The sequence below is a fragment of the Argiope bruennichi genome, chromosome 7 (assembly GCF_947563725.1).
Source record: "Argiope bruennichi chromosome 7, qqArgBrue1.1, whole genome shotgun sequence".
NCBI classification, from domain to species: Eukaryota; Metazoa; Arthropoda; class Arachnida; order Araneae; family Araneidae; genus Argiope; species Argiope bruennichi.
The window spans coordinates 52,126,613-52,243,127 of NC_079157.1; the positions used below are offsets into that span (position 1 = coordinate 52,126,613).

At 27.0% G+C, this 116,515-nt stretch overlaps 2 protein-coding genes across 6 annotated transcripts; one reads left to right on the forward strand and one right to left on the reverse strand.

Annotated features, from left to right (window-relative positions):
• Positions 1-16,959: 16,959 nt before the first annotated feature.
• LOC129976457 (interleukin-1 receptor-associated kinase 4-like) lies at positions 16,960-72,742 on the reverse strand. Of its 2 annotated transcripts, none has more exons than XM_056090046.1 (8): positions 72,532-72,742; positions 31,433-31,587; positions 29,378-29,720; positions 28,599-28,713; positions 21,173-21,291; positions 18,734-18,986; positions 18,414-18,557; positions 16,960-17,179 (listed from the first exon to the last, which is right to left on the reverse strand). In XM_056090046.1, the coding sequence occupies exons 1-8, from the start codon at positions 72,591-72,593 to the stop codon at positions 17,120-17,122; spliced, it is 1,251 nt and encodes a 416-aa protein (XP_055946021.1). In that variant the 5' UTR covers positions 72,594-72,742; the 3' UTR covers positions 16,960-17,119. The 2 variants fall into 2 exon arrangements, with proteins under 2 accessions (XP_055946021.1, XP_055946020.1); XM_056090045.1 differs by lacking the exon at positions 72,532-72,742 and adding an exon at positions 33,381-33,788.
• LOC129976456 (uncharacterized) lies at positions 72,266-112,080 on the forward strand. 4 transcript variants are annotated; one of them, XM_056090041.1, is made up of 7 exons: positions 72,266-72,395; positions 83,130-83,193; positions 87,572-88,041; positions 98,699-98,809; positions 98,996-99,134; positions 100,778-100,887; positions 103,871-112,080. In XM_056090041.1, the coding sequence occupies exons 2-7, from the start codon at positions 83,148-83,150 to the stop codon at positions 104,489-104,491; spliced, it is 1,497 nt and encodes a 498-aa protein (XP_055946016.1). In that variant the 5' UTR covers positions 72,266-72,395; positions 83,130-83,147; the 3' UTR covers positions 104,492-112,080. The 4 variants fall into 4 exon arrangements, with proteins under 4 accessions (XP_055946016.1, XP_055946019.1, XP_055946017.1 ...); XM_056090042.1 differs by having other exon boundaries at positions 72,305-72,395; positions 83,114-83,193; XM_056090043.1 differs by lacking the exon at positions 72,266-72,395 and adding an exon at positions 72,761-73,198.
• Positions 112,081-116,515: the final 4,435 nt, after the last annotated feature.

Below are 116,515 nucleotides of genomic sequence, written 5' to 3' on the forward strand. Positions count from 1 at the left end.
CTGATTTGCACCAATCAACTTTCCAACTTTTTTCATAACTGTTGCTCCATCAATCATTATGGATACAATTTCTTCTTTCAGGGATAATCCATGTTTCGCTAATTTAGATTTAAGCAATTAATTAAGCCATTAATTAGTTAATTAATTTCGTGCGTTAGGGAGACATAAAAACAAAAACGTATACTATTTTGCAATGTTGGCGATCCCTGAACATATAGTGGAGACCATTTTAAAAATTTCTAGTAAATACCGAAAAACCGGCATTTAAACTTATGAATACCGGTATTACAAAATTGTACAAATGGCTCAAAATACCGGTATTCGGTATACCGGTATTGCAATCCCTAATTATGACCAAGTTATACAAAATTATACGATAAACACAGTGAGCGAGCGATCGCACTAGAACCTTTATAATTTTCTTTTATTTATTTATCTTATTTTTTGTGGCAGCAGCTTTGTAAATATATTATTTTTGTAGAATAAAAACTCAGTTAACTGAAAAAAATCTTGGCTTGATATTCTTTTATATCTGATTAGAAAGGAATCATTTCGAAGCTTAAGGAATTGGTTAAATTTCTTTAGTGCGAATCATAAAAATATTTAATTTATACTGTTAAAAAGCATTAATCTCGGTGAACCAAATGATCACCAAAAAAGGGCTAGTCATTCAAATATAATTAATCGACCTAATATCAATGTATAAGATTTCTCTTCAATAAAAGTCGTCCCGTTAGAGAAAAGGTTCAAATAACTTATCACCTTTCTTTCAAAGGTTTCATGACAGCTGTTCCACATAAGGTTTCTGTTTTCGGTTAAAGAGGTCCCGTGTTAAAAATAAGCATCCGTTTCTCTGCTTTTTAATTTTTTTCCCCTTCATACCTCGAAAGCGGATTGTTTATCAGGAAATTATTCAGGGCCGCAGCTGCGGAATGATGCACCTCGCACCTGCGCAAGGGCCTGGATATTTTGGGAGTTGGTTCATTACGCTCCGGTGAAGAGAGATATCTTCTTTTTTCCCGCTCTTATCCCCCCCCTTCCTTCCATCCCTGTTCAAGGAAACTTGCTGTCAGTTTAAAAAACAGGCAAGACCACATTCCAGGTACAGGGGAGATTTAGGGGTGCAAGGTTGAGAAGGGGGGCTGGGAGTACACAGAAAACTAGCAACTTGAAGTTCATCTTGTGAATATTTGTCCATGTGCCAAAATTCCGAAAGAAAAAAAATGTTACACCGGCGGATATCAACCTTTTAGTGTATGAGACACAACAACGGCATAGAGACAAGGTGGAGAGGTTGAAGATAACCGGAAGTTATTTTTTTGGGGAATACCTTGAAGACAAAATATTAGTTTTAGACAAAAATTAGTTGTTAATTTAATTTTTCAAAGCAAATTATATCATGGCAGGATGAAAAAATATTATACTTGGTTCTGGAATCACTTATTTTTTTTATGCCACTGAAACGCAACTTTGCATTTCAGTTTTAAGTGAAAAACATTCTGTGAATTCTGGAATTTTAAATAATAAATAACAGCATATCTGCTTATGTTAGTTGTATGTAATTTAATTCTTCTTTCCTTTCTGAACTCAAAAAATTTAATCTTTGGTGTTATTTTAGTATTATGTATGTATATTAATTTATGTTCATTATTATTTTTATTTTTATCTCATTCATCATTTATCATTTTCAAAAAGAATTGCCACGGAACACTGCAAACCATTTTGTTTTCATACATTTTTGAAACAGAAAGTCACTATTTTAATCCTTTTTCACTTAAAATATAAAATAATGCTATTAATATACAAAAATAACTGAAATTAGATACATTTCCTCACATTTTTGTTTTCTCATATACGAAATGTTCAAAGAGAAAGTATTACAATCGTCAAACGATTCGAATTTGAGATGTTGACAAATCTCTACATTTCAGACTTCACCGGAGTCCGAAAAACATATTCTAAGGAGAACATTGCCGCTGGTTTAAATCTCAATTCATAGGTATGGGCACCGTAAAAAAAAAAAAAAACTATTTAGATATTATTTCAGTCCCTTACCTTTTTTTTTTTTTTTTTTTTAAATTTCTAAACGATTTACAGGACGTATTGGCCTTCCGATAAAGGCCATAAATATTTGGTACTTCTTTTAATTTTACATCTTTTCGTTATTTATCCTAAACTATTGGTCGCATTTTTTTTTTTTGTTTTTTTTTTTTTTTGTTTTATGCACTGACCACTATTTTTCATCCCTTCATTTGTTGATGCACCACTTTACCTTACTGATACCACCATACAGATTATCACCTTAAATACTGATAGAATTTTTTGTCGCATTACTTTTCGTTATTCATCTGAAATATATATGGTGGAACAACAATGCGTTCTATATAGTCTAAACTTGTAATCCCATTTCCAAAATTAAACCGTTATTTGCGCCGAAAAAGTACCAACGTCTACTTAAATACATTTCAAAATTACTTCACTGCAGCTTCAATAAGCTGTAAGGAAAACAACTTTTACAGAGGTTACACCTTTTTTTCCCCTCCTCCCATGTAGCAAGGGCTACGTCATAGCAATAAAAAAGCGTCACTATGTTGACTAGATATGAAGATTTGACGCCAAATCTGGTGTTACATTTATTATTCCGAAACATAGAGATCATTAGATGTTGATCCAGCTGTTTCAAGGTGCTCAGTTTGTTAGAAAACGTCGTGCTTTTCCATTAAATCTAGAACTAGGTTTATGCGCAGAAAGTCAAAATGTGCTTTGAAATACATTCGGTCTGCAGCTGGTTACGTCAGAATTTCTTTGAATTTTATGCATGACTTCTATACATTTTATATGCATTCTTTTTTTTTCTTATAAATGCGTGTGCGTATGTGAAATACTTAAATACTTTTCTGCATCACCAAATACTTTCGAAATCAAATGATATTAATATTTATTTGTAGAAAGACAATAAAAATAGGTTAATTTTTTTCAATAGTTTAATTTTTGTTAGAAGTAAAGTGAATTTTAATTTCAAAGTCATGTGTAAGAAGCAATTTTTTTAATTGATATTATTTAAGAAATTAAAGTTTGGTAAAGCTTTGTTTGCTAGTATTATATTTAAAATGATATTATGTTTATTCTTGTGTTATGAATATTGAAAACGAAACATGAAACTTCTCGTGCAATATTTTTCTTTTTTAAAACTAATTACATTATTTTTATAAATCACATAAAAATAAAGTAAAAGAGAAAAGACAAGTGCAAATTTAGAAAGGCTAAAAAAATTACATTCCTTCAATCGTCTGCGGAAATAAAGAAAAAAATGAATTTAAAAAAAAATGCAAGAATTATGGACGTTGCCTACTGGAAAAACATAAATTTAACCAAAAAATAGCAAATGATTTTTTTTTCATGATATTTAAGATAACTCTCAGTTCGACATGCGTAAAATTAACTTTATGGCTAATATTATTAAAATAACAGGGTTTTTTTCCTAATAAACTCTCTATTCAAGCAAATTGTCAAAGATTTTTTGAGGGCATATATAAATTGGCCATTTTAATTTCACCTTTCAATCCATTTTTAACTTAATCAATAAATTAATGATATATAAATTAAACATATATTTTAATAAGTTTATGGAAAGGTGTATGCTTTTATTTGTTATGACACATGACAGTGCGAAAGCTTCGGTCTTTACACAGTATTTTTAAGAAAATTCTTAATCATTTAAAAAAAACCATGAATGAAATGAAATAGAAAGGAATATGATCAAGTATACTTCACAAAGTTCCATTTTAATATTTTTATTTATTAATTGAATTTGTATTTTAAAAAATATAAATTATATTTTATCCCTTAAAATTATGTTTTAAAGTTATATTTCAGTTTTTATTATTACTATTATTATAATTGAATTTAATTACATTTCCACTTTGAGAGTTAGAAGCTATTAGCTTACTTTTTATTCGGAGGGTTTGAAGAAGAAGGAAAATGAGAAAAAAAAAAGCAATAAAAGCGTGAAGAAAAGACAGCAAATGAGGCAACAAGCAAGAAAAACGCAAATCAGGGTTTGGGCAAGCAAACCATGAAAACTCTCTGCAAACACAGCTGATTGCTTGATCGGCAAACCAAAAGCAACCCTTTCTCCCTCGAATTCAGAGGTACTGCAAATTCAGTCCGATCAGATTCGGTTTGTAGCGAGACTTCTTACTTGATTACTTCTCTTCATTTCTATTCACGAATCGCCTTCGTTTTCCGCTTTTTTCTATCGTTCGTTCTCTTTTTTTTTTATAAGCCGTTTGAGAAATTAATTTTGATATTAGCAGTCGGAATAGAAAAAATATTTTGTTCATTAGATATTCATTTTCTTTTGGTAAAGGTCACTTTTCGAAAAAAAAGTATGTGATTAATTTTCTAAAATATTATTCAAATAAAAATTTCTATAAAGAAGCAGTCATTTATTATTGATGATTACATTAAAAAATAATGAACATCGCACATCATTTATTGTACATCTTATTTGATATTCATATTTGAATGAGTATTATCTAACTGAATGGCAAAATACAGAAGTGCGTGTGGTTATGGGGAGAGGGCACAGTCTAATATTTCTATCTGCTGAATCTTCACTTCAACACTCACATAATTTTCAATTGGTGAAACTACAAACATTTAAATTGTTTATTTATTGGGTTTTGAAATAAAGCAAAGTCCATAACTGGCATTGAAATTAAAAATTTTAATTTCAAAGCCAATAGCTACTTTTGAGTAAAATAGTTCTTTTTCTTGCAAATCTTGGTAGATATATTTTCTTTATTACTTATTAGCCATCTTTGGCGACCAGCCGGTTAGCCAATCTTAATGCACGTTAAAATTTTAATGATTAAATATTTCATAGAACTCTCATTTTAATTGCTTCTTCATTAAAATATTTTAAAACTTCAAATTTTAATAGTCATATAATTCACTCATAATATAATAAAGGCCTTCAGCCATAACGTAATATGTATCTCTCTAATTTTCTATTAGCTCCCGTAGAATTTATGCTTTAAATTAAAGTGCAAATGATTAAACTGCAATTAATACAATAATATTTTTTACTGAAACAAAGTATTTTTTTATAATATGATTACTGATAACAGAGTCAATGAGCGTTTAAACTTTATGGGCACTAAAGAATATCTTTCTTAATTTATGTAATATCTCAAGAAGTTTTCAACAAAATTTTCTCAGATTCCTCATGAACAGATCGATTAATTAACAATGCTTGGTTTTAAATGCATCAAACACTAAAAAAATAAACAGAATCGTTTGAAATAATCTGACGAAAACATATTAAGCCTTCAAAACCAAGTCTGTATCCGTTGTCAACAGTCAGAACACAATGCGCATGCGTGAGTTTTAAACGCCAATTATAGCAACGCAAATGCGTGAATTTTCTACGCCAGTTGGGGTAACGCTATGCAGATTAGAAATTTTTAATTTCCTTTATTCAGGTTTATTTTAATTCAAAAGTACTTCAGAATGCATCTGAAAGATCGATTCATTAACAGTGTTTAATTTTAAATGCATCAAACATTAAAAAAAATAAACAGAATCCTTTGAAATAATCTGCCGAAAATTTCTCAAGCCTATCCTCTTTAGCGTGGGAAAAAAAAAACTGAAGCCTTACTCGTTTGGCGGTGGAGAAAATGAAAAGATTTTTTGGCGGGAAAGTTAGCTTTTAATTAATAGTTAAAATTCTAATTAAAAAATCAAAAAAAGGAACCGCAGGTGCACATTCCCGACCTCCAAGGTATACATGTACCAAATTTGGTAACTGTAGGTCGAACGGTATGGCCTGTAGAGCGCCAACACACACACACACACACACATTGAGCTTTATATAAGCATAGATTTCTAATCTGAGGAACCTCCACTGCTGCTACATTTCCTGTTAACGTTTTCATAGATTTAATATTATTATATCTCATAACTGTGAACTTTGGTTCATAAGAAGAAAATCTATATTATCCATTCGTTTTCAGTATCGAATTATTAAAGAGATGATGGGAGATTTTTCTTTAAAGAAATTTTAGACATAAACCCTGTTGACCTCGATGCCTCTCTTCAAGGATTGTTAGTTCTAGAAAAGAATGTTTTAATATTCTTGTAAGTGCTTGATTTTAATAAAGCACTTGAACAATATCTTCTTGCCCTCTGTTCGATTCTAGTTCATCTTCTCAATCTCATCTTTATCTCTGTCTAACGTTGTTTCTTCACCTTTTATCCCCTCCCCCCCCCTGCTATTTTCTCGTATACGCAGTGTAGAAAAAGTATAGTAACTGGAAGTACAGTCGAACTCAATATTTTGACGAATCTCTGCGTTTTAGATGTCCCCCAGTTCAAAAAACACATTTCAGGGAAATATTCATCTGTCTGTGACAAAAATAACTCAAAAAGGCTTTGAGCTAGACGGTTGTAATTTGGTTTACGGTCTTTACACCAAATTTCAAGATTTCAATCAAATTTTGAGCACAATGTTTCGATGAAGTCCGTCTGTCCGGTTATAAGTTAATATGCTAATTACTTAAGATAGGTAAAAGATAATTGATGAATATTAATATAGATAAAATTCGGTACACAGATTTAACAACTATAGTGTAGATACCTGCCAAATTTTGAGTCAAATTAGACAACAGGTTAACTGTCTGTCGATCTCAACGTTCAGAAACATGTAAACGCGATAATTCAAAAAATACATTGACTTAAATATATCAAATTTGACATGGGATTTTGTATCTACAAGTCCAGTATTGTGTCAAATTTTTATTTTAATCAGTTAAAAAAAAAACGTGTCTAAATCATAAATTCGATTTTTGGTTTTGTTTTTAACGCATGCCAGGGATTAATCGCCAAATTACACAACAAATTCACGCCAAAAATTAATATTTCTTAACTTTTGTATGCCATTGTCATGCGAGGCGTTCTCTGAGATGACAAGTTAATTAGAGAGTAAGCGAAAAAGTTCTGGGGAGATACTCCCGCTGCTTTTTATTGCTTCTTAAAATAATAAAGATGCTTGTTTAGCTGCTCAACGTTTATTTTTGATATCTTATTGTAAAAGTTGTAACGATTTCAAGTTAGTGCTTTTTTGCAATATGTACAACAAATAAACAATTACACTGAGATATAAGAAACGAAATTTTTGTCATTTACCCGATTTAATTACTTTTTTTAATATTTTTTGAAATATTTTTGTATTTTGAATAATTTTTTTCAAATTCAATAATTGTATTAGAAGTATTCTATAACCTTGCATTTATGTTATCAGTACTGTTCTCTAACCTACATAAACTAATAGACCGATAAAAGAAAGTTATGACGCTTCAACTTTTGATGTAACGTTTTGAAGTGCGTGTGTTTGTTAACTGACTCTAAAACCTCGACAAAGATAAATGTAATCTTTCGGACTGTAAACTTCGATTGTGCACCCAGTGACGCAGGTGTTATTTTTTAAGGTTTTAGTCATGATTAACAAACAAAACCAGGAAGTGAATTATTTTTAGGTAAATAAAAATTGCATATTCCACCTCTTGGAAAGTTTTATACCAAACAAGTAGGGATTGCAATACCGGACCAAAATATCAATACCGGTATTCGGTATTTTTTAAATCTTAATACCGGGATACCGGTTTTAATACCGGTATTAAAATTTTTAGAAAAAAAAATAAAACACAGTTGTTTCTTTGTTTTATTAGCCGGTTTTGTTAGAGAGGGTAAATATCACAAAAAAATAATTTGTAACATAAATTATAACAGTATATAATCACAAAAAGTAAAGGAACATCTTATTTATTTAAATCACAAAAAAAAAAAAGTGTAACTATCACTATTCAGTCTGTGATACTATTACGAATTTTTGAAATGTAATCTCAAAAAACATAATGCATCAATTGTACTGCCATTAAGCCTGAAAAGTAATTTTGTGTAAAAATTACCAGCAAAATGCTCTTTCGGTATCTACGCTAGTTGGTGGTACAGTTAGCAATGCGTGATATACCTTTTCCAAGTATTTACCTCTAAATCCCTCATCTTCAAATAAATTGATTTCTCGTCGGATGGTTTTGGATAAAGCTGATTTCTGTATTGTATTTTGGTTCGTTGAAATTTTTTTTATTTATCGCTAATTCTAATTTTTGCACAAGAGACAATTCCTTTTCACTATCGACAGTAGTGACATCATAAACTTCGATAATTGAACCGAATTCTTCTGAATGTGGATAGGTCTGTAGGTAAAAAATTTTAAGAAAATTTACTCTGAACTTAATCGGATTTGAATTTGTTATTTTCTTTTCTTCTTTTTCATTTTCATTTTTAAAATCATTATAATTATGTAAATACCATAAGACATTTTCTATTTCGGTATACCTTTCTTCTGTGCGATTTTTCAATGTAATATATAATTCTTCAGTGATGTGTGCTGTTCTTTCAGTGACTGCAACATGAAATTTATTGTTGCATTAGATGGTAATAAATTAGAATCTCTCCGACATAATGCCTAAATAGTCAGTTTTATTGGAAGAAGAGCTGATATAGTTCTGGATATAATTCGAATTCACTATCTGAAAAAATAATTTACAGGTTTAAGTCGATTAATGCTTTTTGGGTTGGATTTCTCAGTTTCAAAAATCGTTCCATCATTAGGAGTAAACTGTTCCAACGTGTTTTAGAATCTAATATTAACATATATTCTGTTTTATTTCCAGTTAGTATATATTTTAGGAATATATTCTTTTTTATAGGTGAACATTTAAATACCTTAAAAATTTTTCGAATATAAATTATAGGAAGCAATTCTTGATAGGTTAATATTTCATCCTCATTAGCAATATCTTCTTCAACAATTACATTGTCATTATCTTCATTGTCAATATCACTCTCACTCTTAATCTCTTCAAAGTTGGAATCCGAAATTTCTATATCCACAGTATTTGAATTCTTCTGTTCTTTATTTTTTGGTATGATACATTTATTACTCCTAATTGAATTCCATGTGCATAGCACAACTGCTGATTTGCACCAATCAACTTTCCAACTTTTTTCATAATTGTTACTCCATCAGTCTTTAAGGATACAATATTTTATTTCAGGGATATTCCATGTTTCGCTAATTTAGATTTAAGCAATTAATTAAGCTGTTAATTAGCTAATTAATTGCGCCCGTTATGGAGACATAAAAACAAAAACGCATATTATTTTGCTATGTTCGCAATACCTGAACATATAGTGTAGAAATTTTAAAAATTTCTAGTAAATACCGAAAAACCGGTATTAAAACTTGTGAATACCGGTATTACAAAATTGTACAAATGGCTCAAAATACCGGTATTCGGTATCCCGGTATACCGGTATTGCAATCCCTAGTCTCGAGGTACACATATGTGTACCTGCAATCTTTTTTTCATTTTTCTTATCCGGTAAAGTTAAATTTTGACGAAATAATGCATGCATTTTAACCTTTATGAATGTAGCTTCCATTTTGCATCAATAAATAACATTACAGTTCGATATTTTTTTCATATCCGTCGCTATTAATTAGAGACATAACGAAAATGGCGTTGAACAGAAAACTCAGCAAATATAAGTACATTTTTTTTTTAATATTTATTATTAAAATAAACACTTGTATATTTTTTTATATAATACTAAGTGTCTGGTTAAAGTCATTAACAAATTATATCTTGTTATCTATAATAGAATCGGTGAAAATACAAATTTAACTAAAGTACACATATGTGTACCTCGGGCGTTTTCGCGCTCGTTTGCTGACTGCTTGCGATCCATTGCGCTGCTTACCTTTTGAGCACTTGTTTTCAAATTGTCATTTCTTGTCCTTGAATATATTGTATATCTTTTTATAGTAAATAATTCTTATGTTCTGTAATGTAATAAAATATAAATTTAAAAATATTTATTTTTTTAGTAAGAAATTTCATTTTATAGATGTCTTGTAGTCAGTAATTGATATTTCAAACCGACATCATGTATAGAATATACAGAATTTTATAAGCTAATAATATTTTTTCACGTCAAGTAGCTTTAACTCAAAAGGAGGTTATTGAACTTTTAGGAAAAAATGATTTTAGGCGAAGCAATAGAATTTTTCATGTATCAAAAATAATGAAAACTGGCAAATAGGATGAATGGATCACAGACGATAGTCAAATGTGCCTTGTCAAATAGAAAAATAATAAATCCGTGGCTATTATCCACATGTATAGGTAATGAGTCAATTGGAATAGGCAGAAGATAGACAAAATAATTGAAACAAAAAGCTGATATAAAATAATCTGCTTTTGTAAAAACATATAATATGGGAGGCATCGGCCATTATTTTGCTTATTACCGGTATCCAGTAATTACAAAAAATGATCGACGCGAGCATTCGCGCATTTTTTAGATTCAGTCGTTGTCAATTGCCTGATATACTATAAAATGGTGGCAAAGCGACAAGCTGAGCTATCAGGAATGAAGCCGGAAATGTTATGATCTTATTACAATTTCAAATGCATATAATTCGGTTCCTGTTGAAATATGAGGGAATTCTCATCATCAGCAAGAAAGGAAACCAAGAATAAGTAAAAAAGTCCTCTTTCAATGAAAACAAATTAATAGAGGAAGGGTCATGAAATGATGGAAATGCAACTAAAAGAGCATTGCAGATTTCATTACCACCATCTGGTGAAAATACCTCTAAAAGACCAAGAAAATTTTCCCTCCCCAATTAAAAATAAAATAAGATTAGATATGTCAAGCCATCCACAACATTACATGGACGATAAGTATGTATCAAAATGCAGGTATCCAGGATGTAACTCTAGGAGAAGAGTCAACTGCTCAAAATGCAGTATCTACTTACGTAATATTTTTTAAAAATGAAATTTCCTTCAAAATAAGGTTTAATAGATTATTAACGTAATAATTTTTTTTTTCATTTTTAAGGCCTTAGAATAAGAAAAGTATAGCTATTAAATAACCAGGAAAATTAAATACTTTTTTTTTGTCGAGGATGCTTTGACTTGATTAAGACCCGAGGTACACATATGTGTACCTTAAAATTATGCAATTTAAAATTGTTTGATCAGCAAATATTTTTTTTCCAAAAACTATTGAGATGTAACAAAGGTAAAAAAAATCTTGAAATCAAATTTTTAAACCAGCTTTTAAAAAAATCAGGACTGAAGAGGATAATCGAACAGCCAAACAGACTTCCTCTGAATGTATTTTGCTAAAAATATGATAGAAATTTACGTATTTATGGTAACGACTACAAAGTTAGTATCTCTGTCATAAACAGACAGACATTTTCCAAAAAATGTATTTTTCGAACTCAGTGAGGTCTAAAACCTGAAGATTTGTCAAAAATTCGAGTTTGAATTTGTTGACGATAACAATATTTTCTCTATACTTCGTATATGAAAAAGTAAAAAAGAGAGAGACATTTCTATTTTCTGCTATCAAATCCGACTGCATCATGAAAATCTTGCTATTACCATTTTAGAAAAATCAACATTTTCATAATCTTAGCTGGGAATCTGGAGAAAATTCTGGATCGCTAGAGTGGTCTAAACTCATGCGTTTTTTATATGATTATAATATTCAGATTTCATAACCCACACAGTTTTAGTGTGGCTGAATAGAGTGGACCTTTCTTTTTATTTAAAATTATCCGCTTTTGACGACCAGCTGGTTAGTCGGAAATACTGGTTATATTTAATTTTCTTTAAATCGTGTAGATATAACTTCATATCCATGATTCCGCAAAACTATAAGACATTAAAGTAGTGCTATTTTACTTGTCTCTTGCATGTACTCTGTTTATTTTGTACATGAACCTCCCTAATGGAGATTAGTGCCATGACATCTGGCGCTATTACAAATGTAAATATCCGGTTAATCTATATTCTAAATTTCACGATATTGCAAATTCCTTCTTTACTTTCTCGTATACATAATGCAGAGATTTTGATGAATTTCTATGTCTTAGACTTCTCCAAATTCGGAAAATACATTTTTGGAAAGTATCCGTTTGTCTGTCTGTGATAAAAATAACTCAAAAACTATTTTTGCTAGATGGATAAAATTTGGTATATGGTATTTATACCAAATTTGTAAGTTTCTATCAAATTTTGAGCAAATTCAGTTCAGAGGAAGTCTCTCTATCCGGTTGTTCGAATTAGGGATTGCAATACCGATATACCGGGATACCGAATACCGGTATTCACAAGTTTAAATACCGGTTTTTCGGTATTTACTAGAAATTTTTAAAATTGTCTCCACTATATGTTCAGGGATCGCCAACATAGCAAAATAGTATACGTTTTTGTTTTTATGTCTCCCTAACGGGCGAAATTAATTAGCTAATTAATGGCTTACTTAATTGCTTAAATTTAAATCAGCGAAACATGGATTTTCCCTGAAAGAAGATATTGTATCCATAACGACTGATGGAGCAACAGTTATAAAAAAAGTTGGAAAGTTGATTGGTGCAAATCAGCAATTGTGCTATGCTCATGGAATTTAATTAGGAGTAATAGTATACCAAAAAAATAAAGAACAGAAGAGTCCAAATACTGTGAATATAGAAACTTCGGATTCCAACTTTGAAGAGAGTAAGAGTGAGAGTGATATTGACAATGAAGATAATGACAATGTAATTGTTGAAGAAGATACTGTTAATGAGGATGGAATATTAACTCATCAAGAATTGCTTCCTATAATTTATAAAGTTCGAAAAATTGTTAAGATATTTAAACGTTCCCCTACAAAAAATGACATATTACTAAAATATATACTAACTGAAAATGAAACAGAATATATGTTAATATTAGATTCTAAAACACGTTGGAGCAGTTTACTCCTAATGATGGAACGATTTTTGAAACTGAGAAATCCAACCCAAAAAGCAATAATCGACTTAAACCTGTAAATTAATTTTTCAGATAGTGAATTCGACTTAATATCCAAAACTGTATCTGCTCTACTTCCAATAAAACTGATTATTCAGGTATTATGTCGGAGAAATGATAATTTATTAACAGCTAATGCAACAATAAATTTCGTGTTGCAGTCACTGAAAGAACAGCACACGCAACTATCTGAAGAATTATATATTACATTGAAAAATCGTACGGAAGAAAGGCATACCGAAATAGAAAATGTCTTATGGTATTTACATAATTATAATGATTTTAAAAATGAAAAAGAAGAAAAGAAAATAACCAATTCAAATCTGATTAAGTTTATAGTAAATTTTCTTAAAAATTTTTTACCCACAATCCTATCAACGTTCAGAAGAATTCGGTTCAGTTATCGAAGATTATGATGACACTAATGTCGATAGTGAAAGGAATCGTCTCTTGAACAAAAGTTAGAATTAGCGATAAATAAAAAAAAAAAAAAAAAATTCAACGAATCAAAATACAATACAGAAATCAGCTATATCCAAAACCATCCGACGAGAAATCGATTTATTTGAACATGAGAGATTTAGAGGTAAATACTTGGGGAAAGTATATAGCGCATTGCTAACAGTATTTTTGCACAAAATAACTTTTCTGGCTTAATGACAGTACAATTGATGCATTCTGTTTTTTAAGATCACATTTCAAAAATTTGTAATAGTACCACAGACTGATTAGTGATATTTGCACTTTTTTGTGATTTAAATAAATAAGATGTTCCTTTACTTTTTAGTGATTCTTTATATACTGTCATAATTTATAGGTTACAAAATATTTTTTGTAATATTTACACTCTCTAATAAAACTGGCAAATAAAACAAAGAAACACCTGTGTTTTCTTTCTTTTTCTAAAATTTTTTATACCGGTATTAAAACCGGTATCCCGGTATTAAGATCTAAAAAATAACAAATACCGGTATTGAAATTTTGGTCCGGTATTGCAATCCCTAGTTCGAATATAAGAACATGACAAAACGAAAAGAGCTAGATAAATAAAATTTGATATATAGGTTTAGATAAGTTCTTAATAATTTTTGAACCAAATATGTCAATGAATTGATTGCCTGTCGAGTAGTTCGTTCACACATATCGGTACACAATTAAACATCTATGGTGTAGACATCTATCAAATTTTGTGTCAAATCCAACTAGGGATTAACCATTTGTCAATCTATACTTTCACAAGTACGTAAAAGAAGCAACACAAAAATGCAATGACTTAAATATATCAAATTTTATAAGACACTTTGTGATTACAAGTGCAGTTTTGTGTCACATAAAATGCTAAATTCATACCAACGGTTAATATTTCATGATTATTGTGTGCCAATGCCATGCAAAGCCTTCTCTGAGATAACATTTTTATTAGAGAGTATGCAAGAAAGTTGTGAATAAATCCCTCCCACTGGTTATATTCCCAAAAACTACGCAGATATTACATAGAAACCTTGTTCTTTAGCTTTCAACAATGAAAAAAAAAGTAGTAGTTGAAACAATGAAACCAGTTTGCACTTCAGGGCAACAATGGAAACAACAATTTTATTGAAAATAATATATATATCTTATATATATATTTAAGAAAATGGTAATTTTTTTAAAGATATATTAATTTTTGGTAATATAATTAATTTGGCTATACAATTAATTTATTAATATATTTAATATTATTTGGTTATTAATTAATTTGGTTATATATTAATTTAAGATTTTTTTAAAGATATTTTAATTTCTTAATTATTATTTGGTATATATATATATATATATATATATATATATATATATAAGAAAATGTGACAAAACTCAGCAAAAATTGACACAATTATTAAATTGGTATCATGAAAAAGATAATTTTTTTAATATTGAAACAGTGTAAAAAAATTTTTTGCGGTAATATTTTTTTAAGTTATTGTACAAAAACTTGAAAATTAAGTTTAATTTTTAATTAATTAAAATTCTAGTCATAATTTCAATTAAAAAAATCACTCGAAGTGCACTTTTCCTACTTCTAAATTGATAGTTGTAGTTCACATGGTCGAGCTTGTAGAGCAACAACACACATACACACATTCATCTTTATTATTAGTATAGATTTAAATTTTTAGTTTGGAAATATGGAAAGAAAGATTGTATAATAGAGCAGTGTAAAAAAGGGACAAAAAATACCACACCACAAAAATAATTTGTCTTGAAAAAAATCAAATGAATGAATACCATGCTCTGGAACCATTCGCTTTTGATATACAATTAATGATGGCAAAAGACAAAAATATCACACATTATCTCAAGCCTCATTTATTCAAGCTATGTTCCTGTTAATTGGTGGTGGGAAACTATAAAATAGCTTACACACACTTCTGATCCAATTAATGTATGAACATTCAAAGATATTACTATTCTCAATGAACCAACTAAAATAATAGAAAACGGGTGAATCATTAATTGTTGTTCATATACTCTTTGATGTGTGAATTTCCAGTTATGCTTCCGCCCTTCTAAACTTATTTGATTCCAGATTATTTTGCAAAAATATTATGACACAAAATTACTTTTAAATCATTTTGAAAGTCAAACAAGGTGGAGGGGGAGGAGAGTCTTCTGAAACTTTCTCGGCAATAAAAGCCTTATCCCACTATTCTTACAAAAAAAAACTGAGAAACCTTGGGTGAGTGATTACCTTGCATAGAATTAAGTGAAACATAACTATGAACTATAGATCTTTTGTGGTAAACCAGCAATTTTACTGAACAAATTGTTCAAGTATATATTCTGGATGCTTTTGTTCTGACTGATTGAAACCTAAATTTGGATTAGAACTAGAGTTATTGCCAAACGATCACATAACCATAAGTTATTGCATTCATAAGTTATTAGGCTCACATGCAAGTGAAAATTCAGTCCAACAGGCGGTCAAGCCTTTGACAGTATATTGTATCATATATTCAGAAGCATACCCTAATAAGATATTAATGCTGAGTCTAATTGTCATTAAATTAAGAAGCATAGAAAAACATAGAAGCTTTCTAAAGGCAAATATTTTTAGACAATTTTGTAAATTAAAAAAAAAAACATGCATTAAAAATTCTACATTACATAATTATAAATCTTTTTTTTTAATGGAACACATTGTCTTATTTTAAATGGATTGTTCCCAATGGGAAAAAAAAATAGTTTCACTTAACGAATGTTTTACATCACAAGTAAAATTCGGGACTGAATGATATGCTCACTAAGCAAAGTTAGACTGTAAGTTTTTTTCCCCCCTATTCATTCACTCCTGCAGTAAAAGGAATTATAAATACCAATTTAACTTAACTCAACTGAGATTTTTATTTAGAGGTATTAGCGCCATTTTTTGGCTAAACTGCACCAGAATGAATTTATATTAGACCTATATATTAACAACATTATAGTTAAATACAATATTATTAAATGACAAGGCAATTAAGTAATAATAAATTTGACACAAAAAATATCTTTATTAACAAAATACCTTTAATTACTTTAATTTTCAAAGACGATATTAAAATATATTAATTCAGTACAAAAAATATATAAAGCTATTATAACAGTATACATAATAAAAAAGAATTGATTCTATTTTGATTGCATACATTATATATATATTTTAAAATGCTGCTGCCACAAGAAAATGCAACATTAAGACTAGTTTTAAAATTAAATATTTATAGTCTCAAAAATGCAAGCTTAAAATGGAAAAACTTTCTTTCTTAGTGAAACTTTTATTAATATATATATATATATAATATATATATATATTATATATATATATATATATATATATATATATATATATATATATATATATATATATATATATATATATATATATATATATATATATATATATATATATATATATATATATATAAATGTAAAGATATTAACAAATACAGTTATAGTACTTTCACAAATTAACTAAAATTTAATATTGATTCAAATGCTACAACAGTTTTATATATGATCCCCAATATGCAACAAACTATTTACAATGTGTGAAATTGTTTATTTAAAACAACACTTATAAACTTTGTTCAAATGCAAAAATATTTATATTTCTTGTGCGATTGCATTTATCTGAGTTGATATGTTATAGTGAAAAGAAATCAAACCCATTCCACAAAGCTACTGTGTTCACAACAACATTTGTGCAAATCTGGCAATATCTGTGAAAGAGAAAAAATCTTTTATTACATTGCAATGCATATTTATAAATTTTAAAATTTTTATACATGAAAGATAGAAATTTCTGCAACATTATATAATAAATGGTGTAAAATGTAGAATTAAAATATAATCAATTTTCTACAACAATTTTATGAGTCACCCCTCTAAATTACAATAAAGTTATAATTTTCAGCAGTTTGTATTAAAAAAAAAACTTATTTCACATTGACTACATTCAACTGTTTTTAAGAGTTACAAATCTTATTTTGTTTTTAACAATCAATTATTTTCCTACTGTTCACCCCCTTCCTTCTCACATTTTAGTTCATCCCTTAGTATATTTTGTTACTGTGAATACAGATTTTTAAAAATTTGCTTTTTATCCCATTCCAAAATAACTAAAATATTTTTAAAAATTAAGCAATACATTTCCTTTATGTATAATGGTTTGCAGACATAAATTAACCTATCTTTTAAAGCATGGAAATTTCAAGACTGTAAGATTAAATATTCATTATAAAAAAAACTATATAATTGCAGTAATTACAGATTATTGATAATATAGTGTATATGAATGGAAATTAATTATCTCACAATTTTTAGATATTAATATTATGCAGTAACAATCCATGCAACTTTTTCCTCCTCCCTCTAAAGTTTGTATGCAAATTCTATTAAAAATTTAAACCCACAAATTTATGAATAATTTAAGATCAAGAACACATTTAAATGTCAACTTATTTGAAATACACAAAATACAATATGAACGGACATATTCTTAAAGAATTAAAGTGGTCTTCAATTAAAATCTTGATGATGTATCATTCACAATAAAAATTTATATTATCATTAATAGCTTAGAAAAATTGCATAATTATAAAAATCTATGAGTTTTTTTAACTATATGAATTTTTGAATATATGAATTTTTGTAAATTGTATGAAAACTGTAAAAAGAATTAAAGTGGTCTTCAATTAAAATCTTGATGATGTATCATTCACAATAAAAATTTATATTATCATTAATAGCTTAGAAAAATTGCATAATTATAAAAATCTATGAGTTTTTTTAACTATATGAATTTTTGAATATATGAATTTTTGTAAATTGTATGAAAACTGTAAATTCAATGAAATTTTATAAATGCTAGAAAAATATGACATTAATACCCCATTATGAAATAAATAAAAAGTTAATTTGAAAAAAAAACAATACCACTTTAATATATCATACTTCAAATATAGTAGGCCTCTGTTTCTTTGTAGGTATCAAGCACTGCTTGGCAATTTTATATAGGGCAACAGCATTTTGTGCATTCCATATAACTTTTTGATCAAGCATTGTCAATATATCATCACAGCCTTCCATATGAGTTATCTAATTAAGAAAGGCATAATAAATTTCAAGGTAAAATCCAATGTACATTCTAAATTATATGGTTCCATATTTCATTGACGAAAAAATTAGTTATTGATTTACAACCACTGAATTTCAAGTTACAGGCACTTTTTACCATGAAGGATAAGTGTTAAAAGAGAAATAAGTATACTCACTAAATCTCTATCTTCCCTTCTAGTATCATATGGAGGAAGACCAGTCAATATTTCTAGTAAAACCACTCCAAAACTAAATGTGTCTAATTTAACTGAAACATCACCACAAAAAGCTTCTCTAGCCATATAAACAGATGTTCCATACACATTCTCAGTGATGGCCATAGTTGAAGTTGTACTGCTACCTCCAATACGAACAAGGCCAAAATCTCCTATTTTGGGAACATAATTCCTATCCAACAAAATATTGGCACTGAAATATAAAACAAATAAATTTATAATAAGAAAATACATCAAATGCAGCTTTAAAAAAAAACCCTTAAATTTAATTAAATAACAACATACAATGTTTTTAAAAGGTTGACTTATTTGCATTCAAAATACACACAAAAAAAAAATCTTCAGTAATCTTTTTGTTTTAGTGTTGTTGTTCCCTTTTTTTTTATATGACATTTAAGACAAAATAAAGAATCGCTTAGAATTTGTGACATTTAGAATTTTTATGATCTATAAGCATCTTGCCAAGCTACACAAATATATCATATATTTCCGTGTTAAGTTGAGATTTTTTAAAATGTTTTCTAAAATTCAGGGGTCAGCTTAGATATGATTCTGCTAATTTCAAAAAAGAGAAGGATATCATTAGCTGGGTATAAATGATAAATTATCAAATCTTACCAAATATAACACTTTTGTTCTTATAGTTTATATTTCAAAAGTTTAAGAAAAAGTTTTTTTTAAATAAAATGAGTTATTCCTTTTACAAAAATTATTTGTTTTATTTTCAAAGTTGTTTATTATTACTGGATCAGATGACAGATTTTAGAGAAATGCTGAGGCAGCCACTCTATTGTTAGAATTTTAAGCAAACATAATCACCTGTAGTTTGAAATTTTTCATATAAGAATTTCTCTTCCCACTCATGATCCAAAGAAAAAAATAAAATAGCCCAGAAAATAGGACTAGCATAGATACAATACATTATAAATTGGATTGCAAATGAACGGGAAGAATTGCAGAGTTCAAAGATTAAAACCATTGGTGCATGCTGTTTTATTTTATAACGACTTGACTGGAAAATATTGCATTCATTTTTGCAATAGTTTTGCCCTCATAGTGACATATTTGTAAGTTAAAGGTTGTTGTTTTTTTAATTTTTGGCATATATAAATTTTAAATTCTGACATGCTAGAAACAGCAGGATCTTGACTTATGCACAGACTTATCAATTTATATTTGGAGATACGCAGTAATAAAAATTGACACTGTATGGTAATACTGATAGCAACGGCAAAATGTTGATTTCAAGACACTTAAGCAAGATCAAGACCAGAATTTAATTTTAAAAATATAAAAACAGAACAAATTAAAATAATAGAACTTTTTGTCTCCAATTTTTGCAAATTTAAAATTAGAAGCATTTAATTTTTCTAAGAAATTTTTAAAAAGTATATTAAGTTCTGCTTAAAATGTTTATGTTCCTATAGCACTGGTAAATGTTGATGGATGATGAAAAATGTTGATTTCAAAACACTTAAGCAAGATCAATATCAGAATTTAATTTTAAAAATATACAAAGGAAACAAATTAAAAGAATAGAATATTTTTTGTCTACAATTTTTGCAAATTTAAAATTAAGAAATACTTAATTTGCTAAGAAATTTTGAAAAAGTATACTGCATTACAGTAAGTATACTGAAACATATTTGAAAAGTATTCTGCTTAAAAGTAAATTAGAACAGTTTGTTCTTGCAGCTAAAATTTAACTTATTAGTAATGGAGTTTTGCTAGCATCCTTATCCAGATAAAATTTTTAAATCTGATTAGCTCCTGCTAAATTTAAAAATTAGCTTTGGATACTACAAAATTATATATATATCACATCTAGACATAATTTATAGCCTAAGTGCATTTACTACAATAAAAATAACTCCTAAATACAATACAATTATTTATATATCTATTTGAAAAGAGAAAGTTTAGTGATATCCTATAAAAAATATTCATACTTTTATTATGTTTTAACTTAGTAATTATATCAACTAACCGAATTCTATTTTCAATAATTAACATTCTATTATTTTAAAAGTTTACTTATTATTACAATGTTAGTAGCAAAAATTTTAACTATACTAAATCTGAATAATTATGGGAAAAAAATGTAAGAACTTTTAAGGAAGACTACTAAAAATAATAACATACAGTAACAGCAGAATTCTGTTAAAATCAAAAACATTTTTTCTCAGATAGAAAATAATTATAACCCAGTAAAAATCCAGAATGAAATAATATAGAAACAACAGATATATAACTGATTTGCTGATTTTGTACGAAATTAGCACAAATAATAAATTCAGAAGAGAACATATTTTTGTCCTTTATGATATTAACATTTGAAAATAAATACTTTAAAAGCAGATTACATGCAAGAAATTCTACCTTTTTACATCTCGATGCACCATTGGAGTTTCACAAAATGTATGCAAATAGTTAAGACCAAGAGCAGAAGAATATGCAATTTGTAAACGTGTTAGAGAAGGCAATGGTGGTGAATGTCCCTGTAATACAGGAAAAAAAAAGACATAAGGAAAATACAAAATAAGTACAAAAAGGAAATTAAATTCTAAAATTCAAGTAATATTATATATATAAGGAAGAGGAAGTGAAATTAATGCTAAACATAATATTCAATACATTTAAATCACCAATTCTAATTAATTACATCTGCATTTAACTACAAAAATAAAATGCTACTTTTTAAAAAACTATAGCTAACACATTATATAATGAAGAAACAGACTGCATAACTGTGTCTCTTTTTTATTTCAATTTTTTATCTATGGAAATTTTAAAAGGGGAAAATTTTTTTCACTAACTCAGAACTGATGAGATTTTCAATAAAATGTTTAATCAAATACTTGCACATCCAACTGAAGCCTTACTATAAATAGCAATAGATTAAAGTAGGACCAAGTAACATAATTATGAGACAAATGTTTTAATTATTGGTTGATTTAATTTTACTTTTTTAACTTAAACAACCTGTTACTGGTTCATTTTATTTTTATATTAGTAACCCTATGAAAAAATATAACCTTTTATTAAATAATAAAATCTTTGAAAAATTATGTATTATACTATGCATTAACAAGAAAATAATAAGCTTCAAACAAACATGACATTAAATATTATTTTCCAGACTAACAAATGGAATATAATATAAACAAATTAAATAAATAATGCATATTTCATTACATATATTTTTAAAATAAATTATTTATTTTTTTAGCAATTTACTTGTCTTAATAATTCAATGTCAAATAAAAAAATATTTAAATACCTAGTAAATCTAGTAAGATATCTATTATGAAAATAAAACAAAAAAAACAAAAAAAAAGGGAAGAAGAAAAAAAGAAGAACACACATTTATACTTTTAACATATTCACTATTATTGATTTCCACACTTAGTATGTTTTTTTTAATATATATATATATATATATATTCTTTTCCACTAAATTAAACAGGACTTGTTTAAGATTTTTTTATGCAAGATTATAGACCATAGTATGCCAAGAACACAAAACTTTTTACCAAATTCAAATAATATGAACAGCATTAAAAACAAAATCAAACAACCCTTATGTATTTAAAAGAATATCAAAATAATATGACTTAAAGCAACTACTGGTAAATAATTTGCAGAAAGACAAATAACAAAATTTCAACATTAGATTTAAAACCTGAAACAATCTAGACAATAAAAAAGTGTGTGTATGTATGCATTTAGAGTCATGAAATTTGGCATACAAGTAGTTAGAATGATCCTCAGTGAACTTCAAAAACCAAATGTTAAAATTTAATGCTACATTTAAACAAATATTTTGTATATTTTAAATGATATTTTGAGTACATTTGTCTATCACATAGTTTTGAATCAATGCAGGGAATTATCAGTGCAACACAAAATGCTTTTTAAAAATTCATTTTGTACTACTAATATAATTTAATGAATTTAGAAAAAAAATCTGAAAACAGAAACTTTGCCTCAAAAATTTTAAGCATTAAAATAAAAAAAAATTGTATATGATAATATAATTGTGTTATCCTTTATAAATTTTTGAAAGAATCATTCAAATAAGCCTCTTTAATTTTAAACAAGAACAATCAAATTATCTTTTTTTTTCCATTGATTTTTCAATAAATTGCTTTTCTGACAAATACAATTTTTTTTTTTTTTTTTTTTTTTGCTGATCTGTAGCAAAAAAAAAAAAAAAAAAAATGCAGATCAGCAAGGAGTAACTTTAATTCTTCACAAATTTTGCAAAGAGCATTATTATGATATTATGAATCATGACAATTAATTTTATTATTTTAAACTATAATAGCATCATTTGAGCAAAATTTTTAATCTTATTGTTTTTCCTTTTTTAAACACATTTTTATTTCAGTTCAGTTTTTATCATCTGTATTTTATTAATATGCTTGATACAAAGAAAAATAAATATGAAAAAGCAATATCATTTTTTACTTCGTTTTTATAACTTCATTTTCTGTTAGTGTGATTTTAATTCTGCAAATATTCATCTTGTCACAGGTGTTAACTTCTTAAGTATTAATCTAATTAATTAAATTAGTTTGAAGGCATTTTTTAAAAAAAGAACAAATTAAATATTTATTAGATATTAAAAACATATTCTTAACTTAATATTATATTATTCATAATATACATTTCTTGACTTGCAATGAACTTGAATGTGATTTTTTGGTTCTAAAACATTTGGTTGTAGCCACTCCACTATATGTATTCTCTCTCTAATAATAATAATTATAAAACTATCTTGCTTTTGTCAGTTACATAAAATACGACTACAGTGGGTCAACTTGATCTTCCAATTTTATTCAATTGAATCAAATATTAACTATAATAATGAAAAATAAAACAAATATAAAATTAAATATGAATATATAAAAGAAATGTAAACTACATAGAACCTCTATAATGCTATAATTATATACTGCTCTCTTGGGCTGTTGTCTTTTGGAATCATCATTAGAATTGACAATGGTATCATCATCATCTTCATCCCAACTTTTCTAAGTTTTTAATTGGCTGACTTGAATTACAGTGGCATAAAAATGGCTATAGCTAGCTCTGAGTTGCGATCTTATACATGTATATCGCTAGGAAATATTTCTGTGCAAGTATTTCTTGGTCCTTAATATCATTGATTGTTTTGTTTTTTTTATTATTATTATTAACCTGTTATCTTAGAATTTCTTCTTACTACTACGATTCACCTTTTAACAAAGATAATATGCCAATGAAAACTTCAAAATTTCAGCTTCAAATCTAAGTGCATATCCATTAAGAATTTCAAAAGGCTTTTTTTATTCACAGTTTATTCTATTTTATTGTCCCAATCTTTTTTATCAGTATTTTAAATTGATGTTAGAATGGCAAATAATATTCTATGTATTCTCTCGGACATTCCATTTTCTTGTGGATGGGATGCAGAGCTCAATGTGCACCAGATTCCAATTTCCATGCAGAACTTTTAAAACTCATGTAAAGTGAAAGAAGAATTTCGCTCTGATATAATACAATTCATTAACTCAAAATCTTCAAAATTTATTATTGATTCAATCAATGTCTCTCACAGGGTAAAGGCATATAGGTACTTATTAATTAATGGTGAAGGATTGGCGATAATATGATCTTTCTCTTGTAAACTTCGCATAAACAGATTCTTGTTTCTTTCTCCTAAGAAGCATGCTTTTGGTTGACTATATTTGGTGAGTTTTGGCTCTTTCACTATTAATTAATAAGTACCAATACATAAATCTAGTTATATTATCAATAATGATAAGTAATTATTTCTTTTGTTACATAGGGACCAAGGAAACAAGATTTATAATAGCAAATGGTCTCTGGCCTGGCAAGATAGAGAAGACTTTACCTCAAGTACCTATACCTAAGTACCTATATCAGACAAATATATCACTTCATACAAGGAAATTAATATAGTTATACGGTATTGAACACATTTTTGTCTAGAGCACAATATCTCATAAGGCCATGAAACTTTATAACAATGCTTTTACTCATACTTTCCAGTATGAAGAATAGAAGTCTTTTTTTCACATCCTCATTAATGATACAAAATAGTCTGTTTCCTTTTAAAACATAATTCTTAACTTTTTAATTTTATTTTTCGGTTTTGTTTTAAATATCTTTTTTGAGAATTAATATTAGTTCCTTCAAATTAATATCTATATGCTGCATCATAAGAACGTCATCTTCGACACTCAATGTGAGACAAACCTCTTTCAAAGTATTTAATGTATCCAAAAAATTTAAAACAGGAGTTCTACTGCTTGCATCAAATTATGAAATTCTTTGGCTTCATTTTCATACTGCCAACATTAAGATTGGTAACTGAATTTGTATGCTTACTGTTGTCTATGTTCTTCAATTTCTTCTTTTTATTCCAATTCTTCAATTTCTTCTTGCCACTTTCATTCAACACTTTTTTTTATTTCATTTATTATTGTGTTCAGTCATTCCTTAGTAAATTCTTCATTGTACACTTTGCTGGCCAAAATCATCTTTTTTCAAATCGCTCATTATATGAATGTCTAATATCTTTTCCCAGTTCTTCAGTCAATATTTTTAAATAACATTTTTTTACTTTACTAAAAATAGACATTTTTATACTTATTGAAACATTTCTTTATTAGATAAAACTTCTAAACAGATGATTTAGTATTGGAACTATAAAGCAAACGTTTTTTTATATATAAATTTTCTAATACATTTTTTTAATGAGCTTAACTGATGAATATATTTGAATTTTAAATAAGAGAAAGATGAAAATCTTTTTGCAATAAAACTGAATGATACAGTTTCTATATTACATCAATCAATAAATGTAATGTATCTTGATATTTAAACTTCTTTATCTTGCTTACTTGTAAATAGTCAGATGTAGTTTGAATAAAGGCTTCAAAAATATCCCACTTCTGTTGATTTCTTGTATTCTTAACTAATTAATTAAATTATTCATAAAACATCTTTAAAAAAAGGACAAAACTAAAAATTCTTTATATACCTGTAGCATAATGTATTTGTAATTTTATGTACACATTGTAACGTGCATTCCACATTATTATTTTTTTTATTCAAAAACAATTGGCTGTTGCCATTTTACTATATACATTTTATTTATCTAAATGATAAATATAAAACTATCTTGATTTTCCCAATTGCAAATAAAATATAATCACAAAGGTGACATCATGTTGGTTCTGCTAGTATATTATGGAATTTTCAAAAATAAAAAGATGAACAAAGGAACCACTCTCAAATAATATTGATAATGTAATAGTTGTTTTTGGAAGTAATTCAAACATTTCTTTATAGCAAATGTATCAAAAAATGAAAAATTATTATGCAAAATAACAATTCATTACATTACACCACTTACATTCCCATTTATAGAACAAAAAAGCTCCATTCTAGTTTGGATGGAAATGAATTTTACTTTTTAAAATAAAAAAGACAAATAACAAAGAAAGAAAGAAAAAGAACAAAATGGAAGATATATACAAAAACATATAAAAATAGATAAATGATACAAAAAGCAAAATAATTAAAAAAAACACTACATTAATAAATATAAAAAATATAATTTTTTAAAAAATTCAAAAATATGAGCTAGAAGAAAATTTGTTCAATGTCTTCATCAAAGAGAAGATTGTTTTCATGACACATGAAATGCAATAAAAGTCAGAATCTGGCTCTTGATACATGATTTTTGATAATATTTTTAAGCCACTGCAGTTTATTTTATGTTGAAGGAGTCTGCAATGAAGACCTAATAGTATTTTTTATCAAAGTGATAAATATGTGTTAATTAAATTCTGTGTAATGGATTTGCAGGACAATAATGCTACTGTTCAATTATTTAAAAAAAGAGTACTTTAAATCAGTTTATTGCAAGCAGTTTATTCAGAGCCTGGAAACTCCACTGAATTAGTTGTTTAAGAAAAGATTGCTTTTGAAATATTTCTAAAAGGAAACAAAAAAAGGGTATCTTCATGAAAATATAATATAGTATAGAATTAAAATTAATGCAAAAGAATGAAAATAAAAGGCAATACAATATTTGATATAAAAATAGTTGTTACATTTTAGAACAAAGTACAATAAATATAAAACAATGTAGCTAATTTTCACATTTTAAACAAATAAGAAAAATGACTTTTTAATGTGAGGACAACCTGAGAAAGTTGAGAACACTGTGGGTACACAAAATAAATTGTCAATTAATTTTTAAATGATTTTTTTTTTTTACTTTTATGTATGCATATATTTGAATAATATAATTTCTTGTCTACCAAATTTGAGTGCTTTGATTCTCCCAGCTTGTAAGATAGTTTATTCATACTTCTATCCTTGATCAAAAGTATTATTATTTTTTTTTCAGAAAAAACTCAAAATTTGGAACAAACATGAGATAATTTGATAAACTTGAGATAATCCTAGAATTATTTTTTAAAATAATGTGGCAAATATTCATAAACTGACCGAAAATTATCTTATATAGCAAAGTGCACCTTTCAAGTCAATATTAATTCTATCAATTTATTCAATAAAATCAAAATTTGTCTTTGCTTTAGAGGATAATAAAATTACAAATTTTATAAAATATTTTTAAAAATAATTGATTTGAATTGTATCAACTTTGTTACTTTTTAAGAAATTATAGAGGTTTAATGAATTTATCATCATATCTCTCAAAACAATTTCTCAAAATTGAAAATAATAATAAAAAAAATTGCATGAGATCTAATATAAGTGAAGGTTGATTTACACTTAAAGCATTTCATCTACAGTATTTGAATTTTAAAAATACTATTATATGATAATATTATCAATAAATTTGCTACAAAATATGTAAGAAAATAAAATAAAAACCACATAATATAATCTTATGCAAGTAGTTGCAGACCAAGTTATATTTTACAAATTTATAAAGCAATTATTTCAATTATTTGCTTTTTTTAAAACAATTTTTGTGACTAAAGTGTTAACCTTATAAAAAAAAATTTAATTATTTATCATTTTCATGTATTATAATTATTTACATACTTCATATATAAAGTCCTTATTGTGCTGATTACTACAATGTAATGAATAATAAAATGCCATAAATAATTTTGTTGCTTAAAATTTGCTACAAGGGCTCACAAATCAATTTTGCAGCAGTCCACAGTAATTAAGCTGTCCTAATCGTAAAAAAACAAGCGAAAATAGTCATTTCATCATGAGACAAAACCATTTTTATTAGCTTAATACTTGCAATAGCAATGTATTTATTTATACAAACTGTTATGATGTTTTAGAAGCAATAAATGCTCTAGTATAAACTTTAACTAATAAGAACATGATAAATATTAACATTTTTCAATCAGGCCAAAATCTATTTTCATTCTTAATTTTCAGGCTTCTTAGACAAAAATATACAAGAGCAGAAGTTTATGTTTTCATTATTAAAGACTTAAAAACTTTCAAAACTAGAGCTATTAACCCAAATATTTGCATTACTTACAAACATAATTTTAAAAAAACATTCTTTAAAATATATACAAATCAATAAAAAGCAACTTAAATAACACTTAAGGAAAAATAACATCCATCTGAAATAAGAATATTCTTAACTTTTTTTTATCTTAACATAATTTATTAATATAAATTTAATTAAAATTATCTTTTTATACAGAATTTTAAAATTATCTTATCCAATTTTCTCATAATTAACTAAGAAATCAAGTAAGAAAAAAAAGGAATAAATATTACTTACAACACATCCTAATCTATCTTGTAATGATCCATTAAGCATATATTCATAAATTAAACAACATTTAGGACCATCAACTGAACATCCTAAAAGAGATAATAAGTTTTCATGCTTGCACCTATAAAAAATATGATATTTGTAAGAATTTTTTTTTAAACTGAAAATAATAATTTGTTTAAATGCAAATCTTCAGTGCAGTCAATAACAATAACAAACAAAACAAAAAAACGACCCTTTAACTCCTAAATAAAACAATAAAACAACTTCTAAATTTTCATTTCAGATTAAGGTGAAACCCTTCAGTAAGCATGATTCTTTGAATAAGTGAGTATTTTTCTAACATCTAAACTAATATAAAAACATGTTAACAAGTTAAACACACATGATGTCAGCTCTAGAATTCTTATCTAAAAATACTCACATATTAGAAACACAATCCTCCATTTCTTTCTAATCATCAAATATATCCATAAAGCAATAAAATAAATAAATATTTATTAAATAATAAATATCAGTCACACGATGATAAATAGCAAAGTTAATTCCATTTCATTATGGATAAAAGAGAATGAAAACAGAGTTCAAAAGGAAAAGCATGTAAAAAGACAATCAGTGTACTATAATGACATTTAGTAGACCTTATGTGGCTCAACTATATTAATCCTAACATTCTTTATAAATGAAATACAAATCTTATCCATAAATAAATGTAACACATTAAATATATAATTAATAACTGAATAAAGTAATTTCAATAATTATTTATGATAAATCTGAATTACCTAACTAAAATGCTCAATTCTGTAAAAAATTGTTTATCAATGGGTTCTTTCAGTAGTTTCACAGCAATTGTGATGCCAGAAATATTTGCTCGATAAACAGATCCATAAGCACCTTCACCTATTTTATGACCGCCTTCTTCTGCTCGTATATTACAGAAATTTCTTGTGCTCTTGGCAAGATCAGAAAAACGAAACTGTGTCAGTTCACTCAAATCAATTCCTTGCAAATGTTCATTAATTAAGTCTATTGCATCAGCAGTTTCTTGGTTTTCAGCAACTGAATGCAACACTGTTTCAAGCTTTTCTGATACAGCCTCTTGCTCTTCTAAGCTTTCATCAGAAACTGGAAAGAAAAATTATATACTTTTAAAAATAAAGTATTATTTGAATCTGAAAAATTGATTATAACATATAATTTATAATACAAACAAGCAGATATGAAAAAAAATTGAATAATTTTGAAATATTCATACTGTTTTACCAGTTTTCTTTTAATATAAATAATTTTAAAAAATCAGTTTTATTTTTTGTCCTGTTTTGAATCACATCCTCATTATTTTCTTTTCCAACAGCAAATCATTTTCATAAAATAGTTTTCTATAATTATGGCAATTCAAATCAACAGATAGAAAATATACTGGAAAGCAATGTGGATTATTAATTTAATAGTTCTGAATATGAATGTATTTAAATACAATCAATACATTTAAACTTATAGAGTATTGATATTTTAAAACTGAATATCTTGAATAATAAATTCTATATTTTAAATTAAATTTATTTAATTTCATGCTGTTTTTTAATGAGCTTCAAAAATACATATTATCATATGCATCATGATACTGCAAATGTATGGCATTCTATATATTGTCAAATTAAATTTTTATTGACCTTTTCACATAATTATAATAAATAAGTAGGAGCATTTCAGTATTATAATTGGTGATTCACAAACTTGATCAAATCATCATTTATATAAATGTACCTGCTGAAGAATAAATTTCATTGAGTGTCAAATGTAGCATTTAATAGTAATGTGGTAATGAAAATTTGAAGAGAGGGGTGCTGGCTTAAATATAATCATATCATCAAGTTTTGTTCAAAATTAGAATATTACTCCAAAATACTTCTCAGGTCAAATCAAAATACTATATTAATCAAACAAGCATCCTGCTTTTCAATTACAGATCCATCCAACAATTTCATTAAATAGACTGACTATTTCAGATTCATCTGAAACTCAGTATGAATGACAGCCTGATTATCATTTCATTATTGTTTTTTTAAATAATGCTAATATTAATAATGAAAATAATGATAATAGCCTATAATAAACACACACAAAAAAAACCACTTTACTTAATCAATTTTTTTTTATTTCAAGCTTTTAAAAATAAAGGATTTATGAAAAAAATTAGAACACATGCTAGAATTGCTTGCTTACAGAAATCACAGTCAGTTTGTTTAATTTTAAATAATTTACATGCATTTTATTTAAAATTATAATAGGCAGGTTAATAATAAGATTTTTAAAACAAATATAATTTATGTAATAAACAGGATAAATTATGACCAAATAGTTGCTTCATATGTAAATAATTATCTAATGCTGTTTTCAAAAGCAATATCAAATTTCTTCAACAATTAATATTTTTACACATTTTATAACAGAGTAAACAGAAATTTTTTTCCCAAATGTATGAATACTAATTACATTTCACCCTTTAAAAATATGAATAAATCAAAGTACAACTGAAAGTGTTAAAGTAATAATGCATCCAAATTAATCAATTTCCTTAAATATATCTAAGTTTATAAAATGCTTTAAAATTAATAATTTATAGAATAACAAAGATTTTCATACTTCAGATATTTAAAAAAGAAATGCACTATGATTTTTGATTATTTAGGCATATTTTTTATTATCCATATTATGAGAAAGAATATTATGCAAATGTAAAATAGATGCAAATGTTAAAGACATGAAGTGTCTAATAATTGCTAATTCCTGATAAAATATTTTTTTAATTAATATCTTGTATAAAATGTATTTACTTTTCAAAAGTTCACTCTGAACAAAGTGTGCAGCCCGTAATAAATTGGCTTCTTTAAGTCCAGCTAACAAATCTCCAAGATTTGGTTGTTTGCGCCCATATGTGCTCCATTGTTCTAAAAATGCCTCAGCTGGTCTTGAATCTGAATCTAAAATGCTAATAAAAGATGTTTACAGTAAATGAATATAATATAATAGAAACTAATATTTTAATATTAATAAATCTCTTTTTTTAAAAAATGAGTAACTAAAAAAAGTCAATAGTTAAATGAGACAAATATTTAATTACTGAAAATATTTAAATAATTTTGAGATAAAATACTGATAATATCTAATTTATGAACACAGCAGGCTTGAAAATGATCCAATGGCAAGCATAGCCTAAACAGGCAAAATGAATACAGAATAATATAATAAAATAGTATAATGTAATAGTAAGATTCAAACAATTGATCTGTTCCAAATACAGTTATTCTGCATATTCTTATAATCTGAATACAGAGATTGTCATTACCACTTGTGACGATATATCAATGTTTAAATGTCATATTGCTTGGCATATTATACAAGATTAGAGTCAAATACATAATTCATATGTAAAGTAATATTTTAATTGAAATCAATTATCTCTATCTTGTGTGATTATCAAAAAAACAATGCCAACTACAATCTTTTTAAATTTTTGTTTTGGTTTTCGTAGACAGAACAAATGCAGAAAAAACAGGATTTTCAAATTTGTTTATTGACTGGTACCATTACTGTATCACTAAATAATTAGGATTACACTTCTTTTGTTTAACTAATCTTATCTTTACTCTAATCACTTAACTGACCATTTTACTCTCCAGTCTTGTTCAATCACTGTTGTGACAGATAATTTTGAATGCTAATAAGGTAAAAACAAATAGTCATCAAGGAAAGGCTGTAAACCTAATCTACTAATAAAGTTAACCCTTTAAAGAGCCATTTTTTTTTTTTTTGGTCTTATTATATTAAAATATTTTTAGGCTTGAAATTAGAATAAGAAAAAGGATTCATTAAGCTTATTAGATAAATTTAATTTGATTAATTAATAATTAAGTAACAAATCAAGACATTTTGTGTGAGATAAAGAACTAAAGCATCTAAATTTCTGTCTTTCTAAAAAAATTTATCAGAACTTATGCCAACCTATATAAATTCATACAAAGATTGATAAATTTGGTGGGAAGCATACTTCCCATGGCCCTAGAAAAGGTTAAATGAGGAGAAAGCATTTTAATGTTTTTTACTCAAAATTATTACTATAAGTGAATATTCTTTTTTTTTTTTTTTTTTTTGCTATTAATATAAAGGTTAAGCACAAGGTGTTAGTTAAATTAATAAAAATAAAAGAGCATCAATTAATTACAAAAGCAATGCTTTAATGGCTCATTATAAGCAATAATAATGAGCCTTTAAAGCATAATTAATAACTTTGTCAGTTCCTCAAATATACACCTGATTTCTAACAATCTTATAAGTCAAATACCCATACTTAAGCATGAAATTATCTTATATGCATAATTCAAATATGTAACAAACAAAAGCATGGTGTAAATGAAATGAATAGAAAGTCAGATTTTCACAGCAAAGATACCAATATCTTCTGCAACCTTTAATGGTTAAAAAAAAAAAAAATCCAAAATAACAAAAGTTTCTACCTTAGAAAAATCTGAGACATAACTAAGTCTCAGGATTATTTCCATTGTATAAAATTATGACAGACTTTAAGAATCAAAGTAAACTGAAATATTTCATACATCCTAGTAGATTTAACGCCAAAAAATATTTTTAATAAAACCAAAATGATTTTATTTTTGATTCTACAAAATTTTGGTTATTTAAATGGTAAATGAGAGGATGGCAAATGTGGTCCCATAATCTATTAAACTATGTAATTGAAATGATTATTAAAAAAATGTCTATTACTCTATATCTTCAGCAGTAAACATATCCATATCTTGATTATCAGGATTTCTTAAAACAGCAGCTAAATCTTTCCAGCTATGATTTACAGTCAAGATCATAGTTAATTTATTTCTATCTCGTAGGCGGAGATCTCGTACTTTTGTGGTTAATTTTAAATCCATTCTGTACAGTAAATTAATTTTAATAATTAGAAGAGATCCTTTAATTGAAACTTCGATTTCTTTTGCCTAACATTTATTAATGCAATTAATAAAATGATTACAATTCTGAACTTCTACTCTTTTCCAAAAATATTTAATTTAATAATTAACTACCCAAACATTATTTTCATTCTTTAGATTTATAGCTCACAGCTATTTAAAAAAAACCGAAACTTTGCTTCCTTAGTTTACTTTCTTTTTTCTGTCAACAGACAGACAGCTGCAAATCAGTTCAGTTCAAAAGATTTTTTAAAAAATTCATTTAGTTAGCTAATGAAATTTAAAATTTAAATTGGTAAAGTATAACAGAAAATTATTCTATCCTATTTGCCTATGATTTTAATATCACCTTTAGATTTTTTTCGTTTCCTTTTTCTATTCTATACAATTATTGATAAGTTCTTGAAATGGACCAATACAAAAGTGTTGAAGACAATACAGTGTCAACATCTAAATGGTATTTTAATCATTCAGTTACAGCACTTAGCATAAGTTAATTGAAAATCATATTAAACTGAATAAGCATATATATATATATATTATAAAACATGCAACAGAAAGAAATGAATTTGGTAAGTTTCCATTTTAATGCATATATCTCCACTTTTCTAAGTATTTAAAATTAATTTAATTTTATAAAAGTAAAATATTTAGTCAGATCAAAATTGAGAATAATTAATGGATAAATTGGATATAATTAATGGATAAATTGGATGTAATTAATTTATAAATTGGATATAATTAATGAATAATAGGATCAAACTGATAATCCACTTATTTGATCAAGCCGAATAAGAGTGTTCAATAAAATTTGTTTGATGTGTCATTTATCTACCAAATTTACAACAATATCAGTTTGGTCAGGAAATCTCCCAATACTTCAAGAAAACTTTGCTTATCCATAAACCAAAGAAATTGTAAATTTGTTTGATTCACATTTTACTAATTTCAGACAATGTTTTCCAAAAAAAAAAAAAAAAATATGGTTTAGAATAAATAATATATTTATAGAAAGAATATTTGATAAAAATATTTATATCCAACATAATTATTCAATTGTTGAATTCTATTTGTGAATCTAATTTTTTCAAAAAGTAATTTGTTATGTTAATTTAATTTTGTTATGAGTTTCTGTTGTTTAAAATTTAATTTTGTTATGAGTTTCAAATGAGGGAAGAATACTGAAACAATAACAAATTAATGTAAAGAAGAAAAACATGTCAAATTCATTTCTATAAATTAAAATAAATAAATATTCACCTCATATACCATAAGTATTTATTGCCCTGTGGCATTAATACTGGATAATAATAATACATAATGGAAATCTTGTAAATATCTTTTGCTATTAGGATATATTAAACGCAAGCATGCGTTCATATTCATTAATATTAACTACCTAATGAGTATTTAATCGCAAAAGATAGACATAATCATAATCATTATTCTCAAAAATAATGATAAATAATTTAATAATAATATTTCGTCTGAGATTATTTATTAAAAATCTCAGACCAAACTTATAAAAATATTTGTAGTTGTTATATATTAAATTCTATATATTTTCGATTTAATATTATTATTGTAATTCTGATAATATGTCTCTTTAGATATGATTTTATGAAACAATAAATAAGAAAATGGGGAATCGTTTGTGAAATTATTAATGATTTAATTATTAACCAAAATCAAAGAGCTCTATCGCCTAAGCCCTAGCATATATGGCTTGAAATGAAACTTTTTATAAAAAATAAATATTTATAAAGTTCATCTTAATTTCAAATATATATACTTTTATGTGAGTTTTATTATATGTTAATCACCTCAACCAGATATATTGGTTTTTATTTAATTCCAGTTAAAACGTTTATATATATTTTCATATCTATAATTCTACCAAATTTTCAGAAGCATTAAAGCTTAATCATAACTGTCGTACATATGTTCTTTTCATTGTGCATATGAATCTTTCTAAAGAAGACCAGTCCAATAATATCAAAGAGATATTAAAAACTTAAATGTGGATTCACTTTTCTACTAAAGTGCACGGTATTGTAACTTCACTTTTTTTTTTTTTATCTATCTCGTAAACCATACAAATTCTTACCAAAACCTTATTCGTTAACTTTCAACTACGGAAGAAAATCACACAGTTTAATATTTGATAAAGCGATAAAAAATAATTTGAATTTCTGGGTAACGGTACAACTTATTGTTGGAATTTAGGCGAAAAATATTTTTTTTTTTAATCAAAATTTTTGGAAAATTTGCACAATTATAAAATAGGTATCAATAAAATATAACTATTTTTTAAATTTTCAAACGGTGCAAAATTTATTTTTATGCAGTAATATTTTCGGAAGTAATAGCAGGAAAACGGCAAAATTCAGCTTAATTTTTAATTCATTAAAATTCTAATTAAAAATATTTTAAAAAATCTCTCCAAGTGCATTTTTTGATTCTCCAAAATATAAACGTGCCAAATTTGATAACTGTTAGTAAAACAGTCCGGCCTGTAGAGCATCAATATATACACTGACACACACACACACATTCGCCTTTATTATCAATTGAGAAAAGAAATTATCATAAAAGGAATTTTAAAGCTCGATGTATCCTTTGTTTAAGCTACTATCTTCCGAAATATCGTTTTAAAAATTTAATTACAAAATTATGTATAAGCAATTTTTATTTTTCAGAATCGTTAGAAAGATATTCTATTTTTTGTTTGACCACCACTGTTGTTCAAAAGGCTTAGAACTAGGCATGTATCCAATGTAGTGGTCTGACCACACTTTCCTGCATATTCTCTAATGAAAGTATTTGCGTATGGCATGCGATGGCAAACAATAATTGCGATGATTCAATTAATACACAAATACCAGAAAACGAATATGTATTTTGAACCTTATTTTCCGGCTGATTAAAACCAAAATTTGACACCGAGTTACAATTGTAATCACATCCAAATTTCATATATTTAAGTCATTACGCTTTTGAGTTATCGTATTAACATGCTTCTGAAAGCACAAACGGATAGACGGCCAACACCATAGACGAACTTGGTTCCAAATTTGATACATATCTACATTTTAGATGTTAAACCCATGTGCCAAATTTTATCCATCTAGGTCTGTTTGTTTTGCAATTGTCGTATAAACTTATATTCGGACAGCTTGATAGATAAATTTTTTTCTAAATGGATTTCGTTCAAAATTTAATAGAAATCTGCAATTTTGGAATGAACATATGCGGCGGTAGAGGTTTATAGATGGGGTAACAAGACAAATCCAACAAAGAAAAAAGCACAATATATCTAATTTAGCTTCAAAACAACTCATAATGATTAATTTTACATTTAATTAAAACCAATTAAATATTAACTAGTTTGTGAAATTCTTCCCCCTCTTCATTTTCTTCTTTCAATTCCTACTATTAGCTCACACTCTCCCTATATATATATCTCTCTTTTTCATATTTTCAATCGTTAATAAAATACTTTTTATTCATCCACTCAAGTTCGAATACATTTTTTTAAATTGTAGTGGAACATTTGACGTTAATACAGTTGCTTTTTCAAATATTAATGAATTAATTAAATTTATACAGCAATTTATATTTGGTCGCCAAAGTTGCCAAATCCGTCGTCATGCTGCCAAATTTATCACCAATTTTGTAATTATTTAATAAAAAATAACTAAAATAAAAAAAAATTCTGTTGATCTAAGTAGGAACTGACTTAAAAAATTTTGTTTTATATATTACTTGTTTATGCATATATTGCATCTAATTTTTCTCTCATTGTTAGAAATTTTCTAGAATATTTGTAAACAAAAGTCAGCTTTTTTTGTGTGTGTGTTTGTGTGTATCTATGTGTTTACTGATCGTCATAGAACTGTAAATATTTGCGTCTGTTTTTATGAGCATGAGTTTTTATGAGATTTAATTGCACTGAAATGTAATTCTAGAAAAAATATTGTTATATTTCTGTTCTAGATTTTAGTGTACAGATTGAAATACAGGGCGAAGCACTAAATCATAAATTTATTGTAGCATGATCAGGAAAATATTTAATCTAACTGTTATGAGGAATACATTTTTAACTACTTTGAATTCGGATCGATTTTGACAACATTCTTAATCTTCAAGATCTTTTTTTAATACTTATAAAATATTTCAATTATAAGAAAAATGAATTAAGGAATAGGTTTACAGTAATTTGTAAATGCCTAATATTGGGTAATGATAATATATGCAAAATAATAATAAAATGAAATAATATTTTAAAAAAATGTAAAGTTTTCTTGGTTAGTAAATTTTCTTGGAAGGGAGTAATGATGCTGCAATATATAATTATGCGAAAAAAATAAGGAAATATGCGGAAATAAGTCGTATGTTTATTCTTATTTATATATTCTTATAATGTAGTCGTATGTTTATTTCCTTTCAATTCAGAAAGGAAGTAAAGAAATTGTTTATCTTTGACAGCGGTACCTTGAAGAAAATATTAAAGCTTCCATTGTCTTTAAGAGAATAACTTTTGATGAAATAATTACGAATGGATTTTTCTTTTTCGTCACTTTTCCACTTCTAAGACCGGAGCTACTCGATTTCGTTGTGCTAATTACACATACTTCCCACTCGAGTGTCTTTTAGCGTAACAATGAAAACAATGCATTCAATTTTGTATGATTGCACCTGGATGACACGCCATACTAAATGAATGATTTTATGCTCTTATGGCGGCTATATAAAATGAATGTAAGAATTAAATTTAAACGGCTTTATAAAAGAAACTTTTTTAGAAATCCAGAATATTTAATTAAAAAAATTCTACATTTAACCAAAAATCGAGTTTTTAACCTAGTTACTCACCTAAAAGAAGTTTTGAAAAGGGAATGCAACAATGACCAGGAATTCAGATGTGTTTTTAGTCTGAGGTGAATAAATTAGCCAAACTAACAAAAGTTTACTACTGGTAGCACGGGCGGAAAATATACGGTGATATTATTGTTTAAAAAATAAAAACTAGAGATAATATTTTTCAAATATATGTATAAACATATTTTTTTACGTAATGCTTCTATATAAAAAATGCACATATGAAAAATGTGCATTTTTGAAATATGAAATTTGTGCGTTGGGCTAGAATTAGATTCCCGATGTATTCATTTATATATGTATTGTTACGAAAGTCCCTGGAAGACGAGTTCTTCACCGTCGCTTCCGACTACTCTTCGACTCCACTGGTCCACGACTCAATTCACCGTCGACTTCCCTTGATGGTTGGGTTGACGGGGCGCCTAGCCCCGGTAGGGGCTTATCCCCGGTAAGGAGAGACTTCACAGTGCTTTGCTGTCTATACTTTGCCGTGGCCGTCTTCGACGAAATTTGGAGATGACGAGTGTCAGGACTCATTGTGGTTGTCTGATATTAGGGTGAGGGTGGGGGGGGGGGGTAAGCTGCAGTTGGGCTTAGTAAGTTTTTACTGCTTGTGAGCTAGAATTGGCTATTGAGATACTGTTTAATTTGAGTTTGAAAAAATAAAAAGTTAGGAAGAAAAACTAAGGGGCTGAGATAAATTAAAGTAGTATATTACGGGGATCATCGACTCCCCGGCAGCTGCAGCTCCTTTTATAGGTCTCAGGAGGCGGGGCTAGAAGCCTCTCAACCAATCAGGAACGTTCGAGGCGTATCTCCGTTCCTACTGGACGGAACGGGAAAATTCTCGATGTTTCCGGTATAATCTATTTTGGCGCCAAAGTCGCCAAATTCGTCGCCAAGTCGCCAAATGGTCGCCAAGCTCTGGGACCTCCTATGGAACCGGCTATGTTGGGAAGCCGCATCACAGGATCGTAACAATATGTATATATAGACTTAAAAACTAATGCATTTTATTCAAAAACAATTAGATCTTGAATGTGAACTCCCTATCGCTATTTTTAGGCACTTGTTCTTATCGTAAAGTATCACCCCCGTGGAGCTATTTTAAACTAATATTTACCCCTAAAATGTTTTTTTTTTTCTCTCAATTGCGTGCATTGACTTTTTAACGTGTTATATAAGAATATAACTAAGGTGTTTTGATTTTTTTAATCCGTTATATAAGAATATAAATTATTCTAATCATTGTTTTATTCAGATATCTTTATCTAAAGTCTATTCAAAATTCAAAAGAGCCTTCAATAATATAGTTTTGTCAAGGAAAGTCTCTGAAAGAAAAAAAAATGGAGAAGATAAAAAAAAAGTATATTTTTCGATCGCATGGTTATGATATTGAATGTAGAATCTGAAAAAATTAGATACTAATCTATTTAACAAGTTTAGTGCATATTGTAAAAAGCTTTATTAATATAGCTAAAAAGATACCATATCATATATATTTAGTTTTTATCATCAATTGAAGATACTATTTCATTTTCATTAGTGAAATAATTGCTGTCTAATAAATAAGATTCCAATAAGCAGATATTTTACTGTTAAATAAACAATTTACAACTATACAATTTATTTATTTTAGTGATTTATATTGAATTCACATAATTTAGCAATAGCAAAAAACGCTTCTCAGTATGCATATTGTAAAAGAATACCGACAATAATTATCTATGTTTTATAAAATATATTTTAATTATTAATCAGATTTTAATCAGAGAACAGATTTTAATCAGAGAAAATTATATTAAAATCAGCATAATGGATTAGAAAAAATTACAAATTCATTGCCGAGACTTTAACAATTAGATGAATCAAATCACGATTCTTTTTTGAACTATTTAGTAAATTCAAAATCAGAGAAAACAATCATGTCGCCTATTCATATTAGTAATAATAAAGATGAGTGTTTGTTAGAGTTCTATAGACCAGACCGTTCGGTTTATAACTATCAAATTTGGCACAAATATACATTGGAGGGTAGGAATGTGCACCTCGAAGAAATTTGTTTAAAATTTTAAGTATAACTTTATTAATTAAAAATTAATAAATTTTGGTGTTTTGCCACGATAACCTATTATTGGTGTTTTGCCACGATAAAATATTATTGAGCAAAAACAAATTTTACACCATTTTAAATTAAAAAAAATATTTTTAATGACAACAGTTTAACAATCGTTGTGAATTTTTGCTACAGTTCGGCAATTTTTATTTATTTATTTAACAATTTATTTTTATTTAATTTCCAACAACAGATTGCATTATTGCCCTAAAGTTCAAAACGTTTCCATTGTTTCATCAGCTATCTGATGCTATGGATTTCTTCTGTTCTTGAAAGTCAATGAAAAAGGATTTTGTTTAATATTTGTGTAATTTACGAGACGGGTAAAAAAAAAAAAAAAAGTAATTACAATACCACGAAATTTATAAGATAGATGAACTACACATTTACATTTTTACAATTCTTCGACCAAAAATTATCCGCAAATTTTAACATAACTCACCTTCTCTTTACGAATACGATCATTTAATAATATTACATATTTATTTAATGCTTGATTTTGTTTTTGTTGTTAATTACTTCAGAATAATTACAATTTTTTTTTACAATTTGTTTTTTGATGCTTAATATAGCAAGTGCATTTAAACATGCAGCACACATGCTTGACCAAAGACAATTGTTTTTTAATTTTAATTTGCTGAAAGAGCGCTCAACACTCTTTGTAGTAACTGAGAACGTAAAGAAAAATTTCAACACAGTTAATACATTTAGAATTAACACATTATAATTATTATTTAACATGTATTGCGGTATATATTGTGTGTTATTTACACCCCTTTTATTCGAAATCAAATATTATTGCGAACCTATTTCCAGGTTTACGTCCGCATCTTTGTTATCAATCTTTGTTTAGTTGGAGTTGGATCATCTTGGGGCCTCCTCAATCGCGGGGCGCCGGTGCATAGTATCCACCCCTGATGGCCGGCCCTGCGTTTCAATATCTTATTGACTTGCCATTTATTGGCCATTTTATCGAATCTGGTCATTCTGTCAAATCGAACCGTTACTTGTTCCGAAACAGTGAAGACTTTTGAAGACAAAACTCTCAGTTTCTTGCCGACAACAGCGGGGAAACAAGAGGTTGCCTATAAGAAGACTATTGCCCTCCCTCCACCTCCTACCAAAGCCGCCTGAGTAAATACCGCACATCAAATTTTATCCATCTTTCTCAAAATGTTTTTATCATCTTCATAAATAGATAGACAGAATTCCAAAAATGTGTTTTTCGCACACAGAGAAGTCTGAAACGTGGGAATTCATCAAAATCTCGAGTTCGAATTTTTTGACTATTACAATACTTCTTTTTCGTATATTTCGTGTACGAAAAGAGGAATTGCATATTCAAGAAGATTAAAAATGTAATAAACCTGTTCTGAGAATGATGCGATGAAACAAATCTTATGAACGGAAGGCAAAGGTCGTTATTCCCCAAAATCAATTTCCTTATTTCTTTAGAAAAATGACAGGAAAAATAGTAAAAGAAAGTTTTTTTAACCCCCTTAAGCTTGTTTTTCTTACCTCCTATTTATAAGACACATTGTATTTAGTATTATTATTGTTTTATTTAAGATATTTAAATAAAACAAGTGATTTATTTTGTCTCTTAAATTATTTAAAATTTAGACTTAAATTTTTAAATATTTATTGTTTACAGAATTGCAGATGGTGTTTTCGAATCCTTATATAAATTGTTTTAAAGTATTAAAGTTCATTTAAGTAAGAATTCGACTATTGATAAATAATGCATATACCGGGTGTCCCATAAATTTGTAAATACTTTAAAAATTCATAAAAATTGAAGGAATGAGTATATTTTAATGCGGTTTGCGAAACTGTTATTCTCATGAAGAGGTTTTTTTTTTTTCATACAAAAAAAAAGAAAAAAGGAAAAAGAAATAGTTCAAAAATTTGTCGATAGAGGGCGCTAAACACAAGCAAAACATACAATTCTACGGGAAAAATAATTATATTTGCATGCAAGCAATTGTTTACATGCGTATCACACCAGTACTACAGTACTTGTTCTATGTGTCCGCCATCACCACAAATAACAGTTTGGAAGCGGGAGACAACACTGGTAACTGCATCATATAGCATATCCGGATGAATGCATGAGATTTTGGGGCGAATGGCTTCCTTTAGCTGCACTAACGAAGTTGGCCTATGGCGGTACACCCGAGACTTAAGGTAACCCCATAGCCAAAAATCAAGGGGTGTTAAATCTAGTGAGCGAGGGGGCCATTCATGTGTAAAGTGACGGCTGATTATCCGTTCTTCAGTAAAAGTTCTTCTCAAAAATGCCTTCACTTCGGTGTCGATGTGAAGAGGTGCCCCGTCTTGCATGAATGTCACTGTGTCAAGGACATCGTGTTCCAAAAAGGACGGTCCTTCTGTAACATTTCCAAGTAACTTGTTCCATTAACTGAACATGTCTTCCATCCTGCTTTTTTACAGGGCTTTTCAAAGAAAAAAGGGCCTACAATAATGGATGCAGTGAAATCACACCAAACAGTAACCCATAGTGAATGCAGGGGCTTCTCAGTGTAAGCATGTGGATTCTCATGTGCCCATATTCTACAGTTATGGATATTAACTGCTCCATGTAAAGCAAAATGAGCCTCCTCTGTCCACAATATTTTCAGCAGCCATCCCGGATCATCTTCAATTTTCGCCAAAGCCCAATTTCAGAATTCCAATCTCTTAGCTGTATCATTTGGTAAGAGCTGATGTAGCGATTGCAATTTGTATGGGTACAATTGCAATACACCATGAAGGATACGGTACACCGAAGTCTTTGGTATACCAGTTATTCGTGCCACTTCTCGTGCGCTACTGACTGCATTTGTAGACTGTTCCCTTAGCGTGTCCATTTGCGAAGAGACATCGGGGGTACGGACTGTTGTTAAACGAGGTGAACCACTGCGAGACCGACGACACAAACTTCCAGTTTCTTCGTAACGGCGTACTAGGGAAACAAGTCCAGCAGGAGTGACGGACCTGAACCTTTCTTCAATCTTTTCTGGGTCCTAAACTTTCGTAAGGCTTCAGCCGCCGATTCGTTGCTGACATAAAACAACTTTACCAATAGTGCTTTATCCACCAGTGTCAAAATCTTAATACAAACCTTATGCAAACCTTTAGAAATGATGTGTCAATCGCTCACTCTGCCTTTCATAAGACTTTAATTTGCATATTTCCACTGATTTGCTTGTGAGCAGCGCCCTCTATTGACAAATTTTTGATTTTTTTTTCCGTATTAAAAAAAATCCCCCTCCATGAGAATAATAGTTTCGCAAACCGCATTCAAATATACCCAGTCCTTCAATTTTTATGAATTTTTAAAGTATTTACAAAGTTATGGGACGCCCGGTATTATTGCTTAAAACTGAGAAAATGATTTTAAAAATAAGAGAAAAAATTTATGGTCATTATGAAGTAAAATATTTTTTGTTGCTACATTTTTTAAATATGTTCATTTCAAAGAGAGGGAGAGAGATATTAGAGAAATTGCGCGAGGTTTTTATACAATCCTGTAAAATCAGAGAATTATGAGATACAATCCCATTCCAAATTTCATTTCTTTAGTCAAGAAAACTTTCAGAACATTTTTTTGCTTTTAAATTCCCTAATTATTCACAAAAATAAAATAAAGGATTTTGAAATAAATTTTCTGAACAACAAATTAAAATTTTATTACTCTTTCATTGATCACTAACCAACATTTCATTTTCATATTTATTTTTAGATTTTAGGACCACAACAAACTTTTTAGATGAAAATCAGATAGTGAGCTTTCTTTTTATAAATGGAAAAAGTTCATATAATTAAAAAAAAAAAAGCTTCGAAGTTGATTTGAAAAAATGTTAGTATTTCGATTAATTTTAATTAAAATTCGAATTAAAATTTTTTTTTAGGTTTCTTTTAGCCAGTATTTTAACTCAAGAAATAACTGTGTGTCGAATTTAGTAGTCTAGGTTCAACAATTTGCTCTTTGTTCAGCGTTTTGAAATATTTTTGCCTCTTGCGTATCAGTTGTTGAATCACGCAATTAGAATAATTATCATTTTAAAGAAGAGTTAAAGACGTTCTATGATAAAAAGACTGTAATAAGATAAAGAAGATAAAGAAATCCTAATATTATATAGTTAAATATGTATGATCTCTCTAAACAAAATTTATCAGCCTAGAGCTAGCAAGAAGTCAAGGAAATTAATTTTGGAACTAAAAGTAAAATCACAATAAAAGATTATCTTCAGTATGAAAAAGGGAAAAAAATGTAAAAATATCTTGTTCTGAAAAACTTTATTAGAATTAATTAAATGATTGCATTTCGTTACACCGATTATTTTATCCATAAACTACAGATTCGTTTGATAATTTTATCTTTTATGTTATGCATGGATTGAAGTTCCAAAAAAAAGTTATCGGAGGAAAAAAAATCGTTTTCTTCTTTTTCTTTCTTTCTTTCTTTTCTTTTTTTTTTTTTTTAAGTATTGCGAGCCGGGAAAAAAAACGAAAAGAAAAAAAGCATTTTATTTAGATTCGAAAGAAATAAAAGTAATGCAACAAAGACCAAAGGCTTTTGCAAGCGAAATCTGCTTTTTAGGGCACATAATTATTGTTCTATTAATTCTATAATTTCGAGCTATTTTTAATCGCTATTTTAATTAATCTTTTGCAAAACCATAATAGAATCACAGAGAAAGAGAATATTCTCTGTGAATAGAATAATACCGTTCCTTTAAATTAATCCACAATAACATAGTCTGAGAAATTGCATGGAATTATTAAAACGTGATAGAAGAGAAAAGATTGATAATCTATTAATTTACAACTGTTTTTTAATGTGTTTTCCATTTAAACCTTGAAAACTAAGTATTATGTAAAATGTCCAATATAAAACTTAAAGCAAATTAATTATATTTCCGTTAAAGGATTACTTCAAAAAATAAATCTAATGTTTTTTCATTTTTTCCCCTTTATTAGGATATTTGTTAGGAATTTTCAAACGAATGGCGAACAACCTAGAATAAAGAATTTTATTGAATTATTGTTATTATTATTACTATTATTTTATTTACTGACATTGCTATTTTATTTATTTTTTATTATTATTAATATTTCATTTTTAATTATTATATTATATCAGTGAGAATGCTACATTATAAGTACGTTGAAAGTAGTTAATTTAGAATATTCGTTCATTTTAATGAAAATAAAAATTTTAATTTATAATTATCTACGAAATCCAAGAAAACAAGGGAAACTTGCCTTTCAAAAATTGAAAATCTGCGAACTTAGTCTTAAGTTTAGTTTCCAGTTAAAAATTATTATTTGTTTTTTCGGAAAATTTGGATACTATGCATTTTTACTAACACTTGCGAAACTGCCAAGTACGTATAAATAGAATGAGAAAGTTTTTATTTAAAATTTTCTTACGTCTTATAATATTACCTGTACCTCAAAAATACTCGGTGAGTAGCATGTTTGTCTAAAATTTGTCAAATTTTGCCATTGACTAAAATAAAATAATCTTAAACATGGATATCAGCACCTACAATCATAATTTCATCTGCTTAACTGAGCATTTCTTAAAATTCTGCTTTTGTTTTTTTTAATAAAGGCATGCTTATATTTTTAGCTGTAACAGTTGTTTCATATCGTCTAATTACATATTGTCTGATATAAAGTTGAAACTTTACTCCTCATTAGCCAATTTTGGCGTCAGTTTGCCAAGATTATTCATTATGTAAAATTTCATTAAAAATTGTTCGCATAGTTTAATATTCATGATTCTCCTAATGAAGTGTTTTTAAGCATCAAATTGTGTTAGATATTAAAGCCATGCTATCTTGATAGACATACACTTACTTTGTTTACTGTATACATGGGCATTCCTAATGAAGTTTATTTTCTTATTTATTATGCAAAATTGATTCCATTGTCATAATGATGTGGATATTTTACTGATATCATTTTAGTCAGGTTAACGCATACGGATAAAAAAAAGTTTTAAAAAATTACAAAGTAAATAAAGTCTAACAACATCCGGGTCTATTTTCCATATTTATTATTCTAATGAATTTTGCTTATAAATTCTATAAAGAATTTAATAACATAAAACCAAATTACAAAAATTAATTAAGATATTGTCAAAGACTAGGAAAACATAAATAGAATTTTCATTCTTCTTTTAAATGAAGATGAAAAAGGTCTGCGTTTAAATATGTGATTGAACAATGTAAACGGTTTAAATTTCCTTTCAACGAAAAAAAAAAGGAATGTTGTAAATTATTGATAAAAATACTTTTTTTAAATTATCAAAAAATTAAGGAAAAAGTTTGTGTAACATCATTAAAAAGTTGATTTTTCAATTTCAATTGGACTAAAACTCATTTTTGTGAGATAATATTTCCTGGAGATATCGACGAAAAATATAAAAGTTCTGCTTAATTTTTTATTAACTAATTTTTTTTTTAATTTCTTTAGGATGCATATTTTTATTCTCCAAAAGATATTTATTCCAAATTTTGTAGCTCTATATCAAATGGTCTGCTCTGTAGAACGGCAGCACACACATACATCTTTTAGTTTTTGTTATTAGTAGATATTGTGTCGCATTAGATATTGTGTATTGCACTTTATTGTATACTTGGTACAGAGAAAGTATAGCACTAGTCAAAAAATTCGAACTCCAGATTTTGACAAATCTCCACGTTTTAATCCTCTCTGATTTCGAAAAACATATTTTTGGAAAATGTCCATCTGTATATCTGTGTGACAAAGATAACTCAAAAACGCTTTACGCTAGACAGTTTAAATTTGGTATACGGTCTTTACATTAAATTTACAGATTTCTGTCAAATTTTGAGTAAAATCTGTTCAAAAGAAGTCCGGATGTTCGAGTATATAACTACAAAACGAAGAGATCTAGAGAGATAACATTCGGTACTCAGATTTAACATTTATAGTAAAGACACCTGTCATAATGTGAGCCTAAACCGACGACAGGTTGATATTACGTCGATCTATACTTTCAGAAACATATAAACACGATGATTTAAAAAGGCAATGACTTAAATATATCAAATTAGGTAGGAGATTTTTTTTTTATTACAATTGCAGTTTTGTGTTAAATCTTTGTTTCAATCGATTAAGGAAAATGCCTGTAAAATACAAATTCGATCTTCGGAAACTATTAACCGCATGCCGTGGACTTTTCGCCAAAAAACTCGCCTAGGATGATAAGATATATTAAGTAAAAATGCTAAATTCACACCAAACGTTCATTTTTCAAAACTATTGAACGCCTTTGCCATGCAAGCGTTCTCTGGCATGACAAATTTATTAGAGAGTATGCGAGAATGTTTTGTGGGGACCAAACATATCTTTATTTCCTATGTGATCATCCAACTAAAAATAATCAATTAGCTTTCTTTCTTCATTAGACAAAAAACTGTATTTCTCTGAATTAAAATCTCGCATTATTATAATAAGCCACTATTTTATGATTTGATGGTTATGGGTTTGAAAACCAATTCTACCGGAGATCTGCCTATATTATCTGCGCTTCTTCGATACATCAGAGCCATCGATATCACTAAAATAAAGTTGAGATGAAAAATGATGTCTACATTTTATTTAGGAATAGCCCCTTTATCAACGAAAATAGAAGGTAGCAAATGTGGATAATCAGTAAAATTGAACAAGCTATATGAATAATAAATCCTTAAGTTCGGAATCAAAATAGAATAATATCGGTCGAGATGAAAACAGAAAAAAAGAACTGACGAGACGATGGTCAAGGCTAACAAACAAGTATTACATATGCTGTATTATGTAATTGCGGGGTAAAATCGGCCAGTAGCATAATTCTCAACTTCCAGACGAACGCGCTAGTAAAATCAATCGTTGTTGATCCTCAGTTAAGGCATAAGAGGCGGATTTCCGACTGGGTAGTTTACTAGAACTGCAAGTATTTGGATTGAAAATGTTATTGGTCTAGCTACCGAATAAATAAATTTATACAAAGCAGAAATTCCACAAATTATAAAACAGGAAAATATTAATATTTGGGCAAGAGTAACTAAGGTTCTTATTTAGTTCATTACGCCCATTTTGTATATTTATTTATTAACTTCGCGTGTTTATTTATATAATGGTGTATGCCCCACAAAGGCATGAATCTTGTATACTCATAATAAAGACGAATGTGTTTGTGTTGGCGTTCTATAGGCCATACCTACAACTACCAAATTTGGCGCATGCATAACTTGGGGGTCGGAAATATGCACCTCGGAACTATTTCTTAAAATTTTAATTAGAATTTTAATTTATTAAAAATTAAGCTGAATTTTCCCGTTTTCCGTGATAATTTCCGAAGATATTATCGCAAAAAAGTAAATTTTACACTGTTTCAAAATCTAAAAAGTTGTCTTTTTATGATACCAATTTAATAGCCGTTCAAATTTTTGATTAATTTTGAAAATTGTTTTAAAATATTTTTTTGCCTGACTTCCAACAATAGATTACATTGTGTCTCTGAAGTTCAAACCATTTTCATTGTTTTTTCAACTATCAGACGGCATGCCTTTTTTTTTCCGTTATTGAAACTAAGAAAAAGTTTCTGTTTAATATCTGTGTAGTTTACGAGATGTATAAAAAAGTGAAGATACAACATCGCGATATTTAGAAGAGAGATGCACAGGAATATTTACATTTTCAATAGCGCAATTATGTCATATAACTAATATCCATTGGAAAGGTTCATGCACACAATAAGTAGATCATATGTAAGAGACAATTAAAATAACATGGCTTGAAAATCGTATAATTTGGGGGGAATTATGGACATGAAATGATATCTACATGATTTACAGAAAATTAAATAATACCAATACTCCCTGTGAACCAGCTAGTCGCCAAAGGCAAAACATTTTAAATAAAAGAAAGTCACTCAGTTTTAGCCACACTATTGCGGCTAAAACTGAGTGAGTTTTGAAAATTTGAGTATTTTTATCTTATCGAAGGTCGATGGAGTTTAGACCACTCCATCGACCTTCTGAAAGAAGATACGCCAGTCAGCACCTAGAGTTTCCTCAAAGCTGATTGGCCTACGAAAATGTTGATTGTTTGAAAATTGTAATATTCAAAACTTTATAATTCGTTTAGATGTGATCGCAGAAGATAGAAACGTTTATTTATTAAAAAGTTGGAGCGTCTAGAATATTCGCAAAATATTATTCTGTAGGATCAGTGGACTGTATAAAATTTAGATTTTATAACTTTTTGAACGAAACAAAATAAAATATTATTATTTACGTCTTTTAAATCTTTTTCACAGTAAAACTAGATTAATTTTTTGGGATATTGCATAAATTATAAAAATCATTCAGTAGTGCACTTAAGACTTAAATGCCGAACGATACTGTTTTTATGTACTCATATTTAAAATAAATAAATAAACATGTTTGGTTTCAGCAAAAAAAAAAAAAAAAGTTCTGTAATAATTAAAATGTAATCTTCTTCACTTTAATTTAAATTTCAACTTTTATGACAGCTCACAGAAAATTAAAGAGATACATAATACAATGAGCAGAACGGTTTAAGGATTCTATAATAATATGAGTTATACGACTATTAAAATTTGAAGCTTAAAAATATTTTGCTGAAAAAACTGTTAAGAGACAAAGCTACATAAAATATATAATTGAAAATTTTAAAGAGCATTAATCCCGGCATATCAGCTGGTCGTCAAAGACGGCTGTTAATAAATTAGTAAAAGCATAGGCATCTTGACAAAATTACTAAAATAGAAAAATTAATATAATATAAATTAAAAAATGTATTGAACTGCTATAAAGTTTTTTAAAAGAGAGCTTCCTATTTTACGCTGTTTAAGTCTCTAAAATGGTTAAATTCGCCGTTAGTGTATCACATTTCCTGCAGATTTGAAGAATGATCATAAGAGTCAGCTCCTCAAGCTACAAATTACGAGGTATGTCCCAACAGTGTATAGATTCAGCATGAAACATTCTTTCGATAATTTAGATAGTTCCTTTTATATATAGACACAAGCATTCCTTGTAATAATTATAATCCTATAATAACAAAAAAGAAATTGATTGTGGATGAAATTGATTGTGTGCTCTATAAAATAGACTATTAGACCTAAACTTATAAAATTTGTCAAAGATATATTTAAAAACATGGAAAAAGTACAAATTGAAAAGAATTTGTTAAGTAATTTTGATTCTAATTAATCAAAAAATAAGCGAAAATTTGATGCTTTTTCCTCCATAACTTCGAAAATATTAAAAATAATTTTGAAACCAGTTTAAAATAATATTTTTTTATAATATTTATTTAATTTGTTCCGAACTTAATTTTTTGCCGTGTAACTTTCTCCTCAATACTCCTTCCTTTGACATTTTGGTTTTTGAAATTTTGCGTGATTTTCAACAGTTATCGTGTTCACAGAGACACGAATAATTCCAAAAATGTAATCTTCGGTGGAGATTCGTTGAAATTTCGAGATCGATTTTTTTTATAATTACAATACTTTCTCTTTGTATTATCTTCTTGTACGAGAAAGCAAAAATGAAAAACCAACGGGAATTATCTATTATGCAGCTTTCTCCCATACTCTCCAATAAAGGTTTTATCTCCCCCCCCCCGCCCTGCATAAAAGAGTAAATCGTTGATAAGACAGCGGTTACTAGAATAAATCGTTGATAGACAACAGTTACTACTTATAAGAACAATGGTTACTAGATATAGATTTTTGGTGTGAATCTAGAATTTTTACTGATTCTTATCTTGCGAATATGCATTTTGGGCGCCTTTTTCTGACCTATTATAAATAAAATTTGACATAGAACTATAAATGCATTCACAAGATCAATATCAAATTTCATTGATTACGTTTATGAGTTTATATACTTGTGGAAATACAGACCGACAGACCGTCAACGTTTTGAAAGATTTACTTCAAAATTTGATAAGAATTTACCTTTTAAACGGTAAACCTGTGTACAAAATTTATTCATTTAGTTAAATTTTTAAGTTATTCAGTTTAATTACTTGTTATTAATTAAGTTTACTTTTACTTGAACAGTTAGAGAGAAAGACTTTGGAATATATTTCATTCAAAATTTGACAGAAATCTACAAATTCGGTCTTAAATCCATATACAAAATTTCATGTTTCTAGCTCAAAATGTTTTTGAGTTAGCGTGTTCACAGATAGACAGACAGAAATATTCAAGGACAGATAGACATATTGCCGAAAATATGTTTTTCGGATTCAGAGAGGTGTGAAATATGGAAATTTGTCAAAATCAAGAGTTCTATTTTTTTTTTTTTTTTATGGCGATTGTAATATTTTCTTTTATGTTTCGTATACGAAAAAAATGTGTAATAGAACTATTTATTTGTGAGTCAATCAATCAAATACAAAAAAAAATCTTAAGAACATTGTTTTGAAATTAAAACAATATTTGATTTATTCGAGCATATTTAATCTAATTATGTTCGCTATGTTCGAATAGATGCCCTATTAAATCAAATGAAAGTAGAGAATTAGATTATCCTAAAATTACAACAAAATAAAAAGTGAGATTTTTTTTTTTTTTTAACTTGCGAGATCTCTAGTCATTTGCCTACTTAGTATAATCCCGAGCGACCTTGGATGTACCAGTAAACAAACCGCATGAATGGCGCTACGCACAGCTGAGTTAAGAAACTCTCCTCTCTTTCTTTCCATTGAATGAACTATGTGATAAAACTTCGGTGAAAACTCTGCATGTTAGAACTTAGAAGGGAAAAAAAATAATGGTTTCATTTCGTTCTTACAAAAATAAAACATGAATCATCTCATACTTAACTACTGGGGGGGAGGGAAGGGGAAGGTGCTTCTACCGATTGCAATCTTTAGTTACACCTGCTGATTTTACAAATCTGCCTCACCAAAATTTCATTGAACCAACGTTTTAATCCAGTTGTGCGATTATTTTGTTCCAGCATTTTCTGTTGAATCTCCGTATGGAAGAAAAGGAAGAAATCCATTTCTGGTTCTACAACTTTTTATCTCAGGTTCTGATTTGGTAAAAAAATAAGCGATTTTTCTTTCTTGATTTTTTTTTTCTTCGTGTCTTCTCTAACGTGTAATTTCTCTGTGTTCAAATTTTGTTATGGTTTATGTGTTGAAACGCACTCAAGCGTCTCTCTGTGTCATGTATTGTTTCCATTCAAAATATTTTTACTGTCCTCTTTTTTTATATATATATATAATCTGGTTGTTTACAGCCCGATCCTTGATGTTCTCTTGTGCAATTAGGTGGGGCGAATTCATTACTTTTTTATGGGGAGGGAAGGCAGGAGAGAGGAATGGGAAGCTGAAAGAAGTCATAAGAGGCCCTTGCTGGGGTGGGAAAACGATATTAAGACTTTTTTTTGGTGCTTGTGTGTTAGTGTGGGCATTAACCGTGAAGGACCGTTCGGCCTGAAATTCGGGTTTATGCACTCGCAGAAACTGAATTTTCACCCATGATATCATGACCACCCGTTTCAATCATGATATTAGTCACAAATGATATTTAAAAACCGGCACTAACAGAAAGTGATAACCGTTAACATCTGGAAAAAAAAAAAGGGAATATTTTTCTATTTTTATTAATGCCATGATTGATAGTATTTTAGAATCAACTTCAATCGCTCTCCCGCCTAATGAATTTTGTCAATTTTTAGATCTCTTTTACATAAATTTTCGAAGTTTTAATTATATCAAATTACGTTTTATAGTTTGCATAATGGATTTTCGTAGATGGCATTTTATTTTACTATTTGGACTTCCATAGTTTTTTTTTTTTTTTTTCGCTTTCTTGTTTGTGAAATATAAATATTGTAGCACCGATTATGACAAATTTCATTATTTTAGACATCTCTGTGTACTAAAAAAAATATTACTGTGATAAGTGTGCATATAATAATAGAAAAATACGCACAACAAAATCAAACTGGAATTTTGAAAAACAAACTATATTCAAAAAAATTTCTATTTTGAAATTTTTTTTTATTCTGTTCTAAAATCTATTTTAAAAATTCTAAAAATATCTTATTTCCTAAAAAAAGAATCTACTGATTATTAATGTGAACAAAAAAAAAATTACGAATCAAATTACGTTTTATAGTTTGCATAATCGATTTTCGTAAATGGCATTTTATTTTACTATTTTGGCTTCCATTGTTTTTTTGTGTTTTTTTTCGCTTTCTTGTTTGTGAAATATAAATATTGTAGCCCCGATTGTGACAAATTTCATTATTTTACACGTCTCTGTGTACTAAAAAAATATATTAACTTTTCAATGCATGATGCTTTTAGATTTCAAAATAACAAAATATTTTACTGTGATAAGTGTGCATATAATAACAGAAAAATACGCGCAAAAAAATCAAACTGGAATTCTGAAAAACAAATTATATTCAAAAAAAATTTCTATTTTGAAAATTTTTTTTATTTTGTTCTAAAATCTATTTTAAAAATTCTAAAAATATCTTATTTCCTAAAAAAGAATCTACTGATTATTAATGTGAAAAATAAATTACGAATCAAATTTGATATAGAATGCAATGAAGGATTAATCATTAATAATTAACTATTAAAAATCGATAATATTAACTTAAAATATAGGTAGGTAAAAATTAAATTAAAATAAATAATTAAAGTCATATAAAATGAAGCTATTTGTAAATTCAAGTACCTATATTTTAAGTTAATACTACAGATTTTTAAAGATTCCATTTTATTTTTCCGTCTACTGCTATTATAAAGCATCGTTTCTTATTTTGTTTTCAATGATTAAGTGTTTTTTTTTTAATTCTCTTTTATTTGAAATATAAAAAGTTTTGTACATAACTTTGAGATTTTGAAAAATTTTCATATTTTAAATATCCCTAAATTCAGTGAGAGAAAAAAAATCACATTTCAAATTATGTCTGTCTATATATCTGATAATTAAAAAAAAGGACAAATAAGACAAATAAAACGAGGAGCGTTGTCCTTACATCAAAATTGTAGATCTTGTAGAAAATTGCAGATATAAGAAAAATCTGTATATTTATTCATTCATTCATGCACATTTGAACACGATAACTTAAAAATGGTTAATTTGGTCAGGGTTTTTTTTTTTTTTTTTTTTTTTTTTTCCATAATAATAAAATTTTCAACTAAATCCGTCTGCCAGTTGAGTACTCATCGATCAGTCTACGGTAATCAAATATGCAGCAGGGTTAATAAATAAAATTTATAGCGTAGTCTTGACAGACAAATCTTAGTTTTGTATTAAATTCACTACTATAAAAAGAATATTCGCGTGCGTCTGTAACGTCTTGCAGGCTGGATTGTTTAACCTTGAACTATAAAAATTGACATTTAAAATTCTGGAGAGTTAAAGTGTGAAACGCGTTGCAATCTCTCCCACACCCTTTTGCATTTTAATTAAAATTTTTAGTGAGATTTCAACATTGTTCTCTAATAATTTCCAAAGATATTACGGAGCGAAAACGGATTTTACATCATAGTAAAGTTTTAAAAAATTGCCTTTTTAATGGTTCCAATTTAGTTATCGATATTTTTTTTTCTGAAATTTTCATAATTTTTCAACAAAATATATTTTGTGTGTAATTTTAAATAATATTTTTTATTTTTGCAATAATATTTAAACTGCTTTTATTGTTTTCTTGATAATAACGCGATTTTTTTTTTCAAAGCTAAAGAAGAAAGATTTTGTTGATTATCTACATAGTATTCATGTGGGGTAAAAATATTAAATTATAATTAGTGATAAAACATTTATTTAAAAAATAGTTAACCAGGACAATTTAATTTTTAATGGCACTATGATGTTATGAGACTGGATTCCCTTAGAAAGGTTCATGCACAGAATAAACAGAACAAGTGTCAGATTAATGAAATAAAATTGTTTTAATCCATACTGCAATTTGATGCTTAAAAACATTTTGTTGAGGGAAACTTTAATAACAAATTATTCTTAAGAAATTTAAATGAATGTTGGCACAACCACGCTTTGAACCAACTCTTCAGTTAGTTTTCTCACCAAAGGAGGAAATCGCCAAATGACTTCAGGTCCGATGACATCATTGTGGTATTAAGAATTTTAGCTTCTAGATATTATATTTCAAATTACTCGTTGTTTTTTGCAGTAATGGAATTTTCTTTTTTGATTTCTCATGTAAATTATTATAATAATCAACAACGTTTTTCTTCCACATGCTTTCAACAGTGGAAGACAATAACGAGGTTAAATGTTTGACGAAACAAGAAACCGGTTTGAATTTCATTGCAACAATGAAATCTATTGTTGAAAATCATGAAAAATTTTTACGTATAAAGATAGTGTTGTAATCATCCAAAAATTCGATCACATTTTTGGAATTATTTCTGTTTCTCTGTTAACAGGATAATTCGAAAACGTTTTGATCTAGTACCTAGATTTTAGACGTTTAGATCTAGATTCTAGACAAATGATATATTTGGTCTGCACACCAAATTTGTAAATTTCTATCACATTTCATACGAAATTTATTTAGAGACAGTTTGCCAGTTTAACTGTCCGAATAAAAGCTTACTTGATACCTACACAACGAAGAGAATTAAATGATTAAAATTAGATACACAGATTAAACATCTTAAGTGCAGTTACTTATCAGATTTGAAACCAAATCCGTCAAGGTCTTCTGTCTGTTTTTTCGCATGCATATCAACACGATAATTCGAAAATACAACAACTCTGATAAATGAAATTTGATTCACAGATTTAATATTTTAATTATAGATTTGTATCAGTTTTTGAACCAAATTCGTTTACTAAACGACCGTTTGTCAGTCTGTACGTTTGTATGCATATAAATGGACTAACTCAAAAATCCATCAGTTTAAAAAATGAAATTTGGTAAGTAATCTTATTACTAAAATTGTAATTCTGTTTCAATCGGTTGAAAAATAATGGAATACAAAATGCATATCCAGGTTTTCGTACTTTACTAGGAAATTAGTAACTAGAAAAAAATTATTGTGTAGAGGATTTTGAAAATAAAAATCCGAGTACTTGAGGCGTTGATGGCCTTGTCTGAGGTTCTTAATTTTATATGGGGACGGAAGGGATATGATACCTTTATTTAAGAGTATGCGAAAAAGTTTCGGAAAAATTACGGTCGCTGTATTTTTCTAATATTTGTTTTATTTATATTTTATCATATTTATTTTCTAATATTTATTTATTTTGTAATGTGCAATTTTAGAGTATTTAAAGCAAATATCATGTGGGTGTTGCCTCAAGCTTGCGATAAAAACAGGGCGCTCTACAGTCCAGTCTGTTTGACCTACAGATACCAGATTTTATACATGTTTACCTTGGAGAATGGGAATGTGTACCTCAAAACGATGTTTTTAAAATTTTAATAAATTAAAAATTAAGCAGAATTTTGGGAATTTTCTGTGAAAAATTTATAGCATTATATTTTTGTCCATTTTAAATACATTTTTGTCCGAAAATATTATCGAACAAGAATGTATTTTACATCGTTTCAAAATTTTGAAAAATTAAGTTTTTAATTGCACCAATAAATCATGCGATTTTTTTCTAAATTTTTGCACATTTTATTTTATTTATTTATTTTCTTTTTTGTCTAATTTGCAACAATAAATAATAATATTGTTGCCATGAAGTTCAAAACATTTTCATTACTTCACCAACTATGTGAGTGCATGATTTTCTGCCGTTGTTGAAAGTTAAAGTAGAAGGATTTTGTTTAATATCTGTGTAGTTTACGAATAAAAAAGTATAGTTACAACACCGCGAGATTCAGGAAATAGATAAATTGCACAAGATGTTTTTTAAAAACTATTGATAATTCATTTTTCTCTTAAGTTATGCTATGAGTTTTTCAAATTTTGTTCATAAATATGGAAGTGTAAGTAAAGTTTTAATGAATTAAATAAATAGGTAGTCTTCCACAAATAAGAAAGAAGAAAATAAACTATAACAAAGAATTCAAAATAATAAAGTAGAAACGTTAAAAAAATAAAGGTAAATTAGTTCAAAGTCTTACCGTTTCCTGAGAATGGAGTATATATATATATATATATATATATATATATATATATATATATATATATATATATATATATATATATATATATATATATATATATATATATATATATATATATATATATATAAATTTCCTTTTTTTCAAAATCGTCTGCATTTATTCATTAGTCAGTTACAGCAGAATATAAAACAATTTTGTTCATTTCGTTGAATATATAATTAACTTTAACATTTTGAAAAGTTGACAGTATACTTTATCTTGTCTTAAATAATAAGTGTATAACATTTGGCTGAATTCTACTCTATTATTTTGAAGAATATATGAAACTAACATAGCCACGATATATAGTGTTTTAAGATAAATCTAAAATACACTATTTATGCTAAAAATAAATTCTTATTAGGAAAAAGAAAGTTTTTGATAAAGCTTTGATTTTGTCAAAAAAACACACACACTTTTAGATACCAATTTTAATTCCATTTTAAGGTTAGTTGCCTTTTTATTAGAAATTTCACATAAAGAATGTTTATAAAAAGCTCTGACAATTATGAACAATATGGCTATTTGATAAGGATGTATACATCAAAACTCAGTTGACCATGATAGTCTAAAATATTCTTTTTTCTTTTCTTTTTAAATCTAAGTTGTTCTGTTCTTAATTACGAACTATTTTAAGATCGGCAATGATGGCGAAAGTATAACAATTTTTAAGGAAAAAAACAATCAAAAATTGAAATATTTCCAAATTAACTAATTTTTTTAGACATGTCACTGATTATATTGGTCAAAAGATTCCTTAAGTTTTTCTAAAATTGCAAATTTTTAATAAAATTCACAAATTTAATGCACAATATAGAGGTTTGAATGCTAAAATTTATATGTATATATTATTTATTACATCTTTACAATATTTTATATTTATTTTCGTATAACTTTTTCAATGACACCAAAATTTTACAAAGAAGTTTGAACGAAGATCAATTTAATATGTACTATCTTGCAGTTATCATTTTTGGTGTGATAAAAAGTTTTAAAATCCACAAAATAAAAACAGAAAAAAAAATTATGAAATCGGTGTTTTAAAAGATTTATCAAAAATGTTGGTTATTTGATTTCAATAAAATATTTAGTGTATAATTTCTCTCCAACTAAGTGTTATTAAGCATCAAATTATGGAAGACACAAAAGCCGTGTTATTTTAAAAGCCTAACACCTTCTCTGTCAATTCTGCACATGAACATTCCTTATGGAGTTGAGTCCAATGACATCTCCGTGCCATTAAAAATAAAATTATCTGAGTAATCCATTTTACAATAACACATTATCTTTCGCAGAACCGAGACTTACTTTCTAATTCCGTACAGAAACTGAATAGATAATAAACAAACAGAATATTTCTTTTTGATTTTTCAACAATAGAAGAAAATCGTACAATAAATTTTTACTGAAGCAATAAAAAAGGTTTTAATCTTAATGCTTAAGTGAGCATGTGAAATTAAAAATTGTGGTAAAATGTTTTCTAAAAAATTTCAAAGTTTAAGAAAAAAAACACACTAAAACTAAATTTGCATCATTAATAAAATAATTTTTTTGAATTTTAAATAGTAAAAATTAATTTTTTGCAGTGATATTTTTGGAAGTTATCACAAAAAAATTACAAAATATCGTTTAATTTAAATTGGTTAAGTCTTTAATTAAAATTTCAAAAATTATTCAATTCTTTACTTCGAAATGTGCATTCCCACTTTCCAAATTTTATTTACGTCAATTTGGCTGCTAACTATTGGTCAAGGTTAGTATTATGTAAACCTTCAACTGACGCATTCTTTTTTATTAGAATAGGGACAAAAATAAATTGAAAATAAGCTTTAAGAAGTTGCATTAGTTGTTGACGTTTAAAAGATGTATCAATAATAAATGATTGTGAGTGAATTGTGATTATTTTGAGTGAAAAACAACTACGAGCAATCAAAGAGATCTTAAGGCGATAAACCTATTTTCGATAGAGTAATATTAGTATCATCAGTGTATTTCTTTGAAGCCTATTTCTGTAAAAACTCTATTTTTATAGAATGTTTAGTAAAGAATATAAAACTTTGCAGAAAGCTTTTTAAAATTTAATTTTTGTTACGATATGTAATATTAAGACTGTTGAATTGAACAAGATAGAAAATACCTTTACGTTAAAAAAATAAAATTGCATAATTAAAAGCTTAAATATGTATTTTGGTGAAAAGAATCAATTTTCATAAAAGTTTTTATTTAATGTAGCTACTATTTATTTTAACAATCATTTTACAATCACTGCGATTTTTCAGAATAATAAATAAAATAAATAGTTTCAATAAAAAGTCTGTTAAAGCGTGTTTGGACATTTCATCTTACAACGTCATGGCAACGACATTAAAAAAGGTCAAATGATTAAATTGTTGAAACATCACCATGCATTTTAACCCCCTCTATTATTTTCAACATTTTAATCAACCTAAGATATATAACTGCCAAAAATTAGTACATTGTGCCAATATATACTATAAAAGCGTTTAAAAAGGTTACGTCATTATTAACATTTCAAGGGCAAACAGATAATTGATTTGAAAATCAGTCATCAGCACTTTACATTCCGAATTAGAATTTAGACTGGAATCTATAATAACAATAACCAAAAGTAAATAGCAAAGCATATTCTTCTTAAAAGTCAACCGCGTAAAAAAACAATAAGCACTTGAAATCGCCCCGAGTGCTTTCAAACCAGCAGACATAACAAAGCAAAGCGCGCGAATTCTTCATTCCGTTTTAACGAAACGCATTCTTTCCCCCTCGGCTTTCAAAATTGCAAGTTTCCGGCGAGTACACGAAAATTCCACGAATCAATAGAAACCCATCGATTTCTTGAGAGCTCTATGAGCATAGCGGGCTCTTTTGTCGTTTTGATAAAGCATTATGAAATTTATTATTTCCACTCGCGCTTCCAAATGTTGTAAAGAATATTTGTAGCTTCAGCTTGTTCAGTCTAAATCGTTTGCTTTTAAATCTCTCGTTCTGTTAGATATGATTCCAAAATTTCTATATAGTAAAAACTATGTATTTATTTCATTAAAATTGGTATTAATTTTGCAATAAGTACGATTTTTTTTTTTATTTTATTGAATACAATGCTGCAGAATATTATAAAATAAATAAATATATGTAAATAAATAAAAAAACAGTTAAAATAAGAATTCCAAATCTGGATATCATTATATCAGAATATACGGAAACAGATGAAATTCTCAAAAGAATAAAATATTAGTAAATGAAATAGCTAGTAAAAATTACTGTCCTTTGCCTTATATGCATTTATTAAACTGACTTTTGGGTTTTTATAACAATTGTTCGTATCCATTGCATAACACAATTAGTAATTACTATATATTAGGACTATGATTGAATTATAATGCGACAATAATTAAAATAATCTAGGAGTCTATCTTTCCCTAATAATCTTTATAGGACTTTAGGCATTGCTAATAAGTAGTAATATAAATATTATTTTTACAGTATTCTGTACGTTGTACTGTTTGTATATTTGTGCCAAGCATGATTTCAAAACCTTTCAAAATACTTTCCAGAACAAATCGTTGGATACAGAATTATGAAATTTGGTACTACTATAGGCACTGTATCCTGGGTAAGTGTGCTAACTATGAAAAAGTTTTTTCAAAATTTTAAGTTGAAATTTTAATTTAAAATTAATCGATATTTTAAAGATATTTTCTCTAACTTCAGACCATATTATTGCAAAAAATATATAATTTACCCGAATTCGGAATAAAAACAATTAGCTTTTCAGTAACATCAATTTTATTTCGTGCAATTTTCCTTTAATTTTAATAAATTCAAAAAGAACTTTCCAAATATATCTGACAACAATATTTTTCATTGTTTTAATTACTGGATTTATATATTCACATGTGATGTGAAGATATTAAATACAATTTTTGTGTATGTCTTATTGATATATAATTAAGATTAAAATTTAAAAATAAACATAGTATATTCAAGCCTAGAATATTGAACAATGTTTCGGATTAGAGGTTAGAATAAATTTTAAGAAAAATCTTTAAAAAATTTTTAGAAGTCTATTAATAATTAACATATAAACAAAATTGCTAATTTTAAAATAAAATAAAACTTTTGCTCTTTTTTTTAAAATTAATTATACTACCTGATAAGAAAAAAACCTTTGATAAGTAACCATTACCCAACTTCTACTGGGATTGTCCCAGTTTTAAAATTTGTACCGAAATCTCAATCATTTCGCATTTCTGTCCAAGTTTACTTTGCAAGAATATATCGTTTAAAAAAAAAAGAAATAAAGATCAAATATACCGTTAAAATGTTTAAGTATTCACATTAAAAAAAATCTTATTACAAAAGGTAGGCATGCAAAATAAAATGATTTTAATCGATATTTTTATTCCACTTCAAGATAATTTTTAAGCAGTTTGATTTATCTTTTTACCAATTTGCACTTACCTTATACGTAATTTAGCGCACATCCTGAAAGTAACTTTATTATTATCGTGTAAGCTTATTTTATTAACTGTTAGTCACCTATGGCCGGTAGTTGCCTCAACACGAATATTGGTAATGTTTAAATTAAATTAAATGTCTTATGCATAATCTCTGCTAATAATGAATGTCTGATTTACACCTGCCAAATTTGGCACACATGTACTTTGGAAGATAGAAATGTGTCCTTTGGGGTGATTTTTCTTTGAAATTTTAATTAATTAAGCGATATTTTGCAATTTTTCCTTCGTAAATTTCTAAAATATTGGTGGGAAAAAAAATAATTTTCACAGCATTAAATGTTTCCATTATTTTTTTAAACTTTAAATAAAATTTGATAATTTAGATAATTATTCTTGGATTTTGCCAATTTTTTTTAAAAAAATATTTTTTGCATAATTTTAAACAACCAATTTTATTGTTGCATTGAGATTCAAACCGTTTTTATTGTTTTATCTATATGTTAGCCGCCTTTAGTAACCAACTGATTTGCTATTAATAATGGGATAAAATTTCATTTGATTCTTTTGTGCGTGACATATCCTTTATGATGTCCTTAACGAAGTACTTTTACACTTCAAATTTTGATGGCAATGTAATTCTCACTATTTTGGGAGCCTTACGCCATTCTGTTTACTGTGCCATGAGACATCTTAATTTGTCATCTCGGAAAAAATTTGCAGTTTAATTTGAAGGAAAAAAAAGTAATTAAGCTACACCTAATCCTGGAAACATGCTGGATGAATAACAGCCATTCGTAAAAAATATAAAAACAGAAAGACGATTCATTTCTGAAGCTTTGTATGTTCCGCAGAATATATTTCATGATATCAATCTGAGAGGTTGCTCTTTTGGTTTTGGTCTTGGGCGCCATTTTATGTAGGTACGCCTCTTGATACACTCTCATCTTTTATTATAAGTAGAAATATAGATAAGTCACACTTCAAATATGCGCGTGTCAGTTAGTTTTACTGTATAATTTTTTTTTATAATGTCTGCTAATAATAAAGATGAATGAATATGTTTGTGAGTATGTGTATTTATGTTGCCAGACCTCTTGATCTATCAAATTTGGTATATATATATATATATATATATATATATATATTGGATGTTGAGAATACATGTCAGAATAATTTGTTGAGTATGTTTATAAAATAATTTAATTAATTAAAAAGTGAAAGAAATTTTGGTGTTTACCGTAGTAACTTCCGAGGATATTGCTGCATAAAAATAAATATTGTATTGTTTCAAAATTTTAAAAATTGTCTTTTTAATAATACCATGCAAATTTTTCCTGAATTTCGACAATTTTTAGAACATATTTTTTTAATCTAATTTCTAACGTTAGATAAACCGTTGAAATTCAAATAATTCAAGCTGAATTTCAAACCGTTTTCATTGTTTTATCAAATGTGTAATCTCGTGATTTTCTTCCACTGTTGGAAACTAAAGAAGAATTCTAATTAATATCGATGTAGAAAATAAAAGGACGAATAAAAAAAATGAAACTACAATACCGTGAAACAGAAGATTGATGAGCCAGGCATCCATGTTTTTAATATCGCTATGTTGTCGTGGAACTCATCTATATTAGAACAGTTCATGTACACAATAAATAGAAAATATACAAAACAATTCAAATGGCATGGCTTTAATATATGTCCACTTGGAGGAATCATGGACATGCAGTTATATCTAAACGATTCATCTAGAATTAATTACATCAAATATTCTAGGCTAGCACCAAAGCGAATAGTAGTTGATAAGAATTAAATTGACAATTGAAGGGATTTTTTTATTTGATTTTTCTTCTATTTCTTTCTGTGGTTTTTTTCCTTCTAATTTTAATTAACTCTTTACTGCGCATTGATATATTTTACCATTCTAAAATTAATTTTAAATAATTTAATAACTCATTAAAGAAAAGATAATCTGAATGTAGTTTCGACGATGAATTTTTAAGATGTAATTTTAATTAAATAAGTCTGATTTTTAACTAATCAGTTTTATTCAAAAATGTAAATTTAAAATAATTATTTTTGATATTTTTCTATATATTAACATTAAATATTTATGTTGATTTACATAACTGCGACTGATATATAAAAAATTATGTAGTATAATATTAATCCATATTTATATATATGTAATTGAATATCGATTTATTGAATATCCAGAAAGATTAACTTTGCTGTTATAGCGTCTACGCCTGTTTAAAGAGAATGAAATGGGGATTTAAAAATGTTCGTTTTTAAGCCAATAAATACAAAATTTTTTAAAAATCTGTCACGTTGAAAAAGGTTTTGAATGCAATAGATATAAACTGTAAGTCTTTTAATTTTTTAAAAAATATCGTTTAATATTATAAATACAAATAATTATATATATAAATAATGTTTAATATTATATAGCAAATATTATGTATTTATATATATATATATATATATGCGTGTGTTATGTGTGTGAAATAATTTTTAATTATCTATGTTCTGAAAATGACTTGAACTTCGGCTTCCTTGCAACTTGAACTTCTGAGTTACATGGGTTATTATTAGTCCACAGAACCAAACCGCTGAGCAGACTATATAAGTTCAAAATACTTTCACACGTTTTTTTCCTTTCATTTCCTCTTTTTTCTCGGGTTTTTTTTTTTTTTTTTTTTTGTGCTACATTTGTCATGCGTGTTAAAAGGAAATCTAGATAATAGATAAATATTGGATTACTCCTTTGGCGACCAATTGGTTTACCGGAAATATTGGATATATGGTTCTTTTAAACATAACTTCATGTTCATGATTCCGTCAAATTGCCAGATATTAAAGCCATTTTACTTTATTATTTTACATATGCCCTGTTCGTTCGTTGAGTACATGAAACTTTCTAAAGGAAACTAATCGATGACATCATAACTCTATTAAAAAGGTAAATGCTCATTTAATGTCTATCTTGAAAATACCGTTACTGTTAAATTTACTTTTTTATTCGTTTCGAAAACTCGATAGATATTTAAAAAAATCTTTCTTCTTTAGATGTAACCAATGAAAGAAAATTACCATTTCAATACTGTATTTAATAAAATGACGATTATTTTGAGTTTCAGATAAATAATGTAATCTATTGTTAAAAATTAAGAAAAAAAAATCATATATATATATATTTTAATTGTCAGAATTTAAAAAAAAATTGCACAACTATAAAATTAATTTCACTAAAAAGATAATTTTTCGAATTTTAATATGACGTAAAAAATCATTTTTCATCTAAGCCTGAAAAAAATATCAAAGCAAACAATTATAGTTTTTAATTCCTTTTAATTGAATATTTGGGCTTAAAATTATTATCTTTATTCTTATTATTCCAAAATAAAATCACACTTCAGAATATGAGATTAAGAGAGAAATTTTTATTAATAATAAAGATGAAAGTTTGAGGGTGTGTGTTAGTGCTCTGTAAGTCAGACTATTTGACTTATAGCCCCATAACTTAGCATTGAAGCAGTTAAATCTATATTAGTTTCATCATATTCCTTACTAGGCGTTCAATTTAATCATAAATCACAAGTTTTTAAAAAGAAATGTTCATTGTTAATTTGTTTAAATTTCAATGTTTTTATTCATTAATTATATCACATTCTTTTTTTCAGACTTATGATTTCTGAATATAACAGTGGCTTAATATTGATTAAATAAGAGAATTTTTTAAATTACTTATTGGAACAACTTTTTCAAAATAATATGGTAAGATTATGCAATGCTACTTTTAAAGTTTTAACTTATTAATTAGTTGATAAACAAATGTCCTCAATTTAGATGACTTTTATTTTATATTATTAGTTTCATCGGAAATAGTAGAAATTAAAAACTATTATTCAATTATTAGATCACGATGTATTTCAAAATATGCTTTAAAAATTTAAATATTAATTAATGCAGTAATTGATATTCGTTCATTCAGAAGAAGAGAGTCGAAATATGAAATTTTTCGTTTTTGTTCTTTGCTTGGACGACTTCAATAACGTATTTTTCTTTGAGACATTATTTTACGATTCAGTTTCAATATTTAAGACCGGATAAAGCAGTCTGGGCAATCGTTCACATCCAGCCGTCATCCTATAATCTCATGGCAAACCGGCTTAAATTGATAAATTTCAAAAGTTTATTCTGTAGAAATTCCATTTTCTTCTTCTTTTTTTATATATAGGGGCTTTTTTTCTTCTTTAAAGTGAAGCATATCAAACCGAAGTTACACTATTTTAAGAATTTAGTTCATATGAATTTCTGAAATATTATTTAAATAAATTAACAGAAAGGTTAACATTTTTCAAAGGCAAACATGATGATTTCCTTTTACTAAAATTTGTTGTTGAAATTATTAATATATTTAAAAATATATTTCAAATAAGGGCATTTTTATTCAGTCATGAGAGTTTAAATCAGAAAGTAATATTTCGCTTACTTCACCAAATTACAAACGTTCAATTTTATGTAGCAATTTAAATAAATAAAACAGAATTTATTTTTAGATATCCATATTTGCTATTAAAATTCCATCCCATTTTCAAGATTTTGGGGATATTATTCGTTATTAATATACTTTTGTAGACAACTTTATGCAAAGATAAGTTAATGAAACAATATCTTAAGAATAACCTCATTAGAATTTTATAAACGATTTTTACAACAAACACTGACTGCATAAATTACAAAAAGTTAACGTAGTTTAACTCAAGATAATTTAATCCATGTATTTTTTATTTTATAAAATATGTGATAAACGGCTCATTGCTGCTAAGTTCTTTTTAAATAAAATGTTTTGTCATCGTTAGAAATTCACTTTACAAAAATTAATTTTATATATTATTGAAAGACATTTAATCAAAATCAAGTATTAATTATAAACTTTTCCTGTTTTATTGAAATGTAACAGATAATTCAAGAGTGATTGAATAATTTTATATGAATTCTAATACGATACTTAACAGAGTTCTGATGGAACAGTTGAAGCTAGAAAATTCAATATTTAATTCAACAATAGAAATTGAATACATCTGCCAAGCACTGATATAAAATAACAACAACAAAAAACAAAACCCTCAAAAAATCAACTACATTGCAAATACGTTGAATCTCGGGAACAGAACTGGTTCTTCTCGTCTTTTTGGTAATTAAAAAATGCAGACGATTTCAGCACACCGAATAAATGTTTTGTCTATGATTTTTGTTCGCCAGATTTAAATGATATTCTAAACGCATAATAGTTTTCGATTAAAATCTAGAAATAATATTCTGCTTCTTAGTTAAAACAACTTCTCTTTATTCACGAAAATAGAACTCTTTTCTTTGTTTTTCTTTCTTGTTTCTTCTCCCCCACTTTTAGAAGTTTTTCTTCCCTCCCTTTGTCACAAGGAATATTTTCCGCATCACGGAACGTTTTTCTATTCCTTATTATGCTTTGAACTTTAGATTTGCGGACTTTAGTGATGAATCTATTCGGTTTACTAATTGTGCTTAAAAAATTCTATCTCATTCTTTTTTGTATCGAAGTAATATATATTGTATTTAACATATATATTGCAATAATTCCACTTAATATTAAATGAATAAAAGAAAAAAAAAAGCTTTTTTTTAAAAAAATTATTTGCTATTGACTAAATTTATATGAGCCTAGTTACATAACAAAAGTAAATAGGCAAGTCATGTAACATCACTGCATAATTTATTACTTATGTCACATGTGTTGCTACTTTTTTCCTTATATAAAATGTATAAAATATTTCAATAATAAATCGTACGGCTCATTTGATAAATACCACTTAGTATGAATTGACTTCACTCCGTGCGTAAGCTTTAGGACACATTTAAAAGTAATAATATTTTTTACTTTTCCTTTCAAAATAAGAATTTAATCAGGTTTTTTTTTTTTTTTTTTTTTGTACCGCAAATACATTTATTCTTTAATTTTTTTAAAGCTTGAATAATGAATAATTTTAAAAAGCTGGTATAATGACACTGGTATAATACACTCTGATATAATGACTTTTTAAGCTTATTCAAATTGTATTCCAGATTAATTTAATTTACATTAACTTATTCAAAGAAATAAGAAATGGATCTTAACTAGAACACTATTTTTTATGATTAGTTTTGAGATTTTTATTTTTTAACATTTCTTTTCCATAATCACTACATGAATGTCAGAATAAATAAATTAAAATTTTCAGAATCTATCTATTTATTTTATATTTTTTCATTCTAGACATTGAAATAAAAAAATTTCAAATGTCGAAATTATTAATTATTTTATAAAACTAAATAATTTTTTTAATTGACTTTTCAGTATATATCTTTCTCCGCTCTTTTTTTTACTGAAATAAGGACTTTTAAAATCAGTAACTGAAGCTTGTTTAAAATTCGAAGTTCTCATCAATAGTAGATGTACTTTTACATCTAAAAAAATCCCAAAGATATTTCAACAGAAATTACTTTTTCCATTATATAACTGAGCAAGCATAACTATAGATTTTTAATTTCTTTAGTTTTTCTCAACTGAAGAGTCAAAATTTAAAAATTGTAACCGTTTCATAGTAATGTCATGAAATGATGTGATTATCGCCGTGAATAAAAATTGTTGAAAGAATGAATTCAAAAAAGGAATTAAACTTCCATATTACTTTTTGCTATTTTAAAAAGTATTATTCTTTTTTTCTTATAAAGGCAGAGCAATTTGCAGTTAAGATAATGATTTTCTTATTCAAGTGGAGCAGTCAAATAAAAATCAAAGAATATTTTTCACTTTCATTTATCACTGTAATACTGCAATTCATAAATTTCCAAAAGAAGTTAAATGATTTGAATTTTTCATTATTTTTTTTAATTATAGGAAGTATAATAATATTTCCTTCATCTAAACGTTCGTTTTGTTATATAGAGCTATAATATTTAAAAGCTGTCTATTCACTTAATATAAATCTAATTTGAAAGCTCTCAAATTAAAATGATTTAAATCTTTTAAAATTATTTTTTTTAAGAAAAAGCCTGATATCTAACAGAATTAGAGATGAAATTAAAAAAAAAAATCAAATGTAAAGTAATTAATTTGATTTTCTCTTTAAAATTTATTTACATTTTATGATGTATTTTTTATTTATTCAGTAGCTCTCTTTTCATAATTTTAACTTCAATTTAATAAAATCTGAAAAAAAGGACTAATGAGTATTTATTTGCAGAGAAATTAATTTAAAATAAGCTAATTAGATGATAAATTTTTCAGACACTAATCAATATTTTAAAATGGTTTAAATTTGGGACAAACGAGAAAGAAAATTATAAAATATTGAAACAATGCCCTTTGAAAAATTTTATTACAATTATAACGACAGAAATATTTTTGAGAACTTTTAGTTATTTAAATTATGATTCAGAACATAGTTCGATAACTTTTGAATGATTTTAATCACATTTAAATTATTAAAAATCTAAATATTCATTTACTTTGCACAAAAAATAATAACACGAATAAAATTGCTATTCTTAACGATATCGTAAATTATGATCCAAAAAAAATGCCATCCTCTAAAGAAACTCTGAGAAAAAAGGATGATTGTATTCAAGATTTTTAAAGATATTTTATAATGATACTTAAATTTGATCCTAAATGAGAATCATTTTCTCCATAAAATCAGCAGTTTTCATTTTTTAAGTATTACATATAAATCGATTCTTCCGTATTGATTTTAAAAGCAATGCCCCTTTTCCAATGCTTTTTTTTTTTCATTCTTCTGCTTTTTTTAGTAAATTTTAGATTTTTTTGAATAATTTCAAAGTATTCTGTTTATTTATTTTTAAAAATGTCATTTAAACTTCAAAAAGAAAATATGCCTTTTTTAATTGCACTAGTTCCAATAAATTTTTCCTTCCATTTTTCTATATACTTGTTCAATGCCATTCATTGCTTCACTCTGTCCAAAAAAGACCGTACCTACTTGGATGAGAACTATTATTCTGAATCTGAACTGTGATAAATGCTAATACTTTTTTATAGTTTAAGCATAGATTATTAATTTTATTAAAAAAAGTTCCGATTTAAGTAAAATTATATTAAATGTTTTTTAAAAAAGGAATTAACTGCTCAGACAAAAAAGTGAATTTTATTTCTCTCTTCTTTTAATAATGCTTCGACTGTAAATTTTCGAATATTTTCATTACGAAAAATATATAAGAAAAAAATATGCGAAGTGTGCACATTTATAAATATATTTTCGAAATAAGAATCTATAAAATTTTTCTTCCCTTAATAAATGGTGCTGCAAACGATTTCTTTTAATAAATTTTCTTCAAAATTAGGAAAAAAAAAAAAAAAAAAACATTTTTTTGAAAAAAATATATAAATAAATAATTTCTAGAAACAGCTTATAAAAAATAATATTTTTCATAATACATTATAATAGTAAGTAATATTTCTGAAAATATTAAGAAATAAATATGTCTTTCAAATCTAATAACTGTACTACACTGTAGGTAAAGAAATATGTAACATGCAGAAATAGTAGCATTTCCATGCAGCTGAAAGCAGAATCAGTACAGATATTGATTTTCATTTTAATTTATGATGAATCGATAAATAAAAGTCGTTTTCTAATTCTATTGAAAAGAATCAATTAAGATATAATTAGTAATATTTTGATTAATTTTATTTATGATTTTTTTGAAGATGAATTATTTAATACAAAGGGAAAAATTTGCATAATATTTTAAAATTTAATTTCAACTCAAGTGTTAAATATTCTGAACAAGCTAGTGAAAAATTACTTCTTAATCACTCTTTTAAACTTTTAGTTTTTCGAAAGCTAGAAAGGCTAAAATCGAATATAAACTTGGTCTCCGAAAACGGTTGCAGTTCAGTCGTGCCCTCTGCATTTCTTCTTCATCATCTCATTCATTGGTTTACTGTTCTAACAAGCCCCTCCTTCCTGGCCCCTGAAAGGTTTATGTACGTTTTGGTTTCGTAATACATTTTTTCATAAAGCTTATTCTTTTCGATTATAAGAATTTTTGAAACTTAATCACCGAATTTGAAAATTTATAGCGTTTTAAAACCTAGGAATCAAATTTACTATAATGAAAGCTTTCTACAGGGAAAAATAAAAAAAAGTTTTTGCAATCATCTCAAATTTATGAAAAAAATTACTGAATACATTTCAAAACTTGTTGTATAATTGCATTTTTTCTATAATTATTTGATGTTCATTATGATTTATTAGTAATTTATATTTATCTATTCTATTTTCATTTACTAGTTTATATTATTTTCACGTAACTTGAAAACTACTTTTTACATTGGCATTTTTGAAATAAATCTTTTTTTTTTTCAAAATTATACACAGAATTGTTTTAAACTTATTTAAATAAATGGTGTTTTATATTTATTTCAGGTTGCAAAATTTCATACTATTTCCGTTGTGATATACATATATTTCTTTTGTAGCCTTTTCTTTTCAGGAAACTTTCAATTTTTTTTAATTATGATTATTTTGATTTTAATTTTTTTATCATTATGAAAAATAAGCGCAGATCGTATTTGTCATAAAAATAACTGTTAACAATAAAAAAAAAACATATTTTATTTGGAATATTTTTGCTATTAAGATTCTAATTTCTCTCAGAAAATAAACATTTATGTAATTACATTTTATCAGAAAAAAAAAAACTTTCTGCAATATCATTTAATAATTTAATGTGCTTTTGATTTTTACAGGAAATTTCAAGATTTTTGAGTTATTTCTTAGATTACTATCCATTTACTCATTTCTAATTTGTAAGAAAAATGACTACGATCTTATTTCCAATGATTAAATAGTTATTTGTAAAAAATGCCAGCCTTTTACTTTAAAAAAAACAAGAAGTATTGATAACAAAACCAAAAATGCAGTCCTTTGGACAATTTCCATCTATTCTTAACCGTAAAAAAGACGAGAGTTTTTTTTTAACGTAAATAATATGTCAAATGATAATGTTTGCGTTTGAGAGTATTTTCTAACCCTGTAGATGTAGTACAGCGTCGCTTTGTCGTATGTGGGACTCATTGGTGTAAAATTAAAATCATAATTTTGAATACTTAATACAAGTTATGGGTAAGTAAACTTATTGTCTGGTATTACTAATATGATGTTTTGGTTTATTAGTTGAAAATTAAAATCGAACTCTATTTTTTTTAATTCTGTTAAATTCAATTTTGTAGAAGAATATCTAAAATTTAAAGGCACTAACCTTTCCCGCCATTTTGTATGAGTTATGGCTTGGTGGCTGTAAGCTGCTGCGCACATTTGCATGAAAAACTAATCGGCTTGTATAAGTTGTTCTTGTATTAATATAAGTAGTTAACAGCTATTAGTTAACTACGTGAACTTTGTTTGTTGCATCAAACACATGTTCTTGCGTTGACATTCGAAATGTGTACATTAGTTTCCAACCCCTAACGGTTCCCGCGTTTCTGCTGCATCGAGTTTATGGATTCTGAACAAAAGCTACACGGGGATGTAATGGGTGGGGGGAATTAGTCCCCAAACTAATCGATTGGCAATTTTTTAATTTTTCTAAGGTTGGAACACATTTTTTTCGTCGGTTCTCTCTTACTTAAAACTCGTAATAAAACATTCTCATGAACGCGCATTTCAATTCAGTTTTTCTTTGTTTATAAATTTATCATCATTAAGCCTTTTTTATTTTTTTAAATGCTCAGAAGATACGCATTTTGATCGGTATCGATTATTTAAAGTAAGCTTTCAAACGTCTAATACAATGGCAGTTTAACCATCTTTTGAAAGATTTCGATACATATTTTCGATGACCAAGTAACCGAAACTGATTTGTTGACAGATAAAGTGAACTGTAAACAATTAAAAAGAGTGAACGAGGAGCATGTTTTCCAATAAAGGTCAGATTTTTTTTCTTTTCTCATTTATTTCGGAGCATTTTTATGATTGCAGTGCCATTTTACAATTGGATTGCTGTAAAAATAAATGCGATTATTAATTCATTTTCTTAAATTGGTTGTTTTTCGACTTAATGGCATTTTAATAAGCTGAATTTTTCATTATCCTTCGTTCTAATGAAAAAATGATTGTTTAAATGTTTTTTTATAAAAACATTTTGAAATATTTTTATTATTTATTTTATTATAAATATTTGTTTTATTTAATTTTTCTTTTGATGTGTATTTATTTCCTCAAATTTGTCTTCATTTAATAATTGTAATTCTTTTTCTTTTCAAATTTTCTTCTAATATCTTCATGTTTTTTTTATCTTCTTTCATTATATCTTAACCTATATTCTGTTCTATTCTCCCTAATTGCTTATTGAAATGAATCTATCTTAACAATTTAAAACCTGTAATAGACATTTTCATCAGAAATTTAACATTAGATTTTATAAAATTTTAAATTTTTTTTTCTTTATGAAAAAAATATTTTTGACGTGATAACTTGATATTTTGAGAATGAATTTATCAAATAATATGTAGAATTCATTATTCATTCCTTAACAGAATGTATAAAAATTCTTCATTTTCTTTAGCATTTAAACTGTTAAATTTTTATATAATTAGAAATGATAGGTTCTTTGATTTTTGAGGTTTTATTTCTTTTAAAGAATTATTTATATTAAATATTAAGTTATTTTAATTTGATTAATGCTGAAAACTTTTTTTTTCTATTCATTATACGTTAGCGCTTTTCATGGCATGATTGTTTTTACCTTTTAGAGGCATAGGTTTTAATAATTTTCTTTAAATTTGGCCACTAACAAATAACTGATATATATATATATATATATATATATATTGAAAACTTCAAAATAATTAGATTTTTGTGTAGCTGGTTTTATATTCATATCTTTTTGAGGCAATACAATGAAGTTATAAAAATACAATATATTACAGTAGAAAAAAACTATTCATTTTATTAAGATCTTTTTACCTATTTATGACCTATTTTATAATTTAGGATACAGAATTTAACATCTTGGTGCATTTAATTTCTCTTGTTATCATTTTTGAGTTAACTTTAAATGCTGCTATTATGTATACATTTTTAGGAAATATACAAAATTATAAATTAATGCATGCTTAATTTTGCATGAAATTATCAAATTAGCCCTGTATCATGTTGCATGAGAGAAATGAAAAAAAAAAAAATGTTGTAAAGGTGTTCTATTACTTAAAAAAGTTAAGTGCACTACTTCTGCAGTAGAATAAATTTGATTGTTTGGTGCAATATTTCAATAAATAATCTTTCATTCTATATTTTCCAAATCATCTTTGAGCTTTCCTGTGTTACGTTTTGAGCCTCCCCCTTTTGACTAGAGAATTGTACTAATTTCTAATTCGTATTTTATAATAATAATATTTTAAAACATTCTACCTATAGATAGATATTAAATATAAAACTTATATTTATTTATTTAATAGAATTTTTAATGTAATATCATTTAAACATTAGCTGATAGAACTTTTACTCGAGATTTGAGGGAAGGTCATTATGACTGAGGAATTTCCATCCATTGATCAAGGGTGGAATATAACCATATTATTTGTTCTTATTGAGCAATATTATTATGCCTTGGGAATGTTAAAAATATGATCCATTTTTCTGATTCAGAAGTAATTGGTAGTTTAATTAATCATTTGGAAATTTATTATGCACATGGTTATTAATTAAAATATTTTCCATTTTGCAGAATATATTAAAATTACAACTTATAGAAGTTTAGATTTTAAGAAAGTTGAATTGATGTTTATTATCTGGTTTTTGTGAAATCATTTTTGGTTTATATTTTAATCGGTGCAAAATTTTAATTGTTGATTATACATTAGTTTTTATATCTTAAATGATTACAATTGCATACTTTGAAAATTTAAAAGAAGTTATGATTTTTAAGAGTTTTTATTAATTTAATGTAAAGAAGGTTCCCCCCCCCCCCCTTATTATAATCCCCCCCCCTTATAAAATTTTTTCAAGAATGTGATATTAGTATATTTAAATTTATCATTGTCTTATCTTGATGGTAAAAATATAAATAAACTTTCCAGTAGTAATGTTGGAACTATGGCATTATTTCTCAAAAGAATATATTGTCCTCATTTGAATAAAAATCATTATATTTTTTTTTTATTTTGCAATATATATATATATTTCATTGTCATTTCCTACAAATTCTCTACAGTCTGTTGCAACTTATAAATTTAATTTTCTATTACCTTGTTACAGAGATGTCTGTATTTCACTAAGTGACTTACTTTTAGCACAGGTGTGTATGATGTACTAAAAAGACTCCTGCTGCTGAGAATGATATTATAATTGCTTTTAATAGCCTCTGCAACTGGATACTGGTTTGTCAAAATGTTTGGTAGTAATGCATGAGTGTAAAATTTGAGCTCTCTGATATTCACTTTAGGAACATAAGTTCAGCAATTTCTCTGATCTCTTAAACCTTTCTCACATACTTATGTAGATTAAAATCAAGGATACTAAATTATAGAAGATAAAATCAACAGGCCGAGACTAAAATATTTCTGTTTTTCAGATAGTCATTCAGAGAATTATTCAAAAATCCATGCTTATAGTCTAAGATTTCTTCTGACTTTCAAATTTTAATATTTCTTCCTTTTGAATCATTGAGTAGAAATATAATGACCCAATTCAGTTATGAAATTATAAAAAAAATACCACAAGAGTTTGATTTTTGGTATAAATTCTTATCAAGTTCAAGGAATTTCAAGCATCAAAATCTGGAACCAAGCTAGAAAAGTGATTCTCAACGATTGATTTCTTTAGATATATAATTAAAAATGCAACTAAAATAAATATCTGTTTTTGTGATTAGTGCGACATGATGAACAGATTATGTGGAAAATACCAAAGACAACTAAGGGGAAGATACTTAGGAAATAACTAATGTAAAAGTCAGGTTATAATATCAATATAAATTATGCTTTTAAAATTACACAATATAAATTCTGTTTGCGTTTACTTGCCAACCCTGATATAGTCTGATACTGTACCTAATGTTTGTCAATTCTAATTAAAATTTTTTAAACTGCTCTAGTCATTTGTTCAACATTAAAGCTTAACGTTTTCAGGATGACAACATACATTTGCTGGCCAGTCTACCTCTATTTCAAAACTTCACTATAAGAACATTCTTTGCTCATATTTCCAATATTTAAATATTGGTTCAATATTTCATGTTTTGATGCCAAAGTAGCAGCTTGATGATCAGCATTTCTTTTCAAATTGGCAGATTCTCACTGGGTCTTTCTTCACATTTTTTTCATCTGATATCACTAAATGCCCCATTGCTATTAAAAAAAAAAAAAAAAAAAAAACATTGCGGGGTTAACACATATGTTGCTTAGGTATTCAAATGATTGCTAGCCAAGAGAAAAGTTTGTGTTTGAATTCTAAATGTTGAAATACTTAACTGTTAGTATATTATAGAAGTTAATTTTTTATATGTAAATTTCTTACAATAAAAAAAAATTACTTGCAGTGTGACTTACGTATCGTTTTAAGTTAAGAAATATTATTCGTAACAGGATTTCATAAATGGTACTAAAAGCATTTTCAATATTGTTGGTAATGTTAAACTTTCTTAATTACCCAAAATCTGTTTCAAATTTTTAAATAGAAATTTTAAATGATTCAATAGATTATTGAAACATTGTTTTAAATGCATCTCGCATAATTTTAGAGTTCAATTTAAAAGAGATTAAATAATTAATAATAAAAATGTCTGAAAGAATTTTATCAAGATGCAGAACTTTTCTAATAATTTCAGTGTGTCACTAATCTTAGTTCCACTAATATTTTTAAAAGCATTTTTATAAAACATGGTCCAAACTTCATGAGTTCTTACCTTATATTTTTGTATACTGTTTCGATTAATTGTGGCATAAAGCCAACAATCTGATCTGTATAATTTTGATTTATGTAAGATATTTTGTTAAAGTGCATATTTCTTTCTAAATGAAATTGGGGCTTCAATTAACACATCCATCGCTAATGATGAAGTAGATAAAAACTCCATGAAAAGACAAATATCAATTCTTCCGGCTGTTGACATTATTTATACAAATAGCATAGGAGTCAAGTTCGCTTTTACTGGAATAAAAAATATACTAACATCAACAGGGAGACCATGTGATATTTACATGATAGGCAGCTAGCTCCATCCAGGAAGACCATGTGGTTAACTGAATTCTTAACAGACTCTACTTGTCCAGATCCATCAGGAAAGTTAATGGTAGTTGCAAACGTGATAGGAAATATGAATTGTAAACAAGGTTAAAAATTTTGATGTAGTCTGTTATGGAGAATATGTTCTAATTATGAGAAATATATACTTTTTTGTAAATGGTTATTTTTGTAACTCTTTATTAATTAAAATTTGCTTATATTTATATGCAAATAGAGCCAGACTTGCATGAATTCCACATGCATACTTTTTATTGTTCTCGTCTATTGTATATTTCCGAGGTATTGCTGCATTTTTAAATCTTCAGAAGCTTATTTTATTCCTTAGCAGAAAGCAATATAATTTTTATACACAATTTGTTAATTGAAACATACTTAGGCATTTTCAATCTATCTTTTAACATATTTGTTTCTTCCTATTTGGTCTCCCTTGTATAGGATTTTATTCTTTTTAACTGTTCTTTCAAGGACATTACCACAGATACAGTTTCAATGAATTTTAATTGGCATGTCAGTGTGGTTGAGAATCTTTATCTATTAAAGAAAGGTACAACTTTTTAATCTGTTAGTTTAGGCTTATTATCCTGTGTATTAATTCTGTTGTCAAATGATGCATGATTAAATTGATGAAGTAAGTGTCAGTGGATAGGATTTTTTTATCAACATTTTATTATTTAGATGTAACTCTTGCCAATTTACATAAAACATGCCATTTGTTTAAAATTAATTTTATAGAATAAAAATTGTATAAAATATTGAATTTAGGAAACTGTTTGGAATATTGACAAGTAATTATTAAATTGATTTTCATTAATTAGAAGTCAATCAATTGCAGTCAATTCATTACAGGTCGATGTGAATTCAAAGTCTTGCTCTAAAATAATAAAAATTTTATTCCTAGATTCTAATTTTTAATCATATACCTGGTGTTTTATTATTCGATGTTTGAGTCAGTATGCTATATGCCTGAAATAATCAATTATTAAATTTTTACATTTCAAATTATGAAAGATGCCCCCCCCCATCATACTATATGAAACTAACAAAGTATGCATAGTTTCTTTAAAAATCCTTAAAATCTGCTTCTTTTTGGTAGTCCCTATATCAGGTGTTTAAAGGTGCTAATTTTTTTTATCCATGAGCTTATATTTCTCTTCTGATGGGGGGAAAACAATCCCATTTCATTGCAGTAGAACTCCTGATAATGGACTGTAATTTCTGAAGAATATCAGATTTCTCAATGTTTAACAAATTTCAACTAATCCAGAATTCAGTGGAAAAGATTTTAACTCAATTTAGGGAAATACTGATAAAAGTAGAAAATACATCTTTTTCATTTAATCGATTCTTCTATTTCCTCTTTTTGCTTATTTAGACAGAGAGAAAAATCCTTTCTTCTTATAATATTAAATATTCGTATAACACCAGTAATGTTGTTTTTCAACAGTTAATCAGTATTTTTCGATTCATGATTACTTATTTTTAGAGCATTGTTAGTTATATTTTGGTATTATTAGTAAAATATTTAAATACTTGTCTTTCAATTAATTTTTGCACAAAAGTTTAGAGCATTTTAATTATATCCCAAAAAAAATGTGTATTTCATTAGTTGTAGACTTCCAAAAGTGATTATAATGAATGATTCAATCTTTCCAAGATAAAAGTAGAATGTTTATAATGCTCTAAAGTTACTTATAGCTCATTTGTTACTCCTGCCAAAAAATATGGAAAATAAGCTAATGCCAAAAAAATTTGAACTTTAGATTTTTCTCAATCTTCCAGATTTAAACCTCCAAATAAAACAGTTTTGGAATTATGCCTGTATGTGTGAACATGATAACACACAAATCTTTGGAATTTCTTAACAACAAATTTTCAGATTTTTATCAAATTTTGAACAAATTTATTTCGGTGATTTTTTTTGTCTGTTTATTTGAGTACAGATGAACACAATAGCTTCACAGCACTATATCGATAAAATGTGATGCATAATTTTAGCATCAAAAGTATATATTCGTATTAAAATTTTGAACCAAATCTGTCAATAAATTGACCATCTGTTGTTCTTTATGTTCACATACATATAAACGCTGTAACAGAAAAATGCAACAACTTAGATAAATAAAATTTGGTAAGTAGTTTCTCTAATTGTAGCACTGTTACAGAAATTTCCAATCATACTTTTTAAAAAATTATTTGGGTCTCTAAAAATCAAAATCTGTGTACTCTTGGTTTTTACAGCCTTGCTGAGAGTTCCTACTTTTTATGCTGGATTGAGGGGTGATATTATTATTCTCATGGAATATTGGAGAATTATTTTCAGCTGGTACAGAACACATTAAGCCATTTTTTTCCAAAGGTATCGGAGTAACAACCCACTTTTAGCTTTTTATGTATCTGATATTTATTGACGGAAAGGAATAGAAAAGGGAATTGCTGAAATGGAATAAAAAGTTAATGCACTTGTTCAGCAAGCTAGGAACTTTTCTCTTCTATCAAAGAAATCTAATGAGTTGGGAAAAGTTATTTTTGAGAAAACCGATTGCATTAAAAGAGTTCAGAAAAAAATCTAAAGAAAATATGAAAATAACCTGTTATTAATAATTTAATTAAATTAACATAATTTTTTTTGAAAAATTGGAATGTTGATAAAAAAGCAATAAACTTTCTTTCTTTTTTTTTTTTTCCATTTTTACTATCAACTGTGGTGTTATTAAATAATATATTTTATGAAAGCCTTTTAATAAAAGTTTTCAGATGAAATTTACATAAAACATTTTTTTAAATGACTTAATTTCAGTGTTGGTGTAAAATATTTGATAATTGCTGGTATAAATTGCTGCTTATGTTTGTATAAAATTGGTCATTTTCTTCGTTAGTATCCAGTTTATTTTATTCTATTGAATTCAAAGTCCTGTGCTAAACTATGCTGCTTTAAAATTGCCTCTTATTTTTTTCCTTTCTAAAAGTGTTTATTTTTTAAGGTGAAATTTGTCTGTACACCCAAAGAAAGTGTGTTTAGAAAATTTTTTTATGGAAGCTTTAAGAGCATTAAATACTTTAAATGTTTAAAATATGATTCACATACTTCACCTCTAAAAAATAAAAATGTATGCCAAGAGATTCTTATAGTTTCAGTGCTGTTCCATTTTCTCTCTGGTATAAATTAAATGCTGATGATTTGTTGGAATGGAGAGGACATTATGTTTGACTGAAATTAAACTAATTTTAGTTTCTGACAGCTTGATTTCAATAAAACTGGGTGACAAATAATATAGATTAATTATTATTAATATCGGCTATTCTTAAGCTACAATATTCTTGTATGGTTTATGAAATGATTTTTTGGCTGTTGTATGCTTTGTCAGTATCTTCTTTCTGATTCTTCTGAAATAGGAAGTATAGTAATAAAATTTTGTTGAATAACACAATTTTAAATAAAAGTTTGTTATATTGATCGTTAATAACCAGAACCTGCACATCGTGTTCAACACATGATGAATGTCAATGAAATCGACTGCAATAACATGTTAATATATTTTTATTAACATGTTATTGTTAATATATGCATATATATTAACAATAATATGCATACTGTTACATACATATTATTAATATGATATATTGTTAATATATTTTTTATTTTTCTTATAAAAATTGAAACAAATAATTTAAAATGAAAATGCTCCAAAATAAAGAAGACGATGAAATAAGAGATTTTAATTAATGTCAACTTATTAATAGTAGTAAATAATTTTTATTCATTTTTTCTTCCAATTTGATTCTTTACCAAACTCCCATGGATCTGCATTTCTGTCACTGAGCTTTAAACTATATATACATGAACTCATCAGAAAAATAATTAAAAATTAAAAAAAGAGGGGTATTTTGATTTTTCTTTTAAATAGGAAAAAAGTTATTCAGGTGATGAAAAAAAAAAAAAAAAAGAAAAGGATAACAAAATTAGATGCCAGAAATTTAATTTCACTTCTTAAAATGTTTAAGAAAAAATGACTAATTTTAAAAAATTTCTGCAAAATTCAGTTAAATTGCATCACAGTGCAAAACCAATTTTCTAGAATCGGTCTCTTAATTGGTACACATTTGAACTATTCTGATGGTGCATTTGGTTCTATAATTATTAGAAACATTGCTACTTGTTAATATGTACAAAAAGTCATCTAAAACAACACAAAATGTTATGTGAAAAAATTTTTACATTAAAACTTTACAATTTGTGCTTCAAGGCTCATTGAATCACTGTTAAAATTTTATGTTTATATAAGCTCGATGAATGTGTCATAGCTCTACATGCATGTACACATATATACAAAAATTACCTTTTATAAATATAGACTAATAATTCCCTTCACATTTATTTCTGATTTGGGGAGGAGTAATAGAATATTTTTTGGTTAAAACTTTTTTTTTAACTATGGCATTAATTAACAAAAATTTGAAATACTTTTGGAAAAAATTTAATTACTTTACATCTACCTTGCTTTAAATGTTGCTTTCCATTCATATTGTTTTGAAATTATCAGTTTTCAAGTATCTCTAAGTAATAGTGCAGTATGGTATAAAGAATGCAGTATTACTAACATTTTATAAATTTGCCTATTTGAATATATACTGACTGGAAAATGCTTTTTATCAGTTTTCATTGGCAAGTTTTTTTAAAAAAATTATGAAACTTGCTAAACTGTGATGTTTGTCGTGTTTGGTTTTAATTTTAAAAAATTGTATTCTGATGGATCTTTTTATCTAGTTTTAGAAATAAAAACAGTTAAATTCAGAGCTAAAATAGTTGGATACCCATCTAAATTGCATCCACAAGGAAATAGCTTTATCCTAATTTTGTTCAATATCCTTCAAATTTTTTATTTATTATAGTAAAGCATTTTCTTTTAAGCAGTTAAGTCATTTTGTTGCTTATTATTATTTTTGATTAAAAAAAGTAATTTCAGTCGCATTCTTTTTTTTTTTGCATGGACTTTGTACAGCTTTATTGAATTTTATACATATATTTAATGCATAATAATCCAAAAGATATTTAATTACTGTGATTAAAGGTTACATATTATGCAAGTTTTTATCAATATGTATATTTCAAGAGATTAAGAATATGTTTCTAATATCTAAAATTTTTTTAAATATACTTGGACACTTGATAGAAATGTCTAAATATTGATTTATAATTGATAAATATCTACACTTGAAAACAGTGTACATATTGGTCTCTGTCTGACTCTTAGTCGTATTTTGCCAAATGAAAATAGTCATAATCCAAATGAAAATAGTAGAAAGCATTAATATTCTTACAAATAAAATAATTGAATTATTAAATAGATTAATTTTTAGATATCTTATTTTGATAACTGTGCTGAGGTAAAGACTTGATTTTTAAAGGAAAAGCTTGTTTTATTATTATTTTTTTCAATTCTTCTCTTAAAGTTTCTATTTTATTTTACTGTAACTTTCAGTTTATTAACACTACTAACTTTTCTACTTTTTATTTAAATAAATTTAATTAGTTATTACATATTTTCATCAGTGTAATTTTAATGACACAATTCTTATTTGTATTTATTATGATTCAGCAACGTTCCATTTTAGAGATTGGTAATTGATAAGATGGCCTACTATAATCAGTCAGAGTTTCAGAATCAGTCCATGAGAGGTCAGTGTGTGTGGTTATTTTTTTTTATTATAAATTTTTAAAGAATATTTTTTATGCTATATCTACATTTTCTTAATTGTTCAGAAAAAAAAAATTACTTGATATTTGTAAGCTTTTGAAATCATAGTTTTCTACTTTTACTATTATACTAAATTTAGATCTTTGTTTTGATTTTATTTGGAATTAATTGACATACCTAAAATCCTAAAATAAGTTTTTTAGTTTTGCCAAAAATCTAGGTTTGTTTAAAGGAGTGAAATAAAATTACTTATTTTCACCTAATTTACAACTGAAATTCACAGAGTTTGTTGTAGTTTTCAAACTTTTGATTCCAAGATAATTCTGTTTGAATTAACTTGGGCAACTTTACATTGTAATTACTTATTTTTTCATTGTATTTAAACTTTTTTAAATTGTCAAAGTTAAGCTTCAAATTTTTCTTTTGTGGTAAAAATTCTTTTGATTGTTGCATTTTTTAAAAAATTCAAATATTGCAGATTTAAACATGGGTTATATATATATTTAAAAAAAATACTTTACTTGAAATTTTTGTTTACAGAAAATACCTTTTAGTGGAGTAACTTTCTTGAGGATTTTGGATTTTTATGCTGTATAAATTAGTTTTTTAATGCGAATAAAGCTATATATATGTATAGTAAAAATCCATCAAGATTGGAAAAATGAAAAAATTTGTATGGGGGGGGGATTTGCACTCTTAACCAATATATGCGAAAATACTGCAGTTCTAATTATAAACTTATTGCTAATTATTATATTAGCTTTTGATATTATTGTTAATAAAAGTTTATTCTAGTTTTCAATTAAACCAAGATGCACTTGTTTGTATTGGCTAATTCTGAATAACATCAAAACAAAGGTCTTTGATTTAAAAAAAAAGTATTCTTGAAATCTTATATGAGGGGGATCACAGTTTAGAAAAAAATTGGTTCGCAGAATGTATCTTATGTATGGACATGAACTTTCAAAGAGATTTCATAATAAATGCATGTATTGTAAAATCTTAGACTTTATTAGGGTTTTTAAAATTTAATGTGGTCAACTTTAAAATTCATTTTTTTAATATATATAATTAAAAATAAAGTCAATTGTAGTAAAAATTTGATTTTTTTTAATAAATTGTGAATGAAATTTTTCATTTAGTTCCTCTTTTTTTTTCTTATTGGATCATTTTTATTAAGTTATGGTAATTGTTTCTTGATATCTTAAGAAGCCACCATTTTTTTTTCTCTTCTTTGTACATATATTAACTTGCTTCAGTTAGTTTCAAAGGTTTTTAAAACTTTTTTCCAAATATCTGGCAGTTTATTTTTTTGAACTGGTACAATATTTTATTCTTTTTGATATCAAAAGTTAACTAAATTGTTAAATCGATTAGAAAGTATATAGGGCAATCATAACATAGTTAGCCACTTCAGATTGCTAAACATTTGTATCAGTGTTTTCAAAGTGGTTGTTCATTTCTACACATTTTTATTTTTTTAAGTACTCACAAATGTTCTATAGATGGTGCTTTTATAGCTATGTGCATAGCTGTCAGAATGCTGAAAAACATGTTTTTTTCCCAAAAAGCAGCATAAAATGTTTGAAGGAATGAATTGCATTGTGATGTATTGTCCTTTATGCCCCAGTTATAGATTCGTATCATTAGAAATCGATGAACTGTTTATTATGCTGCCTACTATGCATAACATTCCTATTTTGTAATGTGATACTTCCTCTTAATTCTTTTGTAATTGTAAATATTTCTCTATATGCCATACTCTTTATATTCAAAATATTTCAAACTATACTAAAAGTAGATTTTAATACTCAACAAAAATCACTATTTTGCTTTATCAATTGTTGAAGGTTTTCCCAATGATTGATATAGACAAATTTTTTAGTTAATGCAATTATGGATTTGCTTTCTTTCTCAACACAGTTATTTAGACTCTTCCTGCTTTCCCTTTAAGTTTTTCTTAACTTAAAACATTGACCAATCTATCTTCATTGGAATTCTGAAAAAGCAACTACAACATTACCATGGTTTTCCCCTTGTCTCTGAAAAAAAGTGGGTATGGACCATTAATGTATATTTATCAGAGCTGTTAGTAAATTAGTAAAGCTTCTAAGAATTATTTTTGATTTAATGATTTTAAATATGTAATTTAAATTTTTTAGTGAAAAGTACCCTCTTTAAGACAATTTTGGAACTGTGTGATAATTATATCTTTGGTATCATTGTAGCAATTAATTAATTTACAAAAGCACTTGTAAAAATCTCATACACATTGGCAGAGGGCTTAAGAAATAAAATATATTATTTGCAATACACTTTAGATGTAAATATAAAAGATATGAAGTTTCATTCCTTGCAATGGAATCTTTTGTATCTATAATTAAAATAAAAAGTAATATTGAAAAAAGGTGAAACAAATAGTTGTATGTTTACATGAAGGGGAAGAAAAAATTCAATTCTGTATGCTAAATAAATGCTGAAAGAAAATGTTTGCAATTACCTTCAATTTGGTCCATGTTGTCAGCATGAAATAAAAGTTATGGACCTCAGCTCATTGATCTTTACTATTTATTCGTGTTCCATTTTATTCTTACACTGATAAATCAATCAGTTTAAGCATTAAAAAAAAAAAAAACTGTCAATTAGTGGATAACCAAAAAAGAAAGTTGGGATTTTGCATCCAATAATGACAGATCAAAAAGTCTGGCACCTTTTTTTAACCTTACCCAACATTACAAGCAGTTATATATACTGATTGTAAAGGCATTGAACAATATGCATGCAAAGTTTTGGAGAAAAAAAATTAGTTACTGCTGCAGAATGCTCTGAAAAGGCTTCTCATTTTATGATTACCCTACATTAGAATATAATTTTTATTTCTTGTTCTCTTCAGAGAAATTAATTTCTCAATCGATATTACAGTTCTCTTAATTCTTATTCTGTAATATTCTCTTCAATTATATACAGATGCTTCTTTTTTTTTAAAATTATTTCATTGAATTTTTTTCATTTAAATACTATATAAGTAAAATGGATTTCTGGTTTTTTAAATTACAGTATAAGTTTAACACTTTCTTTTTAAAAATAAAATCAATATAATTGGAACCTATTTCTATCGTCATTTATTTTGTGTTCTTATATAAATTGAATTTAAAATTTTGTTCTTTCTGTTTCTTGAATTCAACTTCAAATATTTTCTCTAACTTGTATCAATTATTAGGTTGTTTTTTTCCCCCATGAATTTTAATGCATTATTTTAAAGCATTTAGAAAATTTGGAAAGATTAAAAATAAATTATTCAAGGATTTGCTTGTTTAAATATTTTATGAAGAGTTCATGTCAGAATTAATTTCTATTCTCTGGTATTTTATTGAAAGCTACTGTATTTCGTAAAATGAATGAGGAGATGAAACTTAATTTTGAAACTTTTGATTATAACAGGAATTAATTTTCAGAATGTTATATTTAAAAAATGTTAATATTTAAAAAATGTTAAGTAGCTGCTCTTTTTTTTTTTTTTTTTTTTTTTTTACACTTGAGTGCTAATAATTTTTTACATAATCACAAATAATTCTCTTGTATATATTATAGATTTATGTAACAAACCTGAATACTAACTTTGAGTTATGTTTTAAGCTAATAGTTGTGTCTTTTGTGAAAAATTACAGTACTACCCCTTCACCTTTCCAGTCTTCTAATTTACTATTTAGTTACAGATATGATTCTTTACTTTCTGGAAAGCTAATTGTTTCATTAATTAAAGTGCAGGATCCCTGTCTATAACTTATTAATTATTAATTGTCTTTACTGTAAAGATGATTTGAATGTCTATCAGAGATATATAATATAAAACAGTCTTCTATTTGTTCTTGTTAATTTTTTAGATCCAGGATACATTTCCCTCAAAATAAAAATATTTTTTTCTTTTTATTTTGGGCTGTGATATCCCTGTTCCATTTACTTGTTTAAGGAAGTATTTCAGAATCGGGAAAAGTCATAATTTGAGTTTCAACAATAAAGCTCTTTTTATTATTATTATTTTGTAACAAAAGCAATTTGTGCTTTCCTGCCAGCTCTAAGATATGTTTGCTATGAAAATGAAAGAGATTTATGAAATGAATTATATTTTTTTATCTTTCAGAGATGTTACTATTTTGATAACAGGCTTAAATAATTACTCGTAAAGAAAAGGAAAGGAATTTTTTGTAAGCTGTATACTCTTAAGAACAGTTAATCAGTAAAGATTTTAAAATATTTGTTTATATTTCATTCTCCTCAGTCCCTTGATCAATTTGCTTAATTATATTATGTAATTGTAGTAATTTAAGTCTTAAATTGAGGTGTCTCTTTATATTACAGATGGCCTCCCTTTCCGACATCAAAATATGTCTCTTTCTACAGAATATGATTACCAGCAAGCTATGGCTCAGCATGCTGCTGCTGTCAATGCTGCGAACAGTTCTTCGTTACATTCAGCTATGGCCCAGATGCCCTCATTACCAGCTGCACTTAATTTATCTGTGAACTCTGTTAATCAAGGTTATTCAGCTTCTGGTCTAGGTTCATCTTTAGGTAACAGTAATGCTGCCTATCATTACTCTTATGGGTCTTTAGGATCTTCAGGGAGTGGGAGTGGCAATAGTGTTGTTGGACAGCATCATGTTGGACATGTTGGTCACCATCATCACACTGGTGGTGGAAAATCAAAAAAGAAGTACAAATTAAACAAAGACGGTATTCCGCCACCTAAAAGAGCAACTACAGCATATATTCATTTTACACAATGGTATAGAGAAGAACTTAAAAGGAGTGGGAGAGAGATTCCTAAGGTAAGATATTGTTTCAGTTTATTTTGCTTTGATTATCGAAATTGCATGAAACATATTATGATTGCATAAATATTTCCCTCCAAATATCCTGTATTATATTATTATCTTAGCGATTCTAACATTTTTTTACCATTAAGTATTATTTTATTGTCTTGAAATATTTATATGTTAATAGTTTTAACATATAATTGATCTGTAAATAAACTTTTAAATTTCGATTTTAATCTGCATTCCATCTATTATGATTTCTTTATTCAATAAATTTATTTAAAAGTCAGATTAAATTTTGTCCCTCTAGTTTGGAATTCAGTGTTTAAAATCTTGTTTGCAAATTCAAACTTACCCTTATTTGATCTGAATACCTAAAATCTTGTCTGTCTGAATTTTGATCTGTATGGCAAATTATGATCTATTTAACAAGCTGAATTTGTTGTAATAAAAGCTCTTCCATTATACAGACTTGTTTTATAAATTTGTATCATTTATTTATATAAAGGGTGTTAAATTTGGAGGAATATTCCAATTCAGCATATAATAAATATGTTTCTGCAAACATAATGGTGTATAATAACATTTGAAATAGCAAATATTTGTCATCTAAGTTTGATGATTGTCATATGAAATAGTTCGTGTTTGAAAGTATGTATATTACTGTCTGTAAATTGTGATAGAAACTAAGTTTGTTGCTAGATTTGGAATTATAGACACTCGCCTTGGGTCATTTCTGAATGTAATTGCTAAAAACAAGACATCCTTCAAAGTAGGCACAATAGCAATCTTAATTGTCAAGAAAAATATGTTGATTTTCCCATTGTCCCTGTGCATTTTTTTTTTTTTTTCAAAATAAGTTTAATTTCTATAATTTTAGTTGAAAGACTTTGCTTATTTGGCCTTTGTTAGCTCTTGAGTTTGATAACCTTTATTTAATTGCATTTCATTATGGCATTACTTTGTAATTGAATTTTATTCAGCTAGTCGAGGAAATACGAGATCAATCTAATGGGTGAGGAACTAATACCATTTTGCAGATCATTAACATGTTCAACTCTGATAAAAATATTGTGCATTATGACGCTTGAAGTAAAGGAATATATAAATGAAATTCCATTTAAAGGATTATAACTCTAATCTATTTGATTATAATAATGATATTAGGCTTAATTTGCTATTTAGAAATATAACTAAAATATTATTGTATAGCTGTTCAGATTACGTTTTTGAACATTTTATCCCCAAGATCCTTTTTGTTTTAATTAATAATTAATTTTTTCTTTTCATATATATAGATTTATCTGATTATTAACTTATTCAATGAATTATTAAAAGATGGTAATGTGAATCATCTATGATATATATTAAAAATATTTAAATATTATTTGTTTAAGTTGCCATTGATAAGGTAGTTTCATAAATTTATGTATTTTAAAGTATTTTTTAAATTCTTTTCAACTATCAACAGGATTGTTTATAATTTTATATGATATTGATATATACTTAATTTGCTTACTTTGTATTCTTTAAATGTTGTGTGTGTGCTGCGTGTGTTTTTTTGCTTACACATGTACTTCTGGTTAACCAGTGCTGGTTTGCTTTTGCTCCAAATATCTATTGGAATTTTTAAAAAATCTTGCATTTTTTTTAATATTTGTGATATTTTTGTCTCTTTTAAATATGTGAGTTATTCTAAAATATTGATTTTGATCCATTATATTTATGTATGTGTGTGATCATTAGAATTAAGGTTATTGCATTCATTTTCACTCTAAAATGTTATTGCAATAAAAAGAAAATTCTGTTTTTCATAGATCATAAAGTAGTATATATGTGATAAATATCAATATATCTTATTTCTAATATAAATCTTGCATACATTTTTTTGTATTATAATTTAATTGTTTTTAGATTTTAATAGTATTATCAGTTTTTTATGTTAATTAATTTTTTTTTCACATGGTGAGTTAAACCTTTTGTTTATCATCTTATTTGTAGAGGATATGCCAAGTATAGAAAAGAATGAATATCTGAAGTAAAATTCTAATATTGAGATCATGGGAATAAAATTGAGATCATTTTTGAAATATGATTTTCATAAGTTAGAAAAAATTTTGCTTTGATTTTTCATCCAAGAAATTTAAAAGAATGATTAATTTTCATTGGCTGAATGCAGGTATGGGAAAAGAATTGTATTGTTCAAAGTTTTGTTGTAAGTATTTTTTTTTCTAATATTGTCGAGAAATATTCCACATGAAATAATTGTTATTTTTTGGTGGAAAATTTTGATGTGCATCTTTTACTTCTAATTCTGCAGTTATAGATACTTCGAAAGTTGTTACATGATAGTTATCATGCTATAGTTTATATTATTTTATAGATAATATATTGATTGAATTTTTACACGTGTTATTTCTTATAATCTCTAAAGGTTAAATGCATGTAGTATTCAAAATTTGAGCTTTAATTCATATCAGAATATAATATAAATTTCTCATTGAACTGTGAAGTAAATATCCTTGTTATTTCATTTTTCTTATTTTACTATTTTGTCTTTGAAAATGGCATGGTTTTATACTGTAAACTTTGCTGTATTTATTTATTTAAATAAATACAACATGAGGTAGGTAAAGAGATAAGTAAAAAAGTTGATTGAAATCATCCTTTGTAGTAGTCTGTTCATGAAAAATATATTGTGAATTGCGCAACCCTTGAAAACTTCTATATATCATCTTGAAGAAAAAAAGTTTTTGAGTTCTTGAAAACAGAAGTATAATATCATTATTTTTTGTTATCAACATAGTGGTGATTTTGTGTGGGAATTTTGCCATTGTTATAAGAAAGCTGCCAACCATCAATCTTTTCTTTCTATGTAGTTTAGGGAGTGGGAGGGCAAGATGCATTACCACAATGGCCTAGAAATATTCAGTAGATCCAGCAGCTGGAGAGTATAACATTTATGTTTTGATGTGGACCTGAAATTTGAATGAGGACAGTTATTTGTATGAAGCTTCCAAAGAGATTTTTTTTTTTTCTTTTTTCAAGAAAATCTTCACCATCAACCAGATTGCTAAAAATTCTCCTATAGTGTAACAAAATGATCTTATTTGTAATCATTTCTTCATGCATTAAGGGTGCTTTGTTTAACCCTTTCTAGGACCGTGGAAAGTATGCTTCCCACCAAATTTATCACTCTTTGTTTGAAATTATGTAGAAAGGTTGGCATAAGTTCTGACAAATTTTTTTAGAAAGACAGAAACTTAGATGCTTCAGTTCTTTATCTCAGACAAAATGATGTGTCTTGATTTGTTACTTAATTATTAATTAACCAAATTAATTAATTAATCAAATTAGATTTATCTAATAAGCTAAATGAATCCTTTTTCTTATTCCAATTTCAAGCCTAAAAATATTTTAACATAATATGACTAGAAAAAAATGGCCCTTTAAAGGGTTAAATGTATGGCTGATCTTAATGTGTATGTTCTTGTGTTGATGAATTAAATTATAAGCGTTACGATCAACCATAAATGAAGTAAATGGGTTAACATGAAAAATTAAGAAAGTTGAAAATAGATTATTTTTTAAACTTTCGTAATTTTACTGAAACAATTAGATAAAACTATTCTTAAATCCATCTCGGTGGTTGGCCCATTATCAAATTTGTAAATTTTTTTGATGATGAAATTTTATCCATGTTAGATATATCTTTTTTTTTTTTTTTTTGTTAAATCTAATATGTGTAATTCAAAAATCCACCAGCCAGTAGAGAATAGAGCTATCTTATGTTACAAAAACATAAGACAGTTCTGTGTTTCAAAAATTGGGATAGAAGTATTGTTGGCAACCAGTGAAAATTGGCCATTAATGGAAATCATTCTCATTTCTCTACGCTCACTAGGCAACTGGATATTTATATTAAAATTATGAGAGACTGGAATTTTGACTGTATAATCAACATAATTAGTGCCTTCTTTTCTAAAGTACACTTGTAAATGAAAGATTCTTATAATTTTTTAACGGTGCTTATAATTTTATACATGTTTCTCACTTTAGTTTATACTATAATTTTAAAAAGTTGCTTATTCACACCGATTGTTTTGCATAATTTACATTAATACCTTAATAATTGACCATTTTTAGATGAAATCGTATGCGAGGTCAATTTAGCATTCAAGCATTTAACTAAAACGATTAAATATAAGTAAAGTTGATTATAATAAAAATCAGAATTGCAGTAAACAAAAGAAAGAAAATCACTAACTTATATATAATATTTTCTCTAAAAGTTTTCTCCCCACTGAACATTAAGATGAGCAGCATGTTTAATGTTGCTTCTGCTTTCTATGGGAAATGCAATTAAGAGCCAACTCATATTATTGTTATAATTTTTAGTTTGAAAAGGCCTTTTAAATCAGAGATAGGGGGTGGTTATTTTTTTGCTTTCTTGTATGTGAAGAAAATCATTGTAAATGCCAAAAAATTTGAATTCAAGATTTTGACGAATCTTCGTGTTTCAAATATTTGCAAGTCCAGAAAACACATGTTTGTTTTTGAATTTAATAACTCTTAAACATTACGAACACGACAAATTTTTGCATTTTTAGATGAATGACATTTGTTGTATGATTTTTACACCAAAATTTTAGATTTCTATTAAACTTTGAACAAAATCCTTTCTTGGGAAGGCAGTCTAAGAGTGGGTGAATACAATGATAACAAAATGGAATAAAATCTGTTATGAAGATTTAGCATTGAAAGGTTAGATAAGCATTAAATTTTAACTAAATCCATGAAAAAGTTAGCCATTTGTAAATCTGTACTTTTGCATGCATGCAAAAGCAATAACTGAAAAATGTAATGACTACAATATATCATATTTGGTGTACTGAATTAGAATCTAAGTTGTAGATTCTTACCAAATTTTGAATGAAATCTAGCTATTTGTTGACCATCTATTGGTCAGTGCATGCAAAATGCTGCAACTCAAAAACGCAGCAAAATGGATCAAAAGTGAAATATATTTTTTTTTATTGGTTTCCATACAAATTTATCAAATTTGTATACAAAACAACATTTCCTCGCATAAACAAGGCATTCAAAATGCATACTTAGTTTTCTTTGCCAAACTATAAATTACAGAATGCTTATGTGCAGGATTCTTAAGAGTTAAATTCTAAATATTCATGATGATTGTGGGGGAGGGAAGATTATACCTTTTTTAAAAAGTAAGTAAGAAAGTTTCGGAAGATATTGGCTCCTCTTTCAACTGTATTGTCGTATATTTTGAAAACAAATACATAAATTTTATGTTATTAGGATTAGAAATTATTGTAAGAGATGTAGAATATCATCCAGCATTATAATTTAGGACTAATTTATTGGAAATAAATGTTTTATGCAAGAATTAATTTGTTTTTATATTTTCTGTAAGCAATTTTTTTAAAAAAAGTTTTTAATTTATTCTGTATGTTTTTAAAATTCATCTTACATTTATTAAATGCATGTGAAATTAAAATAATATTAAACACACTGAATTAATTTATAAGCATTGTTTGAATACATTATATACCTACATATTTTTCATGTATTCCTTATTTTCTGGGGGGGGGGGAGATGAAGATAATGAACATTTTTTTAAATACAGTTAGATGTACTGATTGTTTCAAAAACTCTATACTATTGCTTTTGATTATTTTATCCTGTAAAGGTGATAGGTGTAGTATTAGTGTATTTCCTCAGTTCTTTTTTAGTCTTGGTTTTCTGCAGATGTGTTTTCTGTACTTTCCGTTTCCTTTTGTCATTTTGATCAACATTATTTTAATTTGAAACTTATGAATTTATTAGCTGCCTTTGGCAACCATCTGATTTGCTAGGAGTAATTATTCCCTAAGATTTTCAATTAAACATTTTATGAACTTTGTCACTTAATAGCCTCTTCAGCAAAAAATTTTAAGCTTCAAATTTTGACAATGGTATTTTTCATACTATTTTAGAAGCCTTCAGCCAGTTTGTTGCACTATCTATCTCTAATGTGCCATGCTGGGCTGTTTTTATTTAAAGTTGAATTGAATTTTAGTATTGTGAAGTAGATTGTCACTTCTGAAATAAATTGAATAAGAGTAGAGTCACTTGTTACCATTCAGATTGTGAAATATTAGCTGCAATTCAGTTGTATAAAGAGGACTATTTTTAAGATAAAGTGAGTAGAAATCTGTAAAAACAGTAATTCGGCAACAAGGAATGACAGAGTGAAAGTTCTTAGCAATAAATAAATGAAAATAAATGTTTGATAAACAACCAAAGAAAAAAAACTAGCATGAAAGGAAGCTGCAAAGAAAATATCTGGTAGAGTTGCCAAATTGCTGAGAAATATTCTTCAGAGAAAAACAAATGGAGCCCTAGGTCTCAAAAATGTTTTATATACCTTGTACACCAATTGAGTCATATTGCTAAAAAAAATGTGTTAAAAAAGAGGCTGATAAATGTATCTTAAGATATGCCATTAAAGAATTTGGTATATTTTTTGTTATTATTTTGTTTTTTGCCTGATACATGCCTGATATCAAGAAAAATAATGTCCTAAATTTGGCCTCTGTTATCTTTTAAAATGACGTTAATAGATACTGTTTCTAATTTGGGATATTAAAATAGGTAATTATTATATAATCAGTTTTTAAAACAATTGAAATAATTTTATTCTGCACTTATGCCTCTCTTTATTAAATCCAGGGGTGTTTGTACTCCGGGGAAACCCCGGAATTCCGGGGATTTTGAACTTCGATACCCGGAAATTCCGGGGATCGTCGTTCAAAAGGAAGTAGGAATAATAATGAATTATTTATTTTGATCTGGATAATTTTGTTTGCTTTGAAAGCAGAAAACGCAAGGTCAGTGTGTGTGGTGAAAACTTTTCCTTTCTTTCTCCAAAGGCAGTGATAATGCGTGAAAAGGGGGAAAAAACTTCTTTTTTGTTCTTTCCTTATTGCGAGTTATGACTCATTCCCCCGGTTCTCGGACATTCTCTTCTGGATTCTTTTCGGCAAGTAGGCGCGGCAGAAAAAAAAGGGAGAGACTTCGTTCGACCAGATGTGCGATCACGTGACCTGGGTTCAAAGGTCTTAATTTTGCAAAAAAAGTAATTCATTGAACTTTTATAATTAGGTCATTCAATACTTCATAATTGTAATTTTTCATTCCCCCCCCCCTTCTCGAAACTCCAAAATGTCGGTAGTAAGTCCGTAAAAGTTTCAGGGGATTTTTTGGGGTCCCACAAACACCCCTGTAAATCGCAAGCAAAATAAATGAAATGAAAAATTGTATGCCTGACAAATTACTTTGTCTGAAAAGGTTTTTTTTAAAATTATTATTTATTATTATTTTAAGTATGTAAAACCTGCTTGCAATTGATTGTCTTTGGATAAATATCTGATTGTTGAAAAAAAAAAATAAAGTAATGCCCAAATATTTTCAATTCTTAGCGCTCATTCTGAATCCAGAATTTTCCACACCACATTACATAAATCTTCAACAAATACTTTCAGAAAATAGTTTGTAATATTTCTGTAAGTTAGGTGATAAAAAATAAAACTCATATGGATAAATCTCTTGATAAAGAAATATATATTTCGTGCTTTGAATAATAGGAAAATGACAACCTACTCTTTCATATTTAATGCCTTGCATAAAGGAAGAGTTAAAATAAGTTAGAAATTACTATTTGCAATCGTATTGACCGGGCTCTTGGTTCCTACTTCTGACATACATTTTTGTGGTGAAAAGTGAACAAACTGCTCGTTATCTCGTAGAGCCCTGATCATTTATTTACAAGCTTCTTGAAATAGAGCGATAAATAAAATTTTATCTTTTAACCTCTTAACTTTTCTTCTTTTAACTTAACTAAGATTCTTGAGGTTCCCTAAAGTATCAAAATATATACTTAATGTGCCAAAATGATCATACCATCAGCAACCCAGAACAACTTTCTTTCTAGGATTGGTGATTTTTTAGAATTTCATTATAAGAGCAATGAACTGATTAATGTTACTAACAACAAACATGATGAAACTTTTGGAAAGATTGATTTCCTACTTTATAAAAAGTGAGGGGAGTGATAATTTTAAATCAGCCTGCACTTGCAATGATATTATATTATTGTCAAGAATGTTGATGATACTTTCCCTAGCCAACAGCAATGTCGAGAGAGAATTTTTGATCAGTAAAGATTGTTTATGACAGCATTCAAGCAAATGATAGGACAAGTAATTTTGAAGTGTCGAAACCATAGATTTCTATTGCAAGGAATGTACGAGCCAAATATGAAGATTATAAAGAGAAAAAACAAAAGGAATTAAATGAAAATTTGAAAAGAAAAAAGGATTAAAGTATCATTTTAAAGAATTAAAGCCAATTGTATAAATTGTATATTATATAACAATTTTGCAAATGCGTGGCTCAAAAAAAGAAACTTGAAAGTTACTTCAATTTATTTTACACAGAAGACATTTTGTATTGAGAAGTGAAAAGGCATTGCATAAGTCTACATCACAACACCAGGAGAGAGAGAGAGAGAAATTTGTCCTTTCGTTGGTTTTACTATGAGATTCTGATAGGAATTTTTTTCCCATGTATCGACTTAGACAAGACAATCTTGGGTAACTTAAGATTTGTGAGAAATAGATCAAGAAATATAAGGAACATTTAAAAATGAAGTTTACATGAGCTGTTTAAGATAAAAATTGGGAAATTATGGAAGTAAATTAAATAAAATTAATATTCAAAAAGAGTTTCTTAAATTCTCTTTCTTTTTTCTTAAAAAAATTGATTCAAAATTTTGCAAAACTTTTTAAGACTTTGATTTACTTAAAGCACTTGGTTGGTTTAAATCAATAAGCTATTAATAACGATTTCATTGGTATTTTAATTATTCATGTTCAATTTTGAAATACATAATTGTTATTTGTAAATTTTTGAATTTTAAATGTAATGGGCAAGCAGTTGTTGTTACTAGTTATTAACTATAAATTAGTATCATATGCTTAGCATTATTTGTAATAATAAATGGCTTAAAAACAATATTCATATATAAAAGTATACATTTTTGATTAGAATAATTAATTTCTTATGATTTGTTGGAGAAAAAGATTTGAATTAATATTTTGGTAGTTTCTTTTGTTGAAATTTTTGCTAATATATATTATTAAATATGTATTTATGAAAAAAAAAACTTTAATTAGTTTTTGAATTGTTTTTTAAAATTTTCAGCAAAAATTATAATTTCTGTTAACAAAATAAAATTTGTGTTTGCAAAGAATAGCTAAAATTATTTTTAGAATTCTTATTCAGTTATTTTGTTGAAATTTCCAGCATTTTTTTAAATGAAAGAAATGTAATATACTGTTGTTAATAAAAAAAATTTTAGAATGTTCATTCCATTAAAAAAATTAAATTTATGAATTTTTTTCATATTTAATAACTTGTAAAAGTGTTTTAGTAATGTGTATTGTATAAATACAATGTTTCTGAGTAGGGAGAAAGATAGAACACTGATATAGATATATTTAGTAGCATAATTTAAGGAAATGTTGCATGTTTGGACAGGGAATTTTTTTCACAATTTCTGCAGCCGCCCTTTTTTATTGTTTGATTTTCTATTGTTGAAAATTGAAGAGGAATTTTAGTTTAATATCTATGTAATTTAAAAGACTGCGGGAAGAAAACAACAACCCATGAATTTCTTGAAAATTATGAGAGGTGAACCGCACACATATGTTTTTAATATTGCTATGGTGTCTGCATTTGTAAGATTCATGCAGTCAATGTATAGAACATAAGCAACAATTAAAATAATAGGATTTTAATGCCTGGCAATTTGATGGAGTCATGGACATGAATTTACGTCTAACTGAAATTAAATATAACCAAAGTCCCTGGTGAATCAACTGGTCACTGGTTTAATAAATTTATAAATTATTGATGTAATTTTTTGAAAATGTAAGTCACAGAATTAAAATTAGTATGATTTAAAAGCTTATTTTTTTAAAAAAATTTTATGTGATATTTTTTGCAATAATGTGTGCTTGAATTATCTGGATAATTTAATGAATAATCTAGATAATTTAAAAATTCCTTTCATGGTGAGTGCCTGTTAGCAAAGAAATAGCTGTGTATGAATTGCAATAGCTTTAAATTTCAACAACTTGCTGTGTAGAGTGTTTGGAATAATTTTTGTATCATGCTTGCTTTGTATAGTTTACAGACAGTAACATTGTTTTAATATCAACATTTGAATGTATTTAATTTCATTGCTTGCTATTTTTATGAGTTCATTTGTAATTGATGAACATAATTACAGGTAATCACTTTTTAAATATGTTTATATTCTAAAAGAAGAAGACATGACATTTCTTGCAGATTTAAATGTTTTCAGAGTCGAATTTTATCATTATCAATCGAATTTTATTATGTAATATTTCAGGTGATAGCGATTTATTGTTTGGTTAATCATCTTCAATGTTTTTGTTTGGCACAATTCACTATTTTATGAAGTTCATTTTTTGTTTCACATTTGTGTGAGCATTATTCAGAATTTTATTTCGTTAATAGAATCTTAATTTTTTTAAAGACACAAACGCTCCTGTACAAAATTTTATTTCTGTATTTATAGATCGGAGAGTTCGGTAAAGAATGTGCTGCTAAATGGAATGCTATGAATGATGAGCAGAAAGAACCTTTTTTAGATTCTGCGGGAAGGGACAGAGAACGTTATAAGCGTGAAGTGAGTGCATTTTTATTGTAATTAAAGTTACAAATTTATTTTTAGAAAAAATGTCCAATTTTTAAATAATTTGGTTGTAATTTGTTATTTTGTTTTGATTATTATTTTAAATTTAATGTTAGAAATCTAATGGAGGAAAGAATCTTTTTTTATTTGCTTATTAATATTATTTTTGTATTGATATAGATGTCCATATACAAGCCAGCCAGAGATGCTAATAAACCCAAGCGCCCTGGTACTGCATTTATGCTGTTTATGGCAGATTTTAGGAAAGAAATGGCTGGAAAAGAGCCTGAAGGTGGTGTAGCTGCTATGGCTAAACTAGGTATAAAAGTTTTTTCGAATAAAGAAATGATTTTTTAAAAAGATTTCAGTTAATGTTATGATAATTTTTTTTATTTACTTCATCAGTTTTAACTACAGCTAAGAGTGTTTAAGTGAAATTTTCTTACATTAACAATAACAAAATTTAAAAAGGGCAGGTAGAGGGAATTATGAATAATTTTGTCCAATGGATATATTTATTTACTGCGTAACTGTAAATTTCTAAAAATTATACTATTTAGTGAATATAATGCATTTGAAAAGAATAAAAGTTTAAAAATATGTTTTAATGTTTTGCTTTTACTTACTTATAATATTCATGTGCATTCTTAATCTCAATAAAAATGACATTTTTGTAAATAAAGTGATTTTAACAGTTTTATAGTTATTAGTCCTTGTTTAACTTGACATGTCTTTAAAAAAAAGAAACTGTCTTACTATGTTTTAAGGAAAGATAGGAAATTTAAGAAGCATCAAGTGTTTCAGGATCAGTTTATTGTGGCCCAACACATAAGTTATATTTAAAACATATGGACTATTAGTAAATTTAATTTTTCAGGTAAAATGAAATAAACATTCAGAAGTAATTTAGACATTTTAAAAATACTTTCCCCCCCCTAATTTTATTGAACAAAACATTACTCATTTCTTTCTGGGATTTAAGTTGCAGTTTATGAATGGTATACTAAATTTAATGGTTTAATATTAAAAATGATGACTGCAACTAACTCATATTTTTATTACATTACTATCAATTATTTATATTAATTTTTTTAATTAAGAGTAGTATGAATATGATATAAAACTTTATCACTGAATGATGAAAAGCTGTTTTTATCTATTATAAAAGCAAATGTTAATTTTTTTTAAACCTGTATCTCATAACCATTCAGATTTCTTAATAATAATAATCGCACCTGATGCAAATCTAAAAATTAACATTAAATGTTATTCCACTTGTACTTTTGTGATACCTTGAGAAAAACTTAAAGATTATCTCACTATAAATATATATATATTTATTTATAGTGAGTAGTGATCATTCAATTATTTTTTTGTTAATGAATTTCTTTATTATCAGTAATATTTCTATTAATGCATAATATGAATAATTTGAACATGGAGTGATTATTAAAATGAATGCTAGATTTTGGTAGGGAAATAATGGTAACATCTCTGCGTAGAATTTTTTGTGCAATAGAAATTTTACTTTTTATATCTTCATAATAATTATCTAAATTTTGCACTTTTAATGCCTACAATATTTTAAAATTTTTATTCTATTGGTTTCATGTTTGTAAAGCTGAAATTTCATAATCAATTTTGCTTTAGTATATTTTAAGTAAAAGTACATTATTTCAATTTATTTAGAACTTAATTCTTAATTAATATATAATTACCCCCTTTCTAGTGACACCATTGTTAGGGAATTTGTGAAAAAAGGATTTCAAATTATTTATGCTAATGATTTATGAAGATTGAAATGTAGGAATTAAAATATAAAAGAATTTAACCTTTCGGAACAGTAATAAAAATATGTTTATAAATGAGCTTAAAAATCTTAATATTGTCTAAAATATTAAAAAAAAAATTGTTTAAGTAACAGTAACAAATATAATTGAATATATTTTTATTTTTGAATAGGTGGGGAAAGGTGGAGAAGTATGACTGATGAAGAGAAAGCGCCTTATGTTGAACAGCAATTAGAAGCAAAACTACGATATGAGCATTCCATGGAAGAGTATAGAAGAACTGTATGTTATAGAATTTATTATGCATTTTTAAAAAAAATATTAATTAAAATATTTTCTAAGTAGTAAAAAAAAAGCTTTTTATTTTATTGAACTTAATATTACCTGTTAAATTTTAATTTTTATGTTATGTAAATCTAAACTTAATTCCTCTAATTGTAACAGTATCATCCACTTTATTTAGAGTGCTATGCATTTTTTGCTAGCATTTAAGGAAATCTTTTTGATTGCATCAGTGGCTTGTCTTCAATATTGTTTTTATAAGACATACATTATTAATATTATGTTAATTATAGTAGGTGTTGGGTTCAAATTGTGATAATTAACCATTTTTAACATTTATATTGCCGGCGTCCTCGCCTAGGGGTAGCGCGTCTTCCTCATAATTTGGTTGCCCCAGTTTCGGATGTGGTTGCTCTTTACCCTATGTTCTATCTGTGAAGTGTGTGAAAGAGCCCCCCCCCCCTTGTGAAAAGGTGTAGTGAGAGCGAGTGTTTGAGTGTCATCTTCTTATGACCTAGAAGTCCGTCTTCTGCCCAAGGGTGCTCAGGACTCCTTACACTCAGAAGTATTACAACCCCCTTTCAGACACGATATCATCATCAACATTCATAATAGATATTATATTGCAGCATCTAATTTCATTTTATCATACATCTTTCTTCCCATAAGATATACAATCATTTGAAAGTTATAAATTAATTCTTGTAACTAACTCATGGATAATTGAAATTGGTGTAGCAAATAGTTCCAATGCTTCTATTTTGTTGATTTTTGCACACTTGTATTGATTATGAAAATATTTCATTTATAATTGTCTATGAAGAAACATCAAGTTTGTAAAATAATATTAATTAGTCAATTACTATTCTTATTAGATGAACTGCTTTCTCTGATCATAGTATCAACAATGAACATTTTGATCATAATGATGTTTTGGTGACTATAAAATATTTTTTCATTGTTAAGTTCGCTCTGCTTAAAGGTAAATGTGCAGAGTATGACATTGTTTGTGACATTTATTTATAACAAGTACATTGATTTATTCACATATTTTTATATTTTTTAATATTTATGATTATTAAAATGGATGATAAATGGGGGAATCTTGCAATAAAAAGAGGCCTTCTGTAGCTTTAAAAACAGAAAATTAACATATAAAGTTGACCTAAATTGAACTTGAAGCTGAAGCACAGAGTGGTGCGAGATTGATTTTTGAAGTGATTAAAATAGTTCCAAAAGTAATTCTGAATCTTATTCACAAAGTAATGAAGAAACTATTGAGACCTGAGAAATAACATGGAGTTACACAAGAATGTTGGAATGGGAATGAAAGTAAAATATAAAAAGAATGGAAGGAAGGAAGAAGTCAATAAAAACATGTTTTGAATCTTTCAGATTCTGCTGTCAATGTTTCAAGGGATACCCTAAAAATCAAACATTTCCTTTGTTTTGTTTTAGTTTTTTCAAAGAACAGTAGCATCTGAGGGTATAACTTTATTATTATTTCCTATTACATATTGATAAATGTTTTTATCGTAGTATTTGATATCAACAAAAAATTTCATCGTCACCGCCACTCACTCTGACTGGAGTATGTATTTTTTTTTATTTAAAAAAATGTGTATTCTTAACATCAAATGAAAGTACTTAGTAAACATTTCTATATAATTTTTAAGAAAAAATATATTAAAAAAAAATTGGCATGCAGGTAACTTCTGAAAATTTCCTTCTTAACACTTCTTTCCAATTATAGATTTTTTTTTAATAGATTTCAATTTAATGAGCATAAGAGAGGTAAGGAATTACATTTAATTTCAATTTAATGAGCATAAGAGAGGTAAGGAATTACATTTACATTACCTCTAGACTAGTTCAGTATGATTCACTCTAGTTTTTTTCAATTAAATCTTCATTCAGGAGATGAGCCACCTTTTAGCTGCTATGCTATACATCTCAAGATTATCAGTTAAAATTGTGGTATGAAATTATTTCTTAATGATATCTACATCAGTAGCAATTTTATAGATATTTAAGCAATTATTTGCACGAATCTAAAGTTTATTAAGTTTTTGTTGCATCTAAATTTTTTTTAAAGCAAATTTTTGCAACTCAGCATTGCTAGTATCAGTGTATTGAAAAACATAGTCAAACCCATAGTATATTATTTTTTACTGTCCCTAAGTGACAGAGAAAATGTTTGGATATTCTTGAGGGGGGGGGGAGCAAACTTACTGTTAACATTATAGCAAGTTCAGTGTGTTGTGTTTATTGGTATGTTTTTTCAGGAATGCCTCATAAATATGAATTTAAGAAATTTTGCCAGCCAACTTTTCTATTATATTTCATATATTCTTTCCCTTACTCAACATTTTTTGGGGGCAAATACTCTGCATGTCAAATAAAATAATTTTAATTAATAATGGTGAATGTTAGCTGTATTCAATACTATATTTTAGGAATAAAACATGTAATTTGAAATTTTTATTTTCGAAAAAGGTTTTTAAATATAACTCTTTTTCAACATGTTTTTTTGATTCCATGTGCTTTTATTTTATATGCACTTTCAGGTATGAATTTTAAAATATTCCCTTTTCTTCATATTTGAATATTTTTCACTGTGTGAAGCAGTTTTCTGTTATGGAGCATATTAGATAAATGTGCATGGATCCTAGTTGGAAGTACTCACTAACTTAGACAATCCTTTATAATAAATACTTTTTTTTTTTTTTGATAAATGCTTTTTAAGTCTTAATTTGTTGTGCAATATTCTGGATTAAATGTAGGTCTGAAAGTTAGCATGAAGTAGTTAAAATCTATTATTTCTCAATAAAAATTATATTATGAAGTTACATTTTTAATAAATAAATAAATGAGTATTTTATAATTTAAAAGTTGTTTCTGAATGCCTTAGAAGAATTTGCTCACCAATCCCTCTTGCTTATATCAATCTTCTTAGTAAGACTTTCTAATATTCTTATTTCAGCAAAACTTAGAAGCTCAAAATCAGGCAGCTAAAGCAAGAGCAGCTGCAGAGGAAGAAAATCGAAGCAGCCCTTCTGATAACTTTAATATGTGTCAGCAAGGCAATTCTCAGCAGCAGCAGCAACAACAACAACAGCAGCAGCAACAACAACAACAGCAGCAGCAGCAACAACAACAACAACAACAACAGCAGCAGCAACAACAGCAGCAGCAGCAGCAAATGACACGCTCTCAGCCGACACCTCCTTCTGGATGTTCGACTCCAGCATCCACTGCCTCTTCGCCGGCTGCGCAAGATCTCAGTTCGAGTCCCTCTGGTATGAATACTCCATCTTCTGCGGCTCAAACCTCAGGAGCTAATGTTGGCCCTCTGCCATCGTTTTCCACATCTCTGGCATTGTCTCATCCTGGCCTCTCTAATCCTCATGCCACATCTCTGGCCATGTCCTATGCACAGTATTCGCTTCCTAGTTTTGCCCATGCCGGGGTCTTGGCTGCAAATTATACTCAAGCTCACTCTCACAACACGACCACCGCGGCCGCCCATATGCCATCAGCAGCTTCGTCTTCTACTTACAGTCAGGCTCAGGCCCACATGCAAGATCCTTACAGGTGGACCTAAGCACTCTGTGGTGAGTGAAAAAAAGATATCTTCCTTTCTAGGACAACAATTACAGGGCAAAAAGATTCCGATGGCAATCGATGCAGCTCTATTCAGAGATATGCACAGTTTTTTGTGCATTTAACCTTCCCTTTAAAACACTGATTTTGAGTCTGCTTTTTCTGGAGGTACCTGTGATGTGTTGGTTCCACGTCGTCATGCACAGTATTTCTCTTGTACTTGTACCCTAGTCTGCGCCTTTTAAGATATTGACAGACTTCATATTGTTCGGAAACTTTATATTTGTCTCATATCACCGAAAGATCTGACCATCGGATTCTGAGACAGAATGTTTGGTATAAATATATACAGTGTGGTAAAATGTTGGAAAGATGAACAAAAAATTATAAATAAGCATGCCAAGAGTACTTTTAATCATCAAATTAAATTTATTTATGTTTTGTCATTGCAAATTCATTTTTTAATAATGAGTCAAGTCATCAATCCATACTGTTTTTATATCGATTCTGTATGTTGAAGACATTTATGTTTGTATAATATGACATGAATTTTTGTACAATTTTTTTTATATTTTGCCATATAAATTTGTTTTATAATTGTTAATGTCTTGTGCAATGACAACAAGTAACATATCTTTTTATTTGCACAAAATGCATTTTTTTTCCTTGTTTTAGTTTGTTCATGTTTTTTAACATTTTACTGTTAAAACTGGCTCTTGTAATTCTATGACTTTACAGAGCTGAATTCACATAATATGTGAAAAGATATAGCTTGTACAGAGTCCTGCAAGCCTCTTTTTGTAAATATTCCATGACATCAAATCTGTTTGAAATTTTGCCAACAAGTGCACAATCTTAGTTGCAATTTTTATCATCTCTCTCTCTTTTTTTTGAAAGCAGAAGTTAATAGATTTTTTTTTTCTTTTGAATTGTGTAAATAAACTATTGATTTTGAAATGAACTTTATTTTTAGAATTATGTTGAAATTTCCACAATTCTCATTTTTCTGCTTTTTGTAAATATAATCTGTTTATTTGCAATATATGAGGGTCCTACAAGTTTTCAATTAGTCACAAATATTTCCACATATATATCCATTTTTATATTTTTGCCTTTTTATCCTTTTGTTACATTTTTTAATGGTGAAATGAATCAAAATATTATATCCTCCTATACTTTATTCAGTAGTAATGATTTTGCCATGTCAAGGAAAGTTAAATATAAATAGGTTACTTCAGCATAGTTAGTCAATTTAGATTTCTTTTGTTTTATTGCTCTGAAATTCATATTGACAAAATTTTTTATCAAAGTCATTATCTAAATGTTTTGAATTCTCACAGGGTATTTATTAGTTGAGCTTAAAATGGATTTACATTAATTTGTATTTTAGCACATGACTGATATAATAAATGAATTTTGCGTGTGTTGCATCTTACCTAGATGCCTATTGCGATGATTTTTTAATTTTTTTACTCATTGAAAAATATAAAAAATGAGCAGTGTTAAATAATTCATAAAATTGAATCTATGAATAAGATCTATGTTGATTTCAACAATTAATTCCTTATAATTTTAACCATAGATTTCATAATTTTTTAATTATTTTTTTATATCATGATCATGTTGGTTTTTAATACATTCATTTTTGTTTGCACAATATTTGAAATTAGATGTGATGCAAATTTTTGACGCACATTTTTATAAGGTAATAACAATTCTATTGCTCGCATTTTTTCTTCCTCTTTATTTTGTATTGCATGAAATTTCTTCAAATGTCATAGTTTTCTTATTTTTTTATGATTTATAATTATTTATCCATCTCATTTCATTTTTAAAAAAAAACCTGTTTATTATTTTGTGCGCTTTTTGCAAACAGATTCCCTTTCCCTTCTGTATGAATAAGGCAAGCTTACTATATTTTATATGAAGCTCTATTAATCGGTAAAATTCATACTATATATTTTTTTTAATTGAAACTGATCTCCCTCCCCTTTCTCTCCCTCAATCTGTCAGGGTGCTTGAGAGTGAGGCTACTAGGTTTGCAGGACTTGTCAGGCTGTGTTTAAGAGTAAAAACTTAGAAGTATTAGATTATTGCTGTCAGGGCTTCTTAAAGTATGGCCATTGAAGCCTGTTAGCAAGCTGTTACGGAAAACTTCAATGTTGATTGGAGATTTCATGAATTCATTTCATGCAAATTTTGTCGTAAATTAAAAATGTCTATTAAACTAAATTAATCTTTTGTTTGTTTTTAAATCAATACATCATTGATATGATTGATGATGTCTGTACAATTGATCTCTTTTAAAGCGGTGGGGGTCTTTTTGTCTATGTGTGTTTGAGGAAAATTTTAAGAAGCCCTGATCTATATGAATATAGTAAAATTTTCATTTTTTAAGAAATGGATTTAAGATTGTAAAGAATAAACTGCTCTAATTTTAAATGAAAATGAAGACTATTTAAGGTGTTGGTATCATATTTCATGCTGTATATTTGATCTGAATCCTAGGTACTTTTAAGTGCAAAGAAAAAGGTTTTTGTGAATTAAATTTGTATTTCAGTATTATCCTGTAAAGCCTATACATATACATATATATATTTATCTTTAGATAATACTATCCATCAATGTAGCATTTTATTCTTTTGATATGTGTGTACTTAAGAGCATGGCCCTCTTATTATGCGTGCCTCTGTAGATATTATTAAAACAAAATGCTTAGCCTAAATGAAGTGCTTTGTTGTCTTGGTCAGGCGTTACATTACTTTTCTTGTAATTTGGAGGGGGGGGGGGCATTCAGAAAAGAAAAATGCTGCCTGTTTTCAAGGGTTGCTCGCACTAATTTTAAGTTATAAAGCTTTTTAAGTTTTTAGAGAAATATATACTGTTTAATGTTTTTATTATGTAGTGCATTTGATTTAAATATGATCAATTTGATATGCAGAGCTTCAAATTCAACATTTAGTTTTTTACATTATTTGTTTTCCTGATTGTAATTGGATACTTTGTTTAAATAATCATTGTACCTCATGAAAATTAAAATCCAGGAGACAGGTACATAAACAGTACTGCTGCTATAATAAGTCTTATGACTTTCAGAAGTGCATCTGTATGCTGTTATTTTATCAAAATACTAACCTCGTCATCATTGTGACCACATTTTTGGCCATACCTCGATAGTGACTTTCAATTCACCTCTATTAATTTTATCTCAATGCAAGATCTGCTGTCTGTGATACTTCGTCACAAATCATTGTGGAACATTGTTGCTTCCATTTGTATCTTACATTTGTTCATAAAATAATACCCTGAAAGCAACTCAACCCCGTGAAATCTGCTAGTATTTACGTAGAAGTCATCTCATTGTTGAGTTACTTAAATCTTCCCTTTGGCGAAACAAAAAGTAGATTTTATCCTGTAAGCGAATTAAGTTAGTCTTCTGTATGAATCTTTTCCCAAATGTTGCAATTTTGGAGTGACTGCATATAACTGGCAACTGAAATTTTAAAATTCTTTGTCCTGTTTATTTTTAATGAAATAAATGCACCATGTTTTTTTAATTATTATTTGATGATAATTTCTGAAGACCTAATTTTTATTTTGGCAATGTTAGATTTCTAAGCCTGTACAAATTCTGCTACTCTTCACTTTGCTACTCATCTTGGTCATGAATACCACTCAGAAAAATAGCCTTTTTGTGTACAAATTTCAGGGTGTGAATAAATATAAGAACAACTATGCATTATTGTACCATATTTGATAATAGATTTTTATATCAGATGTAAATCACAGAAATCTGTCTTGTAAAAGTGTCATTTCCTATGTATTTGGTTACATAATAGTTTTCTCTTCTGTCCTACGTAGGATCTGAGTAGCATTGTGAATATGAATAATTTAAATCTATATATCTTTAACATGTTTGTAAACTTTTATGTGCACCAAAAGTTACATTTATTATTAGGGGGCAATATGCATATTTTATTGCAAATTCTTATTTGATAATTATGTGTATTGTGTATGCTTTGTTATATTTCTGGATTCAAGGTTAAAATTAGATTATTGTGCTTTAAACCTGCTTGCAGTTTTTAATGAGCACATAATTTTAATTCAGATGTAATGTATTTAGCGATGAATAATATCCAATGCACTTCTGTAGGTTGTGATTTGACAAAAAAAATTTCTGTCCATTATACTTCTGATAAACAAGGTCTCATTTATTATTTAAAGTTGTTTTGTGAAGCATTCAAACCCGGTGAAATTTAATCTATAAATTACTGTGCTGGTTTTTTTACTGCGAAACAAAATTTCCTAGTGTTTTCTCTTATGTTTTCAGTATATATAGTTGTTAGAATATAAAGTGAGGTGGTTTTTTTTCGTCTTTTCTTTTAATGCTTTTGCCAAAATTGTTATTTTATTTTGGCTTTGAACTCCATAATTTTTATATTATATTAATGTAGTGAAAGTAATTCTGCTTTTGAATTGAATATTTAATTTTTAAAACCTTTATTAATTAATAATATTTTGATGTTTAAAATTAAATATTGCATGCTATATGGCTCTAAGATTTGTAAGTTACTTCTCAGTGGACATACTTACCTCATTAGTATCTTGCTCTTAGCAGGGAAAAAAATTAAGTGCCCATTATTCTAACTCAAAATAAAATGTTCTTTTTTTTATGATCGAATACCTCTGCAGATATTTTTGTATTGATACTACAGTGGATTTCCCATCAATATTTTCTTGCTTAATATGCATTAGATTAATTATCTAAATAGCTCATTTGTTTAGTTTTACAAAAAAGTATAACTGACATATTTATGTAGATAGTTCAGTTTTGTGAATTGGTCTTTAATATCTTATTTTATACATTTTGATCCAATAGTCTCAGGAAACTCAATAATCATTTTAATAGAGATTAATGTAATTATTCTTTGGTCAAACTTGTTTTCCCTCAATTAACCATGAATTTAAAATTTTCAATCCTCTGTTCATGTATTATATTTAGCATGATTTTTAGTTGGTAATACAATTAATTATGTATTTAGCATTGTTTTATTTTTAAAATCAGGTAAGTACTTAATTATGTTATGCAGAACTAAATATATGTTAAAATTAAATTTTTTGCACATGGTGCATTTTTTTTTCATTTTAATAGTATGTTTTTTTTTATTGTTCACATTTTAAAATAAATGGAATGTTTTCTGTTGTGGGCTGTGCTACTGCTCACTGTTATGTTTCATTTTAATTCATCACTTTTATCGTGATATTGTTATGATTTTAATTATCATTGTTCTAGCATTTTAAAAACATAGCTGCATTAATCATTTTCATAAACTTAGAGGAGTAAACTTTTACAAAATCTCCGGTGTTCATAATTTTGTATGTAGCATATTCATCTTCAACTTAAGTGTCATGTTTGTGCCATTATAAGTTTACAAGTGGAGCCAATCTATAGCCATAATTTTAATCTACTTAATTTCATGATTGTATTACTTTTTTTACATACGGTTTATTATTTTAATCAAGAAGTTCTATGAAAACTTGTTTTAACATAAAAGGAACTTTTAAAAGAAATGTGCAGCTAATATAATGTGTATGGCACAGGATTCTATTTAAATGATCTGTTACTTTTCAAATGAAAAAGCTTTACCTCCTAACTGTAAAAAGATATGCTATATTTGACATCTGGCACCAAGTTTTGTGCTTTGTAAATAGGTTTTCCCTTGATTACTATTGTAATACATTTTGGACTAATTGAAAAATATATTCAATTTCTATATTAGTGAAAAATAATGTAGTTAAAAAGTGCATCTTGTAGTTGTAAGATAAACAATGTCTATGTTCAAATTAAAATTATTTGTTAAAAGAAGTAGTTTTCATGTTCCTTAGTAAATTCCCTGGCTAATTGTTTTACATTTAATTGTTTAATTCTTAGATTTCTTACCTACCTCTGTTTTTCTTATAAGTTATTCATAGTTAATTGACTGTAACTTACAAAAGTGGCATTGTATTTATTTCTGAGACATTGAAAACATTCCAAATTGGCATATATCCATGTGGTTATCAAATTTTAATTAATTCTGGACATCTGTTATTTAATAAGAAAACTAACTCATTGGATAAAGTAATCAGCCTAGTAAGCATTTATATATGGAACAAGGTTGATATTATGCATTATGAGCTAACTCAAGGTTCCCTGTACTTTTTTGAATTCGAAGATAGTAATCATAATAACTATAATGTTATTTAAATAGATGTTATATAAATAAGTTTTAGCCTAACTCAATTTTGGAATGTTTGTTAATTATTGTGCCATGCAGCAGTATTTAGCTGTATGCTTTTCTGCATTCAAAGGATGTGTTATATTGAATTAGAATTTAGATTTAATATGTGTCAGTATTATTTTGTGTGATTTAAACTCAACATAGATTTTATTTGCTTGTTTGCATGATATTCATCAAAACTTTTGTTTTGTTTTTGAAATGATGATAATGATTTGCCTTTAGTTTCATTTTTAGCATTTGTTGATTCTTCAGTGTATTTTTCAAACATTGTTCCATGGTCCTCAATTATTTTTTTAAAAAATTTATAAAATTATTTTTTTCTGAATGTAAAATTAAATTTTAAAATCTTAATATTAAATTTTAATTTTAAAATCTTTTAGATTATGAATTGATGAAAAGATTTCAATTAAAAATTTTGATATCTGTAAATTTTTTCAATTAAAAGTCTCAGTTCAAAAAGACATCTTGATTGAAATTTTCCTTTAAGGATTTATTGAGGCAAAAAATATAGAGCCATTATAACTTTTTAATTAAAAATTTGAGGGCAAAATTGTTTTTTAAAACAAAAATAAAGATACTTGGCAGTATCAGCCCATTCCATCTCATTTTTTCTCTTTGCTCAATTCAGGTATCATTGTACATTTATTGGGTATGCACTGTACAGTTTTCAAGATCGTTAAAATATTCAATTTCTTCTTCTATATGCCTTATTATTTTATAATGTTTATGTACAGCTTTTTTGTAAAAAATCTGTGTCATATTGTTTAATTTAAATTTAAATCATTTTGAAGGAATCATTGTTAATTCACATATTTCAGTTTTGTTAAAATCAAAATTTCGTACTTAAGACTATTTTTTATTAAATTTCACCCAGGTGAGAAAAATGGTTACCAATTAATTTGGTGCCAAATTTATTATTTTATATATGTATATATATTTTTTTAGTGCTTACATAGTCTTTATTGATTTCTTTTTAATATGTTGTATATTGCCAAAAAAAAAATGTTTAATATTGAACAGCCTAGAGTTAAATTGAGGTTTGGTGCATGTTTTTAAAGACTTTTGAACACCATAGAAATTCCAGTATAATATGAAAAATTTGCAGCAAGCACAGTTGTGCTTAGCATTTAAAATATATATCTATCACTTCTGTGGTAAAGTATTCAATTTAATACTGATGTGATTATAAAACTGGAATGGAATATTGGTAAAATTTGGTACAGGGTACCTGTAGGTTTAATGTCAGTCAAGATTTGTTTCCCTGAACATGTGTTGTGTAATTGCTAGCTTATTAAATGGATTATTTGTATCTGAGTGAAGTCTTCCTTCATATTTTATTTATGCAGCATTTAAATACAAAATATACACAATACAATGAGTTCTTAACTTTTTGTACATTTTATGAGATCGAAATTTGTTCTGGTATTGATCACTTCTGACAACTTAAGCAAGGTCTGTTGTGATTTCAAAATAAATATCCTAATAACTATCACTGAGTGAATATTGGCTTATAATTTCAAACAACTCAGAATGTTACAATGCTTGCATATTTTCAAAGCTAAAAGTATATTTTAACACTATATTGCCAAAATTTACCATTTGATATTTTAACATTAAAAAAAAAAAATAAGTTATAAGCTTTTTTTTAGAAGCAGAATATTTGTTCCTCTTCCCCCCCCCCCCCCCAAATGAATGAAATCCACCAGTTTTGAAACTGTATTTAATAATAAGTCAGAATTCAATCATTCCTATTTAACTGGTCTTTTCCAAAATAATTTCTTTTTGAGTGAAATAGAAGTGTTTCCAATAAAAAAAATAATCGAGCTTCGAGATCTAAAAAGTTATCAGTTTTTTTTTAATATTATTTTATTTTTAGAAAAGTGAGAGACTTAATTTAGTTATAGTTAATTTAAAATGATAACAATGCAAATAACGATTTGAAATTTTTCAGTGCATTAGAATTATGTTATTTACTAAAATGATGGAAATAGCGGAAATTTAAACATTGACTACATCAAACTTAAAAGAATAATTTATCACTTGTGTGGCTGCAGATAATTAATTAAAAACTTTCATAAACAGTGTTATAAACAATTAATCACAATAATTTTGACTTCAATTATTTCATTAACAAGGTGTGAGGAACTGCTGTAAAAACCAAGCACCTTTAACCGGGGGGGGGGGCATTTTTGTATATGCATGCATATGTAGACACACTTATTTTCAAAACATAAGATACTACTTTTCAATAATTTAAAGTTTTTATTAAAATATTTTTTTTAATTTGGAAAAAAAAACAATCCAAATTGTAGTTACCAAAAAATTAAGTCAACTTTTTTAAGTTAACCATAAAAATCTGATTTTTTTCCCCCAACATTCTATAAAATTAACTGATTATCATTTGATTTAGATTGATACATCATCTTTTAAAGTGATGACATCGATGTGAAAGCATAGCATGATCAAGGAAAAAAAATTTTTTATCCATGTTTATATCAAAAGTGAATCCAAAATTAAGAATGCATTTTTAAAAATAAATTAATATTTTATCATGTATTAGAAATATTTCAAGAAGTTTTTAATATAATTAAACATTCATATTATTAATATTGATTTTTAAATCTTTATAAATATGCCGTATGGATATTAATGCATTCAAATCGATTTTGGAAACAATTTTTGATGGGAAAAAACTTCGTTTTTCGAACAAACAAATTTTCGTATTATAATCGAAATATTTTTAAAATATGGCGAATTCTAAAAATAATTATAGCTTTGTTTAGAGAATTTAATCGAATCTCATCATTTGTTGAGAATATTAATGTTATTTTTTTTATGTAATAATTGATACAAGAATTGAAAATTCGAAAAAAAAAAAATATATATATATATATATGAAAGGACGGTAATATATCAATTACCAGTTTTGTATATTAGTTCAGAAAATTTATCAATTTTCAGAAAATGCTGATAAATTTTTACCATAAAAATTACGTTGAAATTAATATATATATATATATATATATATATATAATATAAACATTTATAAATTTAATAATGTCCTAAAAAGCAATTGACTTTTTCTTTATCTGATTTTTTTAAAACCTTCAACTCAAATTTTATAATAACGAAAATCTTCGCGATAGTTTAATTCCTTTTCTTTCTGGGTTAGAACAGATGGTTAAGCTGGCCTTAGATGAGGACGTTTACGTCTTCTGATTTTGGTTAATGCTTTTTAAATTCTCCTGATGTTCTTTGTAAATGATAATAACTAACTATAATTGAGAATTGCAACCGCCTGAATTGAAGTTCAAAGGTCGATTATGAACTTTGGCATCGAAAATATGCATATCATATCGCTTTTGCACATTTAACTTCATGACTTTTTCTAAGAATTTATAACAGTTAATACAGCAAGCACATTTAACTTCATGACTTTTTGTTTAATTATAAACAGTTCATATTCTACTATTATTGTATTTTTTTAATTTTGAGTAATACTTGTAGTATACCGTTATCTACCACAATTGTCATTTGACCGGGAGAACAATTTATAACCGCAGACAACTTCTTCATAAGCAAATGCCTAACAAAAAAAAATAATAATAAATAAATAAATACTTTAGTTGGAAGTGCAGCAGGCGCGGATAACCCGCCCGCGGATAGTCGGGAGTCGACTGTATTTGCACATCTTCTATTGTAAAATTACGCCTTTTTGAATTTGACAAAAGCATAGAAATAATCATAAAAATGAGAAAAAAAACTAGTAATACCAAAAAAAATTAACAATAAAGATCTTTTCAACTTATCTTAAAATAAAATATCAGATAGACAATATTTCTGAAAATGTTGATAGTGGTGTAGGAGCTCAGCATGACCAAATATTTTGTATTTGTTTTCAGCGTGACCCAAGATTTTTATATAAGCAACAATAATAAAGATCCAACATCGCTGGGATGGAAAGAGTCAATTTCTTCCTGCACTGATGTATTCTATTAAGTAATTTCAAGTGCAATCTTATAAAGCTAAAAACTAAAGCATTCATATGGCTATCATCATACAACTGGCAAGACTGCCATGAAATTGGTGATAGAACAAACTCATGTTCTAAATAAGTTTTTTAAATCATTTTTAATAAATAATAGCAGCGTTTACAAATGATCAGACTAAAAAAAAATTGTCTTGACGCCTCTTATTTTTAAAAATGTGGTAAGTCTTTTTTGAACGTTTAACGCTCCTAAAATTGAATGTAAGCCTGCTTTTTAATCTATAAACAAAAATTTTTACTTAAAAAAAATTGCAGAGGGAACGATATATATAATTTCCGAAGAAATGAAAATGCTTTGACAGGTCTTAGTTTTCATAAATAACGAAAACAAGTTTTAAAAAAAATCAGCTCTGTAGTTAGAATTTAAACGGAAATAAATCAGCCAGAGCGTCTTCCCAAAATTTTCTTGTTACGAAATATCACTAGGCGTGAATTAAATATTTTTACTGTTTCTATCTATAGTGTGATTGTTAGCAGGTGTTTTGGGATTAATCTCTGGCATGCGGTTGAGAGTATCTTAAAAGAAAATTTGGGTTTTAGACGCATTCTTCCCAATTGATTAAAACAAAAATTTGATTGAAAATTACATTTATCGTCAGAAAAATACATACCAATTTTGCTATATTTTTTAGTTGTCGCGTTTACATATTTCTGAAAGTACAGGCCGGACATCTGGCGAACCCTTGTTGGATTTGGCTCAAAATTTGACAATGTTTATATAATAGATACTAAATTTTAAGTATCTAGCTCTCTTCGTTCTGTAGTTATCACGCTGACTTATATTCGAAAAGTCTGACAGATTTCCTCTAAACGGATGTTGCTGAAAATTGGATCGAAATCTAGAAGTTTGGTGTGAGGACCGCATGTCAAATTACATCCATCTAGCTCAAAGTGTTTCTTTGTTATCTTTGACACAGACAAATACTTTCTGAAAATGTATTTTCGAATTCAAGAAGATATGAAACATAGAGATACATTAAAATCTCAAGTTCGAATTTTTTGACGATTCCAATATTTGCTAAATTTTGAATACTTTAAAGTAAAAATGCCAATTGAAACTTTTTTTAAGAAAGTCTTTCTTAAAGCCAGCCTGGGACAATATATCGCGTTGTCCAAAACTAATTTCCGAAAATAAAAAAATAATTAAAATTTACATTCAACCAAAAAAACTTTTATTATTCAAAAGTTATTCTTTTTTAACCTTTAAAACGGTGTTAAAATAATTTTATGCCATAATTGATGTTATGAAAACACGTTAAAATTCTGTTTTTTAATTAAACTTCGAATTAAAAGTTTGAGAAATTGCCCAAAAAATAATTTCCCAAACTGCATGCTCCTAACTTCAATGGCGTAATGCTGGGCGTTGCTCAGGGCAAGTCTCTATATATAAAGATATATTTTATTGGGAAAAAAATTTCTATAAGAGTTATAAAAAGAAGAAAAAAATCATTACAAAATGATTAAACCTAAATCAAAAAAAAAAAAAAAAAATCCTAAAAAAACTTTAAAAAAAATTTCTTTACAAATATTTAAGTACCAGATGCAACAGTTTCTTTTCTTTTTCTTTCAAAAAAAAAAAATTTGGCAAGATTAGTCCAACAAATACAAATGAATGGGGACATTCAAAAAATACCACGAAAGATATCACGATCATTGAAAATTAAAGGCGTCAAGTTAAAATTTCATAATACTAGAT

Excerpts from the sequence above, each read along its gene's own strand:
- LOC129976457 (XM_056090045.1), bottom strand. The coding sequence starts at position 33,541 with ATGGATTTAAAATTAACCACAAAAGTACGAGATCTCCGCCTACGAGAT. Across the intron at positions 18,987-21,172 it reads GTGCATCGAGATGTAAAAAG|TGCCAATATTTTGTTGGATA; the intron begins GTAGAATTTCTT and ends TTTATATTTCAG. Across the intron at positions 18,558-18,733 it reads GAAGGGAAGATAGAGATTTA|ATAACTCATATGGAAGGCTG; the intron begins GTGAGTATACTT and ends TTTCTTAATTAG.
- LOC129976456 (XM_056090041.1), top strand. The coding sequence starts at position 83,148 with ATGGCCTACTATAATCAGTCAGAGTTTCAGAATCAGTCCATGAGAG. Across the intron at positions 88,042-98,698 it reads GTGGGAGAGAGATTCCTAAG|ATCGGAGAGTTCGGTAAAGA; the intron begins GTAAGATATTGT and ends CTGTATTTATAG. Across the intron at positions 100,888-103,870 it reads TGGAAGAGTATAGAAGAACT|CAAAACTTAGAAGCTCAAAA; the intron begins GTATGTTATAGA and ends TTCTTATTTCAG.